The 144,179-nt window shown below is 40.0% G+C and overlaps 1 protein-coding gene and 2 long non-coding RNA genes across 9 annotated transcripts; 2 read left to right on the top strand and 1 right to left on the bottom strand.

The window, feature by feature from the left end:
• Positions 1 to 10,563: 10,563 nt before the first annotated feature.
• LOC129360428 (protocadherin-19-like) lies at positions 10,564 to 85,437 on the bottom strand. Of its 7 annotated transcripts, none has more exons than XM_055030639.1 (5): positions 82,238 to 85,437; positions 76,772 to 76,886; positions 45,009 to 45,067; positions 39,650 to 39,822; positions 10,564 to 11,262 (listed from the first exon to the last, which is right to left on the bottom strand). In XM_055030639.1, exons 1-5 carry the CDS (start codon positions 84,367 to 84,369, stop codon positions 10,703 to 10,705), a joined length of 3,039 nt encoding a protein of 1,012 aa, XP_054886614.1. In that variant the 5' UTR covers positions 84,370 to 85,437; the 3' UTR covers positions 10,564 to 10,702. The 7 variants fall into 7 exon arrangements, with proteins under 7 accessions (XP_054886614.1, XP_054886611.1, XP_054886610.1 ...); XM_055030636.1 differs by having other exon boundaries at positions 76,559 to 76,886; XM_055030635.1 differs by having other exon boundaries at positions 39,650 to 39,833; positions 45,008 to 45,067; positions 76,559 to 76,886.
• A 21,490-nt stretch (positions 85,438 to 106,927) lies between these two features.
• On the top strand, positions 106,928 to 109,782 carry LOC129360676 (uncharacterized). The gene is made up of 3 exons (XR_008606082.1): positions 106,928 to 106,992; positions 108,860 to 108,976; positions 109,061 to 109,782. It is a non-coding gene; the product is annotated as an uncharacterized LOC129360676 (long non-coding RNA).
• Positions 109,783 to 141,746: 31,964 nt separating this feature from the next.
• Positions 141,747 to 142,336, top strand: LOC129360638 (uncharacterized). Its single transcript, XR_008606077.1, has 2 exons — positions 141,747 to 141,887; positions 141,975 to 142,336. It is a non-coding gene; the product is annotated as an uncharacterized LOC129360638 (long non-coding RNA).
• The last annotated feature ends 1,843 nt before the right edge of the window (positions 142,337 to 144,179 follow it).

Genomic DNA, 144,179 nt, shown 5'->3' on the forward strand with positions numbered 1-144,179 from the left:
AAATATTGATGTATTGTTTTATTTTTTTTATTTACAGTTTAACCGGCATGTCCGTGTAAAGCACGAGGCAATAAAACAAATAACAACAACAAAAACAACGACTACCTTATGTTCTTTGTAACATAAAGTTAAACACGTCGGCATCATGTCTGAAACTAAAGAATCCGGGAGAAACAGACATTGCTGCGCTGAAGAGGAAGAGAGGACAAGCTAAAGCAGCCGTAAAAAGATGACGTCAGCGAACGAAAAAATTAGAGAAAACAAGCCAGAAGAATTGAAGTCAGTGCTAGAGAGCCTCGACTTAGCCCTTGCACATCTTCAGGAGGTACATAAATGTTATCATTCTCGGCTCACTGATGACATCGACAGAGAAGAGTCTGATGCTTATGAGAGACTTATTATAATGAACGTTCACGATGTGCGTCATGAAGCTCTAGCCTGGCTGCAAGAAAAAGAAGAAGATGGAGCTAGTGTGCATTCATATGTTGATGATGAGCTAGATGTTACTACACAAGCCATGTTCAGCGAGCCTCCAGCTGATATAAATGATGAAGATTCCGCAGCAGCAGAACTAGAGAAAATCCAAGCCCTAAGAAAGAAAGAGAAGGAAAACTTTGAGCTGTTGCTTAGACGTAACAAAGAGGAATTTGAGTTGGAACTTCAGCGACTACATCACAAAGCTGAGCTGGATGCACAGGTGCAACACAATCAGCAAAAGATGCAAGCCTTCACAGCAGATCTCCATTCTACGCCGAAAATTGGCAAAATTCCTACGACACAACAACCCTCGCCATTCCAGATGGCAGATGATTCGATTTCACAACTGCTAGAGTTCTCAAGGCAGCATTATCAAGCACAAGTTGACACTCTCAGGCTCCCACCAACTGATCTAATCAAGTTTGACGGTGAACCCCTTCAGTATTGGAAGTTCATGAGGCTTTTCACCACTATGGTGGACAAAGAGTCTATTTCTGCTGAAGAAAAGTTAACTCGTCTGCACCAGTACACAGAAGGGAAGCTCGAGATGCTATTAGTCACTGTCTGTACAATTCTGATCCCAACGCAGGTTTCAAAGAAGCACTAGACCGACTAAAATCAAGATTGGAAATCCTCATTCCATTTCTCAAGCTTGGGTTGAAAAGGTTTTGAACTTTAAAGAGATAAGAGACAATCTGCAACTCAGAGATTTCGCAGACCTGCTGAGAGGCTGTAAAGACACGCTTGCTGCAATGAAATGTGAGGAAGAGCTCAGCGGCCGCCGCACATTATTTGAGATAATTAGCAAGCTACCATCAGATCTCAGGGCCAAGTGGCTAAATAAAAACTACGACATCACAAAGGAAGGACGTCTACCGAAGCTTAATGACGTCGTGAACTTTGTGGAGACAGAAGCTGAAAAGAGATCTGATCCAGTCTTTGGTGGGCTAATTGGCTTCAAGAAATATGAGAAACCAAACAACTTTACATCACCTACCAAAGTCTCAAAGAAACATCGTCAAAGCTACCCCACCACTGTCAAAGCCGCTGCAGTCTGTGAAAGTAAGTCTGCACGCACCAAACAGCCAGCTTATTTAAAATGTCTTAAATGCTCAGAACAGCATTTCTTAAACCAGTGCCAGGCTTCCGATCACTAACGGTGCCAGAGCGCCTGGTGTTTGTTCAAGAAAAAACCTGTGTCAAAACTGTTTCATGATTGGGCACAGTGCTGAGATTTGCACGCGCAACTGGGTGTGCAACGTGCCTGGCTGTGGACAGAAACACAACAAATGGCTGCATCCTAACCACACTAACAGACAGGAGACAGCAGCAGGCCAGGACAGCACTGATGACACTAAAACTACCCAAAGAACGCAACCTAGCAGATCACCTAATGTCACATGTGGATTCGCTGGAGCTGCAAATGGTAAAGTTTGTTTACCTATAGTTCCTGTGGTCGTTAGGGGTAAAGCTACAAACATCAGTTCTGTTACATATGCATTACTCGATCCTGGCGCCAATACCAGTTTAGTGTCAGAAGAGCTGACCAAGAAGCTAAAGGTCAAAGGCAAGCCTGCAAGATTAGACCTTGACACGGTAGGAGGAAGCCAAGAAGGCATATTCACTCAAAGTGTGGATCTTGAGATTGACTCTCTGCATGATGGCAGCACCTACACACTTAATGGTGTGAGAACACTTAAGAAATTAAACATTGGACTTAGCTGTCTTGCGACACCAGACGAGGCAGCCAGATGGGATCACCTAGCAGATATCCCTATTCCCAGCATCAAGTCCAACGATGTGCACCTTGTCATTGGACAAGATGCTCCTCGTCTCCTTAGAGCTGAAGAGTACCGCGTAGGAGGTGATAATGACCCTTACGCTAGCAGAACAGTACTCGGCTGGGCCATCAATGGTCCCATTGATCACAAAGAAGTTAGGAAGGTTAAGACTTACTTCCTCAAGTCAGATCAAAATCTACAAACACAGGTGGAAAGGTTTTGGAAAATTGACGACCCTGCTCCAGAGAACAATCTGTCAATAAATGACCACAAGGTGATTAAACTGTGGGAAAACTCAGTTACCAAAGATGGCTCACATTATACCTTAGACATACCTTTTAAGAACAAAGCAGTGACACTGCCTAACAATATCAACTTAGCGACACGGAGACTACAACTACTGGAACGCAGATTAACAAAGGACCCAAACCTGAAAGACAAGTATGTTAAAGCAATGAAGTCAACTATTGATAAAGGATATGCAGAAGAAGTCCCAGCTTTGTCGCCTGATCACAATGAGGACAAAGTTTGGTACCTCCCACATCACGCAGTGACTCATCCTCGCAAGCCTGAAAAGGTGCGAGTTGTTTTTGACTGCGCAGCAAAGTATGACGGAGTATCTCTCAATGATGTCGTCCATCAGGGCCCAGATCTAACAAACAAATTAATAAACGTGTTGATCCGTTTCCGACAAGGTCCAGTTGCTGTAATGGCAGACATTGAGGGCATGTTCAATCAGATACATGTAACTCCAGAACACAGAAATGTGCTAAGATTCCTCTGGTGGAAGGACCACAATCCTAATAATGAGGTAGTTACTTACCGGATGACATCCCACCTTTTTGGTGGAGTGTGGTCTCCAAGTGCAGCAAGTTTTGCATTAAAGAAGTGTGCATCAGATCACGCACATCTGTACGATGCAGATACCATCTCCACTGTAGAAAGAAACTTCTACGTAGATGATTGCCTGAAATCCTCAGACTCACCTCAACAGGCCATCCGTCTAGCGGCACAGCTGATCGACTACTCATGCATGGTGGGTTTCGCCTGACAAAATGGACTAGCAATTCAACTGAGGTTCTACAGTCTATCCCGCCTGAGGAGCATGCAAATCAACTACCATTGTTGGACCTGGATGGAGATTCGTCTTTGGAGAGAGCTCTGGGAGTGTTTTGGGACATAGCAGATGACTGCATCACCTTCATCATCAAGGTCAGGAACAAACCCAACACAAAAAGAGGCATGCTAAGCACAATAAGCTCAGTTTATGATCCCCTGGGGTTAGTTGGCCCATTCATTTTACGGGGAAAGGCACTGTTCCAGGCGCTATGTCGCTTGAAGCTAAGTTGGGATGAAGCTATCCCAAATGACATTGCTGAGCAATGGGGCCGGTGGTTAGATGACCTACCAAAACTCTGCAGACTGCGGGTGCCCCGATGTCTCAGACCTGAAGGTTTCACTGCAGCTTCAGTCACCATGCAACTTCATCACTTCTGTGATGCTTCAGAGTTAGGTTATGGTGCTGTTAGCTACCTTAGGGTTGTAAGCAACGATAACATCTACTGTAATATCGTTCTCTCTAGGAATAGGTGGCTCCTGTTAAACCAAGCACTATTCCAAGATTAGAACTGGCAGCCGCTGTAGTAGCAGTACAGCTTGATCAAAAAAATCCATCAAAGCTTTGAGCTACCCCTTCTAGATTCTGTCTTCTGGACAGACAGCACTATTGTCCTACATTACATCAGAAACGAAGAGAAACGGTACCAAACCTTTGTTGCAAATAGAGTTTCACAAATCCGTGAAGTCTCACAAGCCTCACAATGGAAACATGTTTGCACAGAACTAAACCCTGCAGACGATGTTTCAAGGGGACTGTCTGCTGAGGAACTTACAAACAGTGAGCGTTGGCTCAAAGGCCCTGCCTTCCTGTGGCAAGAAGAAGAATTATGGCCTTGCCAGCCTGATCTAGGAAGCTTACCTCCGGAAGCAGAGGTAAAGAAGTCAAGTCAGACATATGCAATGTCTTCTAAGCTCACCATTCAATCAGCAATTGACTGTTTCATTCAGAGGTATTCCTCCTGGTACAAACTCAAACGAGGTATTGTACTGATCCTACGAGCTAAGAATATCCTTCTGAAGAAGTATGAACGCAAGCTAAGTGATCCAATAACACCAAACGAAATGAAACTGGCAGAGATTTCATCATTGAATACGCTCAGCGCATCCACTTGACTGGTCCAATGAAAGGAGAAAGCATCAAGAAGTTAGCTCCTGTACGACTCAGTGATGGATTACTCCGTGTCGGAGGAAGACTTACCAATGCTCCAATAACTGAAGCGGCAAAACACCCTGCAATTTTGCCTCAAAACCACCATATTACCAAACTTATCATTTGGCATTTTCACAAGCTCACAGGTCATTCTGGAGTTGAAAGGGTGCTTGCTGATATCAGACAATTCTTTTGGATTGTCAGAGGCCGCGCATCTGTGAAGCAAGTCCTAGCACAGTGTGTACCTTGCAAAAGACAAAAGGCTCCAATCAGTACTCAGTACATGGCTGATTGCCCATTGATCGTGTGACTCCATGTAAGCCGCCTTTCGCTCACGTCGGAATTGATTACTTTGGACCCATCACCATCAAAAGAGGACGGAGTGAGGTGAAGAGATATGGATGTCTATTCACTTGCCTAACTACCAGAGCTGTCCACTTGGAGGTGGCACACAGCTTGGACACAGAATCATTTATCAACGCTCTTCAGCGATTCATGGCTCGCCGTGGGACACCCCAAACTGATACGTTCGGACAATGGGACGAACTTTGTTGGTGCTCGTCATGAACTGCGGAAGGCTCTGGAAGGATGGAACCAGCAAAAGATCGAGGATCATCTACTCCAGCGAGAAACTCAATGGAAGTTTAATCCTCCCGCCGCCTCGCATATGGGGGGTGTATGGGAGAGACAAATCCGTTCTGTGCGCTCAATTCTCATGAGCGTTGCAGGACAACAGACTCTGGATGATGAAGGACTAATGACACTTTTTGTATCATTGAAAACATTGTCAATGGGAGACCACTAACAAAGTTGTCAGATGACCCAAGAGATGGTCAACCTTTGACCCCCAATGACTTGCTTCTGCTGAGATCAGAGTGTGCTCTGCCTCCTGGTCATTTGTAAAGCAAGATCTGTATCGTCGACGCTGGCGCCAAATCCAGTACTTGGCAGACATTTTCTGGGTTCGGTGGGTAAAGGAGTACCTACCCAGCCTGCAACAACGGCAGAAGTGGAACCACCATTCCAGAAACTATCAAATCGGAGATCTTGTGCTGATTCTGCACGAATGCACTCCTCGCAATCAGTGGCCTCTTGGTTTGGTTACTGATGTCAACATCGGAGCTGATGGTTTGGTGCGATCAGTGCAAGTGAAGACTCAGAGAGGCATTTATACCCGTCCAATACACAAGTTGTGTTTGTTAGAAGGAATATGGACAAGTAGATTTACTTACCTTCAGAGTGTTTGAGTTTTCTATATGTTAAAGATAATTTTCACTCTATCTTATGTTCATGATTACTGTAACAAGTAGTCTTTAAAAAAAAAAAAAAAAAAAAAACTTCCTTTCAGAAAAGTTGTTATTGCAAAGTGGATATTACATAGTCATATACAGTTGTTAAGTTTAACTTGTCGTTCACCAATTTTCTGAGATGAACATCTGTAGAGTTCATCGGGGCGGGATGTTGGATTCACTCCTTCTCCGTTCCGTTAGAGGGCGCTGTAGTGGCTTCGCGTCAGTTAAGGGAGAGAAGAAACTTACGGCAGAAAAAGTAACGGCACAGAGATCGCCGTTAGCCGCAGCTAACGGTATTATTGACTACAAACGGATATTTAATCGACGTTTATGAGTGTTGCCCAACGTGGTGAGTTACATCAATGTTGTAAGCTGTCGGAGATTAGTTCGTTGTTACTAAATATTGATGTATTGTTTTATTTTTTTATTTACAGTTTAACCGGCATGTCCGTGTAAAGCACGAGGCAATAAAACAAATAACAACAACAAAAACAACGACTACCTTATGTTCTTTGTAACAATTGCTTCAACTCTATATATAATTTGGACACACTCATACTCGCATCCCACATTTATTTTATTGATTTTTCAAGATTAATATCTTCCATTTTAATAAACCATACACATAAATGTTGATCCTGTTATGTCTTTGTATGTTTTGATTTCCTTGTTTGTTTAAATGTATAAAAATCTAGTTGAACAAGTAAATGTAATTTTGTTAATTCTCTGGTTTGACTGTCTCCTCTCATTTGTTGTTTGGGAAGCAGTAATCTGTCCTAAAAATTATCATTTTTTTATATGAATAACCATTCAATGTAGGTAAATAATAATGAAATAGATTGCAGTGAATTCAGCCGTAAATTCTTTGATTTATCATGCACAGATTAATGCATTTTGCTTTCAGTTAATGTGGTTTTCAGTTTTTGAAAACCCAACATTCTAAAAAATTATTTAGAAAATTTTTAAAAATTTAACACAGAAATGTAATGCTATGACAGCTACACTTATTGGGAAGTTTGCCAAGTTCACAGTCCACCCTCCTAAAATTGAATTTTGGTAATAAAAATTTTTATGTTTATTTAAAAAAAAAAAGGGTTAACCCTTCGATGATTCAGTATTGTGCTTTTACCTTCTTTTTCCTTTGCTATGTTTCAAATTCACTATTGTTCAAAGATTTTAGAACCTCCTTGATTTTCCATTTTTTATTCCATTGATGTAAATATTGAATTACCGGAGGTTAGAAAATAATGCACATTTACAAACAAATAATGTAACTTTCAGAATGATTAAAAAAAATTCTTCCTTTTCAAGGAATAGAAATGAACAAATTTAAACGTTTCAACAACCTAGGTTGATCCAAATTTGAAAAGCTGGTCCTAAAGGTTCCCATGTTATCTTGATTATTGACAGCTTCCGTCAATCAAAGAATGAATTGTAGTTTACCCTCTAAAAGTATTATTTTGGCAGCATTGTACTGCAAAAGGCACAGTGCTGCAATAAGCTGTGATGAAAAGATAATTAAAAAAGGAAGCGTGTAATAATAACAATTAAAAATAGGCTTTCCCGACAGAAACTGTGAAGAAAGTCAGGGTGTCAGTGAGAACAGTCTCCTTCGTTAACAACTGGGACTCAGAAACTCCAGGAATCTCTGACAGGAAGATGCCTGAAGAGCCAAGAACTTATGAAAAAGGCGTCTCATGGGACAAAAGCTTCAAGCACAACTTAATACTGGCTGTAGTAAGCAAGTCTTAATCTCAACTGCGGTGAGAAAACTTTTATGTGCAGCAAGAAAGATCCTGCTAAGACATCAGAAGAAGAGAAAAAGGAATTTCTGGACCCTGAAACATGAACCAATGACGATGGAAAGAAGGTTTGAATTCTAGAATCAATAATTTAAATTTTTAGTTTGTCAAAAATTATTTTTTAGGGCTTTTTAACCCTAAACATGCCAGGTACCCGGCCTGGCATGTTGTAGGTGTTTTTGCTGCTTCAACACACCTGATTTCAATTGATGGATAATTAACAAGCTTTTTGTTGAGCTGCATTCATTTGAATCCGGTGTGTTAAGCCCTAACATACAACTAGTTAGTCAGTAGATTAATTTTACATTGAGATTATTACCAATGGCTTACGTTTGTGCTTCCTTCAGAAAAAGTGACCAGCAACGTCTCTTAGTATTACCTCCATTGAGCTGACTGGGATGAACTGACATGACATGACAAGTGAAAGCAAAGCAGCGATCAGTTGGGAAAACGTATGGAAACCTTTGCAACACACCAATGAGTGCGTTCAGCTTTTAATTTGAATTTATTGTGTCACTGTACATTTGTACAATGATATTAAAGCCAGCTCCAAAACAGCGTAAACAATGTAGGAAAATCTATACAATAAAGACATAATATGGTGATATTTACAATACTGAATCAATTAAATTGATATATACATACATGTATATCCATCATATCATTAGTGCATGTAGGCATTCAGAGTGTTAATTGTTTTTTATCTGCAGGTAAAAGTAAAAATTGTAGACCTCAATGTAAAAAGTAAACCAGTTATATATTTTTATTTAACTGTTACTTTCAGTCTACAGTGACATATTAAACTGCTTGAATTTAAATATAAAACTGGAAGACCAGATGCACAGCTGTGTTTGAAATGAATCCGACATGTACGTTTCACTTGTTGATCTAAACTGCATTTTGTTGACGTTCGAATTTCACCGAAATGAACCTTGATGCATGATTTTAGTTTAACTAGCATCATTTCATCAGGTCAAGTAAAGACAAGAAAACAATGCAGAGCACATTTAATAGTTTAATCATAAGCTGCTGTTTACATTCAGTGATTATTCCGATTTTTATGTTGCCAGAAGCATGGGTGAGACCAGCAAAACATTCAGCCACAGGATCTAGTGTGTTGTATGCAATCTGTCCATTTTCATTCATCGACTTCCACATTGTACATACTACTGTGCACTGCAAAGAAACATTAAAGCCACACTGCTGGCGTGCAGCGTGGGTCTTCCAGGACCTTTGCTGGTTCAGACATGATTCCACCCAGTCTGTTGTGTGGTGCTCATAGGAGGGGAGAGCCCTGTGTCTACCACTCGCTGCGGTCTCTACCTCATCTTGGAGATCAGCTGAACACAGATGGCACATGGTGACAGCAGTGCTGAGTAAAGCAAGTCTGCATGTCAGGAGCTCATTTGAACTCAAGTCCAGCGTTACAAGCTGGAGCTAAAGGTGGGAAACTGCAACAGCTTCCGCCTCCTGAGATGCTAAGGATAAGCAACATCCTGCAGTCAGCACAGTTGGGTTTACATCTTTTTTTTTTTTTTTGGTTTCTTTTGCTATCTCACTCTAAGCTCGTCGAACAGACACATTAATGTTGGTGCTGAGATTGCTTTTTTTCTTCTTTTTTTTGTTTTTTTTCCACATTTTCTAGTAGCCCACACAGAAACTGGATGGCACAAGAACTGACCAATAAGAAACTCTTTACAACAAGGTAGACTGCAAGTCAACGGTTGCCAGGGATCACACGTTAAGCAAAACAAAACAAAAATCCAATTTCATAAAAAAGAAAAAAAAAAATCAAGATCAATACAAAAGCAAAAGACAAATGAACAAAAAGCAAGTTAATTTCAAGTATAACTTACTCATAAAATAACTACACAGCATTAAATATTCTCATTATACATTTTAAATTATTTATAAAATATATTTTGGCATATATGTTTTTTATGTTATTTTCGTGTTTGTGTAACAAACGCTACCGTAGCTTCAGTTGAACACCAATGTTTATTCGATTTTTTTTTTCCTTTTGAAACAAAACATTAAAGGGATTGTCACATAACAACAGGTTATTAAAAATGATAATAGTAAACCCTATACAGAGTTTCACATAGCAAGACATGAGTGACGATCCCTTCTATCCTAGCCCCATAGTCAAAAGTCAAAAAAAGTACAAGACCAAAAGCACAAAGCTCTAATTTGTGCTCCACTGGCTACAATCAAGGTTGGGCACAGGAGATTTCAAAAGCATTAAAGTCTTTAATTTGTTCATACAACTTGTTCTGAACACAAAGATCGGTATGTCCCACTTTCAGCGTTCAGAGGCTTGGCAGATAGCAGGAGTTCATTTATTTCCATCCGTGATAAAATATAAATACTTTAAAGACCTCACAGTCTGATGATACCAGGTTGTCCTCAGGGGAAAAAACTGGAGTTTTCTCTTATCAGCCAGGCAGAAGACAAACGAGACTGAGAGGACTCTTGATCCTGCTCCTGAATGCACCACGAAGGAGCCAATGAGCAACATGTGTTCGGGGGAATCCTGCGCGTGTGTCTGTGGTTGTTTATTACAGTGTCAGAGCTCACTATACAAAGGAACAAGGAGCGATTTTAGCAGCTAAAACACACTGCAAAACCAAAAAAGGCAAATGTCATTTTAGTCATACAAAAGTAGTTCAAAAGGCATAACTGTACGTAGGAATTGGCACCTCATGCGTCCGAACATGTAGTGTCCTGCTTTGGCTCGAGGGCTGGAGGAGCTCCACTGGCCGCGTCCATGCAGTCAACAGTAACCTGCCTGTTTACTTAATGCAGACTGAAAGAAAAACCGAACAAAAGCAAACAAGGAAAAAGTACTGCGACTACGACAAAGCCACATCCACTACCTGGGCTTGAGCACACAACTAGCTGCAGCAGACTACAGTTCATCAGCAGCAGCCCAAGCTGGTTCTGGTTTTGGATTCTGCAAATGGGTGTGTCTCTACACTTCCACAGCAGGGCTGTGTACACACAGCGACCGCGGGGTAAATATATATATGTGAGTTTACACTGTATATGTGTGTGCATGTTGGAGTGTCGCCAAGATGCTTGCTAAAGTACAATGTCCTTCAGGCGCTTGCTGCTGGGGGACTCCTTGTCTCGGCCGTCATGCAGGAGCGTGTTGATCTCCCTGACGGCTGGCTCACTGTCCTTCCCCTCAGGCTGCCGCAACAGGCTGTGGTTTGCGATCCGCTCTGCGTCACGACATTTCAGTGTATTGTAGGAAGATGACGCCTTGGACATCGGGCTCTTCAGGTGCACAGGGGAGGTGATGGGACTGGCGGCCTCACGCCCATTGCCAGCTTCGCGAACAGCCCCTCCGTTGGCCTTGGGGCTGCACACCTGAGACTCCTGAGTCCGCTTTCCCTTCACCTCTCCCCGTTCAACATCCTCTGGCCCATCCTTGCCAAAGGTGGCAAAAGTCCTCTTGATTGTGCCGTCCTCATAGTGCGGCACGTCCACCGTGGTGGCCTCGATGGACAAAGCGATGATGTTGCGAGCGTGCTCGGGTGACTTGGCGCGTGCTGGGACCGAAACCCGAGGCATCCAGCAGCGGTCAGAGTGGCCCAATATGCGACACTCATCCTGGCAGTGGAATCCCTCTCCAGGATCTGCAGACAAAAAAAAAAGTTTCCTAGATTAATCTAAATTTAAACCACAAATTTTTTTTGTGATCATTAGGGCTGGGAAATAAATCAGTTACAACATGCATTCCAATATATACTTGATCAATATCAGTAGATAATACATGTATATTCAATAATTGCATTGAACTCCGATCAATAACCAAAGAGCATTCTGGGAAATACAGGTAGAGGAAAAACTTTGGCCGCTCAATCTCTCACGTCCAGTTAAGGTGGCATCAACTCACTCAGTTACCCAGCAACTCACTCAGTTACCCAGCAACTCACTCTTTGGTTACTTAGCAACAGCCTGTTGAGTAACGCGCAGCAGCAGTTTCATATTTTGCCACCGTGCCTCATAACTGCTCAAAAATAAAAACAAGAGTGAAATGGAAGGAGGAAATGAGTATAAGAGCTTGACAGGAAACTGTGTATGAAACAGAAAAGTTCACATCACCAGTTTGGCTTTATTTCAGGTATTTGAAGCAAAAACTTAATCAATAATTATCAATATCAACAGATATTGATGTCTAAACTTCCAGTTTTGTATTGTGATATGTTTGTTTGTGTAAAACAAGTAAAAAAAAAAAAAAGAATGAACAAGATCGGAAGATTTTTTGAAGATGATTTGGCTTCATGCAGCAGGAAACATTATTACAAGACTTTCGGCCATTTCCACTAGATTTTACTTTAAGTGAAGCAAATTAACAACTTCCTGTAGACTTTCACAATAAAATAAGGCACTATAATTTTTTTCATTTTAAAAACCACATTGTAAAAGCTGATGAAAACAGACACACATCCTTTCTGCTCATAACTACACAACAGTATGAATGTTGCCTGTATACTACTTGTGTTCAACTTTAGCTTGGAAGACTTTTTGTTTTGTTTTTTATTTTTAACATATTTTAACGGAAGAACGATAAGATGGATACCCACAGTGTTTCTAATCTGTTAAATTCCTACCATGTACATCAACGTTAAGATGCAGTCTCTCTCTCTCACTCCTCCCAATCATAAGCTAGATGTTTGAGGAACGTCTAATGTACCAATTAAATCATGTACTGTTAAATCAAAAGTCCATTTGTAGCTGTTGCGTAATTGGGTTTTCACTACCAAACGATGGATAAAAGGCAGGTTTAAACAGTGCAATCAGATATCCCAGAGAAAGACACCAGACGAGTTGCGGCGCTGCTGCCTGGTTCATATCTCTTCCTCCCTCTCTGTCTCTGTCATCTGGCGCCGAGTTATAAATATGTAATGATGTTTAACGCTGGAGCAGGGGGGAAAAAAAGCAGATTAGTCTGACTCTGTATGGCTGTGCTGCACTTTGTTGTCGGTGGGGGAACTTTCAAGAACATTTTGGCATCATTGGCGATGACAAAAAGATGCTATGATGACTCATTCAAATGTAAATGCTGTTTTTCCTCAAAACCAGTGAACTATTTGTTTGATAGGATCTAAATAAAAACATATTTGACATGAGGTAAGCAGAGCATCAAAAAGTGCTTCAAAATTGTTTGACTTAAAGTATTACAGTTCATTTTTAAAATCTCTCATTGCAGCTGTAGCATGTTTTTCCTCCAGCTCAAAGTCTAAAAATGAACTTGCAGCGAGTACACGTGAGATATTTCTGTGCTCCCTACTGCTTGTTTCACTCCAAGCAGCAGCTATCCACCGTTCCAGAAGCACAAAATGACAAAAAAAAAAAGAAAAGAAAAAAGGGATTGTGAGAGAGGGATTGGGATCGACCCAAATGCATATGCTTACATCTGGCAATCCCAGCTTGAAAGATCACCTAATTAAAATCACTAATGATCTGGTTTTTCCCCCCCCCCCCTTCTTTTCCACACTTGCGAGAGGCACCTCTGCTAAGGCCCCGGGGATCGATATTTAAAGATCGGAGACAGGCTTTTCAGGGGCAGATGTGTCAGCGCTGTCTCTCATAAAGTATAATCTGATGGCGCTGACAGATAACACGAAAACTAAATGCCTGAATGAAGTGAGTAAATGGGATCAAAGGCTATCTGAGCCCAAATATGTGGGAGTTGAATTACGGGCAGAAAATATGAGCACTGGCACCAAGAATGCAGGTCACGAGTGGCTGATACAACGACACGACATTTCTTTGATGATCTCAGCCTAAATTTGGACACTGGGAAGCAATTATGAACATTTAATGGCTCTGGAAAAAACATCGCATAAACATGTAGTCCATGAGCTAATGACTGATTTCAACGAATCTAAAAATTTCTAAATGTACCAAGAAAGTGCCAGACTGACCAGAGTTTTCCTAATTTTTACAGCTCATGCAGTCATGCATTGCTGCCCCTCCCAACTTGCTGCTAAGCATTCCCAGACTCAAATATGTCATTTTTTGCTGTCTCGCCATTTCCTATGAGCTCTCGGACGCTCAATGAAGTTCCAGATGAAGTGCAGAAGAGCCTAGAGTTTCCTCCATTGTTCCTTAGTATTTGATAATGCAGTGTTGCCCCTCCCCTACCTGTTTCTATGCACCACCAACCAGCTTGCTGAAAGAAGGCTCCTTAAACTTTCTGTTGCTTACATGTTAGAGGAAAAGAATCCTATTACAAAAACATCGTGATGTTGACTGAGATTGTCATACTTAATTACAGCATGTTATATAAATTATTACAGCATATAATCTGCAGTAATAAAGTTTGGAATATCATTATTTTTATTCCAATAATAACTCTATTAAAGCGTAGTCTGTAATAGTACTTAAACAAAAAAAATAAGTTTAAGTACTTTCCTTTTTTTTTGTTTTTTTTTTTTGTTTTTTAAATAAAAGAAATTAGATTATGCTCATTATACCATAAATGTATGCTGGTTTTCCTAACATTGTCATCTACTCATAACTTTAAAATGTTTGAAAAAAATATCAACCTTAGTTAACATACTGTGGGAGGCATATGAAATAATTCTATGCGGCAAAACGTAACAAAAGAGGAAACAGTATTTTTCTCTTCCTGTTTGTATAGTCGGTGTGTATGTTCCTATAAATCCACACTGATTGAACTGACAAACTGCAACGGCAGCAATCAAGCAGACAAAAGCTATTAAGCTGGGGATTTTTTTTTCTTTTATAAGATATGCAATCAGTATGTAACAATGCAATCACAGGATAAAGTCTTTACAAGGTACCACAAACATAATGAATGGTGATGACTGAAAAATAAACACATCGCTTAAGGCTATATAGTACAGAAAAACAGTCCTTTTTAAGCAATTTTCAACTCCCTCTGCTTTCTGAAGGTCTTTTGTTACGGTTTTCTGAGCGACGAGTTTTTGAATGCATTCACAAACAATACAGAAACAATAAAGTCATATGTTTAAACGTTACACTAACATATAGTTACCATTTCAGTGCTCACTCATGTATGTAATTTGATTTTACACATGTAGGAATGTGAAAATTCCTGTAAAATCTTGTTTGACATGTTTGATAAAGCAGATCTTTTTCTCCACTGATTAAAAATTTACAAGCATCCTGGTAATGAATGCAATTTCCTCTAAACACTTTGGCTTATTTCTATAGCCCAAAGCACCCTCTGGGGCATGAAAAGCCTTAAGGCACAAAGAAATATACACAAGTTGCATGGTTTCTACTTAGCCGCACTTGCATATGCAGTGAAAGCCATTTTTTCTCTTTCCTTTAGGGGTCTATCAGAGAGCAACTGGGTTGTAAATGACATTGTTATGGAAGCCAAGTGCTATTAACTCTCACACATCCTGCCTGTGCTCGGAGCTTCATAAAACGCAGATGTTGCTCTGAAAGATCCACAAAAAACTGAGAGAAAATTTAAATAAAAAACAGTGACAGGCCATCGACCTCTGACAAAGCATAATCTCTTCCTATTTGAAATAAAACGAGGCGACTGTAATGGAAAGAGATGAATTAGGGGCTTTTACAGCAGCACGAGTACAGAATAGGAGGCAGTGAAGGCACCTCCTGCTGAGAATGTGTATTCAAAGTCATCAAGAAAAGTCAGGAAATAGGGTTGCCAATCAGTAGAAGGAGCAGATTTAAAGCAGACGCACAAAGCAGGATGTTGTTGGGAACATTTCCGTTTGCAGATTTAATACCTATTAATTACTAAGTGACTTTCACTGAAGGGCGGAGGTTGCTTGTCTTTTGTTTTACATGATTGAAGCACTTAAACTACAATGCATTCTACTGGAAATGCAGTCTAAAAGAAATCCTTGTATGTTCACCGCTGCCTTTGACTCAGGCATACTATGCTTTAATACAGATTTCAGGTCAAAGGGCCGCTACGCTCGTAGGAAAACTTCCACAGCATGGGAATCTAATAAATAATGCCACTTCAAATGCCCAAGACAAATCCCCCGGCAGCGTCGCTGTCCTTGTTTTTCTGTTTGCAGTTACCTGGAAAAACATCCCTTTGCATCACCACGGGGAGAAAACCAACACATTCTGAGTCATTTTATCTTAAATTTGCAGCCTGCGACGGCAGATTCAGCTCTGACTCATTTTCTTGATCAGTTAAAGGCATCTGAACTTCAAGTTACAGATCTTTAGCTTCACTGTGGGAATCCCACAACCTGACTAGCTCATTGCTCACTTTACTCTGGTGGACTAAATATAATGATCCCTTCATATTATATGCCTACAGGCACTATTTTTTGTTGCTAATGTAGCAAAACCGAGGAATCAGCAAAAGACTTAAACCCTCTGACACAAAAACAACGAGATGTGCTCCCTGTAAAACTCCTCTAGCTTCCACCAGCTATTTTTTGTGCTTTTTGGCTCACACATGGAGCTTCTCTTGGAAAACACAGCCGCTTATCATTCCAAAAAGTAAGTGTTGCAGCTTCCACCTGTATGTAGCACCTCGTAATATTAAAACATCACAATGTGCCTTGTGAAACACTGTGCAGTTGCTATTTTAGTCCAGGTAGTCATTACAAGCCCCAGATTTGAAGGCATGTGTGCTCTAGATGATTTTGTCCTTTTTTAATCCAATTGATATTATTTCTTACCTTCCCTGTTACATTAAAAGATAACTTGCACACTGTGTAGTTGTATATTTTTCTTTGAAGTGAAGTATTTTCATATATTACAAAAAATAATTTTAATTAAATGCTTAATTATTCACAAGTATAATTTAGAAGGTCCATTGACTACAGTCTTGAAGCCTAATTATGCTTTGCTACTTTATACTCTTAAATATTATTCATTGGAGTCATAATGCCTCATTTCACTTTACTACTCAAAGTGAGTATAAAACATCCACCTGGTAAGTATGAATTACAAAATGTTTGATGCCAACCATTTTACAATAACTTTGTAAAAGTGACCGAATCTACATTCTATCTATGTAAAGCTGCAAAGTGTCAAAATGATGCAATCACTTTCAGATCAAACATAAAAACCACAAGACGCAGATTAATTAGAACCTGACGGGAATCTAAACGAGTAACAGATTCTTTAAAATGAAGTTTGCTATTCTGGGTACTCTAGAGTAGAAAAAGAAAGAAAACAACAACTTATAGTGAAATATGTGAAATAGCTTTAAATTCATAAGTAATTTTAAGGTACACTGCAGCTAGCTAACTCCTAGCCAATAGCAACTCTACAATTGGCAGCAAAGGCATCTGAACTGCAGTTGTAGTGCTCCACTTCAACATCTAAAATATTTATGGAGGGAAACCTAAACCTGATTGTTTAACACTGAACAGTGGTTCTTCAAAACCCAGTTTGAGATTTATGAAAGATTTAAAATTCTTTGCAGTAGCTTTTTTAGCATTACTATCCTTGTAGACTTATATGAGATAAAAATCATAGCAGATTGACTAGTCAAACTTGGACTGAATTATTCTGCATTGATTACAGGCTCTTTGAAAATTCACTTAAAAAAAAAAAACAAAAAGAAAAACGTGGCTTATAATTTTTTCTTGTCTTGTATCATCACACCAGGAGCTCGATGCATTGCTACACCTCAGTATGAAAATTAAGAGTAATAGAGGACGGGAGGCAGGACTGAATTCTCCTGGAGTCAGATTCGAGTGGCAAAATCTTAATTTTAGATGAACCACAAGCCCACAAGTATGTGCAGCCTGACACAATTCAGTCAGTTCGGCTTTAAAGCAGATGAACTCCAAAAAGAATGTGGAGCAGCTATCTGGTATGATAAATTATTTGACAAAGAATATCAGCAACTTTTGTCCTTCACTACTTTTTCGCGTTTTCTCTTTATGTTGACATTTATGCTGAAGCAACAAATGTCCCATTTCTGTTAGTCATAAAAACAGATATCTGTGCACAGACTGGCAGGCATTTTAGTATGTTCTCCTTGTGATGCAGATGTTACAAAAGGAAATAATTTAGAGCACTTTAAAGCAGACACACGATTCCTGTGGCCTACACAGACTTTACACATTCTCTTTGATTTCCTGTTGTTTGCACATTGTCTTTGATAGTGAACCCCATTAAAATGCTGTGACAAAGCCATCACACAGAGCCTGTATAGTCAAGGAAGACAGTTATTAAGCTCTGCTGACTAAAAGAGCAAACAGCCACTCTGTCATTGCTCTCTGGGCCTTTTTTTTCCCCATCACAGTAGCATGTGGTATGTTTTAAATGCAAAAGACTACACCTTAGGAAAAGCAAAGTAAAACCTCTGAAGATCCTGCTTAGAAGTTTCTATTTTCCGCAGAGACTTTCCCAGCTTTTCTGCTCTCATCACCGTATTCGTGAGCATCTTTGACACCGAGATGACTGTTTTCTAATTGCTCTCCATATTAATTTTCCATCCTAGCAGTCACATGGCAAAGATTGATTAAATCTAAATTGTTGCTACAGTGTCTTGATGGAGCCTGCGATGCAGATGCTGATGAAAGTCTCAGAGTGGAGGAGAAAAATCTGATAATAAAGCAGCGGCGGCAGCAGCAGCAGCTCAGAGGGCGACTCTCTCTCTCTCTCTGTGTCTGCGCTCGAGACGTAACAGGCTGGGTCCCTTCTGATCTTTACGCCGCGAATGGAGCTCAACATCCAGCCTGTCCTGTCTGAGGACAGTTCTTCGGCCAGCTGAGGCTGAAGCTCGGCCAAGCAGCCTCCCACACTACTCAGGAGGGAGAGTCCAAGCTCTGCTGTCATCCCAGCCAGCCAATTCAGTCTGCAGGCCATAAATCAGCCTGGAGGCTTGGCTCCTTCGGGAGCAGCAAGATGGAGTGTGATGGTCTTGTTTTTACAAACAGTAGAGGGGCACCCTCACTGCGCCACGTAAGCCATCATTCTCTGCACAGCGTCGAGTCCTTTCCTTCTCCCTACAGCATCTGGCTCCGCCACATCAAGATGGCCCCCCTAAAAGTCCCCCAGATTCATCCCTCACCGCCCCCTGCACAAGGCCATCTTTTATGCCTCTCCTCCTTCTGTCCTACTCTCCCGTCTAACCAGTACTGCCAGATCACGTATATTGAGGTAATTAAATGAACCCCTCACATAAAAAGAAAATCACTCTCCCTACTTTTTTCCTATCTGACCAGAATTCCTTACATTTTTAAATCAAATAGTAAATGCTGAGAATATCAGACACAGGAAGCGATCATGTTGGCGATAGACATGCACCGATGTATCCGCTGGTGACCGGAATAGGATTTGATTGGTAACTGTGGGATCAACTATGCCTAAGAGCCAACAAGTTGTGCTGATCAGACTCTTTGATGTAGAAGTTGATACTGAGAGAAGACTCAGCTATCTTCAACACGAATGAGTTAAAATTTAACGCAATAGAATCATGTGCAGATAAATTACAATCATAAGTTAGATGACAGCGATCAGCTGTCAAAATGTAATTTTTTTTTTTCCCATAAGTGAATATATCATCACTAAGCATCACAAGTTGGAACAAGCCGCACTCTTCAGTTTAGAAGTGGTCAACTGCAGGGAGGAAGAAAAAGGGTTTTGTTTTATATTAAGCATTTTGCGAAAACAGTTACATTTTAAATTTCTCTAAAAAGTAAAGAATAAGAATTTAGACACAAAATCTCTAATCGGTGACTCTCCAGTTATGCGTGTTTGGCTGGTAAAGTTTGTCTTTTATTTCTATTCCTGGACCTCAGCAACAGTCAGAGAGTTAAGAACAAATTCTCTGAATATCCAGGATCTAGCAAAAAAAAAAATAAATAAATAAAAAAAATAAATTAATTCCTTCTTCTTCTAGTACATCAATAAGAATTACAGGCCAGGAACAGTTCAAGCCAAATTATGAAAATATTTTCTTCCAATGCACGCTCCTCCCTTCTCCTGCTGCTCATCCATACAGCAGAGCCAGGGCATTGTGTAACAGCCTCCTCGTATAAAGAATGAATTTCCAAACTGGTGTTGACAAACAATGCACTAGCTTCTAAATTGGTACAAACAGCATCTGCTTAACAGCTGTGTAACAGCAGCGGGAAGAAAGGAAAAAAAGCAATCGCTCCGCTGTTTATAAATCACTATGTCATCGTAGAGCACTGCTCTGTTCAGGAGCAGGACCACTGGCCAATGGACTGCTTGATGTAGTGGAAACAATGCGAGCGGGTTGTCATGATGACATACGTGGGTGGGCTGGTTTCGGTGGCCTGGCAACAAATAGTATTTTGCTGAGAGGATTCTCTCGCCCTATTATGCCCTTCTCCAATGATTACTGGCTCCTAAGGGTCACAGTGCCCCAGTCATATTTTCTAAGCCTGAAAAAGAGTCACCCTTGACTCATATCATGGCTTATGAAACTTTTGGAGGAGAAAGGTTTGCTTTGATGTGATCCGTTGTTGTGCAAACCAGCCAATATTATAATTCATGCCCTTTTTCCCTACATTACATGAGCCAGTGACCATTTAACTCTCTCAACAGGCACTCTGAACTGGATTTAACCCAGGCAGGAAGGCGTAAACAGATAAGCATGGATGCACAAGGCTAAACTGTGTTAAAGAGGAAGCAGAGAGGTTTTCTCGACACACAATGGCCGTATGTGGCCACCGAACACCAGAAAGCCTGTGGGGATGGCTGGTTTCATCTCAACCTGAAAAGAGCCCAACTGTTCGACCGTGCTGCCAATTCAACAACATGCAGAGATTTCGTAGAGAAAGTGACACACTTCCAGCATGAATCCATAACTGGGCACAGAAATGCTGGATCATCAGCAGCACTGGGCCATCCAGGTATCGAGATGTTGCTGTTTGTTTCTCTAGTTGTGAATATCAACACTACGCTTTCCTTATATCTTATTATTTCAGAAAGCTTTAGGACGTCATCATATGTTTAAGTAGTCTAAATAGACTACCAGAACAAACTTTCTGGTTATTTTATTTGTTACAAAATGACAAAATGTAGATAAATAAGTCTTTCAAGCATCTTTGTGGAAAATCTGTCATTACCACTTAATGCAATTGCTGGTTCAGGACTTTATTTAGAACATCAGAGTAAAAGGGGAATGAAAACAAATGTAAACCACACATTTTTTCAATATTTCAGCAAAGTGGAAAACCATATGTTAGACAAAGTATGAGATTCTCCTGGTTTAATATCCTTGAGCACGGAAAACCGAAAAGCAACAATTATTCCTAAAATTGTTAGACATTAGAAAAAGCATAGAATAAACACCCAACAATCTTCTTAATAGTTTTTAAAGTGCCTATGGCTCAGAGTATTTAACCTATGTGCTATTTTGACAAATTGATATTAGCTGGTTGCTCTGGGAACCAGCTTGTAGTCTTAGTCATACATTTGTGCACATTTCAGCTGAATTAGTTTTTCTTGTAACCAACAGAAAACTCTTCTTTCTGTGTCCACACAGTCTGAAAAAAAAAACATTTCAGGCATCCCAATAAAAAGTCTTCAAACTGTAGCAAACTTAAGATGTCTTTCAAACATGTACTGATAATGAGAGAAAAGGTAATTAACTGCAAATTGTTGGAGTTGGTTTGATCTACTTTTTACTGAAACAAGAAATCAGCTCAGCAGGTTTATGCTTGTAAACCGAATTATATTGTTAATCTATGTAAGTACTGTGGGAAAAAAAATAATTCACCGCTGTAATTCAGTGATGAATTTTATTGGATAAAATTAATCTTTTCGGCTGGAGTGTTTTAAAGAGACAATTATTTTAACTTGTGAAAGATGGAGGAAGAGGAAGAATGCAATTATAGTACAAATTAAACCGAAACTCCAGCTCACCTTGTTCGCATAATTTGATCTGTTTCCAGTTAAAATAGGATTTTGTGGAGAGATATCTCGCAGGGTGGAATCTATTAAAAATATCAGAGGAAAAATTAGATCGCACTGCAAGTTTGTTTGATATGAGGTGTTTGCTCTTGCGTGGCATAATTGGTTGTAGCAAATTTCCAGAGAAATTGCCTTTAAACGAAATGGTAACATATGGTTCAGGAAAATATACCCCCCATTATTTTTGGAAACACATTGAGTTTTCCTATCATCTTGACCTTCATAACCTTCAATTTTCAAAGAACAATAGTGCAAAGCAGAGTGTTTGCAGTATGCTCCTAAAATGCAGGCCTTTGTCCTGCTAGCATCTCTATGGCAGACCTGCCCTCTACGCGAAGCCAGCCAGACCGCCTGCTTCTGTCTGCCTGGCTCATTCTTTCTGCAAAGCATCGACAGAGGACAACTTTAAATACACTGGAACAAATGCAGTTTTTCTGTGTTTAAACTTGACCGAGCTGGCGAGCTAATTTGCTCCAAAACCCTTGAGTCTGGGAGAAGCAAGGGGGCAGAAACAGACATTTAAATTACATCCATGAATGGGGCTAACGGGGGAAGACAAAAGATATATGAGGGGCGATGGAAAAAGAATAGACGAAATGGGTCAAAGATGGACAAAATGGATGGAAGGAACTTCTTCTTGTGTTGATAAAGCTTACACTGACAGTCACTTGATTATAAACACTAAAGAAACTACAACCAATTCTCAATTGTTAACCTGAAAGCATCTTAGGTCCATGATAGAAAAAAATCAAACAGACACAATATTTGAACATCATTCGCACAGTGAGAATATCATAGCCGGCTAACCATTAGCCGCTAACGCCACTGAAGATTCCTTAAGATTCAGAGAAACCTATGTGGACAAAACTTTTCTCACTTCTAGGTTAATAGTGGGACTATTATACTTAAGCAATACCTAATTTGTAGTATGAGATGTGTACAAAACCTTAAGCAGAAAAATATAACACAACTGGCTAAACGTTAGCTGATAATGACGCCAGTTTAGCATCTGCTTTGAAACTTCCCATCTGCGCTAAACTATTAGGCTATTTTAAGAGACTTTAGGGAGTTTTCATGGCATATGATCAAATCCAGTTCAAAATATAAAAGTTTCTGTTCTTGTAACAAACACATTCTGTGAGTTTTGAACTAACATGACACAAGAAATTATTGCATTAAGGTCAATTTTGTACCCATGTTTTGCCAAGACCAACTACTATATACCCTTTGTAGTTTTTCATTAATTATGGAAAAATCAGTTCCCTTTTTTCATACAACACGATTTCCACTGATTTAGGTACAAACTTCTCAACTTCTGTTTGGTCCAGTTCTTGGGAAATGGGACATCCTGATGAAACTCTAGACTGAATCGAGCTGATCTGACTCAACATTCACTTGAGTCGGATAAAAATTATTATTAAATCATCAATTGTTAAAGCAAGAAAAAGACATCCCACAGTGGGTATAAATTGTTGAACCTGGCATCCTGTAGCAATCAGGATCTTTCTATTCCTCAAAATCTTTGATAGAAAGAAACTAAACCTAATGCTGCCTGAAATGATGACGGGGTAAACATCAGTTTTTTCTACTTTAAAACGTTCATGAAGATTTCTAAAATAATTTCTTCAGAACTTGTCACTGTGTCCGACTTGGCATGACAGAATGTTTTGCTTCAAAAAAGGGACCTTACATAAGTAATATAATGTGGCTTCTCATTGAGTCGCATTCACTTTGCATTCGCCAGGACTGTGTGTTTTATATTCCTTTTTATCCCATCAAAGCAGCAAAAGAATGGTCTCTACTTTCTTTCATGTTCTCTTTTCCCTCCTTTCCAGTTTCAAAAAAATTCTACTTGTCTCGTTATAAAGCGATCCTTGGAAGTAGGACACTGTAACACGGCGGCGATGAGGGTACGGAGTGGGATAGGCAGGTAAAAGTTCTGCAGAGGAAGTGGGCCACCTTGGGAAACGATCATGGCTTGAACAAACAACCCCATTGTTTCCCACTGAACAACACAGACGGCGTCACTTAGGGATAAGAGGCATATAAAAGACATAAAGAGCCACAGCGAGACACCCCCATTGCGTCTAGATACATTAGATTTACACCTACTGGGTCTAACTCTTTCTCCAGCACACATCCTGCTTCCCTGTCACGAAGGATGATCTGTTTGGCATCTTTGGAGGCTTGCTGATTCTCTCCCAGGTTTCTCCATTATCCACCACAGCAAAGTCGGCACCATGATGCCACTTAATGTAACGCCGTCAGAACCTACGTCCGCAGCATTAGCCACCCACCAGCCGCCACCACAATATACAGGCGCTTGTCAGGAGAAAAAACGCTGCAGCCGGTTCGGTAAAACACACAGATTAAAACGCAGGTGGGAGAGTGGTCTGAAGAAAAGAAGAAGGAACTAATAGGCACATCTTTTCTGATTTGAGGAACATGACTACAGCATACATAAGGATGGTGGCTGGGGTCTGACACAGAGGTAGTAATTGGATTTCTCAGGCCCTGTGCCCACTCATGATAACATGCTGAGCTGTGACATGAAAAGTCCTTATGTGTGGCAAGGGAGCAAGGTGCAGCAGAGTGGAAGTGACAGGTGTCAAAGATCCAATTCCCTTGCTCTTCTCGATCCTCCAGTTCCTTTTCTCGGGAGACAGCCGCGGAACAACCTGCCCCACACTAAAGCCAAACACCACGCTTGACATTCAGTTGCAAATCCCAGCAAGTTAAAGTTATGTAGAGTGCAGCAGGGGAAACTGAGGCGGAGGCAGAGGAAGGGGAGTCTGCACGTGCTGTGGGAATAAGGGGTCACGGCCCTGATTGCCTGGTTTATTTACAGTATATTCTGATGCTAATAGGAGCTGAATACAGAGGGAAGTCGGGAGAGGATTGTGAGAGTCCTGCTGCAGATCTTGGAGATGATGGGGGGATGTGCGGAGTCTGCACGGACACAGTCCCCTCCCTGTCCTCACCGAGCATTCTGGCCTCGTCTTTTAACGAGAGCTGCATGAGAAGAGGCGCATCATTAAAAAGAGCCATTCTGAGGTTTTCCTGTCTGCCATTAAACTTAACAACCTGCCTCTCTCATTACCTTTCATCCTCCCTTTACAAAAAAAAGGGGGGATTCCTATAAAGTTGCATCAGGCTCATAATGATGGATGCTGTCGCTCTTTCAATCAAACCTGAAGGCATTCTGGAGTTTCTAAATATAGAAATTGCTGCTCCAGCTAGTGCTGTATTTACATGTTTAACGCTAAACTGTTTTTACATATTACACTAATTTGACATAATTATTGGGTTAATGCCCAGAAAGATATGTGGTAGCCTAAAGGAAACATCGTTTTAGCAGAAGCCTTTGAGGACGTCTCTATTTAACGGCAATGAATTTCCTCTAATTTGATTATCAACCACCGGCAGCCATGCAACAACGTAGAGAAACACCCCTCTAGATCCTGCTCTGCTCTTGACCTTTCTCTGAAATGAACCGAGTCAAAACAGGGAGATTACAGCGTGTCCACGGCACGGTTAAATCAGGCCGACTTGTGCCGTTCAGGCTGTGCACATTACAGTCTTGATCTTTATTCACCAAGAAGACACAGCTGAGCTCAGCAGCAATTAGTGTTTGTTTAATCTGCATTAGACGTGGGCCACTGTGAGATTCCCCTGGTATGATAATGTTGAGTAAAACTACCAGGGTACTTAAAGGTATTGGTGCTTATGGGAAAATCTAAAAACGTGTAACCTGATCTAATTGCTATTTCTTCTTCTTTAACATTTCTACTTACCTTTATTGCACTGATTATTACACTTCTCTTGGACTAACACAAATCTAACACGATGTTAGCTGATTATTAGTCAGGCTATTTCCTCAAATAGCCACTCTGCGTTCGGCTGCCTAATAAATCTGCTGCTCGTAGTTTGTCAAATGTAAAACATTATCTTAATAGAGTTGGTTTCAAGGACACAATTGTCTTTATTTTTTACAGCCAGACATATTTATAAGCAAGTGAAGGAAAACTGTGGCAGCTGTTTTTTTCCTTCCAGTGTGCAGCAACAGGAGGGGGAGGGGCAGCACTGAATTAAATGAAATACAAGAAAGACTTCAGTTTCTCAGAACCAGATTGTAGTAGCTCTGGAAGGTTACCAAAGTGATGCTAGCTAGTTATTTATTAACGACCTGCTCAGGTAGAAAATAAAATTTTAAAAAAGAAACAGATGATCCCACTTAAATTTTTTAAAAATTTAGTTAAAAGTAATCAAATTAAGTTTATCCAAGCAAATGTAATGAGTTTTTATACTAACACAAATGTAAATGACATAAGTTTGACTAATTTAATTAAATTACATGTAATAAATTTGCTTTTTTTGTTATTGTTGTTTTTTCTTTTCTCAGTGTAGCCAATTACGTAAATAGGAATTTTGATTTATCCAAAGGAACCAGGCCTTTTCCATTATTAAATTAATATTTAAGATGTTTTACTAGAAAATCAGGATTTCAATAGTGTAGTGAGGGTTACTCTAACTAGAGTCTTTAAGAGTTATTCTCCTGCAACTTTTAGATGCATCGATATCTAATTCAAAAGGTTAAATTACTTCTTCCAGATGTCACGGTGTTTAGTAAAGGCCTGATAATGAGTTATTCATCTGACTCAGAGTAAGAGTCAGATGAATGAGAACAGTTTTTCTGTTCCTATAAACAGAAACAGAAAAAACAGAAAGCTCCTGACTGGATTTGGAGACTCCTGCTATACACTGAAGGAAGTCAATGTAGTTGGGAAACCGATTTGTCCTCATGCACCAAAATGTTGCATCAGAAAAAGCACACTTATAAGTTCAGAAAGTTATGTTTGAATTATCTAGTTAGCTGGTCCTTTTGCTTGCATCTCATTAAAGCTACTTTGAACCGGGGGAGCAACATGCCAGAAAACATTTGTGATTTTAACAGTGAAACCATTTCAAACCTCCGTATATCTTGATAAGAGCAACTGGTCCACATTTCGTCTGCATTAGTGAGTTACTTTAAGAGGTGAGTGATGACAGAAAAAAACCCAGAAGGTCTTTACAATGAGGGTCTGTTGAGAGACGAAACGCAGACGAGGTTTTAGGGTAAACTGCTGAGGAGGGAGGCACGGGGGGGGCAGGGAGGATCTGGATCCTGACATACCCCAGAAGGTCTTTTCTCTCTGTTACTGCACCCTCCTTTGCTCATCAATAGTTTATAATGTGGGTCACTGGCAGCCATAAGGTGCCTCCCACTCCTGAGACCGACTCAAAATGCAGAATTACGGCACGCTGAGCTCATCTCTGCAAGGTCATGTGGGGGACAGAGCGGGAAACACTGACACTAATTGGTGAATGAAATATAGTAATGATAGAGGTGGTTTGGATGACTTCTCTTTGACCTCTGTTTAACTTCTGCAGAGTACAAATCCAACAAGCACATTCTGCCATGCTTTAGATTTACAGTATGTCTAAGGAAGAGATGCTGGATTTAAACGACCATAAAACGTTATGGGATAAATCACTCACTTTGAATATACATGAGGAGAGGAAAATATGGAAATATTACATGTCTATGCCTGAGGTAGTAACCTTTTGTTGCCACAACTGAGGAGGACGACATAACTTTACATATTTCTGCTTCATAATCCATTTGAGTAATAATGTTGTCAGCAGATGCAAGGTGATGAGAGCTACGATAGAAAAAAGGAAAATGGGGAAGACAAAGGAATTATGGTAGACAGTGGAAATGAAAGAAGAAAAAAACAAGCAAAGGAAATCCCAAATGGATATAAGAGGAGGGAGGTAACGTATTTTTCCCAGAGAAAGGAAGTAATAAGGGTTAAAAAAGACAGATACACTATATGCCGCAGCATTGGAGCCCCCTCCTCTCTCTTTCTTCCTTCCTTACCACAGCTGCAGTGATAAATGTCTCTTTGTATTCTGCACAGAGAACTGCAGGCTACAATGTACTTGTCAAAAGACAGCTGATTCCCCCCCACCCCATTTAAACAGAGTATTTTTAATCTTTCCTTTCATAGGAATAGAGGAGACAATAAAACAAATGCCCTGTGCCAAGACGCATAATGCCCAGAAAAACTCTCCCCATTCACTGCATGTTTGTGTGCAGCTATGAATGCGCTCCTGCAGGTGTAGGATTGACTAGTGTAACTGCATACTATTTGTACTTTTCCCCAAATTTTGCTGCGTCCTTAATCCCCGCTGTGCAGCCGTAGTTCCGCTATGACGACCCCTAAATAGGCGTCAGTGCTACAGGTAATGGAGCTGATTATAGCTATCTGGGCTGTGGGCCACCTGCCAGACTCTGTCCTGCCTGGAGGGAGCTCAGGCCGCCTGGTGTCTGATATCCTGGGATCCCTGTAATACAAGCCTTGCCTTGGCAGTCACTCTGCAACTATCTTGCCCACTTCAAGCTGCACACAGAGGTTCCTTGGAGGAAGTCTATGGGTATAGGATGTCCTCATCAAGTTGTTTACTCCACATTGTATTAGTCTACTGTCCTACCATTTCATCAACAAGGCTGGAGTAACGGATTCTCTGGAAAGAAAATGTTGTTGGCTCAGAGTGATAATAGAGGATTGGGACCTGGAAATGGTTTTAATACGTCAATAAAAAAAATATGTACACAAATTGTATTGCTGACATAAAAAAAAAAGGTTGTCAGGCAGTGATACATTCTCCCCTGTTGTTCTGTAATTTTTGCAGTCAGCTGAATGGCAGCTCAACCAATAACACCTGAGGCTCATCGAGCCAAGCGGGAGAGAACCGAATCCAGCGCAGCACGCTGGTTTAAATAGCAGCGCTTCGTTTATGATCAGAATCTCTTCCTGAAGATTTCACTTGACCTCAATTATCCTGGAACCGCAAAGAACCCGTTAGGATCCAAACGATCAACGAGTCATATCAAAATAAAGAGGAAGCAAACTGAAAAGAGCCCGATGCAAATACTAGTACATGCAAGACGCAACCTTTCTGTATTTGTGTTATAAATAAATGATGTCTCTACGTGTGTTTTAAATAAAGTGTTGTCCGAACATTTTAGCAGAGCAGAAAAGATCCTACAAGTAAAACAAGAAAACATGTGCAAATAGTGTCTTTACTTTCTTTCTGTTTGAAAGATCTACAATCCTCTCTGTCTTTATAGCTTCAGAAAAATATTGAATTAATCCCAATAAATTGGGTTATATATCAAAATATTAGACTCCTTGCATATAATTACATACATTTTTGGAGAAGGAATTTCATTTTTTTTAAAATATGTAACTGAAAACAAACAGAAAATGAAAAAAAAAAAAAAAAGAAAACATATATCTCATGACCTTAAGCCTGGGCAGCTTATTGGACATAGACAATTAAAAATATGATACCGTGTCTGGGGGTATGTGTGACATTTACTCTAGTTGTTACAATGTAATTTCACTTTACATAATTTAAGAAAGTTTTAATCTAAGGAATCTGCTCAGATCTATGATTTACTGGTCTGACAAGCATCAACTTCCCGCATGAAAAGTGAATGAACAGATGGATAATAGTTTCTCATCAGTGGTAGTTTTAGAATTTTGATTTTAAATCAAAGTCAAATCATGTCTATTGAACTTGAGGTTTTACAACTCTTGGCATAAACACCAATTTTGATTCTTAAAATGATTCATATGTCCAGAACAGAGGGGATCAAAAAGTCATGTTTGGGTCATGAAATAGTTGCTTACATGTTTTTAACATGTATGTGTCTAAACTAATTGCCTTTATTCCTTTTCTTTCCCAGTACATCACTTTTCTTGCCTCTTTGTTAAATTACCATGGAGAGAAGAGGGCTCATTCACCTAAATATAAGTGGCATTTGCTGAAACAACATTCACTGATGTTATCATTGTCCTTGGGAGAGTGTCTCTATAGATGCCTCGAGAAATGTGAAATTTCAACACACAGGAAAACCACAGTGAATAAGAACTTACAACAGTTCCTTTGAAGAAACGTGTATTTCTTGCTGTTATGACAGGCATTTGTGCAGCAAACGACATGAACCTGCGGTGTGTTTGCAAATGAAGAATGGCAGTTTTGAGAGGATCCTTTGTTAGCGCACGGTTGTATTAAATTTACAGCACATGATGATAAGATAGTCGCTCTGGGGGGTAAATTGGGTTCAGATTACGATCGCCTGTCAATGGCAGAATGCCCATTTTAGTCTTGTGGCACAGATGCAACAGCATGGAAGCAGTAATTGAAAGAACTTTCAAATAAATTGGATTTACCTTCAAATAGATTATAGATTAGGATTATATTTTGTTGTTATAAAAAATGTGTATTCTACAGTTGGTCCCAACAACAACAAAAATAATAAATGCTCCCTTTTTGTTTAATCACAAATCCAAATAAAACCGAGTTTTAAAAAAAAAATCTCTTCAGCATGAAATCATCCAGTCTTGGTTCTGAAGTATTTTAGATGATTGTTGTTGAAACTCACAAAAGGCTGTAAGATATTAGTTTGGCATGATCTGAATCGACATATTCTAGAATATATCGCTTCAGTCTATGTATTTCAAATTCTGAGAAAGTTCAGCTTGTGAAGCGTGTCGCTAACTGTTAGCCACTAGGATTGTTTTAGCATTGCTGCTAGATAAACAACCCAACCGGACAGAAGATTTTTTTAGGACTTATTGAGTTGAGTGTACAGTAGGTTATTTCAGATTTCATCACAGATAATTAAATGCAGTCTGGACCCAAGGAAAAAAAAACAATGTAATAGTTGTTTGCTAACATTAGCATTATTGGCAGCTTGTCTCTCTGAGAAATAACCTGGAACAGAATGTATTTCTGTGAAAGAAATATATTTATAAAAAAGTGGGGATGAATTTCTGACATGTAACAAAATGTGTGTTTTAAAGCCCTGCTGGCAGAAAGCTTTGAAAGGGAGACCTTTATTGCTTCAGCTTGTGCAGAAGGATACGCTGCATTCAATAGTAAATACACAAAAGGCTGCATGGCCTCTGGACGATATAAATAATGTGTGCTTGAATTGTGCAGGGCATGTTCCCTGTTTGGAAAATGCAAATGCACACCAACAGGTGTCTTTCTCTGTAGGCATTGCTTCAATGTAACAAGGTACATTTGAAAGTGACACAACCCAAACCCACGAGGCGTTTGTGATTTCAGTACTAATGTTACTGCAGTCCTCACTACTTTGTTTTACCCCACAGTCATGGTTGCTCCTTGCTTTGAATTACAGTGGGAAGCGGCTTGTGTCCAAGCTGCGACCTCAAAGAATTAAACACACAATGCAGTGTGGTTAGAAAAATGGCTGCTGCCTTAGTTCCTCAGACGAGAGCAGAATCAATCAGGGCCACAAAAGGCAAGCAAACTGGAGACAACGCCGTAGCGCCGCTTCTTGAATTTCACTCTTCTCCTCCCTTCCTACCCACAGCATTTCTTTATTCATCTTTCACCCTGTGCTTCTCTCTTTTCCACTCCATTTCTGATTAACCTTTATAGACGCACACCTGCATGCACACAGAGGCTCCTCAGTATGTTGTGTACGCACGCTCTCAGATGGATTTAAAATTCAGGTACTCTCCCCTTCTCTCTTTAATACACACTCGGCCCCCATCAACTTCTGCGCATTACCTGCTCTTAATCTCCTTCCCTCTGTCTGGGATCATCCTGATCCCCCTGTTTTCCCATCTGCTGCTGATTGGGACCCAGCTTGGCAAGGTGTTCAACAAACAACCGCGATTCTCTTGGTTTCTGCGGAGATTATTAACACACCTAGCATGCCACAGCGTCATGAATAAGCAATGGAGATCCGGAGACCTATTTTCTGTCTGCCTCTGTGTTTCCTCCCTCTCTCCAAGTCTCTGTCTCTCATTCTCCCTCTATCTTTTTTTTTTTTTTTTTGCCCTGTCTCGTTGTGAACTGAATGCCAGGATTGTCTAAAAAATGAGCTGTCAGTGGAGGGCCTGCAACGAGATACATCAGGCTCATTGTGAGCTCTAGAAAATAATGAACTATTCCCATTTCTCTCTCTGATATGTTCAATACGCTATCCATGACAAGTGCAAAGAGATAAGCAGTCCCCTCTTGAGCTGATTAAATACACTGAGTATATTCAGAAGAGCTTTGACAGCACAAGGGTTCAGCCGAAGTCATTATGGTATTATAACGTTACTATATGTTTTCCGTCTTGACTGGAAATGAAGACCTTTTGTGTGCGGCTTGTGTCTGAGCTCAGCTACATTTGCTACCCGTTGGTAGCAAATGTACAGACAATAAAAGCAGAGCTGGTTCATAATGTTTGGTTTTCCACTACAGAATTTCACAAAACTCAACCCCAGACCATTTCTGGATGCGTTTAGGTTGTTGACACCATAAAAGACTCCAGAATGAAGGTGATCAACTTGCATTAGCAACGCAGCGACTTTACACTGATGTCAACATAAATGCTGGATTAGTATTTTCACCATTTTTAACCAGCTCATAAAATGACGGAAAAGAAAATAACTCCAAACCCTTTTTAAATGAAAGAAGTTTAAAAATATGTTGATATTATTGCAGATTATACATATGTATAATCTGTATAATATGTATAATATGAGTGAATGTTTTCTGAGTGCGTAGTTGGTTGTTACTGCTGTCTTTGCCGGGTCTCCCTTGTAAAATAGATCTCTGATCTCAGTGGGACTAAAACAGAAACATAAAAGTTAAATAAAACAAAGACAGGCTTATGAAATGTTGCTTTCTACATTAAGATGGGGCTTTTAATGGCCAACATGTCTCAACTCATACCTACCAGACAATGTTTTTTTACTGTTTTGACAACCAAGGACTTAGAAATGCTTTCTTTTAATCTTTTCATCTAATTATAGTCTACTGTAGGAGAATGTTGCAATGGGGCTCCAGTAAACTGAATTAGAGTTATTTTTATATGATCAGGGCACATAATCTCTCCCAATTCATAAAATTCAGCTGTCCTAATTCATAAGATTTTGCTCCACAATACAATAATATTTAATTGAATTAAATTATATGTGAGATTTGAACATTTAATGGAAATTCATCTCCAAAACTTGATTACACACTCTATAGCTTAATTTCCTAAATGTCCCCTCTTTGGTAAAATAAAAAATATTTCTATTAGATGGTTTCTTTATGAAAAAGAAGTGGCAGTATTGAGGGAGAAGTATTGGTACGGACTGGCGAAGGAGAGAATTAACCTGCAATTGCAAACATCTTCTCGCAAACCGCTCCATGTCTGATTATCCTAAAACTCGTGCAAGGATCATAAAACACAACTTGAACTTGTTGCTGCAGCCAAGCAGAAAACAAAAAGCACTTCTGAATGAGTAATTTGATTTAAAATATGTAAAAATGAGAACAAATCAATTGCAGTGGTCTCAAAATAACTCAGCTTATGCCTCAGGTGATGTCACCACAACCATGTGAGGGTAGAAATTAGTTTCTGAGGTATATTGATTGTTAAACAAGTAAAAAACTTGTAAGATGAATAGAAAAACTGATCATGGTATGTTGTTTTATAGTCGATGAAGTGCCTGTGAAGTGAGTTATAGAAAAGTCCGGGATGTAGCTTTAAAGAAGAGCAGTTACAGGAAATGTTTGCAAAAAGACGTCAGGCAGCCAAAATATGCCACGTTTGTTTTCACTCGTCTCCAATAAAGTCATGAAAAAAAGGAGAGCACTTTTTCAAACGATTCTTGGAAAAATTGTCAGGTTGCTTTCGAAAATATGGCAAAAACTAACCTGGAGGTTGTGAGCAATTTAGAAAAAGAAAACTTAAAGGAGAAATGAAAGCTGCGTTTGAACAGAAACATTTTTTTTCCAAATCGCTCCGTGAGAAGAAAAAAGAGCAGAAAAATCACATCTTTCCCTCCAGTCACATGAGTCGTTTTTTACAAGGTGCAAAATCAATATCAGTCTGCTCTGTTTTATTATATTAGGTGTAATTTCAATATGACACAGCCAGGCACCTCACAGTGTAACAGAATTTCATTCACTGATAAGCACAATAAAAAAGATAAGCCCAGATGGACACGGCTTAGAATGACATTTTATTTCCTTCTCTTTTTTATCCTCACGTCTCCACAACTCGGAGGCAAAAATCTGCATGTCGGGTTGTTCATTACAGACTCCACTACACCTGCTAGCAAGCATGGAGTGTGTTTGCACTCTATCTACCTTAATGTTGCACCCAGCTCTTTGTCACTGTCAGCCATTTTACCTCCACCGGTTCCCACATTAAATTAGGCAAATCCAAATCAAAATGGATGGTCTCAGAGTGGAGTTTACTTGTTAATCTAATCATAAAGTATCACAATGCAACATGTGTCCTGTACAGCAGTTTTGATGCCTAATTCAATCAAATGTTGTTTGGGAATCAGTCACATTCTCTGGCAAATTCCCATTTACCTCATAGCAAGAGGAATGGAGAAAAAAAAAGTCCCTCCTGCCTGTCAGGGATTTTGTTTCTTCCTCCCTTTTTATTTTCCCTCACTAAGACTGCTTAGTAGACTCTCAGCTCATCTCTCAATCTCCGTCTCCCTCGCACACAGACTCTCCCCGCCTCCCGTAGTGTTGTCAGCACAGCCCCGTTCCTGTTGCCTTCCTGATTCTGACACCTGTCAGCATTTTTCGTTAGTAGATCAGAGAACTGCAAACTAGAAATGTTCCCGTGCCGAATTTAGGGCAAGTTCATGGCAGAAACATGTGAGGTGCCTTTACTCTTCCTCTAATTCAACAGGGGGAAAGGGAAGTGCTTGACTGGCACAAAGTTTGGGAGATGTGGGTTGGAAGTGTTTGCTGTCTGAAGAGAGAGAGAGAGACAGAGAGAGAGAGAGAGAGGAAGGAGGAGAAAAAAAGAAGAAAAAGGTGGAAGTAGGGGGAGGAGGGGCTTAAATCAATTAGGAACAGTGAAACCCTGCGGATCTACTGATGGAAAAAGGGAATATGAAGAAATGTGCAGCCCGCAAAGGGGGCTTCCATTCCTGGGCTTCAGCTTCAGGCACACACCCACAGGGAGCTAACAGATAGATGAGAGATATTCTCCAGAGGTGGAGGCCGAGGAATATGTCAGAAATAAAGACGCCCGGTTCCCTGCTCTGGCTAATTGAGCAGTCCTGCATTTCCTTTGAGTCTAACAGCCCAGGCAGGACTGAATCGCCTTGATGAGCACTTATACAGTGACCTGGAAACAACACCAAAACCCAGGCTGCAAACCCTCTAAAACCAGACAATGGCAATGCCGCAAATGTGGCGGCGCCCCCGTCTTTTCCACTCCTGCTGAGGTAACTTGAGAGATTTAACAATACATGAATCTTAATCCTTGAAAACCATAGCTCATCCACATCCGAGAGGAATTACAATGTGAGCTACAACAATCAAAGAAAGTCGGAAAAAATAGATTAAGCTCCCTTTGTCACCAGCCCCCTCAGAGCCAGTTCCCCTGACACTAATGGTTCCACAGAGCCGAAGCTAGCAGGTCCCCTATTTCAACAAAATCCCCCCTAACTTCACAGACATGCCTGTAAAGATAAAGAGGAATTCATTATATGTAGCTCTTCTCCTCAGTTAACAGTTGCAGCGCCATCGTCTTTTTATTCAACTGGCAGATTACGTGTTAAAGATACCCTTTCGTTTATAGATTTTAAGAGATTTAAAATAATTTGGTCCTCAGATACTTTCCAAATCTAATCCACAGGGTGAGGGATGTTTAAGGTCAGCTCGTGGAAAAGAGACACGCTCTTCTTTAGATTCCAGGCAGGGATTCAATAAGGAGTTATTCACTCAGATATAAGTCAAAAATCTCTCCACAAGCACTTCACTGAACGTCACCCTTGTAAGCCGGTGGAGAAATAATGGATAGAAAGAAAGTCCAACCCACCAGGGACGCGACATCAGTGGGGTCACTAAGTGGGGTTGACCTTTAAAAATTTGTAGGTGACTCTGTCTCTGTCTAACACAGCGTGTCTTCCAGGGAAGGACTTGATTGTCATGAGGAACAATTAGGCCAATCAGAAGTGCTGATTTAGAAACATTATACCTAGAAGCTTAGACTTCCTCTTCAGCATCTGAGACATAAAATTAGTGGTGCACCGATTGCAGTTTTCTGGCCGATTACGAAGCCTATCCTACCGATTCCGATTTTGGGCTATACCAATGGTTTTTGGCTGAAATGTTTCTCAATATAGCAAGAAAGGTGCTGAACTGGCAACAGTGGGGTGACAATTGTTAACAGTAAACGTGCAGACATGACCTGGTGGGCCGGTCGATAGGTCAACCCTCAGAGGACAGAGGCTGATTTTTAAACCTTCACAGATAAAATCGATGGCTTCACAAGTAAAAATCGTCCTACTTCCTGTTCATGCACAACAGGAAGTAGTTGTGCATGAAAAGCAAAAAGAATATTTTTTAAAAGTTATTATTTTGAGACACCAACACCAAATCAGTTGCTTTTTTTTTTCTAAATCACAAAATCCAACCAGTGTCACAGAAGCGCAAAGAGGCTTTTAAAGTCACAAATTCAACAATTTAGTTCACTCTACTTTATCTATTTATCTATATTATTCAGCTTTCTATTTTTCTTTTCAAATAGTAGCACGATCACAAATAGGTGAAAGTTTTGGAGCGATACAGCTTACAGTATGTATATGCTAGCTGGTTAATTCCTGGTGTATAGCTGCTGTTTTTAAGTTCATGCTGTTTTATTTAAATCGCTGAACTCTTCTCGGCTTCTGGTTTTGTTGTCCTCACCCTAATATTATTAGTGGCCCCATCTGGACACCTCGTGAAACATTTCCTGGAGTCGCACTTGCTTCTTGATCAGAGAGGAGGGAAAAATCCATTGTGATCAGATTCCCACATGAAAGTTAACAGAATGAAGGGAAGGCCGGGTCTTTGTCTAAAGGTAGCGGCTTGTCTCCTGGGCAAACAAAGCCTTTGCATGGCACTGGGAATGGTAAACATTTGCATGGTGAAAAGCCCCAGAGTTTAACCCTTCCTCCTTTTCCTCTTACAACTTCCTTTTGTTCTTTGCACTTATCAACACAAGACAAAAGAACAATAAAAATCAAATACAGACACACAAAAAGTAGGTGCTGCTATCCTTAGCTAGTGTGCTGATGTGGTCCTTTGGCAATCACAGTCTCTCAACTTGTTTTCTGCTTTAGCTGGCAGGCGAGGCACAGCACACTACACAGCAGATTTACTCCCAGAAGACATCTAAACAGCGGGGCGTTTAGCTGAGATGCCGCTTTGTTTTCTAAAAATCTCCCCCTATGCACACAACAGAAAAGTGTCCGTTTTTTTGTCAATTAAAACAGACGATCTCAAAGTAAAACCCGCATCAGCACATAATGTGTAACCACTGTACCTCTCATCTTCCATAAACCTCAAAGGCTGTTTTCTCCGCCTTCGTGCTCAAGTCGGCTCGTACGGAGGGGTAAAACAAGCAGCAGGGAAACGACAGAGCCGCGGCGTTCTCCTGAGGAGCTCTGGAGAAATTCTGATCGTGTAAAACTCGCACAAACCGGGAGAGACGGATTCAACTGTGCATCATGTGCCCATCACTGTCAGCCTTCTCTGCCCTTTAACTGTGTAATTAGACCATTGAGATGGAAACAGGGACAATTTCATCCACCATGTCATTACATTTCTGCATGTCATCTTTGGGCAAATCATTTAACAACTATGAACAGCCCCTCTGGTGTGACCACAGTAGCAGACTGACATCCAAAACAATGGGTAAAAAAAGATCTGAGGCAGTCATTAGGGTCAGACAGTCTTTACAGAGTAGTTCCTCTGTATCTCTTATATAGCAAGTTTAGACATTTCTTGGCTTAAATCTCCATAATTCCCAGTCAGTCCATTAAGAAGCAGCAAAAACAAGAGACTGAAGGAATGGGCAGAGTGGTAGGTGGATTCATCAGTGGGCAAATACTGAATAATACTGCACAGATAATATAATCATGTTTTTCTTTTGTAAAGTTTGATGTATCACCAAAAAATCTCCCTAACCAGCTTTGAATTGTATAGAAAGACAAACAGGTAGACAGACGTATGAATAGATGGACAGACAGTTGAAAGGACGACTGGACGGATGAAATAATTGTCAAACTTATTAAAAGAGATGCTCTTGGATGAATGGATAGATGGATGCAACTTCTGAACAATGGGTCCAGAAATTAAAGAATCAATTTCTCCAGCCGTATCTATGCCAGAAAAAATAAATCTAATTCCATATTTTTCCATAATTTTCCGCAGCGTGGAGGAACCTCGTTTTTACTAAGAAGAAATGCTGGGGGAAAAAGTGACTCTGCAGCGAGTGGAGATGAAAGAGGAAGAAAAGAAAAAGCCAATAAGAAGCAAACACATTGTAATTCCACACAGATACTCTGTTATCATCTATTTTACTCTGGTCAAAAGAATGGACAGCACTGTGAAATAGCCTCTTGTTCTGTTTACCGGCAGTGTTGCGCTGCATTAGACATTCAGGAGACACACTTCCATTTTGCTGAAACAGATACAATCATTGGTGGTGTTAATGAAAAATGCACCGCCTCAGAGAGCTCTCCCCCTTGTAATATTCTTCATGTACATCATTTCTAATTGTCTCCAATAATGAGATCCCACTACCAGAAGACCTGTCAGTGTGCATTCTTTGGAGGCATGAGGATTTTTGTTTCGCAGGTGGTGAAGTAATTACAGCTGGCAACCACTAGGCAGTCAATTCACTTTTCCACGCATATTAAAGCGCCGACGCTGCCGGGCGAGCACCCGGGACAATTCGGTTCTAATGGTCACCATTCATTCTGACCCCGTACACCTGCATCTGCATTTCTCAGCCAAAAATAAACATCAACAATAAAAACGACGAGAGCTGCCGGCCAGAGAGACAGATGCATTTGTATCGCTCAATTCTCGGTGAACATAAAATAAAGGTTGCATGTTGTTATTGTTCCCCAGTCAAACAGCATAAATAGTAAAACTGCTCCAAGTGAAGCATCTGGTTGGGTAAATACGCCAAGATGAGCCTGCAGACATCTTTTACTGCATTTCAAGCCACACCCACAAACTTAACAGGCTCCTGGTAAAAATAGATGGCTAAATAATTCAAATAAATCACATCGTGTTCATTCTTGAACATGATGCATATTTTTAAGCAGGATTCCTTCCTATCTTTGGCTCATTAAAACCTCCTGCCTTATGTGACCTAAAGAAGCAAAAGAATGAATTAGTGAGTGACTAGACAGTGTTTTCTGGGGCATTATCGCTGTGAAATGAACCAAAATTATTTTCATGCTAGACAGGAAGAGAAACCTTCCACAAGCTGAAGAAACTGGAGCAAATGTGACATGTCCTCCACAAATGCTTTACGTTCAAACTAATTACGAGCTAAACTGCTCATTTTCAGATCATCTCAAATTGTTGGAACATTTTCACACGTGTTGGCGAGCCGCAGCACCTGTGTGTGCAGTTTCCTTTGAGCTCATAAATACCCCCAGCAACATCCTGAAACAGCTTTTTCCTGCTATTCTCCTCTCGCTGACCCCTCTCTCCCTCGGTCTGAATGGACACGACCTTGTCACCCCCTGACCCCTGATGACGGAGTAAATGTTTCTTTTTTAAAACAGCCGATCAGAAATGAAACATCAACATTAATTCCCTGCTAAATGCTCCCACTGAATAATGGATGAGGACACAAGCGAAGATATGTAGATTTCCACCTTCTGCTCTAATTGCTGCCATTCAAACACGTCTGAAGTCGCCCTCGCTTCAAGAGCCGGCTTGGCTGCTATCAGTCAATAAAGTTGCCTAAGCTGGAATCAAAGGGTGGCCTTATCTGTCAGAGATCCCTCACATTAGCTGAGAGCAGGACATCAAAGACGAAAAAAGGGGGGACGCTATTTATGCACATCTGATACCTGCAGTGGACATAATGGATCTTAAAGATGCTCTGGTTGAGTAAAAACAGACTCAGGTTCACACAAACACACAAATCCATACTGGGCCCTATCTTGAAAGTGGGAACAACAAACTCCAAACGTCTGAACGCGCGCAGCCTGCACACATAACAACAGGTAAATACTTCCTTACCTTGGTCTGGCAGCTGGCAAACATTGGGGGGGACGGTCATGTTCAGCATGTCATTGACAGCCGTGTCAACATAGTGTCCTCTCTGGACGTCATGTTCGCTGTCGGTCTGGTCGCTCTCCTCGTGGCCGCTGTCCTTCAGGCTGTTGCCCTCCAGGTCCTTGAACGTTGATGTGCTACATGGGGGCCAGGAGGGAGAAAAGGGAAATGTTGATTAACTGTCACATCACCTTTTCTAACACGGTGTTGGTTGTCGCTTGGTCCCTGATGGGTTTTGACGAGCTGCCTGTCTTTTAATCTTCTTCCCCCTCCCACAAACAGAATATAGAGAAACTGCTGGCCTACTTTGGGAAACTCCACTCTCCAAACTTTTTATAATCAGTGAACACACCATATTTAAACTCTGTTTGGTGTGGAAGTTGTTACTGCAGGAAGACGAGCCAATGTGTTTGAGTTTTGGTTGTGTCAAACCTGACTTTTTCAGGTCCTTAGGATGATTTGTCCAATCAGAACCAAATTAAATGGACCCAGAAGTGATTTTAGCAGAAAACAGGAGGTTTTAACATGTTCTGGGCTGGAAACACTCTTGGATTTTGAGGCATTTAAGAAAGAAGTCAGAGGAGGCACAGAGGATGAAGAAACCTTTTAAAAGAAAATAGTATTTTGTACATGAAGACACTTGTTTACGGGTCATTCAGGTGTAGAAAAAGCAAGAAAGAATACATCTTTAAACAGATAACATAAAATTTGAGACTTTTGAGCTTTCAACCTATTTCTATTTTAGAAATTACAAGATTTAAAATTGTGGAAAAGTCTAACTTAAGGTAATTGTTTCTCTTCATTAGGAAACACAGAGAAAATACAGAGGATATTGGACTAATCATTAATGGACAGATGGTTATTTTGGTGCATCATTTTGTGTTTTTGTTGTTTTGATCTATCGGCTGCAGGATATTTTATGTCAACCAGTTTGAGAACATTTAATTTAAGTAATTTTTTATAATTGACTCAGACCTACTGTCATTTTAAAATGATAAAGAATTAAGTTATTTGTAAGATTTAGGTAATTCATTGCTATTTATCTCTAAAATATGTTTCCACAAAGAAAATGAAACTAATATCTAAGTGTGTAAAAGCAGGAAAGAATGAAATATTAAGGTATGAAATTGAGTTATAAAGTGACAAAGGGAAAAACTGAGCTGTTGTGATCACTAACCTGGAATACTGAAGATAATTTAACATTTATTTATCTTTAAAAAAATAAATAAATAAATTTGTAAAACCTTGTTTTACAATAAATTACCAGTTTTTCCCCTGATAAAAAAATAACATGCGATTTCTTTCCTGAATGCTAGAAATAAATATTTTGAACCTTTTTAATAGTTTTAAAGAAAAATATTAATCTTTTCAAATGTATCATGAGTTTAAAGTATCATAGGAACTGGAGGGTAGCATTTGCCTTCAAATCTCTTATTGCTGTGTCCATAAAAACTGAACATTTCTACGGATTCAAACTTGAATAATCGTAATTTATTTTAGAATAAATCGCCTTTCAGCACTAGACTTTTGAAAAGAGAAGTCTATGTCTGGCTTCTGTTTGCAGTTTCCACAAGATAAGAAGAAAGTGCAAATCTTTTGAGAGCTTTTATGGATTAAGCACATATTTCTGAACCTCACAAAGCAAGTATGCGGCGTTTCAGACGGGGACATTGTGGATGGATGTGCCGTCTTCAAGGACATTTCAACGAATAAACAGGAGGCACTCACTCACTACAATCATACAAATACTGCAGTAATCAGGAAATCCTGCAATCCTGGGAGATGGATGAAGAAAGGCGCTGGAAGCATACAAACGGAGCATCTGTCTTGTTTGGGGCTCACAGTCAATAAAGATGGTGGGGTGTGGGGGCCACAATAAACAGCTGCACAGTAACAGCGTGATTTCCCCTCGTTTGATTTCCTTCCCACTGGAACAAATCCTACTTTACAAACAACACTAAACTGGAATGAACACGTTTCTTGCATGGGAGAGAAAATAAGACGCGTTGGTTTGTGGGGCGGCGGGGAATCGGCGTAAACAAAACGGTGCGGTGAAGTAAAAGGTGGAACGGGAGGAAGTGAAGGACAGTAGAAGGCAGAGCTGCATTCCTGGGCCCAAGCTGGGAGAGAGGACCGCAGCGGAGGTAATGCCGGCTCCGATGTTATCACTGTAATTGCACCTGTCCCAGACCATAGGCTCCCTGGCTCCTGAGGGGATTTCTTTGTAGTATCCTGCAGAGGCCCACACTTGAATGCTCTTTGTTTATATTAATGCAAGGAATCTTTTTTTTTTGAAAGCGGGAGGGAAGAAGTAAGAAGGGGGAATTGCCTTAATGGGTTTTCAAAAGGGCGGCACAGCCTCAAACAAATGAAAGGCTTGATTGTTTCACTGCAGGTAAAAACCAAGAGCTGCAGCGAGAACAGTTAGAAACCCTCCAGAGGTTCAAGGAATTTCACTATGACCCCCTTCAAAACCGTGACGCTGAATTCCTGCAGCCCTATCAAGTGTCCCGCATCAAGTGGGCTGAACAACAACGCACAAAGAAAACATTTATTCTTTGATTCTTCACACAAGGAGACCTCAAGTGTGTATTATTCATGAAAGTGTTGCCTCGAACACCTCCAGAGAAAACTTTTAAATAGTGTTGAGGTGCTGCTTTAGTTTTTGAGAAAAGCTGGACTTTGGAAAACTTAGAATGTGGAAGAATTTGTTACTTTGTGGATTTTATCTCATAAATCTTAGGTTTTTTAACAAAGAGTCTCCTAAACAGGTTTCCTACCCAACACAAAACACAAAAAGCTTTGTTTTCTGTATCTTATTTTTGTGCTTTCTTCCTCTCTTCTCTCCTTCCTTCGTTGAATTACCGTCCTTCATTCCTTTTCTAATTTTTTCCTTCTATCCTTCCTTGCTCTACTTCCTTTCACTGCACGTATCCTTTGTGTTTCTATTCTCTTTTTTCCCTTCCTTTCTTTCCTTACTTGTATCTTCTTCTTTCCATTCCTTTTTTTCTTACACCTACCCCATTTTTTTTCTTCCTTTCTTCACTTACTTGCATCCTCCTTATTTCCTTCATTTCTGTCTTCCAAAAATCCATATTTCTTTGTATCCTGTCTTTTCTCTTTCCTTCTGATTTTCTGAACACTTCCAGCCTTTTCACTGTGGAAATATCTATCAAATATTCATGATGAATTTACTATTACTATTTTACATTTTAAAAATCAATGTTAAGGACCGAGGTCCTCTGGAAAGTTGAGTCTGAAAAAGTAATCTGAACACAAAGAAGAAAAGCAGGAACTGTAATGGTGTCGGGGTCGGTGCCCGTCTCCCTCTGTGCGAAGCGGCCCGGTCGGTCGAGACCCAGCTCTCCCTCCGTCTGAGAGAGACCTGAGGGCAGCACTAATCATTAATAATTACGACGCTCAAAGTACTGAAATTATCAAACAGCAGAACAAGCCTTACTTTGATTTTTTTTTTTTTTTTGTCCACATGTAATTAGTGGAAGCTGCAAAGAGAACATGTCCAAAGCGTAGAAAAGGCTAACGCTGGTCTGCATCTCCTCAGTAGAGCAAGATATTTGATAGAAATATGTGCCAAATCAGACATGCTTTTAGAAATGAATCTAAAGCTGTGTGTGTTAGAGGTGAAAAACATTATAGTACATTTGTAAAACACAGAGAAACTGTCCAGAAACTCCATTGGGGGTAAAATATTGAGTTGGAGCAAAAACAACAACATTGTTGGCTACATAGTAATGATGAAATGTAGTGTGAAATATCACTTCACATCCAAACAGTACACATAGCATAAAAAACTTAATTAATCTCATTAAATGTAGGTTATTTCTCATTTGAACGGTTGAAGTTGTACACGTTAATACCATAAATAGATGATTTTTCTAAGCTTATAGAACCTGTTAACTAAGCTGAATTTTGGGGAGGAAATTTTCATTTTAATTACTTGGAAATAAATAAAATGGGTTTCCTATGCCTCTGGGATTAGGCAGCTTATTAAAGGCAGACTCTGCAGGGTTCCTGCAAATTTTTCATGCTAAAATTAAACATTACTCCAGACTCAACTTTCCAGTCCTTTGTAGTCATTTTAAATAATAAATAAAACTAAAACATTCACAGTGAGTTTATGGCAGATATGTGTGCAGTGGGCAGGGTTTGCATATGGGCAAAAAAAATCCCTTTAAGACCAAATGTACAAAAACTGGAGAATAAAAAATATAAGAAAGAAAAAATGGAGGCAGGTCACAAGGAATGGTGCAAGAGAAGAAGGGGCCAAAAGAAGAGCAAAAACAAGGAAAGGAGAAAGGACACAATGTAGGAAGGACAGATAAAATCAAGGTAGAACAAAATAAGAAAATAGAAAGAGGGACAAGAAGAAAGAAAGTAAGAATACAAGAATTGGAATAAAAACAGAAAGAAGGAAGATTCAGAAACAAGAAATACGAAAGAAAACAGGATGTTTATATTTCTGCATTTGGAAGATGCTTTTATCCAAAGCAACTTAGTATTGAGGATGTAACAATGCAGTTAAAGTAATAGCTAATAATGATCTATTTAAAAGGAAGCCCTCTCATTTGATGATGCAGAAAAAGAGAGTACACTCAAAGGGAAGTGGAGACATTTTTATTTTATTTTAATCTGTTTTTTTACTTGTTCAAACATATCCAGACCTGGAAAACATTGGACTCAAGTACCCTTGTTTCCCAGGCTGCATAGGAACCCCGATAGTTCAGGTTTCACCTCAAATGTTTTTATTTAGCAGTTTCCTGTTGCAGTTTTTGTATTTCTGTAACGTTGAGTTCAAGTGCTTTTTATTTATTGAGGCATAAGAAAGTAATTAAGTTGACCGACTTTATCTTAAATGTTACATTTAGGAATAAAGTGCCATTTCTTGTGCTTGTAAAATGAGTTAATTCCTCACATGTTGTGGATTTTTTTATTGTAAAGGTAGATTTGGACTTTCCTGCAGTAAGCCATAGGCAGATGTAAGATAATCCCACATGTCCAACTGATAGGTAAAATCAGAGAGGTGGAGTAAGATTATTCTAAAAAATTAACCCATCTATCTTATAGTGAACAATCTGAACAACCTTTTTAAACATTTGTTTCCACTAAATGCTTCACAGAGTAACATTATTTATCCCAAAATCTCATTCTCCCCTTTTCAATTACACCGAGTGAAAACAAAACAAACAAAAAAAACATGCAGGTACACATGCAAGCTCCACCAACTGGTGCTCTCATTAAGATAAAACAATTACAGATAACAATGGTAATGAGGTGCTGGTAACAATTCCTAATCAAGACATACCTTTTAATGAGGTGGGCTCTGCTGTTCACATAACTGGAATCAATGGAATAATTCTCCGTCTGCAAAGAGAGTGATGAAGAGGGAGGGAAGAAGGGAGGATGGGGGCAACAGAGAGAGGTACTTTTAATAATGGAAGCAGCCAAAATAATGTTAGTAGTAATTGGCTTTCAGTAGAAATGTTATTTTACACAAAGGCCCTGGTGTGCAGCCTGGGCTTTCAAAGGGCTGATTCCTATTCTCTTTCAAAGCACACACGTAGAGAGGCTGACTTAGAGCTGAGAGCAGCAGAGGAGAGTGCTGCAGCGAGCGCAGCCGCTCTTCTCCTCTTTGCCCTCCCCGCTCTCGATCCCATGCTCCCTCCCCGCCCTGCCGGTCAGCCCACTGTCTTTAAAATGGAGTCATTAGGGAGGACAGACTATCATGCAGATAGGAGAAGAAACAGAAATGTTCTCCTTTTCTCCTTCCCTCTCTCTGAACTCCCTGATTTCCCCATGTTGAAGAAGACATTAATGTTGAAATATTAAATAAATAAATAACTATAAGAGCAGTAGATGAAATTAAGAATGTACCGGGGGAATCTTAACTCCGCGGTTGCACGATGAAAAGGCTTCCAGAATATGCATTCAATAGATCTTTGATCCATATTAAAGAACACAGTTAAAATGGATCCTTTGGTAAATTTTTCCACATTTATTCAGTTAATCTATGACAAAAGGAATGATAGTACTTTTGTGCAGGTAGCCCCTCCACATCTGCCAAACATCTACTGACTCTAGGTGAGACGTCAGAGAGCAGTGGCAAATCAAAGACCTCTCCGAGGAATTTCCCCGTTCTGCACCAGGCCAAGATATGACTCCTCAGACAAAGTTGGACACGAAGCAGGAGTTTCTGCAGAAAGAAAACAGTCTTCACTTAAAATTCCACAGAGGAGACACTGTATCCTGAAAAATGCCCGAGTCAACGGCTGATTTCTGAGGAAAGTGTAGCGTGCAGGCATCAAAGCCTTGCTGAAAGAAGAAAAGCCTCTCTCCTGATGTTAAGAGAGGTTAATGCGGCCGCCGGAGGACAGTTGCTGATCATCAAGTGGACCAACTATTTGACGCAGGCCCGCTGTTGAGGCAGCAGTGGGCCTGTGCATCTGTCATATGCATTGACAAAACACATTTGGACTGAAATGGAGTTGGACCAGTTACCTTTGTTAAAAGGTAACTGGCTTCAACACTTACACTATTTGGATTACTACTATGTTCCAGACAAAATAAATATCATTTAAGGAAAAAAATAAATGCACAAGCAGAAAGCTAAACCTTTATAGGTGAGGTCAGATTTTGACCAATTCATGCCAAATCTAGTCATTTGTTGCCTTTTCAACAATAACAACACAGATTCTGCTTAGCTATTAGCATTAGCCCTGACCAATCAGCAGTCCAAAGCCATATGTTTTCTTTAGTACTTATACTTCCAAAATTGTTGGTAGAAGTAGCACCACTGTGCACAAAGATCTCACTTTGTGTTATTTGTTTAGGTGGAAGCTAGGATTAGCATTGAAGCTAGTTGTTCCCGAAAGTCAGAAACAAATCATTTTAAAACATCCCAACGTTTCAAAAATGAGACAAATATTTTTTATAATCTTTTATTTTTTTCCCCTGTGAGTACCATCAGACAGATAATGACTATACAAAACTATTTGGTGTCACTAAAAATCCCCATATCGGCCACCATGTTGGAAGTGCGTCACAACTTGCGAGTGCTTCACAAATTTTGTGAGCCAGAGCCACACTAGGATGTCTAAACTCATCTTGGCACAAACTAATTGAGGAAGTTGGAACCGTTCAGCCTTGAGAACTGCCTAGACGGCTTAAATTCAACAAGGTCAACAAGAGATTTTGGTCCACGTCAACAAGATAGCGACACAGAGTTTCTGCAGATTTGTCAAGGAGTCAAAAGTCCTGATCCAGTTCGTCCCAGAGGTGATTTAATGGCTTGAAATCTGGTGACATCTGAGCTACTGGAAAACTGAAAAATCATCCCCATGTTCAAGAAATTAGTTTGAGATAATTTGAACTTTGTGGCATGGTGCATTTCCCTGCAGGAAGCATCCCTCAGAGGATATTTAACTGGTCATAACGAGACGAAGACGTCAGTAACAACACTGACTTTTAAGCAATGCTACATTGCAACTAGCGGAAAAAAGTAGGAAACTACGGCAACACTTATTACAGCACGACATAGGTCAGGACAGATCCATGCTTTCATGTTGTTCACATCAGATTCTGACCCAATCAACTAAAAAGACTAATTGGACCAGGAAAACGTTTTTGATCTATAAACTGTAGCTTCAGTTTTCTGATCTTAGCAGACAGAGGGAACCTGGTGCGGCTTAAACCCTTCATATCATTCAGTCTGTCCATTCTCCTATATCAAAGCATTTTGTTCACACAATTGCCGCTTTGTGGATCTTTTCTCTTTTTTTCCAAACATTTCTCTGTAAACCCAAGGGACGTTTTTGTGTGAAAATCCCTTTCGATCAGCGGTTTCCGAAATACTCAGACCAGTCCGTATGGTATCAACAGCCATGCCCATATTTAAAGCCCGCTAAATCTCCATTATTTCCCATTCTGATGCTTGTTTGGAACATCAGCAAGCCGCCTTCACCACATCTAAGCCTAAATGTGACTTGCTGCCATGTGATTGGCTGATTTGGATCGGGGCCTCTTTGGAAAACTTGAGCTTCTGAGGTGTGTCCGTCTTTCGAAGTCCACCAAACTTTGATGAATCGCAAGACAAGCTGACACAGGCTCAGGATGTTTACTTAATAATAATGCATCATATTGAAATTCCTTCTCTTTTTACCATTTATCCCTAATTAAACTTTAAGTCATTACTGTGGAGGATAAATCATGAGAAGGAATGTAATTAACATTTTAGTAGTATCAAATAATCTAGGGCGCACAGTGTTTGTTCATTTGTGTTACCCATGACTCCTCCTGCTCCCATTCGGCTTGACTCCATTAAATATCAAAGTTAACAGTCGTGGCAGGATAATGCAAGTCAAATTCTTCTTTAATTAATTCATAAACAGGGGTACATTTTTCAAATGCACCTGTATGGGGAGGTTTATTAAACATGCATCCCATGGCAGAGCCATGAATGGATACCACAGTATACGAGGACTAAAGTTTGTATTATACAGAAATTATGCACTGTGTAGTTTATGCATAATGTTTTGTGTTGCACTTGCGCGGCGCTTTGATCCCAGCACACAAAAATTAAACTGCCTCATCTGCCACAGTGGCTGCACATCCACTGAGAGACTAATGAAAATGCAAGGCATGAGTAACAAGAGGAAAACTTCATTTAAAAGACCAGATAGAAAATATCTTGTGAATGTCACTCAGGCGGCAGCCTGTAATTGGTTTGGTTGGCATGTTCTGGGTGAGAACGACCCGCAGAGCACGGCGGAAACCCCACCCCCACTCAACACCCACACACCCACCCAAACTCACAACCTGTCCCTGTCCTGAAATGTCCACAGCACGACTGAAGGGTTCCAGCAGGTTCTTCACATGCAAATCCTGAACCGTTCCCGACTCAACTCAACGAAGTTCTCAGGGAAATGGGGGGGAAAGAAGGAAAAAAGAGAGAAAGGAAATAGAGAAAGACTGAAGCAAGGGAGAGAAGATAGTATAAAATGGAAGGCTAAAGGAAACAGGAACAAAAGAAAAAAAGAAGAAATAACAATAGAAAGGAAAGAAAGGGTAGAAAGAAACACCAAAAAGACAAAGAAAGACTAAAGGAATAGCAAGAATTAAAGAAAAAAAAACAAAACAGATAATAAAGAACAAAAAGAAGAAGGAAGCAAGACAGTCAGGTTGGAAGGGTAAGAACAAAAATGACCACATAGAAAGACAATAAGGAAGAACGGGTGAAGGACAGGGCAGGGAAACTGCAGAAGAAAGGATGCAATGAAGCAAAGGACAGACAGGAAAATATAAAGGACTAAAAAAGAAAGATGGAAAGAAAGTAGGAAGCAAAGAATAAAAGGAAAGGGGAGAGTTGAAGGACAAAATGATGAAGATATAAAACAAGGAAGAAAAACAGAAAGAAACAAAGGAAAGAGAGCACAACAAAAAAGACAAGAGAGAAAAATGTAAAAATAAGAGGAAAGAAAGAAGCGGGAAAGAAAAAAACATCGCAAGACAAATGTATGTAGTTGATTAGAGAATGAAGAACGGAAACATATTTTTCTATTTTCTTTGTCATACTTATCCAGACCTAGAAAACACATAAAGTCAGAACTAATCCAGCCTGGCGTCTGAACCCTGACAATCGGTGCATTGAGGAAGCTCCATTACTTCCACTTCAGCTATTCCTCCAAACTGCAGCTCCCCATTAATCAAAGAATGTGGCCTATTTTCCTCTATTTATTAAATTGTCAAAGCGAAATAAACAATAAATCATCATGGGGGGGCATAACCTTGGGCACCGATGACTCAGTCAAGAGGGCCTATTCTGAGGAAGAATCCGACGCATTAGTCAGGGCTTCCTGTAAAGAAATGCACTGTCCTCCCCCACATTTCTGACCGACCTCAAACTGGAGGACATGTCAATATATCTTGCAGGGAGGTCAGGTTTCACGCAAGACGATCGCGGACTGCTTAACTACAGCACAGATGCCACAAATGGCGGCTTAATCAGGTTGGACAATGTGTTGTTGTGATCTGAGCGTCCCCAGTTCAGCGGCCAGAGTCACTCTATCCCTCTAATTATTGTTCCGTTTCATCCAAACAACTGGAGGCAGGGATGTAGTCCCCGGTGTCACCCAGTGACTGATGGGTAGTGTCAGGGCGAGTGGAAGGAAGAAGTGGAAAGAGATTGGAGGGGAGGAGGGCGAACGGGCGCAACCTGCCTAACAGGAGCGTCGGCGTAACCCGGCAGCTTTCCACTTTTCAGCCGTCTCTTCTTTCCCTCCATCAGAACCAGAGGAAGCGCTGGAGTCGCTTCCCTGCGACTGAGAGGAAAAGCAATCTCCTCGCGTAGTTGCTGCCATAAGATTTGATTTGCCTTCCTCTCAGCGTGACAATTGCTTCGGCAGTCTGGATGCAAGTGTATTCATTGTATGGGGGCTCAGGCGGGAGCATCGGTTGTGAAGAGGAGGGCGGCAGGAGGGGTGAAGACACCAGTTGTTACACCAGTAAACACACGACAAGTTCAGCAGATGTCACCCCGATAGGAGAGGAAAGGCAGGAAAAAAATGTGACACAGCTGGTTGATTCTCTGTACCATCAAAGCTGATTGAAAGCCAGATTTAAACCAGAAAGCAAGCTATGAAACACTTTTTCTTCTCCATTTTTAAAATGGAAACAAAACACCAAACGGATTGACATTTATCTGTTTACAAAGTTCTGACCCCGCCACAACCGCGAAGCGAACAATAAATCCTTTAAAGTTAACATTTGAGACAAATTGCATTTAATAGATCGAAAGCGGAGGGAATAGAGGGGCAGCAACACTGAACATATATGGAAGAAAAACTGATTCCCTCATGTCTGTCTGCCATGGATGCAACTCTTTAATGTCATCAATTTATCTGACAAAGAACATCCAGCCATGCTGTTTGTGGAAAATCTAGTGTTCTCGCTGCCACACTGAAACGCAGGCTTTAAACATACAGAACAACAGACGAGACTGGATCTATTAAGACTGTCGGATGAAATTTGTCTGCAATGTTTTGTATTTAAGCAGCACCAGGTTGTGTCTCAGCCTCTTCTCTGCCCAGGAAGGAAATATTACATGTAATGTCCTTTGTTGTGGATATCCTAGAGCAAAATAAATTAAAAAAAGTGGCTACATGGGAAAACATTCACAATAATCAGATAAAAATAAACTTTTGTGAAAGATAATGCAGAATTTCATACAAATTGACTTTTTGCTTAAATCTATGTACCAAAATAGGAAGAAAAGTAGATAACGACTGCTGCTCAAATCTGTGAAGTTTCTGGTTTTATTTTCTTTAATCAAACCCAAAATTTGTATTTTATTTCTGATATCTGGAATATAATATTCAACAATCAGTCTTTTCGCACACATTGCTGCAATTAGGATTGTTTGTGATATTTTCTGCTTTGCTAGAGCTGCTTTAACTCAAGGTTACAAAGTTGTGAGAGTCTCCAAGCAGCTGGTGCAAGAAGGAAATATTTCATACAAGCATTTTCTCTTTTCGTGTCGTTCTGCAGCGCAGATCGAGGCTACATTGTGAGCGATTCCCTACACAGTGTCTGTGAAAAGAAACGCTTCACTTTGAGCCTCCTGCACATCAGCGTTCCTGCACACACACACACACACACACACACACACCCACACACACACACACGCACACACACACACACACACACACACACGCACACACGCACACACACACACACACACACTCTGTTTCCTATTTGGAACAAAAGCACCACTCCAACAATCCCTGACTCACAAGTCTGTGCTGGCGCCTGACGTCCCCGCCTCTGGGTCTGCACCCAGCCGTGCCTCTAAGCAGCTCCAGTTCAGGCGGCGTGACACCCACGGACAAGACGCAGATGATGAATGCACCTGTTCGCGGCGGACCTGCGCTTTGCTCAACTTCCGAGAGAGAAGGAATGCTCCTCGGTTATCTCAGACCTTTTGCTCCCTCCCCTTCGGTGACCAATATCAACACCTTCAACTTGATTATAAGATTTCTCATAGACCTCTGCCATCTGCTAGATTATAGATTTCCCTCTTCCTTTAGAGAGGGCAGAGCCCCAGAGGGAGGATCAGCAGTAAAAAGGGTGAAAGAGTGCCTGAGGCGCAGCTATGGCTGCGGATGGGATTACATTTTCTATTTCTGCCTTCTCAAAGAGGCCTAGCATGATGAATACAGAGAGTTGTTACCATTTAATATCAACTGCCTTCCCTGCAAACTCAAATTATACACAATCAATTGTGACAGAAGGGTACACGTGTGATGAATAACCTGCCACATTCTCTGCATCATTTCACTTCATCACACATAAGTTCACCCCAAACCCAGTCGCTCATTGGGAAATCAATCACGGCACGTAAGTGAATGATTCTGTGGAGGGAGTTTAGAAACATTTTGTCGCTTTGCAGTTGCTTGTGCCGCTCTCTTTACGAGTTAATGGCAAAAAAACAGCCGAGAGCGCCCGTGAGGTCACGCGCGGCCCTGACCACCAGCGTTCAGCATTGTGTGGTCACGCTAAATAACAGGCTTTCAGCAAAACAATGAAGCTTGAAACGCAACGGCACTTCCTGCTTGCGTTTCCTCCCCGTTTTTCACACCTTCGCCCGTGAAAACGGAGGAAATATTTTCCCATTCAGACCAAAAACAATGAGCCGCAGTTCCATGATGCTGTTGTTTTTGCACCACCTGTGCATCTACCACCCACATTCAGATCTGCATATCACTCGACTGCCTTTCAACCGCGGAGCACAGACAAAAAGTGCAGACCGGTCTCCACGTCTCTCAGGACCACAGGCTCCACAGAAGTCCAGTTAGTAGGAGATGTGATTAATTATACATACATTGATAGAAACAGCATTCATTATTCATGAGCTTCTCAACGTCAAAGCTATTTCCCTCCCTCTCAGAATGATGAAAAGATTTTAAATAATAGCACCCGTTTGCAGACGTCTGCATTCCAGCGGAGACGACTGACGCTGAAAAGGCTTAAAGTCGGAGCTGCTGTCTTAGCGGGGAATCACCGCTTGGGCCCCAACGTGTTTCAAACCGTTGGTAGCGTTCAGGGTGCGAATTATACATTCCCAGGCAGGGTGGGTCGATTTAGAGCTGGCAAACCCTGAAACCGACTGTGTTGCAGTAAACCTTTTTTTTTCTTTTTTTTTTTTAAGATTCAAAGAAATTAAATTCAAAGGTTTTCGAGCCAGAAATCACTTCTAAACAAAATGCCAGAAAATTAAACCTGCACACTAACACATCAACTGATGTTTCTACGTAACATTTACTGCAGCTCTGTTGCCTTCCTAGAAATAAAGAAATGATCCAATTAGTTAATCGATCGACTGTGTTTCTGGGAATACATAAATGAGCAGAAAAAACATGTTTTGCTCAATTAATACCACCTAAAAATAACTGTGTTTTGTTTGGAAGGTGCAATGCCTTATTGCTTGTCTTTTGTAAAGCAGCACACACAATTTGAACACCAGAGAAATCACACAGTTACAGGCTCTTTTGAGTTTTTCCTCACATGCAGTAAACACCACACACCAACTAATTATCTGACTACTTTGGGACATTTATAGAGAATTGAAATGAAAAGGTGGTCAGTTTATCCTTAATCTATGATGGCGAAAGTAAAGCACCCTGTTCTGATGCAGCAGAACCTTGATCCCAATGCAAATGCACTGAAGTTCATGAACATAAAACGTGGTTTTCAACTTGCCACAATGCACGGCAAAATGCATGAATATGAAAAAATATACTTAAAAATGAATACAATAAAGAAGGTCAGAGGGATAACATTTTCTTCGATGGCTTCCTTCGGATCAGTGGACTGTGGTATATCAGTGGAGACGTTTGTTTGGAAGAGGTGCAATATTTAAGTATAATCCGAAGGCGTCTGAAATCGTACTATTAAGATTCTTCTGATTTCTTTATGCAGCCAAACAGGATATGAATGTTTTATACCCAAATCTGGTCTTTTTGCCTTTCTTGTTGGGTTCCAAAACATCATTTGAAGGATAAAACCCCAATTCCTCCTTGTAATTCAGATAATACCGGTGTTTTGTTTTGCCTTTTTGTGTCGACACAAGGCTGGTGCTTTTAAGCCGTTTAGATGGGGTTACAGTGTCCATTAGAGTGAATAGGGGTGTACTACTTCAATCTGGGGGGATAGAGTTTCACTTAACACCTGTCCGCGGTCAGGGCTGCATTCGCTTTCAGATCCAGAAAACTTCTGCTCAGCCGCATCATTATAATTCATGGTTCAACAGAGAGAAAAGCAAGGAGGGAGGAAAGCGACTATCTGTGCTGTTTCCTAAAAGAAATCGGCTTACTTTTCTAAAAGCCTGGGGAGCCCAATCAAATTCAAATAGCAGGGAACTTCCCCTCCAGGCAAGTCTTGAGGGATTTCCTTTAATTTGGATGTCAGACTCAAAAGTTTGCACACTCCTCTCATCCTAAAATCCGTTAATGTGCATATATGGCGCCACATGAGAGCGAGGTGGTAATTTTTCTGAACAGACTTCGGAAACACTAAGGAGCCAGTCTAATCCAGGTAGATTTTGTGGTTTCCGTTCCCCCCTAAGGAATAGGCATTACAAACATATTCTTAGCAGTCATTTAATTTCTTTCTTTCCTCTAAGAATCACTAGATAGCGATTTCTCCTTTGAGTTGTGGCCTACATCAGCCACAGTGTTGAAGGGGATGTTAAATTAGAGCAGAAAATATTCCCAAAGGTTTTTCCCGCCTCCCCTGGGCCGGGCCTTAAAAATAAACACTCAGAAACACTCCAGATTATGTAAACACATTTCTCTTAAACGCTTACGCGAGAGCAGCGACTGAATAAACAGCACTTCTTTCATTCACTTTGGATATCAGTGAGCAAAGAGCACATTTTTAATAAACTCGACGAGGACGACAGAAATTAGAAACCCGGATCGACTCGTCTTCTGCGGCGCAGAGGAAGGAGTGCAGGAATTTCTCTCGGCAGCTTAAAGGTGGCTGCCACTCACATCGGTGCAGCTGTAGTCTCCCTGTCTCCCCTGCCCTCCCTCCCTGTCTTTTCTTTCTCTTGCTCACTGTGACAAGGCATCTTTCCAGACATTTTAGTTTGATGGAGATTTGCAGCAGCTCATTACAGACTGGGAGGCTCTGTGAGCGGATGCAGTCACTCGGAGATGGATTGAGTGGGTCTGTTTATTGACATGCCTTAATCTGACACTGGGTAAAGGGAATGAGTCACCGCCTCCAGACACACTACCACATCACAGCCACTCCAGCAAACAGGGGAGACAGCACCTAGGATACGAGTGGAACTTCATCAGCGCTCATTAATCTAGCAACCCCAGACCACTCGCTCAAACAAACCGTGTTTACCCTGCATGTTGGCTGGATGTGTCTGGGGGTGATGGAGCTTTTCAAAGGCCGTGTGTGCAGGTGCTGGGATCTCTCACACACATAAATACACAAACTGTGACCACACACATGCACACAAACATACAAACTTCGACTCAGGGTCATCAAAAGGGATTCCTTCCATGCTTGCCTCAAAGCACAATGCATGTGGAAACAGCTGCTATGAATTGAAAGTTTTGTCACGTTGTGACAACAAGCTGCAGTGTATTTTACTGGGATTTATGTGATAAGCCAACACAAAATAGGATAAATTATGACCATAAAACATGGTTTAAACATTTGCTTATGTATTCACCAAACCCAATTTAAACCCAGTGTAAACAATTGGTTAATTACAAAACAGATGTTTGTGATGTTGTCTCGAAATACAACATGGAAGAAGATTGGACATCATTGAACCCCATTGCTGAAACATGGCGGTGGAAGCATGATGCTATGGTGATGCTTTTCTCCGGCCGGGAAAGTTAAGCTGGTGAGAATTGATGGAAAGATTGATGGAGCTAAATAAAGGACAACCATGAAAGAAATCTTGTCAAAGACGTTCATCAAAACAACCCAAAATTTACAGCCAGAGCTACAATAAAATGGTTTAGCTTATTGGTGTGTAACGTAGGTCCTCTGGAGTCTGAATTAGAATGGCCCAGTCAAAGTTCAGATTCCCTAACTCCAACTTGAACTTAAGAAACTGAAGTTCACAAATCCCCTACATCCAAATGACTAAGCCTGAGCTAATTTGCACCAAAAACAATGTAAAGCTGCTAGAAAAACCAGTTTAGGCAATCAAATAAAAAAACCATGTCAACATCTAAGATGTGTGAAAACTTTTGCAAGGCATTTGTTTTCCTCCATCCATTTTTCTTCTGTCCTTTCTATCCTGTTTGTTGGTGCTTCATGTTTGAGCACATCTGCTTGTGATATTTAGGATGGTCCTTTTAGGCTGCTGTCAGTGTGGGGATTGACAGCGCAGCATTAGCTGCGTGCAGATCTCTGCCGCATCTGTAAATCCGGCTTATTAGCAGGACCGCGACAGACTGCATTAAGGGCACAGTTAGAACAAAACGACAGCTGACGCTTTTGATTCTGCAGTGTCTTGTTTCTGGTGAGAGATCTAGACGTATCACATATAGTATATCACAAAAAGGAAAACATTCAAACAAATACTCTGACATCATACCCTAACATAAACAAAAATAAAAGAAATGCTTTTGTGCACAGCCAGAGAAAATGAAAGGGAAGAAGTTCTGTGATTTGATTTTACAGTGAAACACTCATTCACATTCACAAACACGCGGAAAGTCGCAGCAGGGCCATGAGTCCAAGGGGGAGCCGGCTGCTGCCTCCATCAGGGACCGGGAGTCTGGCAGCTTGAGAGCTCGGCCAGCGGATAGGGGTCCAGATGCACGCATTCGTGAGAGAGGGTGGGGGGATTCAGCAGCTGAAACACACAGGGATTATGCACAGACTTCATTTAATTTAATTTGTATCAGGGTTGTCTTTGGGGGCAAACACCGTTTTTCACTGCGGGGGGAAATGCACGGGGTCACGGAAAACAGCAACAGACGGCGGATCTCTAACTCGCACCCCTGCAGTGGATCCACAGGGGAAAGCGACGCACCGCGCGCTCAAATCCTGACCGCGTTGCTTCTCACTTACACACAAACAAACACGCGAGCTGATATCCTGCTTCTGTCTAATTACGACTATATTATAGAGTCAAATCCATCCAATTGACATGCATTTTAGATCCTGCATCCACCTATCCATGCCTTGATTTCTTGAAATGAAAACCCGGAATCCTTTTGTTCTGCCTCCGTAAACAACATGTAGTAATTTCTGGTGCTTATCAAAGCCTTTGTGTACTAGTCTGTTTGTGTGCTGCAAACACTCAGACTAAGCTGTTATCTACCAAGAACATATCTTAGGGGTGGATGTTTATCTGTGCAGATGCAGATTGCTGGTGTTCTCTTTGTCTCAGAGCTGTGCTACATATTATTTGTCTTCTGCTTTTTCATCATTTAAGCCTGATACAGTTTGATGTCTTACAATGGAGAAATCTTTTTACTTATCCCAAGGCATCAAATGTGCTCCTACTTGTAATCTGGTAAAGGCGCAGGGGGGAAAAAAGAATAAGGAAATACTAACAGTTGATTATTTAACCTTCCTTTTGTTGCTTTAAAGAACATAATTTAAGCTGTTAGTGAGACAGAAACCAGAAACCTCTTTGTTCATTTTTCTCTGCTTTCTTCAAGTTGCAGCTGGTAAAATTTAAGACTTGTAAGATTATTTCAGAGTCTTTGTTAAATATATTGAGTAACTTATATTTTAATTAGTAACTTTAACAAACTGGATGCAACTTTGGCAACATGCAAAGTGTCCAAAACCTTTGAGCTTTTCCATGTTTTCAGCCCCTCATTTGAATGTAATTTGTGGGGATTTCATGTGAAAACCAACTCGAATATTGAACAATTGTAAAGTGGAAGAAAAAATATAAATTTGTCGCATTTTATTTTCAGCTGGAAGTATTTTTCGGTTTGTTTAGACACAGACATTCACCCCCCTTCCTTCTGCAAAACGACTGAAGCTCAGTCAGATTGGACGGAGAGCTTCTGTAGGCATCGATTTTCAAGTTCTCTGTAGGAATTTGGTGTGGTTTTGACTAGGCCATTCGAACACATGAACATGCATTGATCACAACCATTTTTTGCACCCTCAAAAACACTTTCTTTCAGTATTGTTCTGCATTTAGCTCCATCTGTCTCATTTAATTAGAGCACCTGTCATATGTTTTTTTATAACCTCAACAACTCTCGTGACAAACTTTAAGTGCAAGATTTCTTTCTCATTACTTCTCAAAAAACATCAGATTTTTTATTAACTCTCCTGTCAGATGAAACAACTTCTTTAAGCCTCGCTGTTGTTTTGTTGTTTTTTTAATCTGGAGGGTAAACCAGTTGCTTTTGCATATCAGTTATCTAACTTTAACATCCTTTACAAAGCAGCCTCCTGAGTGGGAATTGCAGTGGTTATTGACAACAGGTGGCAACCTGCTAACATAATGCAAGTGTTTAAAGCCAGACCTCATTAAAATATCCTCTCCCACAAAGAGCTGGAGGACAACGAGGCTGTAAGAACATTTTAATTATCCAAACAAACAAGACAAATCCAGTTTCATGAGCAGATTTCTTGTCCAATAATCTAGTTGGGAGAAACGGCTCTGAGTGATAAAATCCTCCTGATGTTTGCTGCTGCAAAGGAACAACATATGAATTCCCTAGACTCTGGTTCAACACAATGCCAGTGATTTATTCTAACAAACATGTAAAAGCAGAAAAAAGTCAGTGGATTGACAGAGTTAAGTCGCAACAAAATGAAAGTTAAGACCCATTACAGAGAACTTGGACATTGTCAAAACTTTTTTAAGACTTAAAACTAAGAGGATTATTTTTAAGACTTTTTAAAACCTTGAGTGAACCCCGTACGGACTGGAAAAAGTAGTTTGATTATAAAATAAAATTAAGACAAAATGTGTGCAAAAGCATCGCCTTGTCACTTCCAGAAAGGTCTGCGCTGCTTGAGCCTGTTGAAGACAATCAGGCTCTCACTGGCAGTCGCTCCGTCTCCTCTTCCTCCCCCAGCCTCTATCAAAAGATGTTAGTGTGTAAAATGTCAAAGACAGAAGAAAAAAAAGGAGGCAAGAGAGGTAATCTCTGTTTCCGTTTTGATCGCAAGTGGAATAATTGGAACCCTCTTAGGCTCATTACACGAGTTGCCCGCCAGCCAAAAGACAGCTCCAACTGCCCCTCTCCATTCATCTGGCAGCTTCGAAAAAAACATCACTTCTTCTAGTTGCAACTTTTTAGGAGACGTGGCGACGAAAGGTCCTGCTACCTACATTAAGGGATAATCCCTCGGTGCCGTTGCTGATGTCAAGCACCAATTGTGAGCAACAGGGAGGAAACAGAAACAATCTGGCTTCGTAATAAGGCCATCAAGCACGTTATGCAGCGTTATTGCTCAACCTCGCTGCTTTTTGGCAATACCATTCTTCTCAATTACAGAAGGTATCGCATACGTGCAACAAGTCCATTAGGATCCCTGTTACTAATGGACTTGTCTTTGCTGCTATTAAAGTATGCTTGTAATTATTGTGACTCTAATTACAATTACTGTATTATCCAAATTAACCTTATTCCTGGTTTAGATCACCCGGAATGACAGTAGCCAAGACATGCCTATGAAGAATGGCACCGACGTCCCTTCAGATAAATCCGGTATAATTAGCTGTGTGCCTTACAGGGCCTGTGTGATGGTAATAATTAGAGCTACTGTAGCAAAGGTCATGCAAAACAATTTAGCGAGGATGCGGGCTGCATGGGTAATGGGAGGCGGCCCCTTCCGATTCAGAGCCGCCGCTGCTGCTTTACCTCTGCTGCACTCGCCTCGTGGTTTTAACCAATGCTCTCAAAAATATTAGAAAGTGAGAACCCATCTGAGCGGCAAGCAGACTCCCAGCTAACACAGTTTAAATGGATCCGTGATTAGATTTGAGGAAAGTGCTACAGGGTTTATGTGTTAACTGGTATCAGCTAAAATCGATTCGCCGCTTTTGAGGTGCGATGCCAAACCCCCCAACCCCCTTTACTTTCCCTCCTTAACTCCTGCCACTTCCCCGTATGTTGCATCTGTTAGCCTTATGTAAAAGCGTTTATGGCTACCTTTCGTCATTGCAATTAATTTTGAAAGACGGGGAGAAAAGGAGGAAGGAGAAGAGAGGGGGGACAGAAAGGGGTAGATGTCTGATCCGCCCAGGTGCTTGGGTTAATGAGCTGAGTCAAAAACATTGACATGAAGGTAAATAAGCGAGCACGTCGAGGTGCTTCTATTTCTATCCGTCTCCCATGTGGCTTCGCTCTCTCCTTCTCTCTTTGCAACTCCCGGATCGCTGGTGCGCAGGGAGCTCCGGGTTCGCAGCCTGGAGTCCACCAGGAGCTCGCTCCGCTCCCTCGTCTCTCCGCCATCACGCCCCGATGAGATCAGTAACAACCTCACACTTAAATATAGCATCTCAAACAACACATATGTGAGCTCGATCGGTCTCCGCGCTGCAACACAACAGCCCTGCCCAAACTCCCAGCACTCCCAACAACACTTCTTTAGCGCCGAATGATATAAACTGATCTGTCTGCCACATAAGCAGCTTGACAGCTCAAAGCTTGCCAGGTGCTTTTGGATTTTTTGACATATTTCTGATTGCTACAAAGGCCGTCTCTTGCTATCGGCTGTTAGGAGGGACACCAGGGAGTAAAAGATCAGCCGTATGGAATTTAAGAGATTTTTTTAAGTAGCTAATTATGTGGTATTTCTTCTCTGCTTGGCACAAACAAAAGTGTAAAATGAGCAAGTTTTCAGGAGAAGCATGTGCCAGATTTTTTCTTGGACCAAGGTCTGGCCGTCAGAGCTAAAACGTCCCTACATATATCTGGGTTGAATGGAAAGCCAATAAATATGCCAACATTTCTAAAACTATTTATGTGTGGGAAATAAATTCAGAAAAAAAAAAAAATCATTCAAACCCGTCAGCTGTGGTCCAGTAGATACAACAACACTTTAACTATTTTATTGGTTCTGTCCAACTACCACAACTCACTGCAGGACAAATAAGATCTAATGATAAGGTAGAATCATGTAAAAAAGAAAATGATGTCAGCAAACAAGCTAATTAATGTAAAGTTCAGAGAACGGAAAGACTGCAGCTGATTATCATCCACGTTTTCATATTTATACTTTACAGTTCTGACATAATATAGTTTAAAATAGTAAGAAAATGAATACATTAAAAAAACAATCTGTTCCATCAATTCACCAGAAAAATTGATGTATTATAGTGAAAAAGAAAAGAAATCCGGGCATTCTTAAACGTAATTTCTGTGCCAATTCCAGCTTTCATGGGGCCCCCTGCTGGTGTGGAGGCCTTAGACAAGCAGCTTAGTTTGCTTATGCCTTGGGCCGGTTCTGAAACGTACAAACATGCTTCTGCACCACTTGCAGAAAAACCAGGGAAAGAGATTTTCTTTATTGGAGGAACACCTGTTTTGTACGAGTATTTTTATTTCACGAAGACAAAAGAAGTAAAAAAATAAAATAAAATCCAGAGAATAAAGAAAAATACTATAGTTAAATAGTTTTTGTTTCTTCTGTTTGCCTACAACTTCAAGATATTTGCTTATATTAGAACAGCATCAAGTTCACGTTTTTTTTTTTTTTTTATCAAATAAAAAACAGAAAATCATTACACAAACCCAACTCAGCAAGAGCTGTCAAACATCTAATTTATGTGTTTTTGTTCACTAAGATGAAGCCTGCTGATAAAATTTACTGGATGGGAGCTGAAGCATATGCTCCTATCCATATGTTTTTGCGACTGTTCGTGTTTTAAAGAACCATAAACTGTGATTATCATTGATCTACAGTTGTCAGACGCCTAATCTCTCTGACTCATAACCACCCTGGTCACACAGGGCGATGATGGCCCGTTCGCCCCCACATCTGAGGACCCAGACAAGTGTTGAGGGAAGCAGCGATAAGCATGTCCTTATCCTTTTAAAGACACTCCCATAATCCAACCGCGGTGGGAGGAGGGGCAGGGAGAGGGACGGGAGGGGAGGGGGGGCCTTCATCTTTAGGGGATTTAGTCTGGATTAGAGCTAGTCCTCCAAATTAAACCAAAAGTCAGCTTTCTGCAGTTGCTCATGCAAGCTGGCAACTGGCTTGTTACCAGCCCTACATACGAGGCGAGCGATGAAGCTCTATAATTAGAACGTCTTCAAACTCAGCCACCACATGATTTCACAAAGGAACTGTAGCTAAACCCGGATCCATCCTCTCTCCCTCTCACACACACACACACCATCGCTCTCTAACCCCGCCACTCTCCTGCTGACCTCCTGCGACTGCACTGTCCTCCATGTTGTGTACCTGACTCCCGTTGCCAACCGGCTTAGCCGCAGACAAGCTTCTCAGTGAGAGCAAGGCTGCTCTGTCCCTGCTGATGCTGCTTCCCACAGCAAAACAAGGCCAAATCTGGAGCTTAGAGGCTAAAATAATCATTACTGGGTAGTGAACAAATGAAAAGTCAGAACACTGCTCCCATGCCCCCCCTCCAACGCCGCAGCACCACTGGTATTTTGCCTGCTGTCCTATCTCAGACAAACAAAAAGAGGGAAGCCATATATTAACATTTAAACAGAATTAACAGAGTTTTAGCTCGAGACGGATAGAAAATAAAGCTAGAAAAGGATTATCTCTGTCTGGAATAAATACATAAAGAGGAAAATATGTACTTAGAAAATAAAGAAACTGTTTGACATTTAGTAAAAATAAGAAGATTGATCCTACTTTTATATTAAGTGTTTTCAATATGAAGCTGCTAGTAAAGGGATAAGGAAAACTAAATAAAGAATAAATCCCATCTTTGCAGAGACAACGTGACAGGAATGTTATTGGTGAGACTTTAAATGTTTAAACAAAACAAAACTGTTGGTAAACTTCAGAAACTGATTCCTCAAGGAAATGCTCACATGAAGAGAAAATATCAAATTTTATAGTTATTTCACTTAAATAGTTTTAGACTTTCTGAAGTTAAACGCTCCGCTCTGGACACAGAAGATTGTTTTTGTCTCTTTAGCCGTGTTATGTGCAAAACTTTGTGTTTTTTCACCATTAGTGTTATATCGACCATTTTGCAATTGCTGTGTTTCCATTAAAATAGAAACTAATTTAAAATCAAACGCAACAAGTCATTAAAAAACATGAGTTTTTTTAATTGAGGTGTTTCCATTAAATTAATTTTCGTAATTCCAATTTTATGGTCAATGGAAACAAAGTCTGTGTCTGTGGAGGCTTTTCATGAAGAACGGATGGCTCTACGCCCAGGGCAATAAAGTTTGGAGGGCGACATGAATACTCAAAATGAAACATCATTTGTCAGCCCACAAACTATGTGAAGCAATTGGGAAATCTGTTTACAGCATTACTTTTAGTACTTGTTAGTCTACTTTCTAGCACAAATATTACACTTAAAATAAGACAAACTAACTTAAAAGTAACTTTTTAGTGAGATATAGAGGCTTATTTTAAGTCAATAATTTCTTAACATTGATAAAAAGGTACTTGTTGTATTAGCAGATAAATTGACTGGCAAAAAGTCAATTTATGAAAAAGTAATGATGAAAAAGTAGAATTTATTCATCAATATTAAGAACTAATTTACTTTAAACAAGCCTCTATATCTTACTAAAAAGCTACTTTTAAGTTATTTCAAGGATACTAAGATATTTGCACTATAAGACCAAAAATATTTAGTAAGGTTTTGTGTTTTTACAGTGACCACATACTTCAGAACACTGGCATGAGTGAAAATGTGGGAAGATGAATTAATTAGTTTATATAATCAAAGGGAAGGCGGTTGAAGATGAAGGCAGCGTCGTGATGTGGGGAGGATTTCTTAGCATCGATGGGAAAAGTGGCAAAAGTTACAGTAACGGACCGGTGATGATCAGATCCGAAATGATAAGTGTCTTTTTGCAGCATGAGGCTCATAAAGTGTGTGCTGTGTTCAGGCTGGGAAGGTTCATTTATGTATCAAACATGTTGGCGCACGGATTAATTTGCATGGAGATGAAAGCATCATAAACTCGTTGGAGACCTTTCTGCAAAGGTGGAGCCAGCGTGCGTTACTAAAGCAAAGACATTTTGAGCAATCTCCTCAGAAACACGTACAGACACGCTGTTACCATTCAGCCTCCACCAGCCTGAACTGGGTTCAGCTAATCTGGGGCTGAGGAGGTTTCTGAGGAATACCATGCCCTCTGTACACTTTAAACACACTCAAAGGCCAACTTCATTGGTTTTCTTGTCTGCGTTTGTATGTCAAAACACGGATGAAAGAGGAAAGTAAGGAAGTGGTGTCCCTTGGACAACTAAAGACCCAAATTGTTTTGTGATTACAAAGAAGACAAAGACGGTGGTAAGGCTGTTATCAATCCCTCCGCAGGGCAATCATCACTAATATCATTTGTAGTGTTTTCTACTTCTACACCCACTCTGGAGTATGCGCTATCTATTGCCTAGCCCACATTCTTGTCTTTGCAACTCGACCCGGTATTACTTAAGCAAAGAATTGGTTCCCCGCCTCTGTGGAAACTAGATATGGGTGTAAATAATATGCCTTGGCACTTTGTAAAAGCCCTAATCCCAAGAAAACAAACCTGAGTGAATCAGGCCCACCTGAATTGCTTTCAGGAAAACTAGATAATCAAAATGCAAAGCAGCCCTTGATGGAAAAATGAGCCGAGTTCCAGCAACAAATCCCCTACAACTAACATCAGCAAATTCTCCCCTGAACTTTTATTTGTATTCAGTGTTTGGGTTTTTAATGTAATCGCGCCGCATTCGGGGCTCCATCAATGAGCTATTCTGATTTATGTCGGGCTGAATCAGACTTAGTGCTGAGAGGTTTGCAGACATCATGAATGAGAAAAGGAGCCACACACTGAACACATTAGGGGTCCCACCATCTCCAGAGACAGGGGGGACAATGGAGACGGAGCAGAGATAAAGGAGCGGGATAACAGGGGTGAAGGAATGGCTCACGCTGATTGGGCAGGAGAAGAATAGGAGAATGGGCGAAAAGAAAGGCAGAGGCCCCGACACACTGGCCACACAGGGCAGAGGGAGCGAGGGGGCTCTGAGAGGCCTACACTCGGTCATAGCCCATTAGGCAGCCTGGGTGAAAATGCTACAGCTCATTACATGCTCTGCCTCAGTTCTGTGGATGAACAATGCACAATTACGCTACCCTGCTGCTCCTCGAGCCATACTGCTGCATGCCTCTGAGGCGCCTGATGCTACAGCTACAGCGGCCGGCCGGCCTGCCAAGAGCCTCCGCTGCTCTTCAAACAGCCCATACATGCACTCCCTAATGCAAATCCAGGTTTATGTCAAGAAACAAAGGATCTGTATGAATTTACTCCAGAGAAAGGAGAGGAGGAACAGGAGAGACGGCCGTGCCGCTGGAGAGAACACAAACAAAGGTATAATGCAGCATTTGTGAGAGCAGCACAATGATGTTTGCTCCTTTTGTCTGCTTTGTCCTCTTTAAGTTCCTCAAAAAGGTAGACATGTGACAAAGAGACAATTCTTTTGTTTTCCCCACTGGATTTAGTTCCCCCGTTGTTATAATTACTGCAAGTGGAGGAGCTACCCAAACATTCAAAGTGTGCACATTTACGACCCGAGTGAATCGGAAGAACCTCCGAGGTTCGTTAATGTCCGACGGACCAGTTTTTAGAGGTTTCTCTAAAATTTGATCCCTTCTAATGAAAGATGAAGCTTTCATCTGAAAGCTGAAAAGTGGATAAATATTGTGACAAAGTCTCGATGTTTGCAACGGTGAAGTTCTGTAAGACTCTTCTTCTGTTGTCATTCTGTGTTGGAGCTCCATTAGTTTCTCAGTGGCGACCGCTACTGTTTAGGAGGAGAACTCCAGCAAGAAAGCAAAATGAAGAATTTGTAGGACTTCATCAGTCCAGATCTTAGTTTCTAAGCACTATCATGAATAAATTTTAAGAAAATATGAAGAACTATAGAAGATGCAACAATCAGTGTGGACCAGATCCGATTTTTGATTTGTTTCTTAAATGCTTAGATTGGCACAACGTTAAAAACAAAAAACCTTCTTGGGAACACAATTATTCTGGACTTTTTTTTTCTTGGGACTATTTCTGGTTTTCTTTGAAGTGTGAGAAGTTGACTTCAATCTTAACCAGTTCTGTGTTTTCCTAACAGCTATAGAAAATCACGTGTGTAGTGTTCGATCAAACAAAAGTGAAGGAATTATGATTTTATCCTCTTGAAGCATCAAGTTATAATTTTCTTGACTTTTGGTTATAAACTTTTTACTGTGATCAGAAAAGTTTGAAGTTGGTTAACGTGTCTATACACAAAAAAAATGAAAGGATTTTCTTTCCTTTAATGCAATAAATAAATGGAAATTTAACATTCAGATTGTATAATGATCTACTTGCTGACTATGGATTAAGATTCCTAATCTGAAAAATAACTTTTTCTAGTCACTATTCAGATTCTGAGCAATAGATGAAAACAAAAAATCAGTTGCACAGGCCTGTTGTGTTTTCAATGTAATACAAAAGAAATGCTTTTAAAATAATTTAATATTTATTCTAATTCAGTTCCTTCCTGTGGCTCATTTAAATTCATTGAATTACATCCCATTAAATCAAATTGCATTGTATTAAGTTGAACCAAAACATACAGAGGCGGCATGTGGTTGAGTGGTGAAGCATTTCATCAAATTTGTCTTCATGTATAGTTAATGTTTCTGTCTGATATGATACATGTGGCACAGAAACCCAGAGGAAAAACACACAGTTCCTAATATAAAAGCTAAAAATGCCTGAGACGTGGAGTCATCCATCCTTCAGCAGCATCAGCTCCCTTTAAATCTCCCATCCTGCTTTTCTGCAATTATGCATGCGGAAGTTGACATTTAATCTGATGGGAGAAATGCTAACGAACATGCTCCTGCTTCTGCTTTGTTTTAAGCAAAGCAAGCAACAACAACAAACAAAAAAAAAACAGGACACTTGGAAAGGTCACTCTTCCTTGGTGTAGGAGCAAAGGAAAAAGTTTCTGTCCACAGCAAGTATTGGAGTATTGTTAAGCTGAACTGCTTCCCTCCCCCGTTTTCCCCTGCCATTCAAACAGCCAGAGCAGCGGCCCCCGGGACAAAGCCCTGGGAAATCTCCCAACAATAATGTGGCTGCAAGACAGGACACAGAAACACAATTATAATTCTGATATCCATGGATTCTAATTAATACCTTTTCTCCCTGCACATTTGGAGAAAATTAGTTTTGGGCAAACGTAATTGTCATTACGAGTGAACTGTAATTACTTTCCACTGACTTTGTTTACTTTCTTTTTCAAGTTTGGTTGTTTTGTTTCAGCCAAAGGATGAAATGTAAGGGATTTTTTAAATACTTTTATGCACATTCAGGATAAAATAAATGAAGGAGTCCGAGTTTTGTATCGTTTCATGTTCGAGCCCCTGAGAGCAAAGGTAAAAAGCTGCAGGTGCTGCACTGAGCTCAAGCTGAAATGAGATTCTCCTCCAGGTTATGACTTGAAGTTTGTGTTTCTGTATGTATAAGATGACCTTTTCTATGCTCCAATAATGTAAATACAGGCATTTCCTCCACAGCAGCCACATTTGCATGAATGAAAGATGAGATACGTTGTTTTTTATTCTCCTGAAGTCCTAGACTGTCAAAGGTTTTCCTGAGAATATCAACAGAAAGAGGTTCTAACCCCCCTCAGCGCTGTGGTTTGCCGCGGACAAATTTCGCAGCTAAATGTGAGAGAGGCTGCTTATGAGCGCTTCAGCACATCTCAATAAATCTGTGTCGATGATGCATTTCCCCTCCTCTGTGTTGGGACTTGAACACCGAGGGATCTCCATTAAAGAGGAGCAAATGCGTTGTGTTTGTGTTGGAGAGTTTTAATTTGAGAAATAAAAAAACAACAACAACAAAAATAAATAAATAACGCCGCGAGAAACTAATTTAAATGGGTAATTACATCCACGCAGCATTGCTTGCAGGGCTTAACAAGGTACGTAATGATGTGCCCCTTCCCCAGCGATAAACATCATCACTTCGTCCATTTCCTTCTCTCCATTTAGCCTTTTCTCATTTGCGGGTGGACCCATCAACCTATAAGCCCAATACCATTACACCCCTTCTTGCATTTAGATTCGCGTCCAATAAAGACCCTGAAAACATAAATTGCTCGGTGACTGCAGCCATTATGCTGCTATTTTTAGCTGCTCAAAAATCCCCCTTCATTTGACGTTTAATGGGTTTACAAGAAAGCTAATTCTGCCTTTTTTATGGAGCTTTTAAAAGTAATTTAAAGTGTGTTTCCCCTCATTTTGTTGAAATGTTTTTTTTAAATCAAGTAAAATGATCTCAAGAGGAAGGAGGACGATTAAAGCTGATCGGATTTAGCCTTTCTGAAAACATGCCTCCTGATGTTTCTGTTGCAATTCCTTAAGGAAGAACAACCTGTGTGGGGACGTACATTTAGTGTTTATCACATTACAAAAACAAACATCAGTCTAATTTTTTTCAGAGGAAAAGAATGTAAAAGACAAAAGAACATACATATATGGAATTAGAAATGTATACAAATCTGAAAAGTGTGGCATGCATATGCTTTTAGATCCTAAATTGAATTATGAACACAAAATTAATTTCTGTTGCTTTGCAGCAAGAAAGTCCTGGGTTCAAATCCCACCCAGGAGTCTTTCTATATCACAGCAAAAACACAAAATCTTATAAAGTATTTTTGGTCGTTTCTAGTGCAGATATCTTCGTACACTTATAAAAGACAAAACTAACTTACACATAACCTTTCAGCAAGATATAGGAGTAAACAGTTCCTTATTTTTATTTTAAAACAATAGTCGCTCCACTTGCACATGATTTCACTTATAGAAAAACATTTTTCTCATGTTATAAGTGAAATAATCTCCCAGTGGAACAAGTACTTCTTAAAAATTCATATTAAGGAATTATTGACTTAAAACAATCTCCTTTCTTGCTGAAAAGTTATCTTAGTTTTGTTTTATTTCAAGATATTTACTCTAGAAACTAGGCTAAAATATTTGGCATTATTTTGTGTTTTTGCAGCGACAGGGTTTGCATGTTCTCTCCTGGTGCAAACATGTTTTCTCTCTGGGTGCTCCAGCTTCCTCCCACCATTCAAAAATACAACTGTCAGATTATTGGTCTTTATAAAGTGTTCTTATATATTAGTGTTTGTATGATTTTGTGTCTATAGGTTGTTGTTAGCCAGCTTGCTTTATGTTTCTGCTGCACTTGTGATTATTTATTTGGAGGGTCTCTGAGCCATCGCCCTAATCTTAAAATCCCTCCACAGGTTTTAAATTAGCTTTAATGGCCACTCCGAAAACTTTATATTACTTTCAGTCATAAGAAAAAAACATATAGGTATATTTAATATTACTTTTAACCAAATTCAGATGTATGAATAATTTTGGCCGGTACAAATAAACACCCAACACAGAAAAGAAAAGACATAATTGCTTTCCGTAAAGGTCACCATGATTTGTGGAAAATAATCTCGCCCTCATCCAAACACTGCATTTTGCAGAGAGAAATAACACGTTTCAGGCAGCAGGAACACAGGTTGAGAAAAATCATTGCCGTTCTATAAATAGATCTCGCTCCCCACTCCTCGTCTTCCACGTTTCCTCCCTGCAATTTGCCAGGACTTGGCGTTTTCCTTGCCGCGCTCTCCCGCCGTACAATCTGTACGAGTCGAATGCAGTTACGGACACCGGCGGTGACATGCGTACGTCAGCCGCTGTCACTCATGTGTTTTGACTGTTAAGCTCTTCTGGCTGGATGCTCTGATCCTAACAAGAGGGTGGCAACCCAGCGGGCCCGGCTGCTCCTGACTGGCTGCCTGCGGATGTTATGTCAGTTTGTTGTACCTCCGCGACATCGGGGGTGACATGCGGCGTTGTGGGGGTGTTGGCGGGTTGGGGTCAGGGCTATAAAAACCTAACCAAGTGTTAAACCATCACTGCTTGCCAGGGAGCTGAAAACCATCGCGTTGAGTAATGTCACTCAGTCACCCTTGGCCACACCCCTCACTTCGCCTTAAACGTGAAAGGAGGAGCCAGCGGTGGATGATGCGGAGTCCATCACTGTCACGCTGATCATTTGCTGGTGGCAGACAGCTTTATTTCACCTTACAAACAGTGACACTTAGAAAGCGGCAGAGCGTTTTCTAAAATCGCTGCCTTACAAATGACCCCCCTAAATAATTAACAGGTTCGTCTGCTGCTAAATCGGCGCTCATCTGAAGCTTCTGGTGATGAAAGATTATTTGCCAACTGCTTTAAGAAGGAGGAGACTTTAAAGACTGCGATGTACACCTGCGTAGGTTTCCAGATGCTAAAATATATATTAATAACACTCTGAAGAAGATCAAAGACTTCTATAGCTCTTCCTTTATTGCAAAATATTTGTCATGATTAGTCTCTGACGAACTGTTGAGCGATAAGAGGCCTCTTACAGACCTGCATACTTTTAGAAATAAAGCTGATAAACTTATACATTTTTAAAGGATGTCGGTGCAAGCATTCATCCGCAACAAGACAGACGAGAAAAGATGAGAGAAAGAGGAGCCTCTGCTTTCAATTCCTGCTCCTGTCTGTGTTGTTTTTCTCCCAGTTACACTTTCAGCCAGCAGTGATGTCCTCCACTTTATGTCAATCACAGCTTGCTGAAGACAACAAACAAACAAACAAAGCTGAAGCATTTTGCAAGAATCAGTCTGCAAAGATGAAATGAAAGAGAAGCCGGAATAACTTATCCCGACAACTCAAAAGAATCACAATGCTAATATGAGTTTTTTTGTTGTTTCAAAATCGAACATCTGCTGAGATAAGAATGTAAAATATTCATTCCTTTGCAGTGTTTTTACACTCTGTCGTGTCACAATTACAAACTTGACTGTTTTGTTGGGATTTTATGCGACACACCAACACAAAACAGCACATAACAGTAAGTGGAAGGATAAAATGACACTTTTTCTACAAAATGCAAATTGATCCTCCTTTGACTAGGCCATTCTCAATAATAAATACACTTTGGTATCAATGTTCATTCGGCTGCATGTTTTTTCAGCCCATAAATGTTTTTTTTTCATTGTTTCCTTCCATTTAGCTCTCAGCAGCTTCCCTGTTCCCCACAGCATCATGCTGCCACCATCTCGTGACAGACAGCGTTGATTTTTCTGCAGAAAAGCTACATTTTTGGGTTTCTTTTGTCAGAAAAAGTGTGGAAAAAGTGTCTGAATAGTTCTTCAACAAGTTTGCATGTGTCACATTTAAAAAAGTAAAAGTTAGCATTAAAGTTTGATTAGTATTGAAATTCTTTCTCCTGCTTTCGCTCATGTTTATTGATCCAAATAAACATGTGGATCAATAAATGATCCAAATGTCCCTTTTTCATATAAATATCCGTGTACAAAAGCGATATCATGCCTGGAAGTGAATTCATGAGTGAGTGAGTGCGGAGGGGGAGATTGGCACTTTTAACAGATGTGTAGCATGCACTGACAGCATGACATCTATTTTGCATGCTCAATATGACACGTTTGAATGCCCACATGCATATTGTCCCGATGTGAAGCAACAGCCTCAGTGGAACCACTCCCTGTTGTTCCTCCCACGTAAATACCACAAACATCCTTACTCACAAAAAAATATGACGAGCGCCGCCATGTTGACGGATTTGTTTCACTATTTTTTCTAGTCCAGCTGGTTTTAGTAGTTTGAAATCAAAATTATGATTAAAACTCATAAAATGGTCCCACAGTGAGCATCTGGAGGAAGAATGCTCCAGTTGTCAGATAACTTTTACTCGTGGGACTCGGTCTCAGATGAATACTGAACATCCTACACCATGCAGGGCGATCTCCATCCAACGTTTTTATAAATCCACCTGACATCTTTTTCGGATTGATTTATCATCCCTCCAAAGGAAAAATCATGACTCTCTTACCTGAATTATGTTAACTGATATAGTAAAATCGCTGATTTTCCTGCTCTGCTCATTATCAGGATTCACAGGTGTGAGAAGCCTTACTGCAAATTACAAATTCAAAAACAGATTCTAGCCAAAGGCCATTCCTTTACTGTATAATTGTCTCCCCCCCCACCCCCCCAAGAAGTGATTCACTATAATTAAGCCATGGAAGACAGCTTTATTCTCCTGTGAGCATTCATATTAGTGCTTCTACAGGCGGGTCTCACAAACATCTCACAGCTGACGCGTTAAAACACAATGGACAGTCATGTTCAAGAAGGTATCTACAGGCTCACATTGTCATAAGGGACAACGCAATACACACAATGTACCTGCAGGTAGGAAGCCTTCAGGGACACCTGTCATTGTTGTCTTGGCCGACTCTGCTGTGTCTGTGTGCCTTTAAGGGGAAAAGCCAGACTCCAGCTGCTCGGGAATAAGCAGGATGCTCGCTGGCCCACATAAACTAACAACGGAGCACAACTCTGAATTAATCACATACATAAATTAAAAATAAACAAAAAGCTGTATCCTTATTTACATGAGAATAATCACAACCGTCACTGCTGTAGGGACTGTCAACCAGAAAATCTGGTTGCGACCATAAACGGTTGATTTTCGGTTTTATAAACCCTGATTGGCCGATGGGAAGCTCTAATTTAAAAAAAAAGAGAGAAATAGAGAAGATAGGAACAATAATCAAATCAAATACTAAAGAAATCAGGCCAGTTAATGCAGTTAAAGGCATTCGGTGTGGATGCTCCTACTGAGAGAACCTTATCAGAATACCATGAAGAAGCTTTGCTCCAAAATCTGAATACTAGAAGCAAGTTAAAAGGAAACTCTTTTTTATATGTCGAGGCATATCTGCAATTTATTCAGACAGCCAAGAGAGAGCAAAACTTCAGCAGATATGAACATATCACAGAACATCCTGTTGAACTTTTAACCTCTGTCTATAACCGGGTGGACTAGGAAAAGCATTTTGGAAATCTCAGAGTGAAAATAAGGATCTATATCTCTTAGGAATGTTGTTCCCACACTTATAGCAACAGGAAATACTTATGGCCCTGACTAGTTGACAGCTATTAGGTTAATTGGAACAGGAGCAAAATTGTCAATTATTTACATTTATCTATTTGTTTTTTTTAACTGTTTCATGCATAGCTGTTAATGCAAAGGACAGACATCTAAAAGACATTTTCTTGTGGATTTTTATGCTATAAATGCACACAGGCCACTGAAATGGACACTAGTACATCATACAATATACTGCCAACTACTGGCCGTCCCCTGCAAGTACAAGAATTTTTTGTTAAGTCCGATATGGCAGACAGTCGAAAAAGCAAAGAAAATCCAGTCCCTCCTTCTACTGTAGAAAACTCTGGTAGGCAAAAATAATATCAAGTAATCCATAAAGACTAATACTACTGATGTATTTTACAAATACCAACTTTGTGTTTGGAGAAAATTCCAATTGATCACAAAGAAAAAATAAATTTTTGTTTTTCGGCCTTAAAAAAAAACTTATGGAAAAAATTCTGACAAAGGATCATAAGTCGTGCCTGAAAGGATCAATATTAAATTTATTATGATTTTGATTTCATCATCTTGATGTCTGAAGTGGATTTCTAGTATTTACACTGAGAAGACTATCACAAAAAGATGAGTTAAAAGTAGTTAAAAATGAGTCGTGTATTTTTAAGGTTTCCCTCAGGCTGAATTCACATTTTTAGAGGTACAAAGGATGGAGTCTAATCACAACCAGACCATCACTGGTGTCCTAACCAGTCAAAGGGATTTGGGTCAAGAACCTACGAGGTCAAGTGGTTTCAAATCCAAACAACGAAGCCATTATCAGCTGTTCCACCGCTGCTGTTTGTTTGTTCTATAAATGGTACTGTAATTAAACTGAGCACATTTTTTATTCAAGAGCCACATCTGTACATACCGGATGCTTCTGTCTCTTGCAAATGTCACAGTGGGGAGGAGGGAAAACAGTGACAACTGGTGTAGTGCGGTCGCTCCGTTGGAGGCTGAGGCGTGCTCCTGCTGCCACTCTGCACGTCTCCCGCACACATAGCTGCTTTTCTCAGGCCAGATAAAATGTGCACAGACTGGGTCAAAGAGATGTTTGTCAACATCAAGTGTAAGAAGGAGCGAGGTGGAGGCTGCATGCTAAGCAGCTCCCGCCTCTATCGAAGCCAATCAACTGGCCCTTAGAAAATGAGAAAACGTGGACACCTGGCACTAAGACTCCAGCTTCACCCTCCTTATCTGTCTATCTGCCCTCACGCCGCTCCATCAAGACAACGACGAGCTTTGCATAATGAATCATCAAAATCAATCTCCTCTCCTATTTGCCTTCCTCTTCTCTTTTTCATTAGCCGCCACAAATAACGGGACTCCTAATCCTGAGTCTAAAGCAGTTTTATTGGATGCTTCAGCCACAGACGTGCAACATTGCAAGCATTTTTTTTTTCTGTCTTTGAGTATCAAATATTTAGTTAGTTGGCTGTGAAATGGTGGAGATGATCTGCAAAGGTACACAGCATGTAATACTTTAGGACTTGTTTGTTGTTTACTTCAGTGCTGGTCATTACATCCCCTCACTTTTTCCTCCTTTGCTGTTTCTCAGGCACAACTTTTTGCAGGAAAAAGGAAGCATTTTGTTCCTGCTTTGATAGTTTACTGTGATGAAACGTGTTATATTTACCAGCAGGAGTTAATAAGGTTTGAGCAGGAGGTCCCACTCTGTCCTATTTTATTTTACCCAAATAGGAACTGGGACCAAAATGAATGGGGAAATTCCAGCCGGACAATAAATCAATAAAATATATCAGGACCGACATGTGATCAATATTAACAGATAATTCATCTGATGAAATATTCAATATTCAATGGGAGATATAGGCAGAGAAAGGGTTTCATCTTCTCAAAAGGAGCTAAATGAGGTTATCCCACCAGTCTGTCGGTACTGCAGATATTTAAAACCGAAAACGAACCGATAATCATCAATATCGACAGTTATCAATATAGACTGATATGAAACGCCAGGTTATTCAGCCATGTCATTCAGCCCTAGGTTAAGTAGACATTTTCTGAAGGTCGTACACAATTGAATAAAGTTAGAAGAGAGATTTTACCACTTTATGACAAGAGAAAATGCTCATTTAAGAAGAAAAATAAATTGATATACAATTGTACGAACACCTAAGTTGGAACACTTCTTATTTTTCTACACTGTTTGCCTCTTAATAATTGACCAGTTTGCTTCCTGGGTCAAATATGTTCTCCATTATTCAATCCAGCCAACTGGACAACAGGTGGGAATCTCCCTCCTTTTGTAAAGCGATTCTGACAATGACACTGCAGGATACCCTGACCCACCATATAAATAAAACATCCACTGACCACCACAAAGTAATACCCCAAAAACAGCATCTTATCCCTCCCACCTGTGCTATTCCAGCCCACTCGCTCATCCAGAGTGGCTCAGACAGGCCCAGTAAATCAGCATGCCTGTAAGTAGGTCTCATTGACCCCTCAGTGTCCAATAGCGCCTGGATCTCTCTGGATCATCCGCTCAATATATCAATATCCATCCTGTTTCTTGTTTTAAGACCCCCACTCCCAAGCCAACACACCCCACTCTCCCCACACTGAATGTCAAGCGGAGATTGGACTCATCAATTTCAGGAATGTGTGTGTGTGTGTGTGTGAGGTGGAGCTTTTTGTATGAGTAAGTATGGCACATAAACTCATAAAAACACATGGCCTAATGCACTTTCCCTCTCTTTCAGACACACATAAATGTCCCAATGCCCTATGAGAGAAATGGGTCAAGAAAAGAAAGAGGGAGATTGCAAAAAGAATCCAGTAGACAAGTTCATACATGCAGAAATCAATAAACTAAAGATCAGTGGCTCGGCATACACCTGTCAGCTTGAATAGTCAGACTTTTACTGCTCTGCCGGAGCAGCGTGTGGTACGAGGGGGCAATTCGAGCGGCCATGCGGCAAACGCTGCAGCCAATCGGACGACTTACAGAGTCAAGCAATGATTACTCTTTCTGTTAGCCCCTGAAATGATGTGTGGAGGAGCTGATTAGCCGAGTCTATACATCTGGCAGGTGCACAAACTCTTGCTCGTTTTGCAGAGGCTCAGCACACACCCAAACATGGAGAGATAGAGACAGAGAGAGAGAAAGAAAGAAGGAAAGATCAAACAAGGGAACAAAGAAAAGAAAAGAAGAAAGAAAAGGTAAACAAGTGCAGTTAGAGAGGCCAAATATTCCATTCTTGTCAGGCCTCCAGATTGTGCTTAGCAAAGCGTTCTGATCACAGGTCAGCTCCAGCCTTCAGGCACCTTGAAATGCCTTGAAGGATTCCTCTCTACTGACACATTGCCATTTTGAATAACTCAGCTTTTCCATCAGCAACAAATATTTCCCTGACACAATGTGCTTTGACGCAACTGAACGCCAAATATGTCTAGACAATAGGCTGTGTTGAGAGAGAGCTTTGCTTTGTTAGAGTCTAGTTTGACCAAAGAGACCTTACAATCACACTTGATGAAAAACTAAACGTTCAAAGTTATTTTCTTGCCGCTACATTGCATTAAATCAATTTTCTCCTTCTTTTACCCCTGACAGGCAAAGGCAGTCCAGCCAAAGATCAAGGACATAACACATTGGATTGTATCTCACCTCTGGCAGTGGCATGCCGTTGATGATGAGGTCTGGCTGCTGGTGACCCTGCCCTGTGAACGAGTGCTGATAGCCGTGGTTGGGGGCCGCATTGCGTGAGTTCTGGTTCTCCACGTTGAGGAAGGTGCTCTCGGAGCGCCTGCAGCCCAGTGGCAGGCTCTGCTGGTGGTAGTCGAAGTAGTTGAGCGAGGAGGTGAGAGATGAGCAACTCACCACATTCATCTTGTCTGTCTCCTCGACGTCTCGCGGCACCAGGCGGATGTCGTTCTTGCTCAGCTTCTTCTTCTTGCTGGATTTTTTCTGGTTGCCGTAGGAGTACTCCGCCACCCTGCGCAAGTAGAAGAAACTGAACAGACTCAATAAAGCAGTGCTCTGTCTTCCCCAACCAAGCCCACACAGTCAAAGAGCCTCGGCCCCGTCATGCTGGGTGGGGTGCCAGACGAAAGCTCATAGCCAGGGCCAGACTTAAAGCTGCTGCTGTTTTCTCTCTTGGCCTGTTGGTGATGTATTAAAACACGAGGAAATGAAGTAGATTCTTTGTAGCATAAAGTGATTTAGGAAATATGAGTGTTGCTTTTTGTGCTTCTATTCTTAAAGGTGTGCATGTATTGGGATCAAGGGTGAGTAATTCACTGTGGCGCTGCATCAGGACAAGGTATGTTACTTTAGCTGTAGCCTTAAACACTCTTCTTTTTTTCTTTATAAGGAACTCGTACTTTTACATCAAGATAGAAAAAGTACAGATAAGTACTTGCAGAAAACAAGTAAGTTTTCTGCAAGTAAGCAGAAAACTTACTTGCAAGTTAGTTTTGACTTTAGATATTTAACTTAAACGCTAAATTGAAAATACTTCATACGATTTTGTGTTTTGCAGCGCAGTTGATGAATTGATTATTTAAATCAATGCTCTATGAATATCCCTAGATAGTCAGATAATTTATTTGCCAAATTACTCTGAAGCATTAGATTCAGTTTAACTTTCAAGCTTCCCATGCTAGTATATTTTCATCAGCACAGACAGTGTTTGCATAGCTTTATATGAGATTAAAAGTTTTTTTAAAGGGTTATTGCTCCAATCTTTGAGGTATACTGTGACATGGTAGCTTGTTTTATCTAATAAATTATGTACACTACAGTGTTAAATGCCTTGTAAGTTGATGCTGTAGCATTGTTTACCAAAGGCATTGTGTTTTCCTTGCTCTTGAATTGCAAAAGCACGATGCGGTATTTGAGATGGTACAAGTAAACTGAAATACACACAGCCACAGAAATATAGACATACTCCAGGGCTGCACATTATTAGAACTGCCACAATGTTTCAGTTTGTTGGATTTCTTTTTCATTGCAAGCCTTCTTTTGTTTTGATGTATTTCAGAGGCCTAGTTTACTGATACTCACTTGGATACTTTACCAGTTTGGGTACATTTTTGTATGGAAGTAGACATTCCTACAAATGGTGCCATCTTTACAAGAAACCTCTTAAAAACGTCAAGTACAAAGATTGTTTCAGAAACACTATTTAAATGTGGACAAAGCCGAGAAAGACTCAGTCAACGTTGCAACCGTGTATTTCTGCTTCATAAATATGCAAAATGATTTATTTTTCTCCAACTTCTATACAGTTAAATATTTATAAACCAGAGCCTGCAAAGCTTTTTGTTTTGTTTTAGAACCTTTATATATTTTGGAGATAAATGTTCATAAACCACTCAAATCTCTCACAGAATTTAATTCAAATAAATATGATGTTTTGAATTTCTACTGTATTTCTACTTATTCTGGTTATGATCTCCTTTAGGGTCCAGTTACAAAATATGACACATTTTGAGCCCTGATCAGACCCCAGTTACTGAGTGACCTCCTGCTGACATGTATAATTTATTGCAGTCATATAACCTAATTTCCTTCCTCTAGACCACAAGAATTACTTTAAATTGTTGGTTGTCAAAATAGGCCTGAAATGTCATTCTGGAAGGCACAAATTTATACGTGGTTGGCAGATGGCTCCATTTCTTACCCGAAGTAGTCGGGTACGAAATCAGCAAAGCTGCAAAGGCACAAAATGGCAATGAAGAAAAATTACTAGCACTCCCTAAACACCTTTAAAATGATGTGTACCTATTACTCTGTTGCAACAATCGTGAAGTAAAAGCAACCTGTGTGGACAGGACACCAAGGCTGGCTCTGGCCCATTTCCTCCTAAAATCCGGCCCTGTGCGAGTGTGAAACGGCACACAGAGGTGACCCACCACACCCGGCCTGCAGTGAAGCCGTCGTAAATGTTTGCTAGCATTTGCATGCTCAACAATCAACATGTCACAAACAGGCTGAAAATGCAAACATGCCAAAACCACAGAAGCAAAACAAAAAGGAACACACTGAACCTGAGAAGCACCACCGGTGTATGCAATCATATTCAGAGCACAGAACACTCACTGATTCCAGTTTTTCCTTTCATTAGCAAGCAGGCCCACAAGCAATATAGAAAAGCAAGAGAACTGCAGATTCAAATTTGTTCAACGGCTCTCTGTGACTTCTGCAAACTGAAGCTGAGCATTTTGACTTTAATAAGAGCAAATGAGCAGCAGAGCTATGCTTTATCAAAGGATGCTCAGATTGGGGGAAATGTCTACTCTTTGCAGAGCCTTGCAGTTTTTCCACAGAATAACAGATGTTAAGTAGTCCAGTGATGACTACAGCCCTCACAGGACATATTTACCATCATGTCTGGTGTTTTTCTTTTTTTTTTTGTTGCTAATTTTACTTTACAATCTCTACTGACTCAAACTCTGAAAGGTAGAATCTAACTCGATAAGATAATCCCTGTGGCTTATGTCCTTTATTAGAGCCATAACAAGGATAGAGATATCTGTGAAATTGCAATCTCTGTTCCTGTCACTTTCTGAGATTTCTCTGCTCTACTCACCCCCACTGGTCTTTGGTTTTCACCCCAGTGCAGCACCAGGGCTATCACTTTTTTGTTTGTCTTTTCATTTGTGTCTTGTTACAAGCACATGACCTCAATCAGCTACTTCTTGATGCAGAGGGAAGAACTTGGAAAATACAACATCTCTCCTTCGTTTTCGCATCCTTCGTTTTCACGTTCTCTCCGCTTTATGCCCAAATCGAAATCTTGGAAGAGAGAACTTCAGAGCGAGACAGACTGACAGAGGACAAGCAATAAATTGGAGATAACTGCTCCTCATATTCGAGGTGGTGACTGAGAAGCAGAGCACATCAGCACTGATTAAAGCTCCCAGCAGGGAGACGGGCTCACAATGGGAGAGAGGAAAGTACTGGGAGCAGTTTTGAATTTTGAATTTGTTTGTCTGTCACTGTGCCTTCGCTGCACAGAATGTATGAGTGACATTTAAATAAGAGCAAATGTTTTTAATCAAGCTGTAACTTCACAGATTTTTTTCCCCTCTATTTTCAATCAAAGCTAATTCAAAATTACATCTGGAAAAGTATTTTTAGTCAGACAGGAAAGATGACTTCTCCGGGTCAACTCTCAAATGTGGAGCAGCAATCATTTCTGATGCTTTCCGTCAAGAAACACTTAATTTCCATATCTAATCTTGTCAGCTGAAAACATTTGGGAAAAAGAAAACTTTAAATCAGTACAGTAGAAATAAAAAAAATTTATTACTATTATGCTCATTTTTCTGCATTTCTTCTCCTTTTAAAAATAATGAGGTGAACCTCAAATCAACAAAATTATGTCAGGAACAAAATACGACTATAGCTTCAGGTTAAATTCTCAAATCCAATCTATATGTAAATTTTACAGTCGTAATGTGGCACATGCAGGGAAATCAAAGCCAGAGCTGATGCTCAGATTGATGAAGAAAACACAGTTCGCAGAAATGCATCAGAAGAGGGGGGAATAATCAGCTGCTTTTATCCATAAACCTGCCTCCTAACAGTTCATGACTCTGATGTAACTGATGATATCTTCTAAGGCACAAGCCTAATCTCCTACATTTATTTTAGAGTAGCTCCTTCTGATGTGCCTTGATGAAAACAGAGGGGAATCGGAGTAATCCTGGAGGACTGTCCATAATCACAGCAGATTAAAGCTGATAACAGCCAATCAGCCACGGTGGACGTTAAATAATAAATGTCCCGGACTGCCATTGAGGCAGCAGGACGTTAATTGTCCGGCAACACATCCGCAAATTGAACATGACAGTCGAACCGTCGTATTTATGAGTCAATTGGTTACAATGGAAGGATTAAATCCATCAATCACCGTTTGCTTTAATGCAGAACAGTGGGCCTCAGCAGAATGTGTCTGATTTAAAGCAGTCGGGTTCATTTAGGTCTACTTCAGCTGTGGAGCCGAGAAGGGAGAGAGAGGAAAGGGAGAGGAGGGGGAGAAACGATCTGCAGTCCTCACATACAGGGCCTCTACATGCTGCATGATAGAAAAGCAATGCACTGTCAACTGGCACAATGGCATTCACACACATTCCAGGGTTCCTACACAGTCTGGAAAAGTCAGGATTTTCATTCATCTAAATATTTAAAATGCAGTTTCTGGGAAAAAAAAAAAGAGGAATTTTTTCATCAATTCATACATTAATGCACGTTTGTTAAAAATCAAGACAAATTATTGCACTTCGCCTTTCTTTTTTTTTCTACTACACCCTCTTAGATAAGAATTTGATACTGAATCTGCCATTTCTTAAATGGGGTGGAAACCTTTTCTTAGTAAACAAAAAGATAGTCCACATCACCAGCTGTGATTTAAAATATCTGTAGATAATGTAGGACAACTTAAGCCATATTTGACAGGTTGTACTGACAAAGATTTTTGCCAAAATTAAAACTAAAACAGCCCTCAGACGCATTATTTTACAGAAAATAAAAGCCAATTAGGTACATATGTTGTGATAAACTCCCAGACTTTGTAAAAAAAAAAAATCTGGAGTCTGATTTTAAAATTGACAAAGTTTGGCTGAGAACAGACATCATTCCTGCTTTCATGATCTAAAATATTCTTAATTTTTGAAAAATAAAGAGCTTTTTGCATTCATAGCAGCCATTTGACTGGATTTCCACTTGGATCTTCAGTTTGTGAATTGGGTTGTTTTTCTGGAATGTGGAGGAACATTTTGTACTCAAGATTTCCACATATAATGTTACAAGAATTGTTGAAACCAGTCATAGTTTATTTTTCATATGGCTCACCACCCAGGGTGCTCTCCTGTCAGGGGCAGCACGAATGATTCATCAAAATCACATTCATATATTTCTGCCCTGAACATATTTTTAATTGCTATTTCCATTTTCCTTCACCTGTGTTGGAATGAATACAGAGTAAAAATGACTCTAAAGTATGTATCTGTTAAGACTCTGCTTAACTAAAGTTTTTAAGGTAAATTTATTTTATTTTTTATGTCAAGCTGAAAATATTAAATATATAAATCAAATCTGAAATTAATTACATAAAATATTATTTTCTTAAAATCTCACACAGAAAGTGCTTTTGTAATGTTTAAGTAGTTTGAGAGCAACATAAAGATTGGGCCCGAGGGATCCGGTTGCCCAGGGCCCCTTTCATATCAGAACCGCCACTGGCTGAACTATTTATAAATTTGAATAAAGAAAAAAACAAAGAATTTTGAAAAATTTGTAGGAACCCTGACATTCACATGTTCTGTGTTCATTCAGTACCTGCAGTTGTATGTCCGGATCTCCTTGTTGTCCCTCTTGCATTTGACCGCCACAAAGATCATGGTGATGAAGAGGATGGCTGCAATGGAGCCCAGGGCGATGATGAATATGAGAGACAGGTTGACGGGTCCGATGGTCTCTTGGGCGTTCAGATCCGGAGAGAGGTACACCACGATGTAGGCCGAGGCAGAGAGGGAGGGTTTGCCATGGTCCCTGGCCACCACTGTGATCTCATAGGTGGACTTGGCGTTCTCCCCAAACATCCTGGTGGAGCGCACCTCTCCATTCACCTGGTCGATCTCAAAGAAGGCCCTATCGCCCTCTGAGATGGTGTAGGTCAGCCGCCCGTTCTCCCCTTCATCATAGTCATCAGCCTTCACCTGGGTCACCATGTACCCCACCCCGGCGTTCCTCGGGATGGAGACCTCCGCTGTACCGTTGACCAGCGGGGGGTTTGTCATCACAGGCGTGTTGTCGTTGACGTCCAGCACCACAATGCGAACTGTGGCGTTGCTGGACAAGGAGGGGTTGCCGTTGTCTCTTGCCAGAACTTTGAAGTCAAAAGTCCTGGTGTATTCATGATCGAATGATCTCATGGAGTAAATGCGGCCTGATGGGTTTATGCTCACGTATGTGTTTACATCCATGTGTTTAATCTCACCAGGGACTATAGAGTAGGAGACTGTGCCATTCATGCCCAGATCTGGGTCCTCTGCTGACACAGCCAGCAGACAGGAACCTGGGAGGTTGTTCTCCATCACCATCTCTTGATAGTGTGGCTTTAGGAAGTGTGGCGGATTGTCATTCTCATCTGTGACTTTGACCACCAGAGATTTGGTGGCGCGTAGCTGAGGGATGCCGCTGTCCTCTGCCTGGATGGTCAGGTTGAAGGTGTCCTTCTGCTCTCTGTCCAGCCTCCCGTCGACCAGAATGGTGGAGAAGCTCTCATACTCTTGCAGCCTGAAGGGAACATTGCCCTGCAGGGTGCACTTCACTTTCCCATTGGCCCCCGAGTCCTTATCTGACACCCTCACCAGCGCAATCACATACCCACGCTGCGCGTTCTCACTCACTTCCACCATCTCTGTGTTCAGCGAGAGCAGGCTGATCACAGGTGGGTTGTCGTTCGTGTCCATCACGTTCACTGTGACTTTGCAGTGAGCCGGGATGGAGTTGGGACCCAGATCTTTGGCCTGGACGTCGATCTCATAGATCTGCGTGGTCTCGTAATCCAACACGCCGTTGACCGTGATGATCCCCGTCCTGGGGTCAATTTTGAAAGCCTCCCTCGTTTTCTCGGTGACGTAACTGTTGAACGAGTACACAATCTCTCCATTAGTGCCCTCGTCAGGATCCGTGGCGTTCAGGTCTATGACTAATGTGTTGACGGGGGAGTTCTCCATCACATTCACCGTGTAAACCGGCTCGTCAAAAACGGGGTTGTTGTCATTCGAATCTATCACTTTAATGTTTAACTGGACCGCGCCTATCTTCGGAGGGTCTCCTCCGTCCTCTGCACTGATTTCATACGTATAGTGGGACTGGGTCTCTCTGTCTAAAGATTTCTGCACAACCAGCTCTGCGATCTTGGATCCGTCCCCTCTAGTTTTTATTTCTAGCCCGAAAAGCTCGTTCGGGGTGATGGAATAGGACTGCACTCCAAAGATCCCCGAGTCCGGATCGCTCGCACCCTCTAGGGGAAACCTGGTACCAGGGGATGCGTTCTCGGAAATTTCTATGTCAATGTGGCTCGTCGGGAACCGGGGCGCGTTGTCGTTCAAATCCTCGATTTCAACTTTGATTACGCAGATCTCCATGGAGTTTGACATCACTTCTAGGGAAATAATGCACTTCGGGTTCTGTCTGCAAACTACATCCCGATCTATCTTCATCTGGGTTGTAAGAATCCCGGCCGGACTGAGTTCCACCCATCGCGGTTCTGAATTGGAAATAACCCTCAAGTAAGGAGGCTGCGGCGCAATCTGAAATCCCTGCATGAGCGCGTCCCTCGTAACGTTCCCAATCACCGACCCGGGCTTCATCTCCTCGTTTATTCCATATTTCAGGTTGATAACAGCCTCAGTTCCGACCCAGAATAAAAGGAAAACGGAGGCTATTTGTATTAATTCCATCTCCAGGGCTTGCTGTTGAACCTGTTGAGTTTTTCTGAAGAATTACGCACAAGGATGCGCGTCAAAAATAGGAGAGAAAAACGCGCAGATAAATCATCTCTTAAAGAAAAGAAAAAGAAACTAAGTTTGATTGAATGTCTCTTCTATTTGCAGTCAATGAGCTCTAATTCTAACAAGTGCCTATTTGATTCTTCTCAGGCAGAGCACATCCTCCGGTCTGCTGCAGCGGGAGAAACACTGAGCGCGACAGAATAGTGAAAACATGCTGAATCTCCTTACAGTTGGGATTTAGCCGTGGAAATCCGCGCAGCTCTCAAAGAGCAGAAAACTGACCTTACGCACGCTTCATATGTTAAAGTGTTCATTTTTTCAAGAGAGCGAAAGGGAGGAGAAAAAAATACTGCAGAGACTCAAGTCCGCAGAAATCTTTATCTTTCGCGCAGATGGAGCGATGTGGCTGAAAAGTCTGTGTGAATTTCACCGCCCCGACCTGACAGGGGGTCGATATTCAGGTCGTCCTTTTCTTTGGATAAAAATAATCACTCTTTTTAATTAGAAGCAGCTATTTTTAAAAAAATCCTCTTGAAAATTGCATCTCAATAAAAAAAAGATCTTCAAGCAAGGAAATGTTCAACAGTCCGGATATCTTTTTGCGTAAAAGGGGTGCAGTTGAAGGAATGTCTCATCACATCACTCAAACTCCCGATTACCTTTTAATTTCCAGCAGATTTAGTCCTTCTTCCAACCCCCTCCTCAAGTCTTCAAGCTTCCACTTCCTAATTAATTCCCTCTCATCTCACTTGGAAAGGCTAAAACAGATCCCAGTCAATAGTCCAGGCGCACAAAAAGAGAAAGAAAAAAAAAATCCGCTGAAAATGCAGCCAGTTGGGATGAGGCGATGCCAGAGCTTACTGTACGTTCAAAACGCATCTTATGTGTGGCTGCAGAGAAACTGAAGCACTGTAGCCTATATCCAGCCTGACTGAGGCAGAGAGAGGGAGGGAAAAAAAGAAATCACCACTCGTTGCCAGTAGGCTGTCTAGTTGACTCCAACAAGCGCTCCTCTCGCTTCGCTGGTGCACACTGGCAGACGCGCAGCTCCGAGCTGAGCGCTCAGTCTCAGGACCCGCAATCCCCTCAGCCAATCAGGGGTTACTCAGGAGGGCCGGAGCTGCTGGTGGGTGGGGCGAAGTAGAGCAATGAAACGCGGCCAACTACCTGTTCTCCTGCAGATGGAAGACTCTACAGGCAATTATGGCGTACACGTTAAACACGAAATTAGATGGTCGTTAGGGCTGCTTCCAGAAGTATAGTTCTGTGGGGACGTGGGGGGGCATCACCATGGGAGTGGATCTCTGAGAGGGATTTCACGGGGGCCCACAGCAGAGAATAAACAGAGAAACAGAGGAACCGTGTTTTTAACGCAGCAGAGACGCAGAGGAGAGGTTACGAGGGGTAACTTTCCAGAATTTGTCTCGTTTTCTCTTCTGCAACAAGCACCATGAATCTTTTTCTAGTCCCATTTTCCACCGTCAAGCTTCACCAGTGACGCACTGTTTTCGTCATTTTTAAAAAAGTTTGTGGACCTCTGAGCTGGTGGTATTTGCCAAACTAGAGAATAATAAAAATCCAGGTCATCGTGGTGTTTTATGGGACTCTGAAAAGAATTGGATTTGAGGTCATTGTTTTGATTAAACTAATAATTCAGGATGTAGGAAGTGAGGCAGTAATATCCCTACAGAAGAAAACTTTTTCTCCTCTTTATTATAAATCCAGATTTGTTGGACTTGGAGGTGGAAAACCTGACAGAGACACAAGACCAAAACTATTTTTCTAACTATGGACGTCATGTTTGCATCACATGGATATTTACACAGAAACTAATGATTATTAAGACTGGAAATAAAACACTGGTGCAGCACCAATGACCTTCCTGAGGGAAGCAAGCGGTAAATGTAAAATATTTCTGGTAAGAGAAAATGTCTGACAGAAAAAGTACATTGTTAAAAAGCAATATTTTAACTGGTGCTAGAGGGAGCTCTATTTTACTGACTTTTATGCAGTCGTACATTTCTATCAAACGTTTTACACGCTGAAATTTTAGGAAGTGTTCAATAGAAAAAGATTTTTAGTGGCACTTCTATTAAATCCCTGTCCAACGTACAAATGATAACGCTTTAAAGTTCAGAAAGTAGCACCAAAAATGTTTATTTTAAGTGATCCAAATGCCATGCTAGCACTAAATTTTATATTATAAACACACACATTCTGTCCCAGAATGTGTGTTGCTTAGCCCTGACATTAAGGACTTTCCATTATTCATTAAAGTGTGGTTTAGCAGTCATGCATCAGGAAGAGGATCCCAGTTAAAGTGGATGAACTAATAAACAATTGCTATTTCTTCACCGATAAAAATTAAGGTGTGCAAGATGAATATTGCATCCTGAGCATCAGCTTTGTTTGGTTATGCTTCGGGTCACAAGGCATGTTTTATGCACCAGGACTTTTTTAGGTTCTCAAAGACTTTTCATAGCATTCAATGATCATTTGTGACATCACATAGTAATAGAAAGTGGAAATATGTTTCTCTGCAATTTCACAGACTTCACTTCTCAGTTTTTACATTTTATAATTTTAAGTATAATAAAATGTTGCTTTTATTCACACTTCAAAAGCAGGCTCATTAAATACAAATATGATATAGATTTCACCAGGGTATCCCTGGCAGGTTGACCTATTTTCCATATTTCTGGCTTGTATTTTTTTTTTTTATCCAAAGATTTATTTATTTATTTATTTTATTATTAATTTGAATATTACAAATTTCATTGCTTTTAATTTGGCTATTTACAAACTTTAGCTAATTATCATTTAGAAGTAGGCTCTTCCTTAAACATAACTACACATTTGAAAGTGTAAAGATGTATATTCTGGATTAAGCAGACTTGGGGACCCCCTGCTGGTCTGGAGGACCAAAGCAGCTGCATGGTTTGCCTTGCTTTGGGCCGGCTGAGATGGGAAAGACTTGTCACCGCTCCTCAAATGTTTTTCATCACATGTTTGAGGAGGCCTCATGGTGTTTGATGTCGGTCTTTCCGGTTAAACCCGACTGAAAAAGACAGTTGAGAATGAACTTCCTGTGACCTTCTGAATGTCAAAGTCAAGCATGAGCCTGTTGATTACAACTGTCTTTATATCATTTTACACCATTCACATGATGATATGGTTACTTGTTTATTGCAGCCCAACTTAAGCTGCAATAATGAGACAACTACCAATATAATGACTGAATAATAGATATGGATTAAGTTTCCATGTTGGAAAGAAATATTGACAAATCAATAAAGCAGGTTTTAAAATTACATTTAGAAAGATTTTCCAATCAATAAGGCATTTGAGCTCCACTCCAAATAGTTTGCTGCTTTAGGATAACATAGAGTCAACCTGCGACCTGCTTCATTAAGGCTATAATTAGCTTCTCTCATATAAAAATAAATATGCTTCAGTCAGTATATGAAAACGCTTGTTATTAAGTTAATAAAGAGGAGAGTGCTGACCTACAGACTGGAGCTCATCATCATAATAAAAGGAACAACACATCAATTAGGTCATTATTCAAAGCGACCCTTCTCTCTTATCTGCGTGTAATTCAGGCCGACGTTATGGCTGCGGCTCTTTGTGATGTGCGCAACCACCATGCGCTCCACGCGCCAGACCATTCAAGAAACAAAACAAAACAAAAAAAAAAACATCGCAAAGGCAATGAGAGAGAAAAAAATTAAACTGAAAATTAAGTTCTGCACATACTGCGTCCTCTTTCCTTGAAATCTCACTTCTCCTCCTCAGATACACTCGCTAACAGCTGGCTTCTTTTCTTTGTTGCGCACACAAACCCACGCACACACACACACACACGCGCGCGCGCGCGCGCGCGCGCACACACACACACACACACACACACACACACACACACCCTCCCGCTTCCCTGCACCCACCCTGCTCGCTCCTGTCGGGAGGCAGGCCGATTTCAAAGTCACAAGGGTGACACCTAGCGTCCGCAGCCGCCGCTCGGTTCTGTTAGTCCAGGTTGTTCATCTCACCCCCCAGACTCCTTCACCCCGAAGGAAGAAAAACAAAAGAAAAACTAATTCTCCATCATCCTGGAGAATAATAATGACGCACATCAGCTTCCTTTCTCTGTTGAAACAGAATCTTCATTTAGATCCCAATCAATATTCTGTCAATGACGATCATTCAGGCTCTGAGCCTCATCCGATCATTGCTAATCAATCGTGATTGGGTTCTAAATGAAAATGATATCATTTTTCGGGAAAATGGAGATGTTTGTTTTTAACTTCTTTTATTTGTAGAAGCTCAAATTGAGCCAGAGCATTAATCACTACTAAACAAAAACTCCATTACTTAAAAACTATCTGCACCACAGTCTATTTATTTACTTATTGTAGATTACTGAAGTGAGAGCAAAAGCAATATCTGTGTCTAAATCTGAAATGTGTGGCATGCATTTGGGGAATCAAATGCATGCCACACAGATATGCATTTGCTGCCATTGCAACTGCAAAAATGGGGATTTGCATATCTGCTTAGGCTGAACTGTGAGCATCAGGTACTCCCAACATTCACCATAAATCCTTATTTTTGTGGCTGGAACACATTGTATCCCTGGAAGGTAAATCTCTGCTCCGATCTAAAAGTCGAGTCCAACCTCACACGTGTGTTGTTTTCACGGTTAGTTTTCCTGCACACATAACCAACAGTTCAGTTTTAGTCTAATCTGATCAAACCAGTTCGCTTACACATTTTATATGTCTTTTTATTTCTTTCAACAAAAGCTTTTCTTTTCCCCACCTTTTTAGAAACACTTGTACTGGTTTCCTGTCAACAGTTTATCCCACCTGAGCTGTGGATCTGTGCAGCTCCAAACCTAAACCTACTTTATCCCTGACCTGTCTGCTGCGTTCCCTCATCATCATCATCATCATCATCATCATGAGCGATATGGACTTAAAGGTTTATTGTGTTAGCTATAAAAGTATGACTAAGAAGTCAAGTCAAGTTCATTTGTATGGTACATTTCAGCAATAAGCCAGTTCAAAGTGCTTTACATCTTAAAAAACATCACATCTATTAACCTATAAACAACTTATTTAATAGGCAGTTGTTTGGCCGTGACTGCATGACAGCAATCATAACTCAACACAAATACCGCTCTTGAAAAACATTTGAAATATGTCTCCTGACGACACAAACCACATCCAGAACTGTGATTTATACCACTGATGGCACACAGTAACTGCATTTCATCATATTTTGGAATTTATCGGTATTTATCAATACTCTAATTGAACAAAGAGCAGAGAACATAGACAAACTAACAATATGGACAGATTTAAACATCAGTAGTTGGAGTTTATCGACAACACGATAAATCAGAATACTTATAACAAGGAATTTATCACGATAAATGATCAACAATACGATAAATGTCCTTCCTTAAACCGTGATGTTTGTTTACGAATGTTTACTAAACTTACAGAACATCTGGATTTACTAAATCACACACAGTTCAACTCTCCTTAATAGCAACTTTTGATGGAAACTGGTTGCATAGGGGTTTGTTTAGGAATATCAGAGTAAATAGTCTGAATACAAACGTAGAACCATGTACAAATAAAACAAACACTTTTCTGTCTAACACATAAAATTCCAGAGAAATTAATTGAAAGTTTTAGTTGTAACAAATCAAAATGAGGAAAGGGTGTCTGTTTTGCGCAGCCATATTTGGACAAACATGCATCAACAAAGCAACTTGTTTGCTCTGCTGCAACACTTTCCAAGATATGTTGCAAGTCGCACATGGAGAGTTGAATCTTTAAGCCCATAAATTCTTAATGTCAGTGAGTTAAACAACCGTAGGCAGCGGCGGGGGACGTTTCCCTTCCTCGGGGCTTTCTGGTGGCCATGTGTACACCAGAGCGCATTGCACACTTTGCGTTTCCCTCAGCTTGAAATTATGCTGCAGAGCCTTACTATTTGGAACGAAAAGGTTGCACTCAAGCGCAACTATTGACTAGAAATTCATATGGTTGGGTTAGTGTATTTCTCTTAATATATATTTGTGAAATTAACCATTAAGTCTCTGAATTGGAGAGCTAGAGTGCATGAGAAGGACCTGCAGGGATAGAAAACGTGTCAGGTTTTCTTTACCCCCTCCAGTCGAGTGTGGATGCAGAGAGCAGCTCTGGCCCGAGCAGCAGGGTCGATCATAAACCACAGCCGTAATTTAGCCTCAATGTTTTCACTTTTTTTTTCCTTCACAGAAGCGCTGTATTTCTTTCAAGCTACAATCCACCTCATATATTTACAGGTGCTGCCTTTCCTTTGTGTCCTTTATTGATTTTTACATCTATGTTAAAATCTTTAAACTTTACCCAGTGAGTGATGGGTCATTGACAACTCGGCAGAGCCGCTTGGATATTTTATTAAACTGTCAGTACATAGAGCTCTGACGCTTTTAGCCGGACATAATATGTACTTGTCTCGTTTTTGTTTTTCAAAAACAGAATGTTCTCCTTCACTGAAAACATATTTCAATGACAAATGTGAGAAACACAAATCTATAAACATGACTGTGTGCTGATTGAGGCTTCAAAGTGATAATTAATGCAAATTACATACTTGTCACTAATGTGCATCAAACATACAAAACTATCCTGTCAAATTAATGGAAAAAGAAAAAAAACCTGCAATCTCAGTTAAGCTTTGTTTTTATTAATACACACATCATTTATCTGATGTGCAATAAATTAAAAACAGAAACTATCCAATCGTTTTCTTGACATATTATTATCTATTCCTCATCAATGTGTTTGGGTTTAAATTAATAGCTATCAAGTGCTGTGGCGTATTTTTAAAATTGAAAATGAAAGATATCCCCCATATGTTTCTCCTCACACATCCAGAGCTGCAGAGAGAGAGTGATTTAGAGCTTTGCAGAGGTTTTATTGTAAAACCTGAAGACAGAAGGCAGAGTTGCGTTATTGAAGTCCATGGGAATTTCAAAACCTTCACATCAGTTTTGAGCATATTTGAAGCGTTTGTGGTGGGAAGCTTGAACCAGTGCAGCTGAAAGTACACAGAGAATGACTGATTCTGTTTCATATCAGTCCTTTTTTTCTCTCCTCTCTCTCTTTCTCTCTTCTGCCAAGGAATGGCACACGTCTGTAGTCTGTCCCTGCTGCTCACTTGGAAAGGAATATCCAAGCTTCTCCGACGGATGCTGGCTTTATCACCTCTGACTACTGCGCTGCTCTGGATCTCGGCCCGTGCAAAAGACACAGACTTAGAGGAGCTGGTGTAAAACAGCAGAGACTGAGGCGCATTGATTCTAAATGGGCAAGATGGTCATGCTTATTTTGGCTGCAGCTGAAGATGATGTCATTATTATGGTCCTGGTGCGTACAGCTCTACTTAAAAAAATGTGTTCCTTCTGAGCCTCCCTCGCCAGAATCGTTGGAAAAGAAACTGACAGGCTCAATCTATGGGGCGCTAGTCAATGACAATACGTCCTCCACGCTTTTCTACATTTTGCTATTTCATAATACATCATTTGGCATCAGCTCCTAATGTCCTTGTAAGGATCCAGAGTCTTTAGGGATCACCAAAATGGCAAAAGGAGCAATTTGGAAGCAAAACAGTTTCTTTTTGTGATTTTCAACAATTGTTTTCTTGGGTTCCCTTGACTTTTAATTTAATCCTGTTTTTATTCCTGATTTCCCCCAGCAGTTGCCCAGGACCCAGGGGTGAGCTGAGGAAGGAAGAGTACAGCTTGGCTTCCGATTGTTATGAGTCGGTACCGTTCCTGCTGCTCACCGTCACTAAACGAATGGAAATAATACACTTTCCTCTGTTTTCTACTTGAAATAGCTACAAAACTAAACCAGCCTGTTGTTGCACACTCTGTTTTGTTTTGGTGACACCCAGCTCAGCTTCCAGAAAAAAATATGTTTTTATAGAGGGAGCCTGCACAACACATCCTGCAAAACAGTTTTCTAAAATTCATTTCCTCTGTCGTTTCAGAGCCACAAGTTTGGCTTTTCTGTAAAGACAGTAAAATTCACTAAAGACGTCGTTTATCGGCGATTGGTGATCCATCTATTATCTTCTCCTGATCGAGCAGGAGCGTCAAACTCATTTTCATTTTTAGCAAAAGTCTAAAGCCCTTTTCACACTGCAGGATCCGGCCCGGCTCCATTTGACTCGGTCCTGTGGTTCTATGGTTCAATTGGAGAAATGTTATTAGATTTATCTTTAAAATCTTTGGCTGAAGAGGCGATTGTAATCCCAGGGTAAGAACAGATTATGATGGGAATTTATTGATGCAGCATATTGAAATGACAGCCATCGTCTCGCGCTCCTCTGATCCAGAGATTTGGTTTTTTGTTCCGCCCCCCGAGCCAATGAACCAATCAGCAGCTCACTCCAAACCGGCCCGGAACCGCTGCTCCCGGGGTTCCAGAGAGCGGGGTGGTACCGGGATGGAAGTGCTAATGCAAAAACGATCAAGCCGGGCCGACCCGGGTCCAGCTGTGCAATGCAAAAAGGGCTTAAATGTTCTTAAAGGGCCAGGATGTATTGATAAAGCCCATTAAATTGCTAAAATATAAATAAATAGTTTGTTTCAGCATTCAATAAGTGTTTCTTAAAACTAAATAACATTTATCTTCTTTTTACTCTGATCAAACCATCCAGGATACATGATTTGTATTTTTATTCTTGTCTTTTCCTCACATTTTCCAATTTTACTTGAGAGATGTTTACTTGTCCTCTCTATAGCTGCAACAAATTGATTGAGGTCCATTAAATGTGACCAAACAAAGATGAACATAAGACTAATGCACAAATGAAGGAGTTTATTTTTTTTTAATTAAAACACCGGCAGAGTAATTTCAATCAGAGATCACAAAATAAACACATCCTGACAGTTTCAAGTGTTAGCGTGGAACAAAACGTCTCTGATAACTCCTGATCACACATGCGTGGGTTTCCACAGTCCTCAAGAGCTGCTGTTCATTTTCTCATATCTGATCTGATGTTTTCTGGTGAAATGTCAACCGTGTTCTTCATTGGCCTCGCTCCAGTTTAAGAAAACGATGCGCCTCACCGTTTATTTCCAGCAGAAAGTGGCTGTGCGTTTACAATGGTTGTGGTCGTTGTGGCACACAGATGCAAATGCAGGAATTGTTGAATGTGGCTGTTTGAAGTTGCATGGGTGGAGCGGATGCTGATCATCAAACGCAGAACTAATTTATTATGCAGTTTGTTGATTTTTAAACAATTAATAATTTGTAACCCAATGACCCATTTGCCTCTGAAATGAAATATATTTAAGAGAAGCTTGTTCTACTCATGCATAATTGGTTTAGCAATTTATGTTGTTAGGTGGCAATTAGCAGACTTTGTGTACAGTCCTTTCATATTTACAGCCAAAAAAGCCAAGAGTTTCACATCAAATTCATATAAATTAGCTTAAAATGCCTGTTAAGCTGAGTTTCCTTTTTTTTTTTTTTTTTTACGCTGTATTGTTTTTTAATTATTGCTTAAAAAGAGCAACAATTGTTGAATAATTGCTTTTCATTTACAAAATGCAAACCGAACGTCAGCAAAATGTCATAGAAAATCAACAATATCTGGAAGACATTTTATAAAGATGACATTTTATTTCTTTAAAATGTTCTAGAATGTGTTGTATTTCCCTGCTGGACATTTGTAAACAGCGTCTTGCACAAGTGTTCATAGCTTTCAAGCTTTTCCACATTTTGTCTTTTAGTTTCTGCAAACATTAATGTTGATAGGATGTTACAGGATAGACCGACGCAAAGGAAATTCTTGCTTGAGCTCAGTCAGACTGGATGAAGAATATACAAGTCTTGCTACAGATTCTTAACTGGATTCAGTTCTAATACTTTGACTAGGCCATTCTAACACAGCAGTATTGTTTGGGTCCAAGTTCAGCTAATTTTAGATGCGTGTCTCTGCCAACACACCTGAATTTCCTCACAAGGTCTAATACTACAGAATGTTCAGACTATTAACTGTCCTTGCGTTGCTAATGCCAATGGATGGTTATATTTTGGTTGGTTTACTTCTTAAAGCTTGACATGTTTGTTTTTCAACCTAAAACCAATTTTAATGTCTCCAGAAGCTTAAATCTGACCTGCCTGTTCATGTCTCATATATTAACAACATAATGCTGTTTGTTCTCTTTAAAAAATACTGAGGCGTTCACAGAACAGCTGGATTTGTAATCAGATTAAATTAGTCACAGGTGGATTCTGTTCACCAGCTCACTGTCTTCTGAAGGCTGTTTAATTTCATTTGTAGGTGTCAGAGTAGAGGGGATAAACACAAATGCAAACCCAGCTCTTGAAAGCCACTTTCACTTAGCAACTATGTGCTGGTTTGTGTTTATCTACCAGATAAAATTCATAAGACTTTCTGCCAAACAAAAAAAATGTTCTATTTAATGTATTTTGAACACAGTTCATGTTTACATGATGAAGTCTGAAATGGAAATTAAACTTGTTAGTGGTAAAATAAAAACAACCCAATTTAGAACAAGTTTGATACGTTGACTACAAATGTTTTAGCTGCATGTTTTTGAATGCTTGACTGCCAAATTGGTGATATTTAACATCATTTGCACATGTCGATACCATGTAGCACAATGCATGCAATCAAAGGCACAAAGCTGTGCTCACAATTTCATTTTGATCTGATTACACTAGTGTGCAAAATCAGGTGTCTTTGTTAGGCGCACTGCGCCTGTTGCAAAGAGAGAAAGAAGCGGAAGACAGAAAGAAAAGCCCAAAAATGCAAGGAGAGAGAGAGAGAAAAAAACAAACTCGAGACTGAACAGACAATACAATGGATCTATAAACACACACGTTTCTGTTTTCCTGGAGTCTGGTCAATTAGCTTTGTGCAGTTGTGTTTATTCAGTGTCAGCTCTGATTTATAGGCGCTACATGGTGAATGGGACACCTGAAAATGCAGTTTGGTGTCTGGGTGGGACATTATTGCCAACTGATACCATCTGAACAACATGGCACTTATCTCATCGGCCCCCATGGGGGTGTTTACAGCTGTTTTCTCGTCAAGACAAATTAGCGTGTCAGTGTACCTTATTCACCCTCCCACGGCAGAACTGTGAAGGTAGACGTCACCTCCCTGCGCTTTGCCTTTGAATTGGTGCCGTGGTGTATAGTTACACATTATATAAACATCCTGTAATCTAGTTTATTTATTTATTTTATTTCACAACCACAAATTTCCAGGTATTTTTATTTGGATTTAATCTGATTGATCAACATGAAGTTGTGCCTGATTGGGAAGAAAGGGCAACATTATACATGATTCTAATATCAAACATATAAATATCAGCTTCGTTTGTTGGGTGTGTGTCTCTGTATCCACAGAACAAAAGTTTTAGCCATTATTCTCAGATTAGACACAGAGATTCGAAAGCCTCTGACAGCCTGTTAATAAGATAATCTTTGTCTTTTGCTAACTTTGAAATCATCTTAGCTTCCCCTAATTTATATTTTTGAGATAAATTCTAAAGAATGAACTGAAGCCCAACTGTGGGCAATTAGGCAAAAATCAGCAACTGAGTTTTTAATTAATCAACAATTAAAAAACTGAAACCATAAGTGAAAGTTTTGCTCCAAAGAATCACTTCCTGAATCACAGCTGTACAGGTAGGTGTGCAATAACTAATACGACCCAGATAAAGATGATTTACTATATTATAGGACATGATGTGTTATTAACACACAGTGGGTGTCAATGTTGAACATTATACATTATGGGCGACAACATCACATCAAGGAAGGTTGAGGCAGAAGTCACTTAAACCCAATGTTTTTGAGAAAAATGTGGAAATTTGTAGGTTGTATAAATTTTGTTTGAGTTTTGCAGATTATCTCTGAGGTATCACAGACCAGCATGATTCATACTGGGGTTTATCATTAAAGTGACTTTTACATGCAAATTCATTGGATTTTATTTAGGGGCATTTGAGTCAAAACGTTTGGTGGACGTTTTAAGCTTTTCCTTCCACTATATTTCCCCATGAAACAAAATGAGATTGTTTATCCCATTTTTCTTTAATGTTTGCAAATTTTTGACACTTTGAGTTGCTCTGTCACCTAAAATCCAATCAAAATGTCAAAGAGTTCATTAAGTTTCAAATGTGAAGAGCTTTGCATACTTTTACAGGCTCCTGTAGGTTGTGACATTTGTCAGTTTTAAGTAAATTATTTCAGTAAATCTTTGCATTTTGACTTAGGGAGCCACAAAGATGAAAACATATTGTTGGGATTTTTCCTCCTCTAATCTGTCTATCTAATCTAATATCCAAAATGTTTTAAGCGGCTGTGTCTGGTTTAGCCGTGGTAATACTCTAAATCCTGACTAGCCTGAATGTGTTGCACAAAAAAGAGAGACAAAAAAGAGAGGTTAGGTTCACTGATGACAACAACTCTACATAAACACACACACAGTCTCCCATCCTCTCCGCCTGCCAGTGCTTTCCTCTTGTTTTCTAACACACCTAGAACAACAGATGCACATATTTTACTTACAGTAAGGCCTAAGCGAGAACGTTGTAACCTCACTCTAACAAAAGTTGACTTCATGCTGGTGAAAAAGCAGGTTTTTACACGAGCTGTGGCAGCGTTGTTAGCAAACCCGGGGCGGGTAAGCGCAGCCACCCCTGCGGGAACCCATATGTCGCCTGTGTGATAGATGCGGGAGCCTGAGGGAGGGTCATGTTTATTGCTTTTCATAATGTGCCACTGGTGCATTGGTGGTAATGAGGACTTTGCCCTATGATTGTGCCAGTTTAAAATGCTACACTTCATCACCTTAATACCGGGCCTCAGGAACATTTGATGACACAGGCTCCATAAGGCTGGCTGCAAATTAGTGGCTCTAGTTATTTCAACATTAGCTTGTCAACACCTCATCTTAATTTCACAGCTGAACCATATAAATGGAGACCTTGAATGCTTTGGCTGCTTGTGTTGCGGGTAGATAGGACGTGAGAGCATGTGTGAGTGGGTGTAAGCACACGTTCGCGTCTATGCGTGTGTGTGTGTGTGTGTGCATGTCAGTATGTGTCAAAAGAGGCATTCTTCTCCTCAGAGAGATATAAATTCAAAATAACAGACACAGAGATAGAAATAGAGGGAGAGAGTCAACGAGCGTGAGCGGTGGAGAGAGAAAATAATCTCATGCTATGTTATCCCTGCAAAACCTGACAAACCACCCCCGAGACTGATCTGGCTTAGCATGCAGGGTGGTTAGGGGCTTGTTTGTGCTCCTATGATTGGAGCAGGCCAGGCTAAGTTGGCCTCATAACAGTCCAGTCACAGTGGAGCCCCGGTGGGGTCAAGCTGCCTAGAGAGGCAGCTCTGTCTCTATCTGGCTGCAGTCATCAGTGAAAGCAGCCGTGCATCTACTGGGAAGCTTGGACAGCCCATATTCCCCCCTTCCCCCGAAGGACGGTTATTAATTGTCTCCATGTTGCGTGTGGTTCGCTTGCACAACATGCTTTTTTTTTATTTTGGGTTGAACGTTTCGAATTCCAGGCATGTGTCCCAGAATGCAATTAGCCCTCCGCCATCAGATCAAGCGACACATGTCTTCTCGCCTCGTTCCTGGTCTGGAATTACAGTGAGGGGCGGGAGAAAAGAAAGACATTAGTATGGAAATTAGCTGCCTTCAAAGCCTTTGGCGTTAAAGGTGGCGCGAGGTGCTACAGGAGGTTGGCGGCTCCCTTTACAGATATCTTAGCAGCAGAAAACCAGGGGATACAGGGGGATTGACTTTCTTGGGAGACTCAAATCCTCCTGTGCAATGAACGATTAAGGCGATGGGACTTGAAAGGCACATCACGCTGTTTAGTAAACTCTAATTGTGCTTTTGGTACAGAGTGGTCTGGTGTAAGCAGATTGTATTCTAGCACTACACACACTGACTTTTTGATCCTGGGAAGGCCCTTTATATTTCAAAATAAACACATTAACATTTGTAATCTTTTCCAAATAGAACTAAGCCTCAGCAGGCGATAGGAGTCGGCTTTGCATCCTTTCCTCACTCGGGGGTTCGGAGATCCTTCCCTGTTAAATTAAAACCATTTAACTGATTCAACTCATCAGAAAATATACTTCTTTTTCTAAAACGTCTGCAGCATATTTTTAAATTCTCTTTGGTGTGACAACAGAGTCGTGAATTTAGTCTCAGTCACAGTATTTGAGCGTACTTGAACTATAGATAGTGACAGTTCAAGTACGCACAGGAACAACTGGCATCCAGCTGACTTTTGCAGAATTTACCTTAACAACACTGACATTTAGAAATGTAAAACATTCAAAAACACGATACAAAAAAAAAGAAACTGGAAGGTTATATCTACAGCGTTTGGATTGCAAACTCAAACCTCTTTGATTTTTCTCACAATTTGTCATTTAGCAACTTGACGCTTCATTGAAATGTCAAAAATATTCTTTGTATGACAAAAAAAGGAGGAAGAGTTGATAAGAAGATCAGATCAGCAGAGCTCCATAAATATCAACCCAGGAAGAAAAACAGAAAAGCTGCTAAAGGACAGCAGAATGTTTTGAATCCAACATATGGATGTGTAAGACATCAAAATCAAGAAATAAGTTCAACTTGTTTCAAGATAGAACAATCGATTTTGACTGAACTTCAAATATTTTGCTATGTAAAAGTTTTTAAATGCATAAAGCTAGTGGAAACATACAATTCAATTCAGTTCAATTGAATAATTCCTCATTGATCCCAAAGAGGAATTAAATGTTGTAACTCATTTAATTAGTTATTTTCATGGTGATGGATGTGTAAAAGGAAAACCTTGCAGGTGAAACTGCAGTGATAAATAGATTGAATGGAGTTTATTCTCTCTGAAATTTTCAGATTTTTATTTGCACCAAAAAAGTTTTACTTTACTTCACATAAAAAATAGACTGAGGTATAAACATTTTGGAGAGAAACTGTATTTATTCGGGATGAACTGGGGCAGACATTTTTGTCAATCTGTGGTTCAGATCTGTTTAAATCTGTGTAACATTTTAAAATTTCACAGAAAAATGGCAGCTTGTTTGCCTGTTTTACAATCCTCTTTAACGGAGATAATGCTTTTGCTTCATTATTTGAACAGATTTGTTGCTCATTGCATTAATTAGAAGTAAACTCGATGCAATTTCCTATTTCCGCCAATATTCTTTCTTTACCCCGATTAAAACTCAAGACAAGTCTTTTTCTTTGCTGTTGTTTTTTCATGAAGTCTTTTGATGTCTGGCTGATGTGGAGTTGTTGAGGGAACATCGACGAAGACTGACGATTGGGAAAAGAGGACTGACGTAATGCCTGAAGAAGTCCTGAAACCGGTGAAAACTGGTCCAGATTTTTTTTTTTATGATTGTTCAAGTCAAAGGATGGCGGAAACATTTAATCCAAGAAGGTTTTTTCCCTTTATCATTTACTCTCTGTGACACAGATGTCCTAGAGGTGTAGTGGTTTACTGACTGAAAGGACGACTTTATTAGGCACACCTGTTCAAATCAAGCTGCAGCTGTGTGGGCGACAGCGCCCTGTTAGTGTTAGACATCAGAGGAGAATGGGCAGACAGGGTCTACATCAGTGTTTCTCAACACCGTTTGGGGCCATGGTTAGTCTTAGATGCATCTCCGCTCCACTTCACTGATTAAAATGATTGCATTACCTCCTCAGCGTAACTTCAAGTGCAGTTAAACGCCCATTAATTTAGGTCAAGCCTGTGGCAAGAAGGAAAGAAACAAGAAGGACAGAGGACTTGAGGCAGGGGTGGCATTTATTGTATTGTATATCATGATAAATTTCTTGTCATAAGTTTTCTGATTTATTGTTGTCTTGATAAATTCTGATTAATGATCTTAAAACCTTCCAAAACTGCCCATATTGTAAATTTTCAATTAAAAATACGATTAGATGCAGTAACTGTGCGCAGTTTAGTGATATGAGTCACACTTCTTTTTGTGTGAATGTTCCTCTCTGAACCTGTAACGAATTAAATCCAACCCTATTACTAGCAAGGTGTACCTAATGAAATGACCAGTGTGTGAATATATCCAAGTGTATCTTTGACTCTTTGATCAATGTTCACTGGTCAATTACAAATGTGTACAAAGCTTTGCCAAAGTTCTGCTAATGTTGAAAAAACACAAATTTGGCAATTGCAGCGTTTTCATTAAAAGAAACAAACCTGGGATAAGTCAGAGCGTTAAGTCATTAAAAAACGTATCGATCCCCCGACTGCTTCCTGTCTTCTTCTTATTCAAGGTTTTCGCCAGCGTTGGTCATGTGACCTGTGTGTTATTGCCCATAAACCATCTCATCCAGGCTCCAAAACTTTATCAGAAAGAGCAAGTTCTTTAAGAAACTATGTAGATAATCACAAAGAAAACCATTCAGAAAAGACTCAAGATTATATTCATAAATGCTAATGTTGTGCTTGACATCTTCTTCTGTTCGTTCTTTCAGGTCCAGTTTCAATCAATACCACCTGCAGGTAAGCTGAGACTATTATTACCTGAATAATTAAGGTAAACGCTCCGTCCAGAACCTCCAGCCTTCATTATCCATTTCACCGTGAGGCGGTTTGGTACGGCTTGTTTTGGCAAGAGGCAATCTGACCCTCAGGCTGTGGGGAATCCTTCCTCCCCATGTGTCAGCTAGTGTTTACTGTGGCCTGAGGACTCAGGATGGATCACAGCATTTCATAATCCACTGCCCGTACAGTAAAGCAAGGGCAAAAAAAATAAAATTCTCTTTGTGTCAACAGTCGTTTCATTCATGGGCAATTTTCACATAGCCTCTTGCAGCAGGATGAGGAGATAGCAGGGGATGCTCTGCTTCCTTGAAAACTCCCTCATGATTTGGGTTTATTTTTAAGCCGTGATATTTGTATTCCACCTGGTCATTCGTCCTTCTTTTTCTTGTATCTTAACCGTCCACGAATTTGAATTTGTGAGCACTCTGCAAGTCAAGAGATGCAGATGGAGTCAGCAGTTCTCTTCTTAGGAGACATCTCCGGATTCGCCGCTCAACAGTTTTCCTCAGGCTCCCTGAGCTCTGGCTGTTTTCCAAGAAAGAGTTCAGGATCAATGCGCGGTGGAAGTGAACTCTGAATGGCAGCACTGGAGGTAAAACTCACTCAGACCTGACCATTGACTGTCTAACTCTGAAATGTTAGAAATAAGGTATTTCAATTTTTCTGTCTCTCTGCCTCTGCTGTGGAAAGGCCTTTAGAAGTGCTTTTTATCGCATAGCATAGATGTATTTTCTGAAACTAAAAAGCTTTTGATTCTCTGTGAATTAGAGTCAAACAGCAAATATTCATGTTTGTCCTTGACACATGACAAACAGGATGAATGCGCTCCTTACTTCGCAAACTATTTGAAATTATTTTTACCCTTGTTTATTAGATTACACCTTTTCTTTTTCCTTTTGAGCCAAAAACTTTCAGAAATAATTCAGCTACAGCTCATGGACCTTGTTTTCTAACATCGACCAGCTTATTAAGTCAACTCAAACACAGGGGCTGCAAACAGCTTCCTGCAGCTTGTCCTGCAGCCACACTGTTAACCTTCCCCATCAATACATGTTTATACTGCTGTCAGTACAGCAGCCCGATAATCACAACAGTGGAACAAGCCTTCCACAGTTTCTGTGGGAGCCTACACAGCCCTTCACAGACCTTCGGATGTGCATTCAGTGCATATCTGTGTACTTTTCCTCCCTTCGCTCTTGACTGATATCTGGGCTGCACAGGACTGGAAAAGGAGGATCTTCTTAGGGTGGATAGAGAAAAACTTTCCCTATCATAAACCTGTGGATTAACTGCCTCCCTCTCTGTGCCCATGTGAAAGTGCATTGCTTCACAGACACAAGCACAGCAGGCAGACTAAATGCAGCAAGTTAAAGGTGAATGGATTATTCTGTTGCATTGTATCACCGTGTTTGAAGACTGGGGGGGAGCAGCTGTGGATGATGGCTAATTAAAAATGCATACGGTGCTGGATGCATTTCTTAGCAACCCCCGGTATAGAGGTGTAGAAATCCCTTCAAATAAATTCATATTTTATTGCAGTAGCAAAATTTCACACATTTATTTGTGAGGACATATAGTGGGAAATACTGCAAATACTTCTTCTGTTGCAGCAGTGTCAAAATTGGGGTTCGTTGGCCATTTATGACTCTCAGGTTGGTTTTGTGTACAAACATAACAGAGGCGACTGGTGATCTTTAGGTAGAGATTTTCACAGTTGCATGGTATTTCAAAAGATGCTGGTAAGATCTTATTAAAATGGAAAATATTAAGTGTCACACTAATTATTTCTTCTTAATTAAACAGATCAAGCAACAAACCTGTTGCCGGGAATGGATAACAAACTTGAATAAAATAGAAATCAATAGACCTAAGAGTAATTTTAGGAGTGTATGTCTCAGATCTACAATTTACAAATCATTTTTCTACAAAAATCAGACTAATTTGTTATTTTGTTGAGCATCCATCTGCCCATCTTTCCAAACACTGCACAATATCATGCTGTCTATCTATGCCTTTTGAAGAAGCCCACAGCATCACAGATCGTCCTCCTTATCTAAAAGTTGAGGTTCTTTTCCTTCATATTCATTCTTTCCTTCAACGCCTGCAAGGCAACAGCTTTGGGCAGAATACTGTATTTCCACAATTATAATTGAGTTATTTAATTTAAATGAAACCACACATTCTGACATCTAGTTTGCCCAGTCAATTAACAACTTTATGATTTAATTTCAAACGCTAATTTAAGTTTCTCCACAGCATATTGGCCCAGGCACTAAATTTCCTTTCCACTGTCGGAATGCTCGAAGAGCAATTCTATTTAGTTTTGACTTTGCTTCATTTGTATGGCTCAAATGTGACAAAAAACCCACAATATCTCTAAATGTGCGACTGGACGGTAGGTTATGGGTCCCTTAAGAAAGTCCCAATATAGTTGGCGGTCGCTGTGAGGCAGAAGGTCATGTTTGCTTTTGGACAACAGAGAGATGCAGGAAAGTGACTCAGCATGGTGTTACTTTCTGAGCTTGAATCAAGTTTCCTGTAAAGGTGACCTGATTAGGCATTGGTCCAGCTGCACCACGTTAGAGGAGCACTTCATAACCCTTAGTGAGACTGATAAGTTGAACTACTTCATTGCACCTATTTGCTTTGGTGTCCTAGAGTGATTTATAACTACAACTTTGCACAAGTTGGTCATTAGTTTATCATGCCAGGCTGCTTTGCAGAAACACTGTGTGCCCTTCCTGTTCACATGAGTTACTTGTGAGGTATAGATCTTTGTTAAATAGCATCACAGACCCTTTGACGAAAGCACTTTCATTGATTTAACTTCTGTGTTCTCATATGTTTCATTAACTTCTGCAGCAGAATGATTGATTTTAACACTATGAGATCTAGTTCAGCTGGGGGCGGCGCTGAAATTGAGTTTAGGTCTGAGGTTGATAAGACTATTTGTTTATAGCATTTACACTAGGTGTGGTTTATGACATGGATGCGTGCACACATGTGTGCATATGAGTGTGCATGAGCTTAAGCCTGCCACAGTCAATAAGCACAAGGGCTTCAGAGTAATTTTTCTGACAGTGATCACCAGATGGGAAAAAAAAGAGGGATTTGTTTCACTTTTACATGCCTCAACTGCATCTGTGCCGTTTCCTGCTGCACTTGAACACAACAAGCTGCAAATAAACAAGATGGCAAAAAGATCCAGCATAGAAGCCCATAGTAACATCTTATGTTTTTCAAAAAAATATGTCTTCATTTATCATTTTGCCAGGAAACAGTGAAGAGGCCAGTGGCCAGCATGGTGCTGACCCGTCTGGAAGCTCACAACCTCTTTGTGTTAGATAAGGTTGTAATAAGATATAGTCAAAGCCTGGCAACTAATCTGATATTTCACCTCTGTGAGAGATAGGAAAGATATAAAAACGTATTAGGAGTGGGCACTAAGAGGATTAGAGTATGGAAACGGATGTGTGCCGGCGTTTTAATCCACTCATGCTTAACCCTTTCAAGCTGCCCAATCTTCTGCACACAAACAATAATTATGTAGCTTTGCTTCTGATGGGAGCTACTGCTCTTGTTTCAGGCAGGTGACTCCCTCCACACACTTCGTTTACATTTCACCCTCGCGTTCGGCTCGTTTTGTTGTGAAGAAAATGTGAAGAGTGACGTGACATTAGGAGTCTCTGTCCTGTGACAGTTCTGCCAACAACACAGATCGGTTTCCTGTGAATTAACTCTGAAATGATGATTCGTTTAGCAGCTGCTTGCGTGCCGGATCTGTTTAGACTGCACTTGTTTGTGTTTGGTCACACGCACATAAACATGTGCTTTAGTTTTAACAAATTGGTTTATAAAGCCATCGTTACAAAATCTCCTCACATGTTTTTATCAACAGGAAAATAAACAACCCGGGACTCTGGCCCAGTGTTCTCTTTTTGGCCAAACCATTCATTATCTCATAGGTAAAAGAGCAGAAGTTGGAAAAAAAAATTCCTGCATATTTTGATTCTTAATTTATTTAGTATAATTCAATCAAATTTTATTTGTATAGCACATTTCAGCAGCAAGGCATTTCAAAGTGCTAAACACAAAGTCATGCAACATAGAATAAACAATACATTGTTACATATTACATTTCAAATTAAATTTTAATCAGGTGTGTTTTTAGTTGAGATTCAAAGAAAGTCAGGGTTTCCGCTGTTTTACAAATCTTAAAAAATAGATCTTAATCATGATTTTTAATTCCGTTCCAGCTGCGACTGAATATATAATCTCTGGCCACTTTATTAGGTACATCTTCTACAGTTTTGGGTTACCGTTTGTCTTCAGAGCTATGTTGATTCAACAAGTTTTTGGGAACAATCCTCAATATAGGATTGGGTCATTATTGACACGTTCATTATATCACTTCGTTATTGCAGAGGGACTATATTGGATTAAGATCTTCTATACGGGAGGCCATTGGAGTTTAGCAAACCCTTTTGCATGTTAAAGTAACCAGTTTAAGCTGATTGGGTTATTGCAACTCTTAGATTTACGCGTTTAAATGACATTCAGTTGCTCCAACATACAGCAGCACCAACCTGAAATAATAATTTAAGGTAAGACCGAGTCATACTTGTAGTGTCCCGGTTGAATGGATGGTATCTCAAACTGATGGTTCACAATGTTTTATTGAATGCCTTTGTATTGTGAACACACCGTAAGAGCTACAAAACATACAAATAAAATACATTAATAACTCAAACAGTGTTGATTTCACATTTTACTTTAACATATAAATTCTTTTTCTTACATTCTATAATTAAACCTTCTCCCATAAAATAAAGCGCAACATATTAACTGTTAACGGTTAATTAACGAATATTAGTGTCGTATAATGGTAAAATACAACCGTCACACCCAATAGCAAACTACACGTTTCACAGTAAAACTAAACATATATTTACATATTAAAAACTCTCATCTTGTTCCCCGTCAACAAAGCGCCAACCAACTGACTGTCTACACCCTAATTTGAACCACTCCTTAATTAGTTTTACTCCGACCTGCGCGCTCTCTTTCTGCGCGATTACCAGCAGTTAATTATCAGTTGATTGTCTGACGTTGGCATCACACTTCCGTTTCAAACCCTTTCAAAATAAAAGCATAAATTCTTATGTCAACAAATACTCGTTTTAAATGAGGAAACACAAAATACTAATAAGGTCATTTACAATACTTACTTGTTGTCTAATCCTACTATACGATGCCACAGTTGAAACCAGGACTCACTGGATCAAGCTATGTTTTCCAAATCTGTATTTCTCTGTATGAGTCTGTGCGATCTTGTGGCCTCGTATTCCTGTTTTTAGCTGACAGGAATTACCTAATTGAACCAGTTATATGGCGCCAATATGGCGTTATGCAAAATAATACAGCTCACTGGATATTTTCTGTTTTCAAACCACAATCTAAACACTACAGTCTTCTTCACCACATAAATACCATGACAGCCTGAGTTGCAACCCAATTAAAGACTTGTTTTCAATTTGATAAAGTGTTCAGTGAATGTGCATTAAAGCTAAATTTGATGCACTAAAGAACACTGCTATTGATTTGGTTTTTTTCAACTTTGTTTCTTACACCTTGTTTCCCAAAAGAAATGTATTTAATTGCACTCTGTCGAGACTTAGTTTACCTAATGCTTTCATGCAGACAGGAGGAAGTATGTAATTTGTTCTGGGAAAAGACAAAGCAGATCGTATGTAACAGGGTTTTATTTAAACAATATTATAGATGTGAAGTTTGTCAAAATCAGTTGATTCATCCTCAGAATGAAGAAGTTTGACGTTGTGTGACGCTGCTCGTGGCAGTTGGTGGTTAACATGGTGACCGGTAACTGACAGCTCCTCCCCCTTTTTCAGTTACCGTCTTCAACTGTGGTATGTATTATTAGTTTTCTTCACAAGGGTATTTTAAAATACATTCTGGACCAATTTGACGGTGTACAGTGTTTCCTGAGTAAATGTTCTCTGTTTTGTGTATGTTTTTAAATGTTATCATTATTAATGTTGCCCGTTTTAGCTATGTTTAACTGTACAAATGCTAACTTTATGAACTGCTGCTAACTGCTCATTGAGTGCTTCGTAGTTCTTTTAGGGTCATTTATTGTATTTTATTGAGGCAGAAGCTGCTGGACTGATGTTAGCCACCATCTTGATTTTCTCTTGTTAGAATAAAAAGAGAAAACCTTAATGTGTCTGTCCTGAAGTCAACCTACTGGACCTGAGACAAACATAGACGGGTTACACCTACAAATATAAAGCCTGATAAAGGATCTGAACATAAAGTGTAAAAGAATACAGTATTGACAAATGAGAGAGTGATGTTGCACATGATGGCATTAGCCAACTGGGAACAAACTGTCCTTAAACTATTCCTTCAGTGAGTCAGCAGTTTTGTGGCGGCATTCAACTCTGCAGAGCTTCTTCTCCTATATGCTGCACTACAAATTCATCATGTGATGCTGTAAAAGTAGCAAACAACATTTATTCATTACAGAAGTAGAGCATTGCAGCATTCAGTTTGTTTTGGAAAACGGAGCAGAGCGCTGGAAAAGAGGTCAAATCCAAGTTTGAAAAGCAAAAAAAAAAAACATATGTTCTTGACCTTCTGCTCTCTCTTGGCTGCCTATATCCCTCTACTTGTGTTGGGCATTGATGCAAGCACACAGATAACAAAATTGTTTTCAAAAATTTAATTGTTCTCACATCTCTGATTGCCAATGCCACAGAGATTACAAACATGTCTTAATTCTGCAGCTCGGTGGAGCAGACCCCTCATCTGGTTAAGTCATTCCTGTCAATTTAGGTGGACCACCATGTTTTTATAGATTTGTATGTGTGCTTTAAGCGTCTTCATATCTTTATCCCTGACCTGTCCGCTGTGTCCCTCCCTCTTCATGGCCTTTTTCAAAAGGGCCGTGGTGCTTCTCTAAGCAGCCGATTTATAGCGAGATTAAAATACACACAGAATCAAGAATCCTTTATTAAACAAACACAACAAATTAAAAACAGCCCAGATGTAGTAGGTGGAATGTGAACTTGAGGTCGGATGTGTGTAAAGTCGACTAACTAGTGACTAGGCAACTAGTTTCATTAAAAGTAGAGGGATATGTGCACAGCCAACTATTTTTACAAAATATTGTCCTCCCACTTCACATATTCACTCATTTATTATTACATCAATTCACAACAATTTATATTTTTTTGTAGGATTGAAAGATTAAGAAGTTTAAGCGGCAATATTTGATTGTGAAAAACGTTTTGCTAAATGTAAAATCCTACTTTAAGAGTTTATATTTTAAACAAGGAGTGTCAAACTCATTTTCATTTTGGACAATATAAAAATAATGAGTGTTCGCAAAGGCCAATTGAGCCAAAATGTAGCGATAAAACCCCTTAAAACTGTTGTAAAATTTACAAATAGCTGTCTCTGCAATTCGATGAGTCACTCTTAAGCTCAAATAATATTCATCCTCTTTTCACATTGATGTAGTTTGACAGAAAATAGCTTCAAATTATTTTGATTGACAAAATAATAATTAAGGACACAACTGTTTTTAAGGTTCTTGTTACGTGTCCCTCCAGAGTCTAGAGGGCCACATGAAAAGCTATGGCGGGCCAGATTTGGCCCCTGGGCCTTGAGTTTGACACATGTGTCTTAAACCAATTCTGAATGCAAATAAAACCCTTAAAAGTTCAAGTAAAATTGTATGTTTTAACTCATTTTCCACTGGCACACTTTCAGGACTCAAGATTAAGTTCAGCTAGAGAGCAGACAGCAATTAATCTTCCCTCAATAACCAGACTGCAGCTTACATCTTTTTGTGCAAGCTGATCCCTCCCAGCGTGTTCAGAGTGAAAGGTGAAAACACCCGTTTTTGAACTTCTAACATATGTTAAGGCCTTTATTGGTTTCATGGGGCAATAACATGGCGGAGACTTTCAGGAGGCGTTGGGAGCGGTCAAAATGAAGTCATCACTCTGGGAGAGACAGCTGTTCCACGGGATATGAGCAGACCAGAACAAGAGCGGCCCGTTCTGTCATAAAGCTCTGCCCTTAAGGGCGGCACCCAGCAGCCCACCAATCGCTGCTCCGTGTCGGGACATGACCCTTTTGACAGCGCGCTCTGAGAAAGCGGCTGTGCCTTTCAGGAGGACATGACCATTAATAAACTGGAGTCAGCAGTGGGTGGCAAAGGCAGGAAAAAAATAACAGGTGTCAATCTTTATTAAATGCGATCTGCCACCTTTCAAATTTCTAAATTACTCCCCAATTAAGAAGAAAAATGAAGGTGAGGATGCTCCCTGAATTTGACATCCTAATTAATTACTTCCTTTGTGTGAAGAATTGACTTTTACTCCATGTCACCTTGGAATCCTGAAGCTCATTTCGAAATGGAAATTCACCCTCAGAGCTAAAATAAAACTTTTCAATGAGACAGAAACACTGACAACTTCTAATTTGGTGAGGTAATGATTCCACTAGCATTTGCTCTCTTATTCAGTATAATATCCCAATCGCTAAAACTATTCCTAAATTACATCATTAAATAACAGACAACACACTGGTTCTCAATTCAACTTCAACATCCACAATGGCAGAACTCGCCAAGAACTTAATTGGCTTTACTGCGAGTTTTATTATCAAATCAGTTGTGGTGAATTAAAGCAGCGTCTTTCATCCTGTTCTCTCATTTGTTATTTAGTTCCCTCCGGCCATCCCTCCGGCAATCCCAGCCTAAATCGTAAGAGGCAATTTTGCTCTTACAGTCACTAGTTGGTTGTGAGTTGTTTGCAATAAGAGGAAGAATGTGGAGGAAATTGTGAGAAATAAAAAAAGAATAGGTTCTGTGACTGCCTTGCTTTTCCAAAAATAAACTTACAAAGGCACAATTATGACATTTTTTACAGACAACACAACAGATTTTTGCATAAATTTGGCTTTTCTGTGTAACTTTTGTCCTTGTGAGTGGCATGGTGATAGCTTGCAGCACTGCAGATGGCTTGATGTGAGCTCGTGATCACGTCTGCAACACGACAACTGCGGGGCAATGCTGAGCACCATTACAGGACTTGTTTTTCTACATGTTTGTTTTTCCAAGCATCTCATGCTTGCTGGAATTACATCATTCATAGTTTGTAGTCAATTTGCAATGTGATGAACCTGTGAAGGACTGGAAATTATTCAGGAAAGTCAGAATGAAAATGTTGCTTTTTTTAGCTTCTTGAAATCTTGCTGCACATTTTTTACATTTTCTCTCACTTTAACAGCCACTTAAAAGAAACATTTTTCACATTTTGACATGTTGCAATAACACATTTTCATATAGGATTTTATGTGAGAACAACAAAAAGGCGAGTATATCATTGACTTGCAGTCAGGGGAGGCAAGTGAGACAGTGACAATAATATTAGAAAATCAATTTATCCATTTGACTGTTTTATAAATTAGTTTTCCATATGATTTAGACACTTTTATGGCTAAAATGAAAATAAGTAGTGCATAGAAGGCAACTAGCATTCCAGGATGATTCTCCTCCTCGGCGATCAGTTGCAGCGAAGCAGCCAGAAACTCAAAATAAAGGCAAACAAGAATGATATTTACAACAAAGTGACAGATATTTGTGGACAGAGGTCACATAAAATTAACAAAAAGATCACACACAATCTTAATTGAAAAAAAAAACTGTCTAAAATGCAAAATAAATCTGCAAACAGGACCTTTTGCGGTCTTTCCTTCAATGATTCTTACCCTTTTGCTACAAAGGCCAGATTTGAGTTTCTAAAAAAAAAAAGAAAAGAAAAATATGTGTCAGCAAATTCTCCATATAGGCCCAGTATCTTCCCAGCTCTTTCACAGAAATGATGGACATCTTGGCTGCTTCTCTGATTAATACTCTTCTTACCGCGCCTTCCAGTTTTGATAGTCAGCCATGTCTTTGTTTTGTGAAGCTTCTTGCACATTGTCTGCCATGTCTGCTGTGTGCGTTTGTCTTTGTGATTCTCTATTTATTTTTCTTCACTAAAGCTACACGGAGGTGGACTCTGTTTAATAATTAGATTGCTTCTAGAGTAAGCTTGTTGCATTTGTGTGTCTTTGTTGAAAGGAGACAAAATGTGAAAGAGTATAAGGCAAAGCTCTGCACACAGAAGATCCGAATGGTTCACAAAGCAGAACATCTGCAGTGAAGATTCTGCAAGCTGCAGCTCTCCTCAGTCTTCCCATGTCCCCGTTTCCACTGTTTAGCAAATTGTCAGACAACCTACAAAGAGAATTATGGGCCCTGAGGGGTCCTGGGAAATTGCACCACAGGCAGTTTTATCTGAGGGAGCTGCAGGGCCTAGACAATGCTCCATTTAAGTATGATGACACACTGGAGGGGATGTACCCAGCCCCTTTCTATAAACTTGACAAAACCGTTACAGCTGAAAACTTAACATTTCTGACATCCCTCGCTGAAGCTGTCGCCACGGGGCAAAAGTCATCTGCCATAAATTCAGCTCATCAGACAAGTTGAAGACAGTTGCCATATATTATTTTTGGATTTGTTTCATTAGCAGTCTAAAGTTTGGAGGCTTTAAACAAACAGTTTACCCTTCCAACTGATTTGATTTTAACCCTTTGCAGGAAAATCTTCCATCAAAAGGAAGTTTGTTTGTTTTTTCGCTATAAAACTCTGGATGGTTAACGTCGATGATGGCGGATACAGCCAGCAGGTTTGGCTCGTCTTCTGCTTTAATAAGTTCACATAAAGCCTGTTTTGGGGGTGTGTGGGGGCTCATAACAGAGAAAGATAGCCTCCAAATGGATGCACAATACATTCAGGGGAGTGTGTTCACTTTGAAGCGGTTATTAATACACAGACGGGGAATTCCTGCAGGGATGGAGGCGAGACAGTAGCACTATGCTGCTGTGTTCAAGGAAGCTCATTTTTCTTCCTCCGCCAGGTTAACATGTCGAGTCGTTGCTTTTGCCTCTTCAGTGTAATTTGAATTAAACGCCACACGTGATGGCAGCAGAGAGACGAGCGATGTGAATGAAGTTCCTCTCAGGTGATGTGACTCACAAAGAGCAGCGGTCATAAACACCTGTCACATTTGTGATGAAACTCTGCCTGCAGCTGCTTCTAAATGCATCCTTCTCTTTTTTATTTGTGAAATGTGCGCTCGCCTTGTGTTCTGTGCCGTGTACGCAGGGGTTTCTCATTAAACGCATAATGAAGAGGGGTATCAGGGACAGGCGAGGTGTTTTAGAAAAAGAAACCAAGGGAGGAGAAGCGAGCCAAGTTACACAGGCTCACCCTCGGCTCAAAGGAGACAGCTTCTCAAGTGAGCATTGGACTTTTCCTTATTCCAGTGCTCAGAGTGAGGCAGATAAACAGAAGAATGAGGCTGCCTGACCCATCCTTGGTGATGAATAATGAATGAGCAGGACAGAAGCGGTTACCATTTGGAGACAGTTTCCTGATGAATGATTACTGGCTCCATTGGGTCTGTATTTGCATAGCAGATGAAAATGTCGAAGGGAAGACACATGGGTGTTACAGTAGACGAGGCTGTTATACTTTTGACTGCTGAGCACGCATCTCCTGTAATGTCTTCTTTCTAATCAAGCAGCACGGCTGGTCAAAAGAGATCCACGTAAAACTGAATTTATGATGTTTGCTGCTGCAGAAGTTCAAATGTACGGCATGTGTTTGTTATTCTTAACAGCTTTTCTGAATCTTTGGAGGCAGCAAGAGATCAGGGTGATGGACAGGAGGCCTTGAAACCTTACAGGAGAACTGGAATAAAACCTCAGAATATTAATAATGCATAAATATCATTTAGTAAAACACTTTCACAACAGGGACTCATTTCTGATCTAGAACATTTTTGTCAATAATTGATGTGTCACAGAAAATCCAGTGATACTTTTTTCAATATTAAGTGTTAAAAAGAAATTTAAATGAGTAATCTTTTTTATTATTTTGCAACAACCATATTTAATGATTTATTTAAAAAAAACACTTTTCAGTTCCCCTGAAAAGACCTGGAGCTCCTCATCCAAGATAAATCATAATAAAATGCCAGTGGAAAAATGTATTCTGCTTCTGTTGCCTCAATTATGTGATTCACTGCACTTTAGTTAGTTAGTTAGTTAGTTAGTTAGTTAGTTAGTTAGTTAGTTAGTTAGTTAGTTAGTTAGTTAGTTAGTTAGTTAGTTAGTTAGTTGACTTTATCTTACACTTCCTAGGTGTTTCTCTACAGACCTAGAGAAACATTTTCGGTGTTTCTTTGTCATGTCAAGCCATGTTTCGCCGAGTTTGTTATGATTTTCCAGCCACAGTTGTCAGATAGAATGTCATCTCTGACCCAAGCGTTTTGGTCGTTGGTGTTTTGGGATCCATTTATTTGTCATCCATTCTGGTTTTTCCATTTTGGTGAAGCTAGAGTATGAGATTCTATGAAACCAGTAATCGACTCTCTGCATGATGCAGATGATGGAGCTTCCACTTTAGCAGCGCTGGATCCTGAAACATCCCTGGTTATCCCACTAGACTACAGGAACAAAATATTTATGTAGTAATTAGTATCATTATTGTTGCTACAAACTGCTTCCCAATGATTGTGATGCGTGCTGTCCTGCAGGTAGATTTGGTGGATATAGCACCAGCTTTTGTCCTCTTCATGAACTGCTTGAATTTTGTTGCCAAATCATCCAGACGCCGATGTCATGTTCTGCACACGGCTCAGGGGTTTCACTGCAGCTACGCAGAAAACAAGTAAACTCCAGTCAAGAACAAAGATGGATGAAAAGAAGGAAAATGAGCCACCCTTTGAATTACTTCATATCCGGTACCGTGAGACGACGCACATGTAACACGGCAGTTTCCATGAGTTTGTTTAAAAGAAGGCAACGTTAACATTTTCTAAATAAATACAGCCTAAAGTCCAGTGGGACCTGTTTCTTTTTCTGCCTCATGACCCATTCTTCACTGTTGCCACTTATATTTAAAAACGTGCTTGTTATTTATTTTATCACAGTCATTAGGGAATTGTTGATGATGCTGATGGCACATAAAGGACGTTTTAAAAAACAAAAACAGCAACAAGAAGTGACGTTTATGTCGTTTCACTGCAAAAACACAAAAACGACTATATTTGGTGTAGCTTTTAGTGCAAATAAACTTGGAAAAAGACAAGTTTTTTATCAAGATATAGAGAACTTATTTTAAGTCAATAATCTCTAAATATTGATTAAAATGTTCTAGTTCCTCTGGCACATTATTTAACTGATAAGATAATAATTAATCTGCCAATTGAATAGGTTCTTTTTCATCAAAATTAAGAAATTATTTACATAAAACAAGCCTCTACATTCTGCTAAACAGTTGCTTTGTTAGTTTTCTCCTATTTCAAGTTCACTGAGCTATTTGTACTAGAAAAGACAAAAATTACTTGGTAAGATTTCATGTTTTTGCAGCGTATTCGAGGCTCTTTTCCAACCAAATGAATAAAATACTAGCTGAATTTATTCAAAATATTCTTACACATTTTTACTATTTATTAGAGGAAAAAAATAATAAAGAGCATACTGCTAGGAAATCTGTGCATATGGTTTACTGAAATAAGGATTGCAAACTGGTTCTCATGCTTTCCAAAGTTGAGGGAACAGATTTTCATCACCTCTTTTTTTTTTTTTCCTTTTTGCCTCCTGGCACTCAGTGGGCTCTGTGCATTTGTTACCAGGCGGCGTGTTGAACCAGTGCAGAAAAAAATGTTGTGCAACCGAGGTGAGAGAAATACCTCAGGAGGCTGAAAAAGATTAATGAGGTGAGCCATAATGATGATTTTAGCAGAAAATTAAACAAAACCAGTTGATTCATCCTTTTGCAGACAGATGAGGGCTGAGCGCCGTTTATTTTGCAGCACCAGCTGTGATGCCGCGCAGCAATATCAGCTCCCGGTGAAGTGAGGGGAGTTTGAGGATTTCATGGTCATCGCTTCACCTCACAAGGCGGACGTGCCACTGGGAGGACGCCGTCGGTGGGGTGACAAGCGTCCTTGTCAATGTCAGATGTCTGTTTACGGCCCGCGCCGCCACTTCTTGCCTGGCCACGTAGGGTCGTGCTCGGTTTGATCAGCTTTTTGAGTCAGCTTAATCTTGTCAGGCTTGACAATGAAGGCTGAGCTCTTCTGTTCTTCTTAGCGGAGAAATCAGCCTACAGCTTGCCCTATTCAAATCGGCCCGAGATCCCCGCAGAATCCATAATCATTTCTACGAGGGATTTATGGATGTATCAAACATCCTGAAGTTAAAGCACTAATCTGCATTCATTCCCAACGTAAGTCTCACTGAATACTTAATGGCCTTGCTAAATTCTGAAGTCCCCCCCTTCCGTTGCACTTCAACTACGCTTAAGATATGCAAAAGGCGGGTAGAAAAGAGAGAGAAGTCATCTTTTCTGCTTGGATGAAAAGAGATGAAGAGACAAGTGTCTTTTAGTGCTCTCAGGGTCGGCTGGAGCAAAGAAAAGGAGAGGAGAGGTGCGACGGTGAAGGAGAAAGCAGAGAGGAAGAAGGTGGGAGCCGTCATTACCACAAGGCTATGTTAAAATCTTCCACGATGGCACTTAGTTCAACCATTTGTAATAGAGGCCTTCTTTCACTGCACAGCACGTCTGTAAAGGAAGGAGATGCTGCACATGTGGGAGGATGAGTGAGCAGAGTACAGAGTGGATACTCTGCCTCCCAGATGTTTGGCCTCTTTGATGGAGAAGAAATCAAATGCATTCTTCTTGTCTCTTAGAAATGTAACGAGCACTAACACTTCAGGGCCACAATCTGGAGCCCACGACGCTTCTGCATATTTAGCTGCTTTTGTGATTTACAAGGATTAGTTCTCAATATATACGCTGTTACCATAATAAGAGCACAAATGGTGACTCACGCTGATTGTTACGTCAAATTAAATTACAACTTATCTCAAGGTAATTTACAGGGCAAAGCGGTCCAGTTTATTCCCAGTTATATTGGTTCAAATGATCTCAAATAAATAAAATGTATTCTCAGCCAATCTCTCTAAATTCAGGTCTAATTTGATGGATTTCATTTGTGTAATTTATGCAGGAATTTGACTACATGTATCAGTAATATTTATAATATTGTTTTTTAAAACCACTAAGTTAATATTTCTGGGATTCTTTTGTAACCTTAGAAAACACATTTCAGTACATAAATACATTTCTTTGTGCTTTTGATTGTTTTCTCATCTATAAAACATCTGAATTAGTAAATTTAAAGTGAAATATGCAGCATTATAGTCATGTCGAGTTGTATGACGTGCTAAAACTTTACCAACCAAATCATGTAAAAGACCTTTTCACTTTTGCACATTTGCGACATTGATTCAAACTGAAACATTTTCAAAGCAAGAGCCTGAAAGTATGAAATGCACCATGTTATACTCATACCCAGCCTCATATGTGGACATGTGCTGATTGCATCAGTGCCAGACAAACAATAACCTTTGGCAAGCTGGCCTATTAGCTAGCACATCAGGCGATACCTGCACAAACAAAGCTCTAGCTAAAAACAATTTCCAGAATTGTCTTTAGTTTACTCGGTCGCTTGAAGCCTCTTTGTTTAAACATGTGACACATTTGGTGAGACTTTTATATTTAACTGACCTTTCTCCAACATTAAATCAAGAGGCGCTTCTCTCTCAGACATGACTCCTGCATACAGCATCCTCATCATTTTACACAAAACATGCCAGTTATCAGAGCAGAGAAAAAGCAAAATGTGAAACCTCTCGGATTGGTTTCCTGCAAGTTGTGTTGTTTTGTTTTTTTCCTCATTACTCACACATTTAAAATAAAAGCTTGATCACAAAGTGTCTTTTGCTTTCATATGTAAACATTGTCAGTTCACTATAAATGGTGAGACTCCAACTACAGCTGCTGAAACATCAAATCTGACATTTCTGTAAAACGTGCATATATTGCACCTCCATTTTGTATAATATATTTTTCTACTTTCTTCATATTAGAACCACCTGACAACCTGAGGATAAACACTTGATTCTCTATTTCCAGTGAATGAGCACCTGTAAGTGGTCACTTGATTACCAGTGAGTTAAAGCAGAAAGTAGGTCATTTAACTCTTGAGTTGGAGCCGCTCCATGCATCCGGCAGGTAAGTGATTCCTTTATGCAGACTCTCAGTCTGCATGAAGTATGATTTATTTATGCTATTGCTGGCTTGTGGCTGCAGAATTTTCTAAAACATTTTCTAGTCCAACAAAAAAGAAGTTTGGAAAATGCACAGTTCTTTCATTAAAATAAAAATATAAAATATTTTTTTGGATATGTTTTATTAAAATATTGCATTTTAAATTTATTTCTGAACAGGTGAAAAAAAGAGCTCAAACTAAAATTATTTAGCATTTTTAATTATGATTTTGGGCCATTTTGCAAAAAGTTTGGGCATCGCTGAAGCAAAAAATGTAGCATAAAATGTTCCATATTAAATTGCTTCAAGGTGAACGCAGCCTGAGAAGTGATACTTCTGTTGAGTAAATTACTTTGTAGTTGCAGGTGGCATTTTGTCCTGCTTTAGAGCAGTTCTCAAGCTGCCATGGGACAAATGGGTGACTCGCGCTGACGCCCTGCCGGTTCATTGTCGGCTCCTTAATATAGGACGTAGCTCAGGGCTACGTCATGTCAAGGACTGTGTCTGCGCTCCTGGTGCTTGTGGAGGAGTTGTGAAGCAGAGCTGTGCCGGCTGCTGCAGGAAACAAACTGTCTGTCTGCGTGTGAAGCAGGAGTTAACGCAATTTATTTTTTGTATTGAAGCTCTTCAGGTTCTCTTGACTGTTTGTCAGATGCAGAGTCTGTTTCTGCTGTTTTGGTCAGCACTGACTTGCCAACTCTCAAAATAAATTGCAGTGGAAATAAAATTAAATATTTACCAACAATAAAAATATGAGAAATACAGATGTCAGAATCTTTTACAATGATGCAGAAACACATATAACTTTTGTGTTGCTAACTACAACGGAATGAGAAACATTTGCTTTGCAACTTACATTATTGCAAATATTTATTTTGGTTTTACATTTTTACAGAATGAAAACAGACCTCTAACATAAATTCACCTGATCTGGTGGTTCTCTTTACTGGACAAAGGCCTAAATGGAGGAATTACTTCCATTACTCTTGAGGTTTCTATTGTGATCATCAGGACTCACTATCCTGCATGTTTTATGCATTTCTCTGCCTTCACACATCCAACTTAAAGAACCAGGTGATTGAAAGGCTTGTGCAGCATGTACCTGCATGCACAAGAAGAACTGCAGGTGTGCTGGTGCAGGAACAAAATCAACACATGAAGTGCAGTGAGAAATAAGGGGCAGGATTGAACATCTCAGATTGAGATCCAAATGTAGACGAGATTAACCACAAGATTTTTGCTGTTTATGCGGCGTTCACTCGCATCCGGAGTTTTGGGAGACTAGAAATGATCGTTTTGAAAACAATTTCCAGAAGAATAACTTGCTTTGTTGAAATTTTAGAATTAAATAAAGAACTACATTATAGAGACTCTACATTTTATTGTCATAGTTAAGAGGGCAGAAAATATCTTCAATGTTTTTCTTCCTGCATTAAAACTATTTTTAAAAATTGGTATCGGCCAACAGCTTCTGATGGACAAATCTCTCACCAAAATACAAACTTATTTGAGCATTCTGTTCTCAATTTGTGTTTGTTACTCAGGAAATGGCTGAAACAGTTATTAAGACTTGTTAAATCTGATTGATGAACCTGCAGCTGCAGCCGTTACAGCCGCTTTGCAAAAGCTGTAACATTCATGACATGCTGGACGTTTCGAAAAAGAAACCTTGAGTCTTTACATCAATAAAAACGTATTGATGTATTGCTTTGTGGAACAATTGGCCTCTTAATACAACGGAAAAACAGAACCGCTCTCATCTTTCTTTTGTATTTACTTTAAATCAAGTACTTCACTAGAGCAGCATCTTGTGAGGGGAAGAAATACAGCCCTGTTGCTCCTCTGTATCAGAACAGGTAATAAATGTGTCATGATAATTATGTGCAGGTGAACAATTAACATTATGTTCAATGCCAACACTAATTGCAAGTGGGTTTCCAATGGTGACGCTAAATGGAGCGTAGGAGGACGGAGGTCAGGGCCGTGACTTTCATTCAGAGAAAGCAGAGAATGTTTCCAAACCCAGACCTTCAATAAATGGGTTTTCTTTTTCTTTTAGACATTGCAATCTTTTCCTAACCTCAATCAAGAATTTCACAGTCCTACCTTAACGGGCAAACTAATTGCTTTGGATAAGTATTTTTAAAAGCTTTCTCTTTTTCGCATCTTAATACCAACATCTTAATTGCAAACAAAAATGCTTCAATTATTAAAATGCAAGAGATTTTTAATCTTTTCTCTGTGACCAAGAGTGAAAAAAATATGAAAACAAATGAACAAAAGGTCCATAAGTCTAACACATGGAGTATTCAATTTGAAATACATTAATGTTTGGAAGAACAGAACATTTTATGGAGCCTAATTTCAACTTTTTCAAAGCACATTTGAGAAAATCATAGATCAGCAGAGGAAAAATATTATGTGCTCATGACTTTTATGCGTGAAATAAAACAGAAAATAGTAGCTGTCTTCGCTGATGCAATAAAACCGAGTGTCCTCTTATTTGCTATGCAGCACATTTTGTAACTTTGGTACAAATCTGTTTTAAAGCAGCTCTGTAATCACAGCGAAGATGCACAGATGTGCTGCAAGAGCTGAGGAGTGCATCAGCATCGCTCCATCACCTGCAGCCCATGTTCTGTTGTAGTCAGATGAGGAACCCGATGACAGTCGGCTCCACAGGTTAAGAATAAGGGTTAGATTTCCGAAACGTTGGGCTCTTTAAAGCTTAGAGGTGTATGTCTGGCCAAGCATGTCAAATTGGCTGTGAGTTCAAAGGGAATCGGTAAGAGCAGAGAGTTAAGGTAAGACCCGGTTATCTCTCTGCAGCTCTAAAGCCTGTGTAATGATGGCTCCATCAGCCTCCCTTTGGAAAGCGGCGGACCACAGCCCCCAGGATCTGCACCACTCATTTTCAGCATCACAACTCGTGCTTTCCTCAAGACATCACGTCGGCTCTCATTTAACTCTTTAGCCTTGAACACGCAAAGTGGAAAAATTTAAGGAGAGTGAGAAACTGAAGGAAAAATATTAATTCTCATCTTATCGTTATAAAAGCTTTTTGCAGCTTTTAAATTAATGTCAGAAACTTTGACCATCCCTGAAGGACGAATCTATGAAACAGGAGTCTGAGTTGATCTTTTATCTTTTTCATATTTTATCACTTTATAACCAAACTCTAGTCTATTTTATTCGAATGATATGACACACCAACACCATTTGAAAACTGGACCATTCTGTAGAATATACTTTTATCCAAACCACTCCATTATTCCTCTGGCTGAGTGTTTGGGGTCATTTTAAGTATTTTTAGTCTTTTACAGTCTTTCTTCAAAGAGAGTGAGTTTAATTCCCTTCGTCATACCCTAAGACCCGACTAGCTTCCTGGTTAACTGCTGAAGCAAAGTTTCCCTCCAGCATAATACGACCGCCATCGTGTTTCACCTCAGGAATAGTCTCTGCACAGTCATATGTGGTGAACATAATGGATGACTGACAAACTTTAGATGGGATTCTTATGATGTCTGACTTTAGTGGTTAAATCTACAAAAAAACTGTTGTTGCTTCAACACATTAGCAGATATCCCTGACCTATCTGCTGTGTTTGTTCACTAGTAAACCTCTGAAGTGTTCTCCGCTCTGCTGGACTTACACTGTAGCAAACAGCTCTCATCTTTTACTGGGTTTTGACTGAAGTAAGTTGGTTGCTCTGGGTTTTGAAAGACTGTACAATACAAATGATCACATGTAAGCAATTATTTGTGAAGATTTTTTACTTTTATGTGTTGCTCTGGCATGTAAAGAACCTAAAACTCATTGAAAGTTTGAGGTTTTCCGTCAATAAAATGCGTGAAAGTTCAAGGATTACAGTCAATACTTTTACGAGGCATTGAGTTTGTAATAAATAAGAGAAAATTGACCAAACTTCTGATCTGGTGTATCTTCTTGTAAGTTAGAAAACATGGTATTTGCTGTAGGTCACAATTCAGGATCTAAAAATCTCTGAAAAAACATAAACGTTGTTTGTTTTGTTTTTTTATCTACCTGCCAGCTATTTGCTTCATCAAAGCTTTGTAGCATGCAGGCTCCATCTTGATGCTGCAGGTGCTCCAATCAGCCAACACAAGGCACTGTGGTGAAAACAGGGATGAGAGCCCTTGTTGGCTTTCCACCTCCAGCGCTTGTTTGAACACATGAGTAGGTCACAGTCTCCACCTGCAGTCAGCCTCAATGACAGAAAAGCACAATGATAACTGGCAGTCTAATAAGAATTTGAGTATTTTATTTATAGTGTGTAAATTTTTCTTCTTTTTAAAAAACACTGTCCATCCTTGTTATTGCTTATCAGTCCTGTATTTACTGTTTCCGCCGTTTATCATTTTGGCTGACAAGGTAAAAAAATCCAGTCATTTTACCTGTTTATTTAATATAGTAATAATAATAACATATTGAATCTCATTTAATCTTAATTTGGTTGAATTTATATCCACATTATAACCATCACACATCAAGCAGATTAATACATATAACTTTGACTTTCAGTGACAGAAAACACTAACTGTGAACCCAGTAACTACATGAAGTTACATGTAACTACATGGAAATGGCCTCATATAGAAACTGCTATGATTGACGGCGCTGTTGCCTTTCTTTCTTTAAAGATTTACAATAAAATGCATTCTTTCTGTTTGCGCAGCCCAATACTGACACATGAGCTGAACCTTACTCGTGACAAAAACTACAAAAAACCAAAGAGACTTAAGTTGCAATACATTTTTATAATAGTTTGGGTAGCTTTACAGTGGACTGGACAACAAAACTCCCACAATCACCTTAGAAACTGTGCAAGAGTCATGTTTGGGCCAACATTTCACAGAACAAAACCTTCACTGTTCCTCCTGAATCCCAGGTTTGATGATTAACCAGAAACTCCTTTCCAATACCCTGAAGAAAACTGCAAGACTGACAAGAGTGATCCATTAATTGTTAAGACATTTATCTTTTATTTCGATAAATCTCACCCTCTCCTGATTCAGAGTCAACTGATGAGTTGGTGACCTCCACTCAGGTCGGTGGTCTGACTTCTGAAAAGTTGCAGACATTCTGATTTCAGACTTTACTTGACTTGGACCAGTAATTAAAACTAAATTCAGATATTATTTCATTTATTTTAATTGGAGGGGACGAGGTTGTAGACTGGAGAGGCACCATGCCTGCAGCCACTGTATTAAGCTGCGTCTTCATCCAAAGCCAACTGCTAAACGTTACTTGCAACAAATTAAAACGGAGCCTAATTGAAACAGTTTCTGGCTATTGTTAGCCGTGTCCTTTTATACCACCACTTCCAAACTCATCAAAACAAAAACTGTAATTTGTGGACCTGCTTTTAGGGAAAACTGTTTCAGTTCAGGTTACAAATGTGATTTGATTCTGTCTGACAGTCAAACAAATGTCACAGGAAAGCTCTTTAATGGGTACTAACCACAATTAATTGGATGTTTGTGTTAAGGAGTGGAAAAAAAGACCTTTTGGTAGCACAGGAGGATGAGTGTTTTTGTGCCCATGTGCCATTTTTAGCGAAGGAATGCTAGAAACCATTACGAACTTTATTTGCAAAATGCTTCTGGGTCTGAGTTTAATTGGAAACCAATTAAAATCACAGCATGAAAACTCTTATAATAGTCAAGAGTTTGTCTACAAGAATTCAAGTTTATGGAAAATGCCTCATTTCACAAACACTTCCCATTCGGTCTCCACTGAGGTTTTAATAGGGGCCGTGTGACAGGAAAGGCGGCGGAGGACACAACAACTTGGTGATGTGCAGCTCAGAACGTCGCAAACTGCAAAAACCAAGGATGCCCCGATTCAGCGGATGACCTTGCCAGGCGGCCAGGCATTTATGAGTAGCAGGATCCTAGCTGTGATATGTCATCCCTACAAGAAAAAGTACTTGTGTGCTCACTTCCACCGTGACCGCAGCTTTTTTGGTTCAGCAAACAACAGCTCTTTCAAAGGTTGCACTCATTTAAGGGCTCCCAATTGGGCACTGACCTGCCAGCCTGGCAAAGTGTGCGCTCATTTCATTCAAAGCTCTGAACTTGTTTTTCTCTATTACAGGAAAAAATGGCCAACAACAAAAACTGGAACGATACGTTATAGAAAGATAATTTAAAAAGCAAACACTCCCTGATTCAATTGCCACAGCGGAAAGATTTTAATTATATTCACTTGGACTGATCTAAGTGATTAAATATTTTAATCACTTTTTCATGTAATGGAGCCAACATGGATGGGATGATATTTTCAATGTTAATCCTAGAATATGACTCACATGTCAATATTTTTGGTTGTAACTGTTGAACAGATTGGAAAGGATGGTTTATGAATAAAAATTGACGAATGTAATCCTATCCAAATTTGGAGATTACAAGAATTCACATCTGACAGATAATGAAATTTTGGCTGTTAAAAAAAAAAATAAAAATCAAGCCAGCATGATGGTACAAGAACTTATTTCTACATCATGTTTAGCAAAAATCTACAATTTTTTTTTATTATTTAAGACACTCCTATAAATTACAAATACAACAGAAGCAAGATTATGTTGCCATGCAGTTGGAGAATAGCTCATAGATAATGGATCAAATATCATAATTCATGCAAGAAACAGTTAAAGACCTATTGATTAAGTTGACTTGGTTTCATCTGAGCATTTATTTAAAATAAAACTGATTTTTCTTTCAGATTTTGGGCTTTTCTTTAGTTGGTTCTTGTGTAAACTCTACAATACGTGGCGACACTAAATAGATTTTAGTTATTAGGTTTTGGTGTTAATTAATTAATGTGGAAGTCAGTTTTCCACCGGCTTAACAAATCAAAGTGAAACTCTACTTTATGAAAAAGTTTGACGATTGTTTATACAGAAAACTAGAGCTGTTTGCGTATCTACAATCCAAGAAATAATCTTTCTTGGATTATTTCTCTTCACATCAGCGATCCTCATGACAAAGAAACAGCCACTTTACCATTTATTTTAAAATTCTACTTAATTACAGCAACAATAATTGAGTCATCTCTCCATCCTGCTGTTATAAAATTCAATTCTCACATCCTAAATGTGAAGACAGTACAGCAGCTCTTTTTATGATGCATGTAGTGTTTAATGTATTAAAATGAATATTTAAAAACATTACACCTCCAGGCAGCAGGAAGCATTGTAGGTGATTGTATGTGTTGGTGTTTGATGGCGAAGGCCAGAAAATTACATTTCTATAAATTGTAAAATGGCCTGAGGATGATGTTTTTCAGGCTACCCTGTAGTTCGCTTCCAGATGGTACAGAACAACATTTTCTGCGTTAATGTAAAACATATATGTGTTCTCTGCTTCAAGCATTGGCTCCAATCACCTCACGTCTCTCTCTCCCACGTCTCCAGAAGTGGCCAGTCTTTGCTAAACTTTCAACTTCTGAAGGTTGTATGTGGCACACCATTACCATGAGAGAGCAGGAAACAGCTTTACTACTGCATATACAATAGCCTGGGTGGGGCGAATCCAGGGTGTTGCAGTTAGTTTGTAGGTTGAGATGGCTGCCATCCGCGTTTCTGAGGCAAACATGTGAAAATGAGGTCTGGAGCCAGATTTGAGGAGAGCGGATGTTTGGCTTTGAAGCGGAGCAGCATAGCTGTCAGAATCAGTCATGGACGGGATGTTCCTATCCACAGCCTATTAGGGAGCTGTTTATCAATGCAGCTGCCAATCAGAGCAGCTCTTGGTTTGCCTGTTCTTATCTGGACTCTATAACTCCTACATATAGTGCAAGTCCTGTTCATTATGTGTGGCTTGTACTGCCAGATCCCGCTTCTAATGCAATGCTGGAGAAGCAGTGGGGAAGCTGTGAATGCTATACGACTGCAATGCTCTTGTCTGAGCAGATGGCTGCAAGTGTAAGTGTTAGGAAGAGAAGAGAATATGACAAAACATTAAGTTCCAGTGGAAAAATACCAGAAATGTTCATCTTGCTGAAAGTGTACTGACTTGTATTTTTTTATTTCCCATTTGGTTTGCAGACAGGCTCAGCCGCTCCCTAAAAGACAATCCAATCATATTCTTTACCCTTGAAGGAAGTAAGATTCTTAAAATAAGAGCAAAAGTGTGGGGGATATTTCTTTTCATAGCTCTAATATCAGAAGAATAATAAATACTTTACTCCTGAATATGACGCCATTTTGATGGACTTTACAGCATAAAATGCTGCCCTGAATTTATGCTAAATATGTCACCATTTATTCAGAATACAGGGGAAATTACATAAAATGAGTAGTGTCAAACAAACAGGCCTCAGATTATATCTAAGAAATATTCTATAATGTGTATTAGATGCATCACATCTAAACGATCTAATTTTAATTTCCTGTTTATTTTGGCTCATAGAAAAACCTGCATACAAGACAATCTTTATTTTAAGCATAAAGGCTCATGCTTAAATTTATGGATTTCATATTGATATTAGGCTTTTGATTGGTTTTTTTATGGGGGAATTAAGTTATAACAATTAAAGAAACCATTAAAGAAAACAAAACAATGATTGTGATATTTCTTAGGTGAACAATCAAATATAAAGGCTCAAATATATACATATATCACTTTGTGAAGCCGTCAATAAAGTCCAATTCTGGATTGGTTTTGACTGCTCTTTCTGGCAAAATTGATCATTTTTAATTGTTTGGCTGGTTTTCTAGCTTTTAAACAATCAGCAACCAAAATGGTTCGTCGAAAATTTAAAGCTGATCTGCTCAAATGACTTCAGGGGAAATATTTTATGGTCAGACAAGATAAAACAAGTAGAACGTCTGAGGAACTCGAGGTAAAACTTTGCAAAGAGAGTCAACCTAAATATTGACTTTATGTACATATATATAAAAAACTCTGTAAATAAAAAGATTTACAGAGAGACAAAACACAACAGAACCCAAACAACATAATCAAACCAAACCAAAAGGTCATACGTATAAATAACTTGGTGCAGATAAAAAACACAAGTTCATCCTCATTCAATATAGTTAAATATGAAATATATTGAAAATCCATTTTTATCATATTTCGTGACATTTTTAGTGATAGTGTTATTTATCTTACTGATAAATAAACTTGAGGGAAACAACAATGTGGTCTAATATTTTAAAACGTATCCAATAATGTTACTGACACTAAAGTAAAACAGACGAGCCACTGCCTTTCACACAGCTATTGCCCAATATTGCTGTAGTCTTTACAAAGTTAAACTCAGATTAATTTTGTCCATTCAACAAGTGACTGAGGTGTCATTTTACATTACCTGACTCTGGAGCCGTGCGCCTGTCAGTTTTTATTTAAAATGAAAAATCTGTCTACCTCTCCTTGTTGCACTGGGTGTAAACACTTTCTAGTGCAGATATATTATTTTTATTGGCTGATTCTATTTTGCCTGGCCTTATTTATCGCTTTAATCAACCCAAATAAATTATGTATATCAAATAGAGAGCAAGACCCTTTCAATCTTGTGCCACTCAGTTTTGTGTTCCCTGGAAATCTGCAGCTCAGGTCTGATGGTTAAGCGTGTCACTGTGCATTTCTTTATTTTGAATTCTCCTGTTTCTTAACTCTTTGCCCAGAGAAGGCCTATAAATGTAATTTCAGCAGGACTTTGGAGGGGCTCGCGGTGGTTAATAATTCAGCTCATGAGCTTGAGGCTTGCATCGAGGAGAACGATGCAGCGCTCTTGTTAAACATTCATGTTTCAGCTTGCCCGACTCCTGGAAGGCATTTGACCGCCACAGCGATAATTCAAAAGGTAAAGGCGTCTCATAGATATTAATATCAATTTGATGTCTGTGGTGTCAAATCAGGCCCTGCTCAACAACAGCACTGAGCTACTTATCTTGTTTTTTTCTCTCAGACTTGCTTGGATGTGGTTGCTGCATCCAGGACATTAAAATTCACGTGTTTATGTTCTGTGTTGCCATTACAGCACAGAGTTCATGTTTGCTGTCTGTTCAGCTCAATGAAAACATGCTTCACATGAACATATCATGTAACGATTCCTTGATTATTAAAATTCCTCAAAGAAAATGATCTGCCTCAAAGCTTCGTTAAATTATGTGTTATTATTTAGTGGGTTAGTATTTATGTTGCACAACGCTCTGACTTCCACCTTTGAGTTGTTGCTAAGTGCTAAGTGCTAGCAGCATAATATCCAATTTTCCAGTTTGGTCTGGGAGGATTTTATTGACTGATGATAATGTCTGGGTTTTTATTGCCGCAATGCCTGGAGTACAGCAGCTTTTGTCTTGCCGGAGCTGCTGCCGGGAGGCGGTGAAGAGCGCGGCAGGTGTCTTTATACAGGTGAGCGATTGGACTGAACAGCACCTGTAGTTGATGCTTAACAAAAGTGTAGTTTTACGGATGAATCCGAAAATAAATGTTACATCATCCCGGTCTCAAATAAATTATTTTTTGTCCAATTAATTGCAGGAATAATTCACAGAAAACTCGCTTGCTAAAATATTTGTTTACAACAGCCCTGCCCTAAAAACATAATGTGATCTAATGAGAACTAGCTGGAGTCCTAGATTATTTTCTTTATCCATCCTTTGGTATTTTGGACATTTCAGAGCGAATACTAAAACTGGTCTTTGATTGAAACATTTGGTAATTTAAACGTTTAAGTGTAGCATTTTGAATATTAAAGCTCCACTAATTTAAAATTTATTTTAGAACTAAAAACGTTTTGGTTTGTTTTCACTGAGCACAGTTACGTTTACAAGTTAAGATTTATAATAACAAAACGCAGCTACTGTACCAAATTTCAACTTTTTATTTTAAACGTTTACTTTTGTGGCATCAAAGCCACAATATTTTAACTGTTTCTTCTGAAAAATTATTGTCATCAATACTTATAATGGATACGACTGGAGGAGATTAAAGTTTTTTTTCTCTCTGAGACTTTTAAAGATATTGTGGAGCATTGTTGAACTTTGTCTCCGTTACTGCAACCCAGAGCGAGCTCATCAATCATGCTCACAACACAACAACACAAATTAGTTCTTTTTGGGTGGCAGTGATTTATTAGGAAGGCAGCTGGATATGTAAGACTAAATTGTTTTTCTTCTCTTTCATAATTCATTTGATTTTCCAAACAACAGTTTCTCTGGCAGGTCTTTGTTCTTCTCGGGGTTTGAATCTTTTTCAAAGCTGGAGCTGGTGAAATTGTTTCTTTTTCTGTTTTTTATTTTTTCCTTTCTTAAAACCATCACTAAAGCCTGAGTTGTTAGTAAGTGGAAGAAGCTGAAGGAAAGTGGAGGCAGAAACAAAAACATTTTGGAATATGTTCATTTCTGAACTATTGTAACGTAACATAAATATAATCCCTGTGGTAATAATGATAACGAGACAAGGAAAATTTCCTTCCTGTGTATTACAATTTCTAAAGGAGCAGGACTTAGCAAATAAACTAGATGATTACAATCAACTAATACATATTCCCTTGTGTCATTTTCTTAAATAAAGGACTAGAAAGCATGGCTCTGTTTGAGAAAACTACAAAACTACTTCTTCACAGGTGAATCAGGCAGATGCGAATATCCAAACACACCCAGAGTCCCAGTTTCTGGTTTTATTTAATTATGACCTTCCAGAAACTAGGTTGACCATATGAATACATAACTTCCAACATATTCAGACTTCATTCCCAAGCCAACTCCTACTGACCTTACAGCTTGAAGTCCATCTTGTTCGCAGCTCCCACAGATGGCAATTTGGCTGCGATCACATGGTAAGGTTATATCTGAGATGTGATTATATGCAGATTGTTTAGGGTGGAAAAACAAAATGAAGGCACATTTCTTTTTAGATTTTAGGAAAAATAGCCAGAAATAAGGTGTATTTCAGTTATAACATTTGAAAATGAGCACACACTGACAAGAACAAGGAAATCAATGCAACTTTACTTATATAGCACCTTTCAGCCAAAAACAACATACAACAAGAAGGCAGTAATAATCTTTAAAATAAAAATAGACAAAGTAAACATAGACAAAAATTAAACATAGTGAATGAATAGAATTAACAATTGTAAGAATAGGGAACTTCAAATAAAAAGGTTTTTAACCTTGTTTTAAATAAACTCAAGGTCTTACAAAGAGCAGGAAGCTTATTCCAGAGCGCTGAAGTAAAATACCTAAAATCTGCTTCAAACACACAAAATAAAAATTAAAACTCAAACACCAACAAACGAAGCTGTTGTTATAAAGTGTTTCTGCAGATGCATATTCAGTCAGCGTTCTGGATCATGTGGGATTGTAAATAATTTTCCAATCAGAAATTAAGTGACACAAAATGTTGAGGGAATGGTAATAAATTCCTGTGATGGCTGGAATTGCTGAGCTTCTTTGACTGTAAGCACATTTTATTGCATCTTAAATAAGCTTTCTGTTTTTTTCTATAGCTTCAAATACCTCAATTTCATGCTTGGAAAAAGTACTGTATGCTATTGTTTAAAAAAAAAGAGGCTGCGGTGTATAGGTCTACCTGCTTTAATGAATTTCTGAGTTTTTTTTATTTATTTTTTTAATGCATAAATAAAAAAGGATAAAAGCCTCAGTGCTGCCACAAGTTGAGGCAGCCAGAAAGCATTAACAGATGGGCCAGCGCTGTGGCTTTTTATTAAATATGCTGACAATACAAAATAATATAGAATATTCCTGCCTAATTCATCTAATGCAGTTGTGAGCTGGAGTACAAAAGAAAAAAATAGTTCAGACTCTTATATTTTCTCTTTATGACTTCTTGTCTATTACCATTACCTGTCTAGAGTCAGCATGATTTGTCTTGAATGGATTTTAATCTATTGTAATAATCCCTGTTCTATCCAACAGCCTGTAGTTGGACATTTACTGAGTTAATTTTCTGTTTAAAATGGGCAATAGAGATGGTGGACTGGAATTCAAGTCCACTAATAAATACCACTAGAAAATGAATAATCGAAGGAGGTCCGATATGCAGTAAGTCTGCAGGAATTAGGTTGAGCTGAAAACACTGATAGCTGCTTATTTAAAAGTTTTAATAGTTGTCTCTGCTCTCAGGGGTTCAACTAATCAGCACCATGTAAAAGTGAAAGGCTCTCCTGGATTCCCCGCTTTGCAAAACCAGTCATTGTGTTTCATCTTCTCAAGCCGCATTGTGCTACAAATCCTTCAGATATGAAAAACTCTCAGAACAATGAGCAGCCAGGGGGTCACTGTACAGTGACTCATATCCAAATGCCAAATGACACAACTCCAAGCAGAAATCAGTAAAAGTATTACATTTATTTCTAACTAAAGAGAGAGAGAGAAAAGTGAGAGCCCAAAACAGAAATGATCACATCTTTCTGAGTTAGTTGTATAGCACATTAAACATTATATTTTGTCAAATTCCCTCATGTTTGGTTGAGTTGGTTCTTTGCACGTCTCCCAAATAAAACATGAAAGCAATTAACTGAAGTTTCCTTATAGATCCAGATAATTTTACATCAGAAAAAAATGCCGCAGAGGTAGAGAATCAATCACATACTAGTTATAAATAATTCTTACCTGTTAAATTATCATTAAAGATGTATTTTTTTCTTCACACATTCAATAATAATTAAATATTTGGCCTGTAAAAGACACAACTTAACATATCTGTAGACCCAGACTCAAAATGCAGAAGCCTGAAGCTGAATTTTACACACAAAACTAAAACCGTTTGTTTGTTGTCCCTTCGATCCGAGGTGCAGATAAAGCAGCTTTATGAAAAAAGGAGCTTCAATTTAAGGAAAAAGCTGTCAAATTTAGAAATGCAGATGTAGGACGCTTGACGCAGAGACCGGGAGAAACAAGGGCATTGGGGGAGATATCTATCACGAAGATGACGCCCCAGGATTGTCTTTAAGCTTTCTTGAGGTTGCACACATAAATTAGCCTGAGCCCAAGTCGGATCAGTCAATTATAGTTGCTGCTGTGATTAGTGTGTGGACACAACCATTTTGTAGGAGTGGGATTATAGCTGTCAGCTGAAAGAGGACCCCAACCTTCACCTTTTACAAGGTGAAAAACTTCCCTATAGCACAACGTGGAAATGAAATACTGAGCCGCCCTGAAGGGCAAAGCATTAAAACCGCTTTCAGTGGCTTCTAATATTTTTCTAGTTTGAATAAAAATCATCCAGCTTTCAAGAGAGATCACCTCATCTTCTCCAGTTATTACAGTCACGTTGACAGAGTGCGCCTCAATAAATTAAAATATCATCAAAAGTTTATTTAGTTCAATAGGCAACTGGTGGTTTAGTGCCTTGCCTCATGAACAAAGCAGAATTCAAACTAATGAACGTTTCCCTGCAGTTCATAGGTTCTCCACAGAGTGATATTATGACAAGTTATTTCTGATGATCAGCTAATGAATTGGTTTCCTTCATAACTAGAGTATCATTAAACATTAATAATAAATATTTTAACACAGAAATGTTAGCTTTCTGAAAAATATGTGCAGTGTTATGTCGTTAATAAATGGTTGAGCCTCCTCTTGTGGCTTATTGTTCAGGCTGCACGATAAATCAATAATATATATTGTGACAAACGTGATCAATATCTGATAGAATGTTTAATATGTAGGATATTCACTGAACTGATCCTGAATCGCACAGCATTCTGGGAGATGTAGGCAGAACCAAAGCAGTAGCTGCTCAACCAAAGCAAAGTTAGTGGAATCAACTCACCCACTCACTCTTTGGTTACCTAGCAACCCGCTCACTCTTTGGTTACCTAGCAACCCGCTCACTCTTTGGTTACCTAGCAACACCCTTTGGAGTTTATGGTTCGTCACTTTGTTATGTAACTGCTGAACAATAAAGAATAATTACATTGACTAAAAACTGGATAAAACAGGAAATGTCGCAACACCAGTTTGGTGGCAGATTTAAAACAAAAAACCAATTGATAATTATCTATAGATTGATACGAAATGCTGATTGTTTTTCAGCTTTTTTTATGGATGAGAAGAATGACCAAAATCTTGGCCATAGCATTTCTGTTTTAAAAGAAAACAACTTTTTTATTTGCCTCATTCTGACTTTCTCAGGAAAGAAGTTGTTTCTGACAAACAACTTCAAGGACATCATTGCAGAAATAGAGCCTTAAATTGTATCACTCTCGGTGTGATGAATCTATGTAACATAAAGGGTTTCACGTTCAAAACTAAATTACTGGACAAAATGAAGAGGTGAACTAATGTATCTGACTACAGTCTTGTAAAAGCTGCTCACGTCCAAACCGGGCCCTGAAACCGACCGGGCCCTGAAACCGGGCCTGTGTATGTTTCACTGTAAAACATGGCAGGTTATCATAGGACTTGGGAAACATCACTGTTTGCTTGCACACTCTGTTCATGGTGCAATTTCTGCCATTTGGTGAATGTGGGCAGTGTAACTTTCACGCCCTCCTTCATTTTGTGCTCTGGTTTTTTGAGAGATATACAGTGGAGTTCAGAATAATGATTTTGATTTAAGTTGCTAAAATATCAGAATTTGTAAAGGTTCTCTGCGTTTTCTCAGCTCAGTTTTACATTCACAGGGTTTCTTTTCTCATTCCAGCGTGAACTTTCTTCTTCTTCCTTTGTCCTGTAGAGTCATCCAAGACTGCTCATGTCTTTAAATCCATTGTTTTTGTTCTTTGACCACCTTCAATAATCACCTTCACCCTCAAACTGATGCAAGCTAACGTAACTGCTGAGGGAATTACCGTGTGGGACCTAAGCTCTTTACCTATTGCATCGTCTGCCCAAACGTGGAGGCTACGTTTCTCCCACACAAGCGAGAAGTTTATATAATTAACTTTCAAAGACTTTGTTGAGCGAACTACCCATTATAGAGGAAAAGGGGAGCTAAGTTGTAACTGCAGGGAATTAATGTAATGACACAAAAATACTGGAGCTGAGAGGTGGCCCCGGAAAAGCCGCTTCTTATTTCAAACGGTAATGAAACTGAATTATAAAGCTCTGCTAATCTCTTCCACAAAAGACTGGAAGCTAAAGCTACAGGTGTGTCTGAGCCCTCTAATCGCCATGCAAGTTCTACACTGTGATTTATTTTTCCAGTCGTGTACTTGCAGAAAGAATCCTACCTATTTGCTGCAAATACAGGCTTCCATCGAAGCGTCTTGATGTAGAAATGGTAAAGAATGAAGAGCAACTTTCCTCAGACATGATGCTTTTACTTTTCTCCAGCTCACCTACAGCAATAAGTTAAACCACTTGTTGTTCCCACAGGGGTTGTTTATCTGAATGCCAGGAAAAGGCTGTTAAAGATACCCATAAATGGAAATTAAAAATACTTTCATTTAATCTCATTTTGACAATGTAGATGTTCCAAAAGTTTTCAAATAATCCTTGATTACTTGTAATGTTACTCCTGATAGCTTAAGTGTCAAACCTTGACAGCTAACCTGTATTTTTGCTCCCTTCCTCTGCGACTAAATACTTGATAGAAGATGCATGCAGTGATGATGTCCTTGAAGTGGGAGTTTCTTAAAGAGACAGAGGCCCAATTTCAAGGTGTTAAATTGAAAAGTAAAATTTAAGTCATGTTTGATACATAAAATATTTTTATAGCAACCGGTTGTGTTATAAAATGGCAATATGTGCCTGGAATATCCATAATACTCCCCCTTTAGTATGCGACACTAACGTTACATAGCTTCTATTGTATCTCAAGCTTGATTCTGATTGGTTAATTAGTCCCTCATGATTACTCCTCCCCAGAGGCACCGCTCAGCTGCTGGAGCTGCAGACCGAACCTCGACTGCTGTCACACAGCTTGTATCCTGGTGTAGATGTTGGCGCTTTGACGAAGGATGTGTTACACCGGCCTAAATTAAATTAAATACATTTTGTGGAGTAGCGAGTCCTGTCACAACTTTTGATTGTACTTTAATTTTCCCCTGATGCTACTTTCCCCACTGCTTTTCTTTCTATGTCTCAGGATCAATAGACTTCTTGAAAATTACCTTTTGGGATGCTTACCAAGAAGAAATAATCCAAAATGTGCCATACCATCAGTTTTAATTTTAATTAACTTTTTTTTTAAATTTACTTTTCAACATCAGAACAGGCATAAATTTGCCATAGATTAAGATTTAGTACCTAATCTTTACACTGCAGCAGTATCTGACTGCTACACAATTTGTATAAATGCTCTGATTTTTTAAGTGACTGGGAACAAAACATTCAAAGGCCCAGTGCCTGTAGAGACCAGCACCTCCTAACCAGAAACATACTGGTTTCATGAAAGGCAGACGGCTCCCGTTCTGTTCTGGTTACTCTCCTTCCAAAAGCAGGCGGATCAAAGCTCGTTTCATCCCACTTTTTACTTCCTAATCTTACATGAAGGTGGGCTTCAGAAGTCTGAATTAAACTGCAAAATCTCTTTCTTTAGGATTCTGAAATATTGCAAAAATCTTGTTAAGTTATTGCTTTTGATCAAATAATATTTTGAGTTTTTAATTCCAGGTCAAAGAAAATTCCCACTTCCCTGTCAGTAGTAGTTTGTAGGTTAACTGGTGTTTGGCTTTGTGTGCATTATTAAACAAACTCATGATTCTTATTGTAAGTTGATTCTGAAACCAATCAAAACAAATATTTTTAAACCCGTTCATGAAACGTTAAATTTGAAGAGGCTGCAGCTCAGTAAGTGAAGCAGAGATTCAGATTTAGAAAATAATTTTTATTTTTGTAAAGTGCCTGGTGACAGTGAGTTTCATAAATTACTGCAAATTAAACAGATCTGAAAATGAGTGATTTACTTAAACAGAAACAGAAATAACGTCAGTTGTGTCTTTATGAATGAATTGTTTATTCTATGATGCATGACTTTGTGTTTTTGTAATTATGATGTAAAGCACTTTGAAATGCCTTGCTGCTGAAATGTGCTATGCAAATAAAATTTGATTGATTGATGATATGACAGTGTGTTAGTATATTTTATTTTCTTACGTTTTCTACAACACCGTTTTACAGCTGAAAACGTTTTTCATTCCAGAATTATTTATGTACCGATTATGTTTAGGAAACGATTACATTTTCTACAAAGGAGCAGGTTGGTTAACTTTCTCCTGTGATGAATAAGATCAGCATTTAAAAACTTAATTTAGTATTTAATCTGGTTGTCTTTCATGTTACACTTTTAAAAGATCAAAAACAGCAGGAATCAAGAAGGGGTGAATTATACCTTTTAGGATTGTAGATATAAACATGTAATATCGTCCAGTTGATTAAATATGTCAGCTCGTATAAAGACATTTAATATTTAAATCAGTGTGTCCATTTCAGTGTGTATACTTTAAAATCTTTTCAGAGCATTTTCTCTGCTTAATAGCGTTGGACTCTGATTATTCCGCCTAGCAACAAGTGATTGAACTGTTCACTCAAACTGCTTCCCTCCACACAGCGATGAACCGTGACATTTGAAAAGCAGCCTTTTGAACGCAACATATATTTTAACCCGTATATGAATCTACGTGGGGAGTGAGCCGCACGCTGCACGATTCTCTAAATTTGGTTCAAGGCAACAGCCGTCAAGGGGGCAAGATCACAACTGTCAGAGGCTGTGAAAAAGAAGTGGAAAGGGAGAGAGGAGCACACACCAACCTGCAGATGCTGCTCACATTATTCAGTATGGAGGAGCCCCTCAGCATGTTTATACTCATTCAGTGAGACAGCTGTGGGCATCTCCAGCCTGCCTATGCATGCGTTTCTCCGAGGCTCTCGGAGCCAGCCCCATTCATCATCCTCCAACAGCCCTGCTCTAATTGGGCCGCATCCCCACCTGCTGTCACTCACCGCCTCCTCCACGTCGCGCCGGAAGAGATACAGATGTACCTGGTCCGACACAGCCCTGTCGCAGCACACCTGTCCCTGCATTCGAAGCTCATATGTGGGCAGCTGAACCCGGCAGCTTCGCCGCGCAGACTCGAGGTGCGGCTCTTTGCTTCTCGCCCGCTACACACCTGCCTTCGCCTTTCTCCCTCAGCGGTGCGGAGGCCCGGTAATGATGTGGCCTATCATTTAAAGTGGAGTCAGGGTAACAACCCTTCAGGGCTGGAGCTAACATCAGGGCTAACTCTGACCTACAGTGTGGCAAGGGCATTAAATATTTCTCCTTCATTGGGTGGAATGTATTTTAAAGTTTGGCAAGAACAAGTTTCATAATAGCTCCTGTCTTGTTTGAGTGGATCCTGCCTTTTCAGATAAGAAATGCAGATACCCTCTTGCTACCAAGAACAGCCGGAGGACATCTAATGAGCCTTTGAGATTTCCTTGCTAAACCTACCATAAAATGTCCCAGTACATGGAGACCTAGCTTCAATTTGTTTAAAAAGAAATTCCCCAGTCTCAGATTCAGCCATAATAGAGAAGACTGCGACGAAAAGTCTCGTTTGCTCAATTTGATTTTATTAATAAATAAATAAAGGATTACCACTTGTTTGCAACGGTAGATTGGTCTGAGATTTGAAACAGCTTGAATTTGTCTACTTGGGCTAACCAAGAGAGAGATTTGCATTTGTTCAGGGTGTTTCTTCCTTTATTCTGCATTCTTTGCACTTAAACCCCCTGTCAAACATTTCAGACTTCTTCGTCCTTCCCCATTAGTTGCTGACAGAAGCAAAGAGGTTTAGTTTTATGTAAGAGCAACACAGATTGTCAGCGACACCAATTGCTTGGCCCTCTTCATGCATCATTTAAAGATGCATGTCCCGTGCCACGTCTGTCCATGTGTCCTTTGGTTTTGACGGTCGCTGGTGTCCAACTATTCCGAAAAATAAAATTACAACACTTTTCACACCAAACGCTGGTGGTACAAAGAATGCTAAAGCTGCGCTTTTAAAGAACAGCATTAGAGCAAATAAATGGAAAAGAGAAAAAAAAGCAACTTTTATTTTTTTTGTCTCTTTTCAGAATATTGCAGTTATTTGAATCAATCTGTTATACTTCACATTCGTTTATAAATCAAATCAGTATTTTATGATTTGATTTATAAACTATATATTTAGAAAGACTGTAAATGCCGAAGTTAAAATAGCTTTTTGTCTTTGATCAACCTTAGCTGTTCGTCTTGGACCAATTCAGTTCAAGGTTCTCCATCAAATCTTCTCCAGTAGAGCCAGTACAATGGCTGCTGGAAAAGACCATTGTTTTGAAGTTGACTTGTCATCCATAATAGTTTTATAATTGCACACTTATTGTAGTCATTTGCCAGGAGCAACTTGTTTAGATTTAAAGCAACAAAAGGCCCTAAAACAGCTCATTCTGAAAGAAGCTCAAAATAAAAGATATCATCTAAAAATGACTTTGAGCAAAAACTTAACATGTTTTGTCATTTTCTCACTCATTCAAGGAAGCATAATCGGTCAACTTTAGGCAACAGAAGAAAAAAAATGCATCAAAAGATCCAATAATTTCACAAAACATGAACTTAATATCTTATTTTGAGAAACCTGATTTCCTAAAATGAAAAAAATTATCCTGAATTATCCTTACATAGTTGGTCATTAGTAAATCCTTGAAGCTGTAACTTCTGACTGTGATGATGTTTTAAAAAAATCATGTTAATATTTCCACATATGCACATTTGCGTACTTGTTTGTTTGTTAACTACTTATTTCTTTACAGCAGTCCTGAGCTGGGAAGTTTCCACGCTCATCCAGAGTGATAGTTTATGCGCTTTTTATTCAGATTTTGATTTTTGTTTTTCCTTTGGTTGCAAGGCGGGGATGGATGGGAAAGAAAACAAGAAAAGTTATGTTTTCTGTTTTTTCTGTGATCAATGTTCTGTTCTTTGTGGATGAAGAAAAACATTAAAAAAAATAGCTGGTGTAGCAGCAAAACAGCAAATGAGACAGGAACAAACTGCTTCATGGATTTTTGAGTCTTTAATTTCAAAGTGGAAAGACTAACGAGGTACAACAGGGATTTGACATTCGTACCCAGACAGCTGAATATGTGCAAAGATAAAGAATGTTTTAGAGTCACCATCAATTATCAAATAAAAAGTTCCTCACAGATTTGCATTTGTTCTGGGTGTTTATCAGCAGGGGGTCTGGATCCCCCCCAATCTTGGAAAAGTCTAGAATTAGAATTTTAGTTTTATTTCTGAATAATTTACTTACTGAGAATAAAACATGTTTGATGTGCATTACCAGTCATTTTTGGTCCTGCAGCTTGGATGTGGTTTGAAAACTTTTTAAACCACTTTTTTTTTTGTTACATTTCATTGTAACTTTGCCGATTTCCACCCTTGTCTTACAGCCGCAAACACCGTCTGTCAGTATGTGAGAGGACTAGTTCACTACGGTTTCTGATCCACATAAAAAGGACATGAATTTAATTTAAAATCTACCCAAGAATTAATTACTCTGGCATTAAAGTTAAAATTAGGAGCTATGTTAGCTGGTCTCACTCCAGCCTAATGAGGACTTCAAGCTACTCACTGATGAGGCTCTGCAGCTAAACGGAAAAGACAGAATGAAAATAATAATGGATAAAAATCTGATTTTGGAAACATCAGGTCCTTGAGTCCTGAAGTTCCTACATTAGAAACTTCAGGATGTAGAAATGACTATCAGCTCTGCAGCAACTAAAGCAAAGCTAAAGGTCCCAGTGATTGAAGTATTCAGAGTATCGCACTGAGAGCAGATTATAACCATCTATGAAAGGGCATTGGTTGTTAAAGAAGTACTCTGACCGGAGGAATCTCAGGAAAAGACCAGGCTACTGAACCAAAGGGGAGGAGGTTGAAAGAATGAAATTATCTTGCAAAGAGTCATAGGGGACAAATTAACCTTCTGTTGAGAGCCACATAGAAACTTCTCCCCACTTCTAAAATTTAATTAAATGTTTTTTAAAAAGTGCCCACTCTCTTCAACTTCATAATTTCTACAATATTGGGCATTAATTCAGGCTATATCAGTGCCCTACCTCATAAACCACCCAGTTCTTTATCTGCCATAGGATACCTTTATGAAGGTCACGGAGCAAGTGCCCAGCCGCCATTAATCAGTCCTTCGCAAGCTGTCAGCGGCACATGGTTTGAAGCTAATAGACATCAATCAGACACTCAAGCTTTCCAGCTAAGATTGCTGCGACTTATCCCAGACTAGAAATGGTTCTCTGGTCCTGCTGTCTTGATGCAGCTTACATCATAGAGCTTATTTTGCCCGGGGAGGATTCAGCAGAGGAGTCAATGTAAAAGCCTGGTGCAGACAGGAACACCAAGGTCTGCTTTCTATTTATAGTTGCCGAAGTTTCACAGGTTAAGCACCACCTAAACTGCTTGAGGAATGGGGACAGAGTCTGAGACGTCACGGTTTTATCCAGTAGTTGTTAGCCGTTGAAATGGTTGTTATGGTTTGAGAACAGAGACAATTGGATGTGTGACATGATAGACGTAGGAGAGTCAAATGCAGAGAGTGGTTCAGAAGATGCTGATGAGGTTTGGGGAGAAAATTGTGACAACACCTTGTGACAACGTGACGCCTTCAACCACACTTCCATCGTGAACAAAATAACGTTTTTGTACCTTGCATCTTGAGTTTATAATTTTACTTGTAAGAAAACCAAAATAAGGCCACAGCTTTGGTACAATGTCACCATCCCATAACTATCCAAACACTGATCATTTGTTTGACTGCCTTCACCCTTTGATTACGCCGTTCATTTGCCATGTCGTCATTCCAATAAGCTCCTACAGTGTCACATTTATTACTTTTCTCCAAGATCTTATGGACATGATGGATAAGAAAGCAGCTGCCAACGTCCTCTCAGTTTAATCCACATGAACCCTGGCATCGTCATCTTCGACTGTACCCAGGTAATGAAGGAAGAAGAAATTCAGCGATGGAGTAACCTGATTGTTTAGGACATTCAGGTAGTCATCTGACTTCCTTCTTTGGGCTCGTATGTTTTAAATACAGTCTTTTTTCACGTCGCATGTGTGGAAATGCCCTGATTCTTAAACATGGCAATGTTTTCTGCTGTTTTCTTATTTCTGATTTTATTTTACAAAATCTTCCAGTTTTCACAAATGCAATGGACATTTCTTGAGCCAAATTTTTGCGGTTTTTCTTTGCGTGATACACGCCTGCAGCTTAAAAAACTTCAAATGACTATTTGATGTGCCTTTAAGACATAATAACCTACTTACTGCAGCAGTTACAGAATCTTGTTGCCAGGTGAAACAATCATTCATGCAGTAATTATCCACTGGAAGACTCTTACCTGTCTGCTTGGTAAATCCAGGTGGTGACTCTCGCTCTTTTTCCTGCTTGGTGCTTGACTTTAGAGAAAATACCACCACCCACAGAGACGCGGAGGGAAGCAGGTCAGGTGCAAGACGAACCCGAATTTGAGGCGGAATTAGTGTTTGTAGTCTGCTTTGTAATTAAGAAGTAAAGTTACTGTTTGCAGTACCAACTCAATTTAACTATATTTGACTACAAATATATTTCCATTTGTTAAATATTAATATGTATAAAAAGAGAATCACGATGTGTTGCAGGCAATTTAAAAGCGATCATTAGACTTTTAAAGGACTGCAGGTGTACAAGGCTCAAATAGCTTTCAAGCATTTAATTACAAAGACTTTTAATGTGACCATATGGTTCTGCCACACCCTGTCTTCTAACTTTCCAGACAGTGAAGTTTGAAATGTCAATTTTTATGTTTTAGGCTGCATAAACATAAAATCTCGGCTGCTTCTTGGAGACAGCATTACAGATTAAGTGATCTAACCATAATGAGGCGTCAGCTGCACAGACAAAACACAGGATGTTGACTTTGATGTTAAAAACACAGAGCAGTCGTTTCAAGTTGCTTTGATGCAGAGTGCTCTGTCTGTAGTGAGTGTTTGCTGAGTCATGTAGTAAACCCAGAGTCTCCGCATCTGTGAGATGCACCACATTTGTTATCCTCGCTTTCCCCATGTGTAAACTGTCAGCTTGCGTGGCATATGTTAACCGAGCGTAAATGTCAGTAAAGACTGCAAGAATTCTTAACAGATTAATGAGGTCACCGTCGAAACACATTGTTAGAGGAGCAAAGTTTTCTGATTTTAGCAATCACATAAATCAGCCAGTGATGAAGTAACAGCAGCAGGTTTGACTGGATGACGGGAAACACACAAAAAATAATCGTGTTTGTGTCACGGTGCTTGTGTTTTTATGGCTCACGTCAAAAATCGTCCACACATCTCAGAATAGTTCGTATTTCATCTTGTTCCAAGCATAAACTTCAACATATTTTGATGGCGTTGTCATGTTCTGGGGTTTTTCCTTCAGCTCCTTGTGGAGTTTTTGTGTATGCACTGTTTTGTTTCCACCACTAGAGGGAGCCTATTCCATTTGGTCGGAGGGCGAGGATGACGTCATCCCACACCTGAGGCGAATTGAGCTCATCAACGAGACGTTCAAGAGAGGCAGACTGCCAGTCCTTCGGCGCCTGAGTGTTAGCCAGTCATGGTAGCTCCAAGCCCCTAGAAGCTTGCTTCTGTTACTCTGTTTCCTAGTGAAAAAGAAAACTTCCTTGTTGTTTTTTCTCGCCTTCAGGTGCTTCCTCCTGGCCTCTCGTTGTCCGAGCCCCCAGACTCACTCCATCCGTGAACCATCCAGCTCCTCCCAGATTCCCACGACTGGCAGTCGTACTGCTTCTCTACCGCCGCCGCTCTAGCCTACCTGTCCGCCCTCCGACGTGCTCCCGTTTCTTCCTGGATTTCAGCCAGCCAACATCACCGCGACCTGGAACCACTGAGAACCGTAAACCCCGGACATTTCAGTACTCCCTCACCTCGCTAACCCAGCGGTCCTTCAATGAACCGCTTGTTTCCTGTTGTCGCCTTTCTCCCTGGATCGACCCGAGCCTTCAGTGCTCTGCAGCAGTGTCTTCAATAAACTTCACTTTTTTTTCTGTACTACAGTTTTCCCCTGAGTGTGTTCTGCATTTGGGCTAACTATTCACTCCCAATATGACAGAACACTCAGGCCAACAGCTCAGCCCAGCAGATGCTATCAGGAGAACGCTATCAGAACAACAATCCATAATTCAAACCCATGAAACCGCATTAAGACAACTTCACACTCTCCAGACTGAACTAATCAACGTCTAGCAGATCTCACCACTCTCCTTCAACAGTCTCTTCCCCAGCCTCCACCTCCAGCTCCAGCCCCCGTTCCAGATCCGGTTTCCAGCGATCCAACCCGTGTTTTCGGATGTTCGATACCCTCCTCCAGAAAGATTTTCAGGTGATCGAAATAAATGTAACGGGTTCATATTACAATGCTCCATCGTTTTCAACCATTCACCTCAGAACTATTCACAAGATGGAGCAAGGATCGCTTATGTTATCTCCCTGCTGTCTGGGAAGGCATTAATGTGGCAGAGACCCGTTTTCCTGACCCAACTAATTATGGCTGTTCTTTTGATAATTTCCTGAAAGAATTCAAACAAGTATTTAGTTATGACTCCGACAAATCATTCAACTCCCGGGAATTGTGGAATCTAAAACAAGGCAAACGATCCGCCGCAGATTTTGCCATTGATTTCCGCATACAGGCGGCTGCCACAGGCTGGAATGCCGCTGCTTTAAAGAGCGCGTTTTATAACGCTTTAAACGACACACTTAAGGATGAGTTGGCGACGCTAGACGAACCAGAGACACTGGAACAATTAATCAGTTTAACCATCCGTCTTGATAATCGACTCCGCACCCGCGCTAAACAGAGGGACCGGAGGAGCTCGCCAGGGGAAAATCGGGAGATCGCCACCTCAGCACTTGCGGTCTCACCTCCCAGTGGGCTTTCGGAGCCTGAGCCTATGCAGGTGGGTCGAACTCGGCTAACCCCCGAAGAACGCCAGCGGCGTATCTCCGCCCTGCTTTGTATATACTGCGGCTCTCCAGGTCATTTTCGCGCCAAATGTCCGGCTCTTTCAAACTCTCAGGTCCGCCAGTAGAAAAGGAGGGGCTGGCGGACCATCTATCTACTGCCGAATCCCCTCGTCTGTTACTCCCTGCCACTATTCTCCATCATAAACAGTCATTTCCCCTTTCTGCACTCGTAGACTCCGGTTGCGAGCAGAATTTAATCGATGAGACCCTTGCCAAACAAATAGCAATCGAAACAGAACCTCTGCCAGTTCCCCTGCGCGTTACCGCGATTGACGGTAAAATGCTACCGCAAGTCACTCACCGGACCAAACCGCTCCATCTGGTGATTTCCGGCAATCACAGTGAGTTGATTTCTTTTTTTGTTTTTTCCACTGCCCACTCTCCCATAATTCTCGGCTATCAATGGTTACAACAACACAATCCCCAAATAAACTGGTCTGACAGACACGTCTCATCCTGGTCCACGTTTTGTCATTCCTCCTGTCTCCGCTCCGCTGTTTCCACCGGGTTCGTCGCCGGTGGAGCAGCAGGAGGCGGACCCTGTCGATCTGTCTACCGTTCCGTCTGAATATCATGATCTCTCTGCGGTTTTCAGTAAAACTAAAGCCCTTTCTTTACCACCTCATCGTCCTTACGACTGCGCCATCGATCTTCTCCCAGGAGCCCCTCTGCCATCCAGCCGTTTATACAACATATCCCGACCTGAGAGAGAAACCATGGAGCAATACATCAAAGACTCGTTAGCAGCCGGTATTATCCGTCCATCTTCGTCACCACTGGGGGCGGGGTTCTTCTTTGTGGGAAGAAGGACGGATCTCTGAGGCCCTGTATAGACTATAGGGGATTAAATAACATCACAGTCAAAAAC

Source organism: Poeciliopsis prolifica, unplaced genomic scaffold (assembly GCF_027474105.1).
Source record: "Poeciliopsis prolifica strain line A6 unplaced genomic scaffold, Auburn_PproV2 SCAFFOLD006, whole genome shotgun sequence".
NCBI lineage: Eukaryota > Metazoa > Chordata > Actinopteri > Cyprinodontiformes > Poeciliidae > Poeciliopsis > Poeciliopsis prolifica.

Bases quoted from the DNA above. Each gene is read 5' to 3' on its own strand.
- LOC129360428 (XM_055030633.1), bottom strand. From the start codon at position 84,369: ATGGAATTAATACAAATAGCCTCCGTTTTCCTTTTATTCTGGGTCGGA. The intron at 76,905-82,237 runs GTACTGAATGAA...GAGTCTGTTCAG, and splicing joins ATCCGGACATACAACTGCAG to TTTCTTCTACTTGCGCAGGG. The intron at 39,834-45,007 runs TATGTCTTGATT...TCTCCCTCCTGG, and splicing joins GAGCCCACCTCATTAAAAGG to CCCCCATGTAGCACATCAAC.